The sequence below is a fragment of the Ambystoma mexicanum genome, chromosome 5q, assembly GCF_040938575.1.
Source record: "Ambystoma mexicanum isolate Mex_15411 chromosome 5q, UKY_AmexF1_1, whole genome shotgun sequence".
NCBI classification, from domain to species: Eukaryota; Metazoa; Chordata; class Amphibia; order Caudata; family Ambystomatidae; genus Ambystoma; species Ambystoma mexicanum.
Genome location: NC_090933.1, coordinates 1102532958 through 1102677136, shown reverse-complemented (window position 1 = coordinate 1102677136; position 144179 = coordinate 1102532958).

Sequence of the window (144179 nt, the reverse complement as noted above, 5' to 3'; positions counted from 1 at the left end):
TTCATAGTCAACCCGCAGGAGCTGAAAAAAAAGCCATGGAGAAAAGATTGGAGAACTACGCTACATCAATGTGCGGAATATAACGCTTTTGTGAATTTTAGCAATGAAATCAAGGCATTTAATCAATCACTGTCCTAAGATTTCCAGACTGATCACTAATGAGAGTCCCACTAAAGATGCTTTTAAACCACTTACCCATGCGTGAGGTACAGGGAGAAAGAGTTACTTGGGATAAGCAGTGAAGGTGTGGTCTGTTTTGTAATAATGTGAATGATCTGGAAACTATAAGACATATTTTAATGTACTGTAAGTCATTGTCTGAGAAAAAGTGCTTGATCCATTTTTTACTAATTACACAACATTACACAACTTTAACGCCAGAAACATGGCGGGCAATGATGCTTGTTGGACAATATCACTCTATTACAATAGCAGTGGCAACATTTTTACAAAACCTTTTAATACATGATTAATTGTATTGATGCTGATTTGACATAATTTGTATATTATGCTGTTTGTACGTAATTTTTGAAAAAAGATATATTGAAAAAAGATATATATTTGATACATTTTATATGTGGTATAATTTGATTTGAATTTAGGTTTTTCCAATCTTGACTTTTAGGAAGTGTTTTTTAAATTGTTTTTAACTAATGCTTAATGAAATGAAAACATGTTGTGCTATGTATTGCTGAACAATTTCTTGCAAGCTAAGTAGCATGAATACAAAAATAAAATAATAAAATAAACATAGGGACACCCACTTGGTGTGTGCTAATGTAGAGAGCAGTTGCAAACATATAATACGATGCGAACAAAACACATTGAAACACAAATGTGAATGTACAAATCACACTCATGTGGATACACACAAACATAAATTCAAAATAAAACTATACACATGGTTATTTTTATTTATTTTGTATTCTTATTATACAAATGGTCTCTTACAAACCTTATACAACTACACAGATTAACATAAACATAAAAAGTATGTCTTTGTTACCGTACCCATTATAATATTTTCAGTTCTTTAAAAATGAATGTCTACTAATTAAAACATGTAGGCATGCCAGTAAAAAAAGGTTATAGTAATTCATCACTTATAAAGTCAGAGTGAAATCTCGATGGAAGTGCTCCTTCCCTGGTTCCTGCAAACAGGTACACTCTACAACCAGATGTTTTAATGTTTCCTGATGATCACCACAAAACCAACATGTAGCTCAATCCCTCATGCCTCGTATGGCTAACACTTCAGCTGTAGGAATCAGATTAAATGGGAATCTCAGAAAGGTGTCTCTAAAAGCTCTGTCTGGACATTCAGTTAGGTAATTCATAAGGCAACCCCTTTTTTTTCGATTCGCTGAAAATGTCACCATAAGACTTATATTCTGTTCTCGTTTCACAAGTTAAAATCCAATTGCTCTCCAACCATTTTGTTTTCACCTGTTCGGGCCACGCAAGTCATGTCATGTTTCTCCAAAATACCATTACGTTTTTACTTGAAGGAGGAAATCAGTCATCGATGAAGATTAGGTGAACAACATCCCATCAATGGATGGAGGGATTTCCCTTTACAGTCAGTAGTTTTCGATAAAGCATCAATGATCTCAATTCGACCCAGGCAGTCATTGAGTTCAGTCGCAGTTTATAACGCATCATAACAGTAGGTACATATGACGGCAATGACAACCCCTTTCTCCAGATCACACCCTCCAATCTATTCAGGTGCAGTTTCGCGTGTGTTGATGTAATCTGAAGACCATACAATAGAGCCGGAATGACCTTGCCCTTGAACAAGTCTATTAGCGGGATTGTAGTGAATCTACAATGCTTCCAACACACTATGAACATTTGTGATGCGAATTGGTTACCGTTTGCCCATAGCATTTCTTCTGCATTAGCGAACTCCTATGGCTTAAACAAACTGAATTCCAAGTATCTAAATGTGGGGTCCACCATCAATGTGGAGAAATGAATAGTCCCTCTGTATGGTGTTTGTCTGAATGTCCTACCTTTGTAGCACAATATACAAGACTTATGCAGATTTAAACTCAGAAGGTTTTCTGCCACCAATTCCCCTAGGCGACACATGGTTATACTGTCTCAATATTGTATTTACAGTAAACATCACTTTGAAAACCTGCACCATGTTGCTTAACAACAACTACTTATCATATTCAGTTAAATGGGCATCTTTTAGATCGTCTAAAATACTCAATACCAGACAAGCCATGGTCGCTCATACTAATTAATGATATTATATGATATGGCATTTATAACACAAGTGCATACTTTTGAACCTTTCTACGTTCCTTATAAAACTTCTGATATTAATCAGTGGTCCACATCCAATTTCATCATGGGGTATCTGTGGAAAATTTAATGTGATAGGTGGAAAAATGAAAGATAGGTGGTTGTAGAGTGTCCTTCATTAACTGAATCATTTCCCAGCCTTTCATATTTCACAAAATATTTCCTCTGACATGTACAATAAATCGACATTACGTACATATCCATCCCCGTGTGAATAGCATCCAGCATCACCACCCTTTAGCACCACAGTGACCATAGAACCAAATGTCTGCTCTGTGAAAGTCAAAATGTATAGCTAATGCGTTTTACTGTGATCTCTTTCATCAATATTTGCCATCACCTAGAATAACTAACAAAAATGAAGTGCTTGTGTACTGCTTCCATGCAACAATACTAACTACAATAACCCAATGTACAACTAAATAAAACACCTAAGAATCACACATGTCCACACAATGAAGCAATTGCCAATGTCAACATTTCAAAAAAAGTACACAAAGCACTGACTGAGCTCAAAAACCCAAAATGGAACAACCCCTCCCTTTCAATCAGGTTTCCTATAGTAAAATACACAGACAGGTAATGATGACCCTTCTCATTAATGCTTAACACTTGTCATACGGATTACCTAGGATTCAATAGTCATAATATGTCATGTAGATATTTGGAAAGGTATCATGAGCTGCTTTGAGGCAGACAGTGTTGCCATACTCTATGTCTGACCATGAGCTTAACACCCTCCCAGAACAATGACCTAGAGACTCTCCATTAACTGAGTAATGCATGGATTCATAGCCCCTCTCACTTAGACAGGTTCCACATGTATTTATGGGACAAGTGAAAGCACACATCTGCCATGATGAGCAGAACCAGAGACCCCTGTGAACGACTGTCAGTCTTTCCAATGGACTTGCTCTGGGACCATTAGGACCTGATCACAGCAATGTATCACTCAAGCCTGTTCACCTTTTCCATCTGCAGGATTATAGAGAAGTAATATTCTAGAGACTGCACATTTGTCAGTACTTCCGGAATCACTGTAACTGTCAGAGCTATACCAAAAACCAACCAGGAGCAGAGACTAAACGTTGGGGTTCCAACCGACCCCAAGATGATCAAATTAAGCCTTGGAAGTGTACACTAAGGCTACAGCTGGGCCATATTAGGACTAACACAAGGAACCCTGGAGAGAATCATTTCCCAGCCTTATTGCAAGGACTTAAACACAAAGAGCCGTACAAAAGGCTCAATGGTAATGGGCTAAGGGGGTCATTAAGAAGGAGCCATCAGAGAGTGCAAAACTCTAGTAGGATGGCAGCACCCAGACAGAAACATATAGTTAGCAATGGGTGACCTTTGCAAGGTACTCCAGCTAGGCAACCTGGAACAACAGATAGCTCAAGACAATCAGAGATGGTAGAGGAGGCTAACAGAGAAGGATTCACTGGAGAAACCTGGAGCCATCCCAACGTGTGGTAAGGATACTGATTCAGAGGAAGGCAGGGACCTTAGTCTTGCAAGACCAAGTACACCAGAGTCATGACCTAAGGGCCGAAGACACTACCAGAATATGAGGATATCGGGGTGGCTAAAAGAACAAGCAGGGTGCTTCATCCTAAAGTCAGAGTGACCTGAACAATACATCCCTGTGTCTGTGAAGAAGTGAGTTGGGTGCTATTGTTCCTGGAAGGGAGCTGATCATCATACCCCTAGGAGTTAAAAACAAAAAGTAAGCGGGCACTATATTCCTCAGTGTTTGCAAACAGGAAGCTGGGCAATACAACCCCAAATCTGTAGTTAGATAAATGAGTGTGTTGAGTACAATATAACTGAGACTGTGCTAAGAGCCCCAAGAAGTGGGGAGGGATATGAAAGTGGGTGGGGGCTATATCCCTGACAATGTGCTTAGAGAGTGTGAAGAGGTGCACAGGCAAGAAACATGCTAGGTGCAATTTCCCTGAGTCTTGGGTGAGACTGCCAATGAGGGTGAAGAGCACCATGAATTGTAAGTGAGAGAGGGAGTTAAAGTGTGAATTAGAGGGAAGCCATGGCAGGCAGGAAACCCCTCATACACTATAATGTATCCCCTTCCTAGACATTATATTTAGAATGGTCAGGTGGAAGAAATTCACTTTCCTTTTTAGAAAGCTAAATGTGTTCATCCTATTACCCATCCTGTCAAAAGCAAAGTATTTTTTGAAAGATATCAGATGTCATGTATTCTGATGGTTTTCCCACCGAGGTGTGACATTCAAAGTATATTCCCCACAGCATAAAACTGTGCCGTACATTCAGGTGTAAACAGTTTATGCCTTGAACTTATGCAAGTCCACATACTGGGCCAATAATCGTTTGCACTCAGAGTTTCTGCCAGCAAACCCACGAGTAGAATTGCACATGTAATTCGTAAAAAGATCCATATTTTATGCAAAGTACATTATGCCATAGTTTTTTGCATGACTTAGGATCTGAAATTACGTGGATCAGGATGTTACTGAAACATTGCACTGGTTTGTACTACACAATCTACTCCCCAAAAATGCACCTTCTCAGAGCAGGTCTAAAATTGCAGAGTACAATTGGCCATGCACAAAACAAGTAGACATCATTCCAACAAGTAATTTACAGCTCACTGCAAGATACACATGTAAGGAGGAAGCAGTTAGGGATTAGAGACAAGGGAGTTTATTGAACTTCAATGGGTTGGTATAATGCCTATCTAACCCTACATTTAAGGATGGGAGCAAGTTATGCCCATCAAATAATATTAACACGGTCCTAGTAGAGTCTCTGTCAAAATAAAGGGCCTATACTAATAAACCTATTGCCAATCCTTAATTCTAAATACAAATGGTGTGGGAAAATGATGTATGCAAAAGAAAAGTGTTTACGAAACAATATGTCAGGATAGTTGAGCAGTTGGCTTCCCTTCCCCACGTTTTCTGCATGAGACAAGGTGGTGCACTCTAGCTTCGCACACACTGACTTCTCTGCCACAAGGATGCATGTCAAAACATAGGTATCTGGGCCTTCTGCGCCAATGTCTCTTTCCCAATAAAAGTCTCTTATTGCGGAGTGCCTGGTGTAACAAAGAATTACCAAAGTTCCTTTCTCATCAGGATTTTCACACTGACACGTTCTTGGGTCTACTGTTCACCACAGGTCTCCCTCTCTTGGGCTCGACCCCCTAAACACAAGTTCACAATGATTTTCAAGAAAGAACACCTTACACACAAGTTCATAATTGGTCTTCCTCGATTGGGCTTGGACTACAGGTCTCCCTCAGTCGGGCACGGACACCCTTAGAATCTCACTTTCTTTGCTTCCTTTTTGTTATCAAAATTCGAAGACTTTCGACTGTACAATGGATTTTTCTTAAACCATCGCAAGACTACTTCAATTCACTTCATCCATTACTTTCCCTTTAATACTTTTGTTTCTGCCACTTCTTGGCTGGGTACATCACACAGAGACCTTTGATTGTGCACACCCGGGGTGCCGGGGCACTCTGTTTCTTTCTCTCGTACCTTCTCTGATTCATATTTAAAGTTTGAACAACCATCTGTTACGTTCACATGGTATCCATGGGGGCGCCACACGATACTGGATGGAGGTTTAAGTGCTATCTCGGACCCCTGTCTGCTTGGTTATGTGCCAGATGTTGGGCAGCGCCTATAACAGGAGAATGGAGGGTTAAGATACTGGTTCTGTGATGGGTGGACTCCCACCTCCCTCTGGTCCAAATCCCCTCCCTTGGGGTTATTGCTCGCCTTAGGTTTTTGTACGTTGAACTCTCTGTCCTGCATCACTGTGCAGGGGCGCGTAGTTGGTGCGGGCGTAACGTGGACCTAGTTGCTTCACTGCTCTGTGTGCCCTTATGTCGGGACCAGACCGGCTGTGACTCTGACTCTGCTTGCTGTCTTCCAGGTGAGTTATAATGTATTTTCTGTCTTTATTCTGTCTCTTTCTTTCCTCCGTTTTCTCTGTCTTCTAGGCATCTTGCTCCACTACGCTGTTCCCTAACAATTGGCCTCATTCCGAGTATGGAGGTAATCATGGTGCTATTTGCGCCATGACTACCTCCCATATCGGTACCGGGACCGAGCTGGTTCAATGGGGACTTAGTGGTCCATTCCGACCTTGGAGGGACTGGTAAGTCCCCATTGAATAAACCATTCCCCATTCCCATTTCAGCCCCCACAGGGCTCAATGGGTACATGGAAGTAGCTAATAACGGTACCGCAATTTGTGGTACCGTTATTAGCTCAAAAGTCCCTTAACGGGTCCCATCCTTAACGCCTGGTCAGACCAGGCGTTAAGGAAGGGACCCACTAAGGGAACTCGGAATAGGGCGCAAAGGGATTACCGGCACCGGTGTCCATACCGGTGCCGGTAATCCTTTTGCGCCCAACTCGTAATGAGACCCAATGGGCCTCATTACACGGACGGCGGTAAGGGTTAACGGTCACCGTTAATGGCAACGGTGACCGTTAACCCTTACCGCCGTACTACGAGGTCCCTTTGCGGGTTGGAGGAATCAACGCCTGCTTCTTGCAGGCGTTAAGTACCAACCCGCTAAGGGACCTCGGAGCTAATTACGGCACCGCAAAATTGCGGTGCCGTAATTAGCGCCTTCCCCATTCCCATAGAGCCCTATGGGGCAGAAATGGGAATGGGGAAGGGCAATGGCGGAAGTGGGATTTACCGCCCCTCCAACCTTGGAATGGGGCGGTAAACCCCCTTCCGCCAAGGCGGTGCCGGTAATTTACCGGCATGGTCCAGGGTGCTAATAGCACCCTGGATTACCGCCTTCCGTGTAATGAGGCCCAATGTCTCTTTTTGTTTTCACAGGGATGGTTGAGATCCCGGAGTTGCTGCACCGATGGTGAAGACCACAGTGAGTTATTGATGCACGGAGCGCTGCGCTGTTTATTGGTCTTAATTTCTAACCTGTGTTCTCTTCCCTTCTTTGTACAGGTTGCAGTGATGTTCCGGAGTTATGAGCGATCAAAGTGTTGCTTGCCCTCGTAAGTGCTTTGTTTATGCTGACCTTGTTCCTTTTCCCTTGCAGGTTGCGGTGAAACCCAGAGATGGGCGAGGTAAGAGAAGCGCAGGATGGATTCAAGACCGATTACTTCACAGGTAAGTGTTCTTGCTAGCTAATTCTGTTCTTGTTCTTCCAGGTTATTAATGGAATCCAGATCTAGGGCTTCAGGGTCGGGCCACCTGAGAAGCAGATGAGCGGAATCTGGACATGGTGAGCGTTACGCTACAGGAGTGCAGTATAACGCAAAGCTTGTTCTGCTGTTGGGGTGTGGTTTAAATAGCCCAGGTAAAGTAGTTCCAGGCTAAGTAGTTCCAGGTCCAGCCACACCCAAACCACTAGACCTCATGGCTTGGTTCTAAAGAACTGAGCTGTGTAATAGGCCTCCATGTTGGATTAAGGTCCAAAACTGGTATTGCTTATTCCTGATAATGAGCCTGCCGCCAAAGGCGCCAGGGCTGACTCCTTGTATGTTTCTGATGGAATTTTAAGGCCCTTGGGGCCAGTGTGAAGGGCTTTAGACCCACTGCTGCCAGGGGGTTGTTATATCTGAGGGGGTCCGGGGCATGGGTCATGACAGCACTCCCCCCTAAGGCCCCTCTCAAGGTATTTCCTCCATCTGGCCCTGGTTTGGTCGGATGGTTCCAATGAAATCGTCTTATCAGGCATGGCTCATGGACATGCTCGCTAGGCTCCCATGCCCTGTCCTGAGGGCCGTATCCCTTCCAGTCCACTAAGTAATGTAACTTGGACCTGGTGAGCTTAGAATCTAGGATGTCCTTGACTTCAAATTCGGGTTCTCCATTAACCAGTTCCGGATTTGGTGGTGTTTTGACCTGAGTTCCAGGCTGAACAGGTTTTAAGAGTGACAGGTGGAATACGGGATGGATCAGCAAATTTGGTGGTAAAGCTACTTTTACTGCCACAGGATTTATAATAGCCTTGATGGTATAGGGCCCTAGATATCTGGGACAACATGTTCGAGTTCATCTTATGGGCACGTGCCGAGACATCAACCAGACTTCATTTCTGACTTGGTAGTCTGGTGCTTTTCTTCGGTGTTGATCAGAGAATCTTTTGTGGCTTTCTTTGGCTTGGATCAAGTGTTCTGCTGCTATTTTGAAGGCTTGAGTGATGGTTGTGTGCAAAGTCTTCACCACAGGCTTGTCCAAGGCCATTGGGGGAATCTAATTGGAAAGTATGTGGGTGCCTTCCATATATGGTATAGAATGGACTCTGTCCGGTACTGTTGTACAGTGAGTAGGTATATTCGGTTATCCACAGCACATCCTTCCCGCTTTCTTCCACTTGATGTAACATGCACCGTAGGTATTGCTCTAGTGTCTGATTCACTGTTCTGTTTGGCCATCAGTTTCGGGATGGTGACTAGTTGACAGACGAATATCCATTTGGGCAATTGCACAACTCTTCCTCCAGAAGTTAGACACAAACTGACTCCCTCGGTCAGAAATCAGGATGGAGGGGAAACCATGTAATCGTACGATTTGCTCTAAAAACACCTTTGCCAGGCTGGATGAGTTTGGTAGAGCCTTAAGTGGAATGAAACGGGCCATTTTAGAGAATAGGTCAACAAACACTAGGATAGTGTTGAACCCTTGACAGGGAGGCAGATCTGTGATGAAATTGAGGGAGAGTGTGCCAAGGTGTAGGTGGAATTTCCATGGGTTGAAGAAGGCCTGCAGGTCTTTATTTCTGGGATTTATTCTGTGCACAAATGCCACATGGCAGGATAAACTGCGTAATGTCCTTTCGCCAGGTCGGCCACCAAAAATTTCTTTTCACCTTGGCTAGGGCATTGGCAATTCCTGGATGTCCTTCTATCAGGGGGTCATGATAACCAGAAATGACTTGTTCTTGTAGTGCCTCATTCGGCAGATGTAAACGCCCTCTGAAATACAGGAGTTGTTCTTTGTTGTGTAAGGTTTACCATGAGTCGTTCAGTCTTTTAGAGCCTCGGTGTTCATTAGGAGCCGAATTTCCTTTTGGAGTTCATCCAGAGATAACGTTGTTGTAAGTCCTAGTAGTTTCTCACCTGGAATAATGGCCACCGGGTCTGGGGTTGAATATGCGTTCTCATCAATACCCATGCAGGATAGGGCGTCGGCTTTTCCGTTCTGGACTCCAGGTCGGTACGTGATTATGTAATCCTATTCAGTGAAGCATAAAGCCCATCGGACTTGAAGGGATGATTGAGCCTTTGCCGTCTTGTGCTATTGCAGGTTCCGATAGTCAGTGATTACTGTGATGGTATGTCTGGTGCCTAGGAGGTAATGCAGCCAAGCCTTAAAGGCTGCCTTGATCGCTAGGAGTTCCTTGTCTGTTATTGCATAGTTAAGTTCAGGTGTGGTACATTTTCGCGACCAAAAGGCCACAGGATGTAACTGCCCTGTTTCGGGATCCCTTTGGGAAAGAACAGCCCCCATTGCCATGCTGGAGGCATCTGTTTCCACTACATATGGGAGATCAGGGTGGGGGTGTCGTAGCACCAGTGCTGAGGTAAATATTTTCTTGAGTTCCTGGAAGGCCGTTTCCACCTCTTCTGTCCATTGGAACAGTTTGTTGTTTTTTTGTAATGAAGAAGCGATCGGGTGCACAATCTGGGAGAAACCAGGGATGAATCGGCGATAACAGTTCACAAAGCCAAGCATACTTTGGACACATTTGACTCAAGACAGTGATGGCCAGCTAAGGATGGATGGCGTCAACTTTGTGCATATCCATCCGGAAGCCTCTGGGGGTGAGGACAAAACCAAGGAACTCGACTTCGGTGACATGGAAGGAGCATTTTTCATGTTTGCCATATAGCTGGTGCTGTCAGAGTTTTGCAAGGACGGAGCGAACGTGTCTGACATGGTCCTGTTTGAAAGAGGAGTACACAAAGATGTCGTCGATGTAAACTAGGGTACATACGTCAATCAATTCCTGTAGTACATCATTCATGAAGTACTGGAATGCGGCAGGAGTGTTGCAAAGCCCAAAGGGCATCAGCTGATGTTCGTACAGCCCATACTTAGTATGAAAGGTGGTCTTCCATTCGTCTCCTTTGTTTACACGCACAAGATGCTATGCCGCCCTGAGGTCCAATTTGGTGTAAATTTGGGCATCCTTGACTTGGTCCAGCAGTTCTGGGATAAGGGGTAGAGGATAAGGGTTTTTAACTGTTACCTGGTTTAGTGTGCAGTAGTTGATGCACGTTCTCAAGTCCCCCTCCTTCTTGGGTACGAAGAATAGGGGGGAGGCTGCCAGGGATTTGGACGGGCGGATAAAATCTTTTGCCAGGTATTGGTCCAGATATGATGATTTCAAGTGAAGATTTTCAGGTTCGGTGAGTGCATAAATCCAACTAAACAGGATTTGTGCACCAGGGACGAGGTCGATCTGACAGTCATATGGCCTGTGAGGGGGTAAGGTATTAGCCTGTTCTTTTTGGAAAACGTCTTGGAAATCGTTGTATTCACTTGGTAGCGTACTTGTTACACCTAGTAACAATGCCGCTTTATCTTGGACAGGCGTCTCTGGGTCAGACGATGGCATTACCACTTGATAGCACGCATGAGCACACTCATTGGAGATGGCACATTTTTTGGCTCGCCAGTTGATGATAGGATTGTGAGCCACCAACCACGGCAACCCTAGAATCACCCGGAACTGAGGGCCTTGATAAGGTCGAAGGCAATGGCTTCCCTATGTCCATCTTGGCACAGAAGAGTCAATTCTGCTGTGCACTGAGTTACAGGACCAGAAGCTATCTCTGCGCCGTCGACAGTGGTGACCTTCTCAGTTGTCGTTTTCTGACAGAGGGGAAGCCCCAGCCTTGTTGCCAGGCCTTGCTCTATGTAGTTACCCAGGGCTCTGCTGTCTATGTTTGCCTCCACAGCATGCATCTGAGACGGTTATTGGTGACTGATCAAAATCACAGCAGGGCAAGGTGTGAGGTCTGTGGCTCTTTTCCTTTGCTAGACAAACGGACCTCTACGCTTTCCGGGACTGGACGTTTTCTGACTCTTATTCTCCTCCTTCTTTCTCTTGCTGTTGTCTCCTTTTGTCTCTTTTGGCCTTGGTTAATGGGCTCTGTACCCCCCCAATTTGCATGGGTTCCGAAGTGTTTTCTGATGAACGCGCAATGTTCTCCTTTGAGCGTACATACACAGTCCGATTCTCTGTTCTGGCTCGACCTGTCCTTCGATGTTGCAGCCTGTGGTCTAGCTGCACCACTTGATTGATGAACTCTGCACAGTTTTTTGGCAGGTTTACCACCAGAGCAGGGACGTCTTTCAAATACCCCCGTAATCCTCGATGGAATAACGTTGTTCGTATTACCTCAGACCACCCAGTTTCAATGACATGCCTGTTAAAAGTGGGGATTTATGTTAACAAATCTTGGCTGCCTTGGCAGAGGGACAGAAGTTCGTTATCCCGAGCTTGGCCCTGGGTATGTCGGGCGAACAGCTTCTCCATCTCCTGTTAAAACCCCCTGAAATCCTGCAGGAGTGGGTCATCCTGGCTTACTAACGGTATGGACCAATCCGTGACATTGCCACTCAGATATGACAGAACGAAGGCAACCCGCGACTGTGTAAGTGATTTCAATCCGGCACGCACCCAACTCAAGCCCAGCATGTAATGCGCAATTGAAACCCTCATTTATTTGTATCTATAAATTCAATATTCTGATCGATATACCCCTCGCATCACACCCTTCTCCTGGAACCCCCCCGGTCACACTGAACCAGGAATCAGGCTAGTTTGCAAAGGTAAATATTTATTTATGTATTTAAAATTTAATCACAATGGGCCTCATTACGAGGTAGAAGGTAAGGGAAAAACGATGCCGGTAAAGGATTACTGGCATCGCTAACTGCTCCGGTCCATTATGACCCGCCTACCCGCTATTAGCGGCACCACAAAGAAAGGTGCCTCTAATAGCGGCATGGGCGTGGGCACGCGACCCCTCATGTCGGCAATAGTGGCATGGCAGAAATAGGAGTACATCACAAGTCAGGCAGACATGCAAATAGCGGCATGAATCAGGCTCAAAAAGCAGATACCGGCATGGCGGAAATACCGCATCGTGAACCACCTGTAAAGGGCCATGTGCAGTGTTGTTCACACAATAGATGGGCAATATACATCTGTGTTGTTCGCAGCCAAGTAAGAACCAAGGGAGGTCCAGTCAGCACAACCCAAATGACTGTGGTATGGACTATTACATATCAGCTAATATATGGCTCAAGATTGAGAAAGATGTAAAAACAAGGCTGTGGCAGAAGACAGAAGGATAGAACAAGAAATATACTATCCCTGCCTAACGTGCGTTCTCAACTAGGTTGCAATGTTACAACGCCTGTCTAAAAAGTGACAGAATAAGAGTCAAATTACCAACTTCTATGGTATGTAATACATCCAGCCTTGTAGGTCCTTGTAAGTCCTATACCACTTTCTTCCAAATCTGGTACAGATTGGGAGAAACTGTAATTTAAAAGAAAAAGCGCACCAGGGGTATTGAAGAGGATATATATCCCTCCAAAAACTTGTGTGGCAGCTAATGGGGTAAACAGTCCTTTAATGGCCCACAGATTTGTCACACTAACCCTGGATTGCTAGGGTTAAAAAGACACAAAAACATTTGAAGAAGGAGAAAATACTTATTGTTTAAACACAAAGACAATATAGTCACAACTTCCCTTCCAAGGCTCGTTTTAATTAGAGGGGAGTCGGACAATGTAAAAAGGTTTGCTCAAACAATCACAAATAGGCTAACTGTTGCCTTTTTTAGATGTAGCAAACACCGTCGACCGGTTTCAGTGGCATGACTTCATTACAACCACATTCATCAGGACAGTCTTAGCTTCCTCAGAACTGGTGTATTTTGTGATTTAACAGCCAGTAAATGAAGAACAAAAATACGGAAGATGGAATTGTACTTTACCACCTTGCCGTAGGTGTCAATGGACTGGAACAGTCTAGAAGGGAGCCTGTAGGATCAAAACAAAATAATCCACAGTCACAACACGGCTGCTAGGTTCCATGCATTGGATTATGAATAGACCACAAACTGAGTGTCATTCATCTATGCAAACAAAGTCTGTTAAACCCACACTACATCAGTCAATCTTAGTATATATCTCTCAATCTCCTTCATATGTAGCCATCATGGCATCTAGAGCCAGAGTGTGGGCTACGGTATTCAAGGTATTAAATTGATAATCATGGGTACAAGTGAATCATTCATAGACACATCTTGAACAAGTGTTTTTTTAGGTCAATGGAGATCAAACGTTGTAAATATGCATATATAGGGTTGAAAATATACATATAAAGGAAGGACTCACCCTCTATTTGCTTCCCTCGAGAGTCGAAGAAAAAAGGTGATTATGCCTTAGTTGGAGGCACAGTTCGACTACCCAGACCCATGATGTTAATCTGTGGGGTAATATAAAGATGTAACAGTGTTACTCATATTAAAGGTACCAGAATTTCGGTGCCTCTGCCTGCAGTGCCACTGATCATGTTGCAGGTGAAACAGGGCACTCTCGCCCACATGCTGGCCAACCAGCGCAGTCAGCTCCTCCTGGCGCTGTCGTATGATGCTGATGCCATGGTCTCTGGGCCTGCGTTTGGTGGTTCTTGACACAGCTTGTGGCATGTGTCCGCCATCAGGTGGTGACTCCATGGGACTCCAGCTCCCTGCCACAAACTCACCACCAGACATCTCATGGCTGCTGCCATTTGATGTGGGGCATGGGCTGTGTTGGGCTGACTGCTGCAGGTTGGGTGTGTGGTGTTCCACGGGTGCAATGCACGTTTCCTCGACATCTGACATGGGTACCGTGGCAGCTGCCTCGCCAATCGAGCTGTTTGAGGTGGACAGTGATCCTTCTGCAACTGGCTCCTGCATGGTAGGAATGGCTGGTGTGGGTGCTACCACATTGTCGGACGGACTTTCACACCTTGGTGATGTGGGTACATGTGTGGCTTTGGCCCTCTGCGGCACTCCAGATTTCCCAGTGCCCCTCGATGTGCTGGGCCTGGTGCCTACTTCCATGCCCTTGGCCTGCTTCTTTGGTGGTAGGGTCTGCGTCGCAGAGTCCTGCTCCTCACTGTCAGATTGTGAGCCTGTGGGGGGACAAAGAGAGGGATAGCATCGGTGATGGGTCAACGTGCATCATGCATATGTTGTTGTTGCTGTAGTTCTATGCATTTGGACTTCAAGTTTGGCCATACAGGTTGTTAGCCAGATGGGTGGGTCATACAGGCATGAGTCTGGGTGACACGTGTCTGAGGTGCTGCATGCATGTGGTTGTGTGGGGATGCGCACAGCATATGGGCAGGGTTGTGTAAATGTGTGTGTGATGCTCCATCCATTAGCTAATTTCCAGGTCACATTTGGGGGAGTACCTCATGCTTTGCATTGCAGTGTTTTGTGTGGACACTCACCTCCATCTGACGATGATGGCACATCACGCTCCATTTCACCTGCTCCCTCAATGCATTCGATGCCAATGGTGCTGGCACATGTCTCCTCCCACTCTTGCATCTTTATTGGGGATCCTCCTCCGCCTCCTGTACCCATGGCCAGGCTCCTGTGGGCTGCTAGTATATTCCGTACACGGAGGTGCAGATCGTCCCACCGCTTGCGTACGTCCTTTGCAGTGAGGGGGGTGGAGCCCACCGCACTGACTTTCCGTGCCACCTCTGCCCAGATGTCGTTTTTTTTTTTATCAGTGCGCATGTCGTTTGCAAAAACAACCTCTGCGTTAGCAGCTAGTGTGTCTGCTAACATTGTCAGTTCCTCATTGAAGAAGCGTTCCTTGCGCTGGCGCGCTGCACCTTTCTTTAGGGCCTTGGGCATTCTCAGGTGTTGTAGGATTAGGTTTGGCCAGCTGTAGTGTTGCTGCAGGTCCTGGGGGCAGAGGTTGGCAATGGATTGTGTTTTTAAAGATGGCCGCTGTGCTCTTTCCCGTTCCTATGCGATGACGCTACTTTTGGTTCCGCTTATTTATGGTCACCGCTATTAGCGGTGACCGCTAATGCCAGATTCATGGATGGCGCAAGTGCTATCAGCGCTTTCCTTGATGCCGCTAAGGGACTTTTTGGGGCCTTTAACGGCATGGCGGTAGTGTCCTTACCGGCATGGCGCAAAGCTCGTGCCCGCGTACTCGTAATGTTACGCAATTAGCGGGCTGGTTACTACACGGACACGTTATTTGCGCCATGCCGGTAAGAACCGTTACTTACTGCCTACCGCGTAATGAGGCCCAATATATTTTAATAGGTAAGCAACAATCACCAATGGGGTGACAGAACACTAAATGATATCTTTAATACACTATAAATCAAGTAATGAGCGCAAAAACAAATACAGCACATAAAAGAATACTTTTGAATTGGTGTATAACAGATGGCACTATGGTTAGGAGTTCCCCCTGCAACACCCCTCAACCCCCAATAGGCAATGTAAAGAGATGGGATGAGAGAGCAGGTATTCAGGAATAGCACAAATCAAACAGAATATCAGTCCCACCTTCCCCCTTCAAACACAAGAGAAAAACGGAATTGACTTTTCAGTTGCAATTTGGCTTTTAAATTGTCTTTGGAATTGACTGAGCAAAAACACCAAATGTGGTCAAAAATACTTAAATTGTTATAAATTCCTATTGGAGCCGCTTTGAACAGTTGCAAACAATCACAAGCAATGATTTAGTCAGAAGAAAACTTTTGAAATCTCAAAGTCCAAGTGGGAAATACATTAAAGCTCTTTCACACGTGTAAAATATCTCAGAATGTAAAATCACAGCAAAATTTTCCTTACGCAATATTTGCTATAACGGGAGAATGCAATGCGGGTTTGGGTTCTATGGATAGCTAAGGATGTTAGGTACAAGAAGGAGTTGAAATTTCATTTCCATCATAAAACTAAGGGAGTTATAGAGGTTTTAGTAAAGGTGGTTTTTGTAAAATAGGCCCAAGAATGGAAAACAGAAATGCACTTTGAAAATGACAGATGGGTTGATACAATAGATTATGACTATGAAAAAGCGAATGCCACAGATGGATCTTACAGTGACGTGATCAGCGCAACCCGCCTGTTGTGGATACTCTACTTCTTTAGATGAGAAAGAGTCAGCTCATAGATAGTTCTAAAAACACTATGGTTCTGAATGAAAGATAGGATGGGTTTGAGATTGGGATAAGACAATGCAAATATACTATGGGTGACAGTTCTTCCTATTAATACTCACAGGATACGTTTTTAAATTTGACCGTCAGTTCTGGTCATGGATTGGATCTGGTCTAGGAAGAACAGCACATCAGGCACGGGATCGGATCAGCTAGGCCGGTCACCGGATTTGCACAGAAACTGCCCTCCTTGTTTGTGGATATTTAAATCTGCTGGATAGCAAGTTCCTCAGGCAAGTCTAATGGTAGCAAGCCAGAGAATTTCAGGATACTAGTTCAAGAGGCTGTCTCACACCACAGTGCTTCACTGGGTTGCAAGAAAATTTTTGAGGATTAGGCCTTGCAGAAAGTCAATAGTTCTCTATTGCTTGCAAGAGTCTTGGCATCTGGATCTGGAAAGATGTTAAGCTAGATGTAGAATGCTGGATCAGAGTGCTTCGCCGGAATCAGGAAAGTGAGTGAATCGGTCAGTCCTTATGTGTTGTCAGCTGTCTCTATTTATGCTTTAAAATGACATCTCAAAATGTGTGCATGGGCCGGCTTAGCTAAGCTTGCCCCTGTGAGCCGGGAATGGGTCAAAACTTCATCTCCGCCTTGCATTTGAGTGATCAAGGCCGTATGATGTCACATTTTATGGTTTGCTTTACAGTTCTTAGAAACCTCCCTTTAGCTACTGGTCTCAAAATCAGATTTTATACTAAATGCACATTTCTACATTGGTCACTTTTACACAAATCACACACAAAGATACCATATTTTATGTAAGATCTGTTCCTCAAAATTCCATAGCTGTGGTGTCTTGTCTCAACTTTCTACAGAATTGTGTCCTATTTGTTATGAACAAAATTTCAAACTTTATGCACATTTCCCCAAATGTGTGTGTTTAACAGAGGAATGTGTGTGTACATTTTTACAATTCTAGGATTAATACATTTCACATACAACTACATATATTGCCATTCCTGTCCAGAACATATTACACGGTTCTGCTGCCTCTTAAAACGTGCAGCCACACATTAGACTAACAGACATGTCCCTGGTATATTTTTCACCATTTTGAATCACAAGTTCAGAGTCTTTAACAATTATTCTTTGTTCATGCTTAACAGCAAATGGTACGCCACTTTTTCTCCCCCTTTTATCCAGGACCATCCCCCTCTCTGTTTGTTCCTTCCAGGAGCCATTTATGACCCTGTCACACCTCCGTTTCCTGGGCTGAAGGGCCTGCTATTGTTTATTCTCTTTCTGTAGACAAGAGTCTGGACTAACCCGCAATTAGAACCTCCCAGTGAGTTTCTGCTGAGCAGAAATCCCTCCCCCTGGGAGAAACCTATATGTCCACTTCCAAAGGGTTGCAGCTCAGCCAAGCTAATTTATTCTTAATTAAAATCCAGGACAAACCAACCTTGTTGTATCAAGCATAAATAAATGTTTTCTTAGCTTTAACTCTGTGGGATAAAAAGCAACTGAGATCTGTATTCTTTTTAGCCACAATCCTTGTTATGTTTGCTGATCCGGCAGACTTTTTAGTTTAGATCACTTTAAAGTTTCATCAGTAACTCATCTGACAGCTGTCATTCAGGTAGCCCAGGGTACAGCATCCAGATTCTGACAGGGGCTGTCAGTTTTCAGACAATCCAGTTTGTCTGATGAATGTTTTGCTCTTGACATGTAGGACTTTGTATGTTCCCAATGTTTCATAAGACTACATGAATTTTAGCGCCAAGCACGATTTTGAATGTTGAGACGTGTTGTGTTATAGGCATTTTGTAATTTTTAGCATGAAGCAAATGTAATTTATAGGAACCTTTTTGAAGTTTCATTTGCAAAGCGCTGCTTCTTTCTCTGCACTCTGTTTGCTGGTCATGGAGCCCAATGGCACATTTTCTGCAGGGGTGCTCTATTCCACCACAGATGCACTATGGGTGGCTGATTGTGCATCCCTCTTTTTTTGTGTTGAAGCACACTGTTTTTGTAGGTTTTTGGTGCACACAAGGGTTTTACCGCCATTGTTGCTGTTTCTTGCGCCATCAGTATCAGAGTGATACCGCATAGCACAGCGAGAGTGGGTCAATACATCCCACAAGTGATCACTAGGAAAGGCTCCAGGTTTACAAAGAAAATGTAGGCAGCACTGGTTCATGAATACTGCATATTTTCTTGGGTCCCCCGTAAAACGTTCGGTGGGGCCAAAGAAATGCCCCACGGAGAACCACCTGCACTGGATTGACTGATTTGGAAGAACACTTCCTGGCAACGGAGCCTGCCCAGCCTGTGTTTGGAGCAATTGTCTGCCTAATTCATCGGTGCGGTCCTTGGTGACAATTTACTTCCTCCTAAGGGTGTTGGTTTCTTGCCGGGTGGAGTGCACCTCGGCCCATAATGGTACCTGGAACTGGGCTAGTTGGTCAGTCTCTGATGTTTCCATGACACCCATGTGTATGTTTTTAATTGAGGCTTTGCGTTCTGTTACGCTCACCTATTATCCACAGGGGTTCCTCCCGATAATGGATGGAGGTTTAAGCGCTATCCCGGACCCCTCTATGCTTGGTTATGTGCCAGACGTTGGGTAGCACCTATAACAGGAGAATGGAGGGTTAAGATACTGGTTCTGTGATGGGTGGGCTCCCACCTCCCTCTGGTCCAAATCTCCTCCCTTGGGGTTATTGCTCACCTTAGGTTTTTGTGCATTGAACGCTCCGTTCTGCGTCTCTGTGCAGGGGTGCGTGGTTGGTTTGGGCGTTCCTTGGACCTAGTTGCTTCATTGGTCTGTGTGCCCTTATGCCGGGCCCAGACCGGCTGTGACTCCGACTCTGCTTCCTGTCTTCCAGGTTAGTTATAATGTCTTTTCCGTTTTTATTCTGTCCATTTCTTTCCTCCGTTTTCTCTGTCTTCTCAGCGTCTTGCTCCACTATGCTGTTCCCTAACAATGTCTCTTTTTGTTTTCACAGGGATGGTTGCGATCCCGCAGTTGCTGCGCCGATCGTGCAGACAACAGTGAGTTATTGATGCGCAGAGCGCTGCGCTGTTTATTGGTTTTAATTGTCAATTGCCAACCTGTGTTCTCTTCCCTTCTTTGTACAGTTTGCAATGATGTTCTGGAGTGATGAGCGATCAAAGCGATGCTTGCCCAGGTTAGTGCTTTGTTAATGATGACCTTGTTCCTTCTCCCTTGCAGGTTGTGGTGAAACCCGGAGATGGGCAAGGTAAGAGAAGCGCAGGATGGATTCAAGACCAATTACTTCACAGCTAAGTGTTCTTGCTAGCTAATTCTGTTCTTGTCCTTCGAGGTTATTAATGGAAACCAGATCTAGGGCTTCAGAATCGGGCCACCGGAGAAGCAGATGAGCAGGAGCTGGACACTGTGAGCATTACGCTGCAGGAGTACAGAATAACACAAAGCGTGTTATGCTAACTGGGTGTGGTTTAAATAGCCCAGGTAAAGTAGTTCCAGGCCAGGTAGTTCCAGGCCCAGCCACACCCAAAACACTAAACCGCATGGCTTGGTTCTAAACAACTGAGATGTGTAATACGCCTTCTCCATGTTGGATTAAGGTCAAACACTGGTATTGCTTATTTCTGATAATGAGCCTGCCGACAAAGGCGCCTGGACTGACTCCATGCATGTTTCTGATGGAGTTTTAAGGCTCCTGGGACCAGTGTGAAGGGCTTTAGCCCCACTGCTGCCAGGGGGTTATACCTTAGGGGATCAGGGGCATGGGTCGTGACACCATCAGCAATTGAGCTTTACTCACACAGGTTAACATTCTTCGCTCTTGAGCTCTTCATAAAATGTTGCCACTTGCAACATTGACTTCAACACAGACCAGTCTTGCATCAGTCTCCCAATGCACCGGCTTTGTTGATTTATCTCACACTGCTTTGATGCTGGAGCCAAGGACGGTAAAAAAGTGGCTGCTGCTCCTCCCTGACTTGACTAATCATGCAGGAAGTCCCAGTGTATCTCTGACACACAATGCAGGATTCTTCAGTCTGGTTTCCTGGCATTATGCCTTTGAATCTGAAGGTTTTTGGGAAGTAACAGTTTCTCACCGGAAAGGTCAAGGGTATCCCACTCCTTGCTCTCCTTTCTTAGTTTGCCTCCTTTCTCCCCTCATTCAGCTGCCGTCTGGAAAACGCTGTTCCTTCATGTGGTTTGCCTGGCTCCGAGTGTCCTCTCGTGTTCCACCTTTTATCCGTGTGTGTAAACTTAATGGAAGTCAGTTGTTAACAGTAAGTGCCTGACCATAGTAGTGGAATATGTCAGGAGTAATGCTGGGGTATGAGTCTGTGTTCTCCCAGAACCAGATATTATATGAAGAGGCCTGGTATGTTATCATTAGAAATGAATTACTCATTTAGTGAGTAGTTATCCATCATTCAGTCTGAGTAGTGACATTAGCTTATCCATATTATTCAGCCATTTGGTTTGCTAGAGAATTAGGCCTGTTATATTAAGTGCCTTGTAGAGACATGTAGAGAAAGACATATGTTATTATGTATTATGTATGCAGTTAGAGACACTTATGAATGTGCATTGAGCCATGGTATTGCGCTTGGTTTGTGAGTGAATGTGTTAGGCACTAGAGAGCATGTAGCTGGCATTCTGAAGCCTTTGAGACACAGAAGAGCAGCGCCACAGTCTGCAAAGATTGTTTTGCGTTACACTGGTATGAGGAATGTAAACAGTTTCTTGGCAGAAGAGGTGACTCTTGCCCAAGTAGAGAAGGGGATGGGAAGCCTATCAGCATCCCTGGGTTGCGCACAGACAGACAGGAAGGTGGGGGCACGCAGGGAGTGAGGAGCTTTAGACAGAGACACGGAGAGAAGAAGGGATTTTAGCTTGCTAAGAGCTTATAAAAAATGAAAGAAATGGGAGGATGGTGTTTCATAACACACACAGACAGGAGAAGGCCATAGAATACAGACAAGATATGATGTACAATGTCACAATGACAGAACACACTGAACTGGGAACAGAACAAGACATGCGCACACAGACTTTCAGGTACTTGGTTTGAAGAAATGCTGGTTTGACAGAAGAGAGTTTTACACATGTAACCATGGAGAAAGAGTATGTCATTTGACCCTATAACTGGGAGCTTGAAATGAGAGCAGTAGCTGTATGAGAGAGAGAGGTGTTTGGGAAGGCATTGAAGACATTTGGTGTGGCATTGGCGGTGGCACTGAGGGGCCAAGGAGAGAGGCCCTGACTGGCTGGCTGCAAGGAAGCTGGAGAGGAGAGAGATTGGACACATTCGAGTTTGGGAAGATTGTACATGCAGGGGGGAGTATTGCTGATTGATTGAGTATGAGGCTTAATTGATCTGAATAAAGCACATGCCAATGGGGATTTAGGACAGACACTCAAACAGAGTGTTTGGTTTGATAGAGTCGGTGTGGTGTGGATTGGAGAGGAATGCTGAATGCTGACACTTGCAATATGTATTTTGCTATTAGCATTATAGATCCAGCAGGACTGGATAATTCATATTAGATTGCTTGCATAGAAGCCAGTATGCTTTGCTAGAAGTGCGTATCATGCCTTGCTGTGTATGAATAAATGTATTCCATTGTTATAATTGAGACTGACTTATGTGTTTTCATTTGTGTCCATTGTTATCTTATTTCTCGTGTAAATTCTTAGTGTTTGGTTTGGTTTGTCATGTATGTTGTATTTTGTGTCTATTCTTAGGGTTATGGTAGTAGGGTATGTTTGTGTGTCCATAGCATAGCAATTTGGCAGTAACACAATGCACAATTGCCATGAGATATTGTCGGGGGGAAATTCTCTCGGGGTCGGCCGGGCCGTCCGCAGACCTCCAGACAGGGAGGCCCCAACTCCTCCCGTGTATATCCCAGATGAGATAGAGTATGAGACACACACAAGGAGCAAGGTGACTCTGCTGTTTATTAGACAAAACGGCAGGGATGGGTCAAGGAGCGTACGCGTCCGTCCTGACACACACACAATCGTGGGGCTCGCAGGCCCTTTTTACTGTATTATGACGCGCTACTTGCGTCACTTCAGAAAGTTAACAAAAAACCTATCGCCACTCTTAATTGGTTGCTCGAGTGGTAGGGTTAGTATAGCACACATATAGAGAACAATGTTAGTGGACAAAGGGTAGTCAGGTGATATATCTGGGTTGTCCCTACAATTAGATACATGAGAATTGTTACATGAAGACTCCTGAGGATTGGTTAATATTACTGGCGTCAGTGATAAGAGCCCCATGTTCTGATTGGTGCGCCCGTGAACTTCCCAGCCTGGGACCACCGCTGTTCCCAGCTCTCGGTGTACCTGCAATTTGCAACAATGTTTCACTATGGGTACGTGCAGACAATGTGAGGATTTATTCATAGCTGGAAGGCTGACCGCTCCCACTGTCGCAGATGTCCATTGAGCCTTTCAAGTGTATCTGCCTGTGTCTCGTAGCGAGGGATCCAGACGCCTCTTCTCTCCTGGGTTTGGCATCTCGTCAGGTTCGGCTTGGTCACGTGGGGAGGGACCGTGTTTGAGGCAGAATTCTGCACAATTAATATTGCTTTTCCACTGTGTGTCTGGTTTAATTTGCAGGTGTGAGTTTAACGTTGGTGCGCGGAGTGCAAGGTTGCAACATCGTGCCTTTGATGCTTTGTTCTTGGAATGTGGGTTTGCAACATTGCGACCTTGGCTGGTTGCTTCACCGGGCTCTTTCTGCAGGATCAGCAACCTGACTCTTGCTTTGTTAATGTCCACGGGAGCTCTTGTTTGAGGCCTACTTGGGCCTGGTGCATAAGTGGTCCGTTTGGTGCATAGGTGCTTTAGGTTATAATAGCATATAGTTCCATGACCAGTATCGTGTCTTCATTATACCTCTCATGGTGGTAACTGGTTTCAAGAGAAGCGTGAGCAAGCTTTGTAGATGAGTTCATGACGCGTCTTGCGTTTCTGCATTCTGAAAGCCTATGTAAAAATAATAAAGATGCACGTCCGTGAATATGCCTGTCGTCTACGTCATAGCACTGAGTATATTCTTCGTGTAGATTGGTGTGGGAATGTCCAGTGTGTATATTTGTACAGATGTGCTTCCCGTTGTCTAGGTCGTCATGGCATCTCTAACGACGTGTAGATTTTAGTCTAGTTGGTCCGTGCCGCAGGTGTCGGCATGGCCAGTGCGGGCTGCTGGGCAGGCAGATGGACACATCCGTATGTTCCTGTACCAGGGTATCTGGTCGTCTGGTAAATGGACAAACTCCTCTCGTGGTGGGTGTCTGGGTCGTGACCCTCTAGGCCAAGCGCGAGAGGTGAAGGACGGGAGACTGGTCTTCCATTCTCCCACTTCAGTCCCCCCTCTGGTCGACTTGTCGACCACAAACATATCCTTCTCGTTATATCCTCTTACTCGCCATATCTTAGTTATTCCTCCTAGATGTCCATAATGGTTTACATGATCTTCAAATGACCAATACATATATTCACAGGTTCCTCCAGGAGTACAGTATACCCATTTTCCTATGTAGCTCCTGGGGTTTCTTGGGTTCTCGACCTTCACTGATGGTGGGTCTAGATGGTTGGTGATGATTTGGGTGCGCAACTTCTCCCTCTCCTGTATTATCACACCTGTATGCTGGCCGTCATCTGCTGGCATCAAGGGGTGCATTCCCACCATTTCGAGCAACTCGTCAGTGGTACGTGCCTTCCGGGCCTTCCAAAATCTAATTATGATCAGCGTAGCTCCAGCCAAAATAGTACAACCCACTATTATTTTCAGTCCATCTGACAGCCAGGATGGCATCCATGACCATAATAGTGAAAACCAGCTCTTATCCTTGTTTACACCGTTACTTTCATCCATCATTTTGGAGTGCATCTGGGCCAATTGTGAAACTGCTTCTGTCAGTGTACCATTGTCAGCATCGTTGGCAGGTATGAACGTGCAGCATGATTGTCCTATCTTTGCACAAACTCCTCCTTCCATTGCTGTGAGAAGGTCCAATATATATCTGTTCTGGTGTGCTACCATCCTTATAGCTCGCAGCTCCTCTTTTATTGTGTTAAACCCATTTACTGTAGAATTGATGGTCATCATTAGTTCCCATCTAGTTATTTGGAGCCATTTTTCGTTTGCGTAAGCCTGCAGTCCCGGGTGTATTATTGAGGAGAAGAACATTGCTGCTCTGCTGAATAGTCTGTGTTCTGGCGGTATTGAGGTTAGTGCCGTTTCCGACCTTCCCCATAGGTAATTTCCTGTCAGTGGTTCTCCTTGTCTTTTTCTTCTATTTAGGACAGTATCATTGCTGTTGGTCCTGTTCCCTTGCTCCTCCTGAAGTGGTGCAGATCTCTTTTTTCTCTTGTCCCCTTCATCCATTTTGGGAAAGTTCGCCACATTGACATGCTTCTTAGGTACCACTAGTGATGGTACATTGACGTGCACCATTGTGCACACACCATTCCACAGGGGAGGCAGTGTATGGTATGCCTTTTCTCCACCGGCCCAATAATGGTCCATTATTACTGCTGTTCCTGCTCCCCCCTCAGGTAACTCCATCACACTTGCACAATTGGTGTTAGACCCTACGTCCACCTCTCCTTTATGCTGGTAGCATACCTTGGGCGCAGTCAGCGGTAGTATTGTTATTGGGTCTTCATCTGTTTCTACCCACGTGAGCATAGGTACATACTTGATCCACGTCGTCCAACATCGGTGATTGTGTGCCTCGATAGTTGAGATAGTTTCTTTTGTTACCATGTTGCTGCCAATCACTCCTATCTCCCAGCTGTTGTCCAGATACACCTTTCCTGTTATCGTCACCAGCGGCCTCTCCCAGCATCCTTGTTTACCCGGAACTTCAGTGGCGTACCAATCACATGGTAGATACTGCAGTGTTACTTGCTTTGTTTCGCCTTTTGCAGGGCCACTTGTTATGTATCTGAATGCTTCAGCATGTAAACTGCTCTTGTGGTAACTCAAATAGGTCTTGAGGAAGTTGTTTTCATATGGGTATGAGTCTCGTGTTTTCCATGTCATGTGCACTACTGTCCCTTGAAATCTTCCTTTCGTTTGGAACAGTGCCAAGTATATTATGCACTGTGCTGTCTTTTCATCTATTTCTGTGGCAACAAATGTTCGTGAAGCACTCATGGCGTATGGTATTAATGAGCAAACGTAGCAGCTGTCCTCAGTTGTCTGCTTACCAATGCGGGTCATGTGTTGGTACCATATGTTGTTTGTGACGTGTGCTGAATCTTGTATATAATTATCAATACCTTTATTGTCTGAGTATGTGCTGCGTTTAACTCTATTTTGCTTGGGTGCAATGTTACTACTACCACCTGACGTAACACCTGTTGCAGCAGGGGACAGGGGTATATTAGGTTTGGGTGCAGCAATAAAATTAATAGCATAGCTGTACTGCCATACAGAGGCAGCCAAGAACCCGGTGATCATCAAAATCCCTATTACTTTTATTACATATGCTAATCTCACCGGCATTTTGCTCTTACCTTGCTGCAGTCCTGGCAGCGTATTCTTGCGACGTTAAAGTTGCCCGCCTAAAAATTCTCAAAATGCTTGTTATTAAATGTTAGTTTTTTGTTTCCTTTAAGCTCTCCCTATCAAATAGTCATTCAGTGCCCAGGCGAAGAGCTGCTCCCACGCTACTCTAAGTGATCGGTCTCTTAGGACCGGCAAGTATGGGCGGAGGTGGGGCATGGAATATTCTATGGCCAGGAGGAATGCTGTGTAGTAGACACGTACCCTTCTCTTTTTTAGATATGTTGGCCTTTTTATTTCGTATACAAATTGGTGTGACAATTCTTCTGGGTAGTTATCGTCTGGGAGTACCATCTACGCCTGGGCAGTGAACTTGTTAGTTAGCTTTTTTCTTAACAATACAATAATACGCAGTTCCTGTATGTGCAAGAGAAAAAAGAGAACATTCACGTGTTTACATGTGTATTTGTGCAGGCAATGTCTTTCAGTTCAGTTATAACTATACTTGGGGGTCAATGGGCGGGGGGTTTGGGCTCAGATGGCGGAAGTATTTTTACTCTTTGAGCGTGTGACCATGGGGTGGGCAGTATGGGGATCACCCCTTTCTTCGTCAGTTATTGTCTCCGGGGAAGCTGGGTAGTGACACGGTAAGGGAACAATTGGGTCGTTGTCTGTGGTAGAACTTCCTTCCGCTGTCGGGGATGTTGTTGCTGTTCTTCCAATGGACCTGTCGTTGGCGCTGGGGCGGGTCTGCAGTTTGTAGATCTTTACATCATGTAGGTGGTTCCAGGCACGCTTGTCCTTTAGTTTTACTGCTCTTGTTGATACGTCCTCTACCAGATGGGGGCCAGTGAACCTCTTATCGTTCCACTTCCTATTGAAATTGCGAAGCAGCACGTGGTCACCTTTGGCAAGTTTGCACAAGTTCTCCTTTTCCAATTCTGTACTGGCACCTTCTTCTTGATTGCTGGTAGACCCGCCCCATGTGCGCTCGAGCTGTTGAGACACAAACACAACACTAGTAATCAAAGAAGACACATATTGATACATTTCATCACCTAACACACTCGCTGAACTTTCGTGGTCAGTGAATGCCCTTGACGTTGGCGTTAGGGGAAGGCGCATTTGACGTCCAGTAACCACCTCGTGAGGGGTGAGGTGGTGGTCGGACCCTGGCCTATTCCTTAATTCAAATAGGGCTAATGGAAGGCAATACAACCAGCTTTTCTTTGTTGTTTGTTGTATTTTTGCAATTGCCTCCTTCAATAGGCCATTCAGGCGTTCACATACACCGTTAGCCTGTGGGTGGTATGCACATGCAAATTTGTGTTTTATGCTCAGCAAGGATGTGATATGCTGGAACATTTCGTTTGCGAAATGTGGGCCATTGTCTGACCTTAAGACCTCGCACACTCCCCACCTGGGGAAGACCTCCCTTACTAGGAATTTGGCTGCTCTAAATGCATCTGGGTGTGAACAGGGCCCTGCTTCAATCCACCTAGAGAATGGGCATACTACTACAATCATATACCTATTACCTTGACATATGTTGATCATATCAACATAGTCAATGTGAAGGTGCCGAAAAGGTCCCTCTGGCCGGGGTATGGTACCTCTTATCACTTTTAGGGTATGACCGGCCGTAAACTGTTGACATGTGAGACAATTGCTGATAAAATTCGACACATGAGAATTTAACTCGGGACAGAACCAATCTTCTCTAATTCGTGCTGCAATTATTTCCTTGCCTGTATGGGCTGGGTGATGTAATTGGCTCAGGGCGGTGTTTAAAAGTGCCAATGGTATTACAACTTTTCCAGTGCCACCCTGGCGCCATAGTGCGTCGGTTGGTGACATTGTACATCCTCTTTTTACCCATATTTCTTTTTCGGCCATTGGTGCAGCCGCTTGTAGCTCCATAATCTGTGTGGCTGGGAGATGGGTGTACCCTTCTCTTATCAACATCTCCCTAGCCATTCCCCTCCCTCTCCCTCTCTGTGAGTCTGTGGGGTTCCATATCTCACCAAAGTATGCAGCATATTTCGCATGTGCGTCTGCTGCTGCATTCCCTTTTGAGACGTGGTCTTCACCATTGGTGTGTGCGGTGCATTTGACTAGGGCTAGTTCTTGGGGGTCGTTTATTACTTCAATTAGTTCAGCCAATAAGAGGGCATGTTGTACTGGAGTGCCATCAGCTCTCCTAAACCCTCTTCTTCTCCATTTTGATAGCCCTGAGTGGACAGTGGATGTAACATATGCACTGTCGGAATATATGGTTACTCGTTTGTCAAAACTTTCCTTCAATGCCAATATTAGTGCAACCAGTTCCGCGGCTTGAGCAGAGTAATGCTGTGGTAATTGTACACATTTCATAGCCACACACACCGGCGCCTCCATCATTTTTACCACTGCTGCCCCAGTCCTCCGTATCCCATCTCCTTGATCAATAGTTTATGACACATCAATAAACAAAAGCTCACCTCCCTCGAGTGCGTTTTCTTCAACTTTTCTAGTACATGAGTACATTTCAGTTATTTGGGTGCAGTCATGGGCGTAATCGCCCTCCTCAATTACTTCCGCTAGGAACCTTGCAGGGTTAACCGTGCTACATCTAACAATTGCTAGTTCAGCTCTAGACAAAATGATCTCATAACCTGATGCCCTCTGTGTTGTTAGTGTGGACTTGGGTTTATTCAATATTGCAAATAGTGCATGTTCCACAAACAGTGTAGTTGGACACCCCATGGTTATTGCTGATGCTTTTTCCACTGCAAAAGCAGCTGCAGCGAGACCTTGTTCGCAAGGGAAGTGACCTAACATCACAGGGTCTAAGTGACCGCTGTAAAATGCTACTGGTTTATAGCCCATGCTAGTTTATTGGGCCAATACTGTCGCAATGTGAAAATATAAAAAATCGTCGCTCATAGTCTGGGGATGCCAGTACTGGAGCAGTTGATATCGCGTCTTTCAATTCGTCAAAGGCCTCCCTCATTTCCATAGTCCACCCCAACTTTTTCTCCCCTTTATTGGCTTCCCTCAAACCCTCAAGCAGGGGTCCTATGTATGAACTGTAATCAAATACCCATGCTCTACAGTAGTTGCACAGCCCCAGAAATTGCTGCAGTTCTCTCACAGTCTGTGGCATTGGAGTGCTTGAAATGGCCTGTGCTCTTTGTGGTGCAATCTTTCTTCCATGTTGGGATATCAGTTGGCCAATGTAAAGTACCTGTTCCTGACAGTATTGTATCTTTTCCATGTCTACCTTGTACCCTTTTTCAGCCAATATCGTCAACATTTTTAACGAGTCCTCTCTGCATTTACTTTCGTTTGTACTGCAAATTATTATGTCATCCACATACTGTAACACTGTGCTTTCCACTTCAACGTTACCCAAATCCATCTGTATTACTCTATTGAAAATTGAGGGTGATTCACAATACCCCTGTGGTAATCTGGTATGTTTCCACTTTGTATTTCGGTAAGTGAAGCTTGTCAAATCTTGTGAGTCTGGGTGTAATGGTATTGAGAAAAAAGCATTTTTAAGGTCAATCACTGTAAATCGTGATGCTTCTGCTGGAATGCCACACAATATTGTGGCCGGGTTTGCTGTTACTGGATACTCTGCTTCTACTATGTTGTTCAAGGGCCTGAGGTCCTGTATGAAGCGCCAAGACCCCCCTTTAGCCTTGCGCACTGGGTACACAGCCGTGTTACATGGTGACTCTGAGGGGACCAATATGCCATTGTTTATAAGGGCCGTTATGGTTTCATATATGCCCTCATCTGCCTCTTTTGACAGTGGGTACTGTTTCACTCTTGGTAGTATGGCACCTTTTTTCAATTTTATCCTTACACCCCCTATGCTTTTTATGCATCCCACGTCATAAGGGCTAATAGTCCATAATGATTTGGGCACCCTTGACATATCCTCCTTAAAGAATGGGACTGGGGTGCATGCGGGTGCCTCAAGTGCCATTGCAATTTTCTGTGCTACTTGTTTGTGAGCCACTCTTAGCCATATTTCTACACTCATCATGAACACCATTTCACCTTCCTCCTTTTCTTCTGAGAACAGCTCCTCATCTGACACCTGGGTCAGCCTACATCCTTCTGCTAGTGCTATCACTGCCCTCCATGCTCTCCCTTCTTTATCTTGGGCGTGCACAGCAATATAATCAGCTGTTGCAATAATGCTCTCAATGTCCATTACAAACACCTTTCCTTCTGGTTCATTAACAGGTGTTTCTGGTCGGAACAGATAGGCTGCTGGCCTCCTCCATATTTTCCCTTCTATCCCTGGCATCCATGCAAATGCCATGTCTGTTCCATACTGGAATAGCTCGCCATCTACTGGCTCCGCCCTAATCGCTGTCTGTCCACAGTATGCTTGCATAATCTGTCGTGCTGCGAGCATGTTAATCCCTGGAGTAGAGCAAATTATGCCATCCTCTGTAAAGGCGACCGTCATATTCAACCTGTTCATTATGTCCCTCCCCAGTATATTTACTGGTGAGGCACTATAATATAAAAGTGGAACCGACAGATCATAATCTCCAATAGATAAGGGAACGTTATCAGTAAAGGGAACCAACCCTTTAGCCCCAGAAAATCCTTGGGTGTTCATGGCTTCGCCTGACATCTTAAATTTACCTTCCCTTATGCAAGACCGGGTTGCCCCGGTGTCAACAAGGAATGATAATTTTTTGTCACCTATCGTTACCTCTATGCGTGGCTCCTCCGCACTATTAGGTGTTACTGACAGGATGGGACACACCAAGGCCGTCTGTGGGCTGTCCTATTGGGGGTACAATGATTGGCCATTCCCTGTGTAAGGGTTGTGTCCCAACACCGTCACCCTACCCAATTGCGTTTGTTGAGTTTGGGGTTGTTGTGTTAGCGCTACTTGTTGTTGTGGCAGTGGCTGTTGTTGTGTTATTTGTTGTTGTGGCAGTGAATATGTTTGTGGCTGTTGTTGTGTTATTTGTTGTTGTGGGTCACTTCCTTGTTGTAACGTCTGCTGTTGTTGTATGCCCTGCTGTTCTTGTGAGGTCCTAGGTTGTGCCTGTTCATTCCATGCTGGTGTTCCTGGCCTGACCCTACACGTACGTGACATGTGTCCTAATAATCCGCAACTCCAACACACGGGTGGTTCCCTGCTTTGCCATGGGAAGCTCCCTGTGTTGTCCTGGTATACTGGTTGCCCTGTGGGGTAGGAATTTCTAAGTCCTCCCACCTGCTGTTGGGTATTATATCCGTATCCTCTCCCTCTCATAAATCCTCCTCTCCCTCTGTTATAACTATAATACCCAGCTCCTTGCATTGGGTACCCTCCTCCCATGTTTGGTGCGTGTAATTGCAGTGGCGGGACTTGTTGTGTTATAGTCTGTGGAGGTGCTATTTGAGCGGGATCTTGTGCAGCCACTACTTGTGTGGGGCTTTGGGCCATTGGTGTGGGCGTAGTTATTAGTGCCCCTTCCATTGTGTATTTAGTAAGTTTTTTCTGTACTAGTTTAGCCTCTTCTGTTTTCCTGTCTTCTTCCTTTTGTTTCATTTTTCCTTGCCATGTCCTGCAGTGATGTACTATAGTCAGTTGTATTTCTGGCCATGGTTTTGCTTCCATTCCCACTACTTTCTTTAGTTGTTTCTGAACTCCTTCTGGGAGCCCTTGTACTAGTATATGATAAAATATGGCTGGTGTTTTGTCCCATTGTTCTCTAGTTTCCATGCGCCACTTCTCTTGGATATCCTGGATATAATCAACAGGATCCTCATTCTCACGCATCTTACGGGAAGTAATTGCTCCTATGTCTGATGTGTCTGGGTACTGTACTCTCAGTGCCTGCCATAGCGCATGTCTGCAGTTTGCAAATGGTGCCCCATCATGCGATGTGTTTGTTATTGTTACCCCATGGAATCCCGCTCTCTTCCAAATGTCATCCGCTCTATCCCCTAATATTGATATTAACAGGCCCTTTACATCTCCTACTGCTAGTTTCTGTCCTGCGGTGTGTTTTTCCATTTCATATATCCACTTACCCGCACCTCCACTTAGTGATGGGAGCCTACATTTTATATTTTCTTTATCCGTATGCTTCCAAGGGACATACTGTGGTCTAACCCCTCCTCTCTCCAACAGTGGCATTAAGTTGTGTCTTGTGTCACCCTTTATGTTCCATAATATCGAGTCCTCACACCCCTCCTCTTCTTCCGTTTCCTTTACCTCTTCAATTTCGTCCTTATTACCCCTGCTCCTAACTCCTTCTCCATCCTTTCCCCTCTTTTCGTCATTTCCTGTGTTTAATGTGGGCGTGTTTATTTGTCTGTCTTGCCTGCGACTAGGGAGGTCTCTAAGCCGACATGCATAGGGTGTCAGTTCGTCCATGAAGGGCGCGAGCTTTATTCTGCGCAGCGAGCGTGCGGTGGTTGAGCATGTAGGGTGTGATGGGGGAGGGCGTGATGGAGATGGGGATGGTGTGGTTTCATGGGTTTGTCTTTCCACTAGTCCTTTCACTCCCTCCTCACTTCTCTCCAGTTCCTCCCTTCTCCTACTGATCCATGGCGAGTATATGTTTGTTCGAGTGAGGTATAGCTTATCTAAGCTTTCCCTTTCACTCTTCCTTCCTTCCCTCTCCACTCCTTCTTCCTCCTCACTACAAAAATCATTCATTAATGGTACCCCCCACTCTGCCTTTTTCCCTTTTATTGTTACTGTTTCTAAATCTATTAGGTCTATTTCTCCTTTTCCTTTGTTACCCACTGCTCCCCCTAGTGCTGATGTTGTTGCTACTTCTCTACTTCTATATACATCCCCCCATTTTTCACTCTCCCTACTCCTCCCTTCTCTTTCCCCTTCACTTCTCTCCTCCATCTCCCTACTATTTTCCTCCCTTTTCCTTTTCAATTCCTCCATCACTTCGTTGCTCATCTGTTCCAATATTCTTTCATCCTCTTTCTTCCTTTCCCATTTCACCCTTTCTCTTTCTACTATACTTTCTATTACTTTCCCCTCTTCATATTTCTTAGCTGTCTCTGATAGTACCCTCCTCTTCCATATTGCCATTTCCTTTTCCTTTTCTTCTTCTTCCTTCTTCTTTTCTATCAGCACTACTCTTGATACCCTGTCTGCTGCTGATTTTACCCTTTCAGCTTCTCTCCTTTGCTCCTCATTTCGTTCCCTTAATTTTTCCAATTCGTTCTTACCTTCTTTCCTTTTCCTCACTCTCTCTCTTTCCTCCCTCTCAAGCTGTTTGATCAATTCATTCTGCTCATCCCTTAGCTTTGCTAATCTTTCCTCCAAAATCTCTTCCTTTTGTCGTAATAGCTCCTCCCCCCTCATTTCACTCTCTCTTGCACTATCCTCGTCTGTTCTCTTTACTACCTCCCTCTCTTCTCCAGTTAGTGAACCTCGTAATTTTAATAATATTTGTGCAGCTACCCACTCATCATTTCCTATCTCTACAGTCTGCTCTTCTCCAATCCTCCCCTCCCCCACTGGTATCTTCCTATGAGCCACATATGGTGGAGGGCTGTATGCCGGGTTCGAGTATCCTTCAGCCGCCCTTAACTGTCCTTCTATTTCTCCTAATTCTCTTAAAGGGTACAACCCTCCTCCCTCTGTTTTCACTCCTGGTGTTATGGGTATCTCGTTGCTCGGTTCCTTTTTTATGTCATCTGATTTATCAATCTTTTCTCCTCCCTCTCCTCCGTTCCCCGTATTCTTTGTGCTTTCACGCCCCTTTTTCCCATCCTCTCCTTCTTTCTTAATCTCCTTTTCTTCCGGTGTTTCCCCCATAGTGAACATTCCATTTGGTCCTGGTCGGGACCCCTGGAACATCCTCCATAAGTTAAACACCTCCACATGGTTTGCCAACTTCTTCCCCTTGTATGTATTGTGCAGATGGTTTAGCAGTGAATGTTGGGCATATGGATCGAAACTACCATTAGGCGGCCATGGTGTTAACATTTTGTTATCCGTCCCCTGGGTCCACTCTATGCTGTACTTAATTAATTTCTCCCTATGGGGTGGCAGTGTGGTGCATATGTGTTGTAGTGGGGTAGTGAGGGTGTTCCCCCACCCTCCCGACCCTGTCCCGTGTGACATAGTGGCGCTCCACTTGTTACCCTTCCCTTCACTAGCAGTTTACAATATACAACCTTATATTGTTTACCTGGCCCCGCAAGTGTGGGGACTTACGACAATCCTTTGACAGATTATGCAATAAAAATTATTTTAAAAAAATAAAAAAATAAAAAAAATATATATATGTGTATGATTTTATATTGTATATTCCCTCCCTTACGGCCCCCTGCGGCCGAAGCGCACGCAGCCCCCTGTGGCTGCGTACCCTTTACGACGCTCTTATACAGTCGTCCTGTTTCCCCGTTCTCCTCCCCCTTTTACACTTGCCGTGGCCGGCGTTCTCCGTGCGCAGCCACGCCCCTCTCCCCTTCTCCTTTTCCCGATCCACTCGTCTATCGTTTATCTCCGTGTCCGCTCCCTTATCATATTTCTCTTCCCCACCACTCTCAAAACCAAAGTTCCTTGTGCTCGCGATATCCTATTAAATCCCTACTGGTGACGTCACCGATTTCTTCGAGCTACTGGTACATTCTTCATATGTTCTTTAAGTTCAAAATACACTTGCAATCTACCCCCGCTAACCCTACAGCTGTCTTCCTGTCACTCCTGGAACAAGGTAATCAAATCAATAATATAATCGGACTGCGCACTCTGCGTCGCCTCGCGTGTGATACGCCCCTCAACAGGAGGGCTTAACCAGCCAATTATCTTCCGTATTGGGCAACTAGGCAACTAGCTACCGCCTACAGGGAAACGTCATCTACCTATCGAGTTTCTTGCTCAAACAATAGGGATCCTCGTCTACTCATTGATCAATAAATGCCAAATCGTAGGAAACCACACACACCCACCCTTACACGTAGTCGCGACTTAGGCCAATCAGTGTCTTACGAGCGGCCGCACGTGATGTTTTCGTGCTCCGCCCCCCTCTTTCGCGTGACGTAGCCGACTGCTCTCGCACTCGTTTCGCTACCATTCATTCCATTGGCAACACTAAGTTGTTAGACCTTCGCCGTGCATCTGTACAACACCTCCCTCCTCCCTTATTTACTTCCTCCCCCTCCCTCACAATTTCGCATTGCTTGTTGTGCGTGTCATGCTCACCAAGTTCTCTCGATGCAGGGCCGCTCGACTGCGTGCACCCCTCCAAGCGGCTCGCCACCTCCCCTCGTCTGGACCACGTCTGGACACTCGCCAACCGCGGGCGGGATACTTCTCAACCGGCTCCCGAGGGCCAATATCCGGATTGCGCTGTCCGGTCTTCTCGCAGCTCCGCGATGGTCCTGTAGTCCTCAGAAGGGGGCAACGGCAGAGGGGGCCGCGCCGCCGGGCCTCCTCGCAACGGGAGTGCCTGGAAAAAGTAAAAATAAAAAGTCGATCTTAAACAGATCTCAGCAGTGCCTCCAACTTGTCGGGGGGAAATTCTGCCGGGGTCGGCCGGGCCGTCCGCAGACCTCCAGGCAGGGAGGCCCCAACTCCTCCCGTGTATATCCCAGATGAGATAGAGTATGAGACACACACAAGGAGCAAGGTGACTCTGCTGTTTATTAGACAAAACGGCAGGGATGGGTCAAGGAGCGTACGCGTCCGTCCTGACACACACACAATCGTGGGGCTCGCAGGCCCTTTTTACTGTATTATGACGCGCTACTTGCGTCACTTCAGAAAGTTAACAAAAAACCTATCGCCACTCTTAATTGGTTGCTCGAGTGGTAGGGTTAGTATAGCACACATATAGAGAACAATGTTAGTGGACAAAGGGTAGTCAGGTGATATATCTGGGTTGTCCCTACAATTAGATACATGAGAATTGTTACATGAAGACTCCTGAGGATTGGTAAATATTACTGGCGTCAGTGATAAGAGCCCCATGTTCTGATTGGTGCGCCCGTGAGCTTCCCAGCCTGGGACCACCGCTGTTCCTAGCTCTCGGTGTACCTGCAATTTGCAACAATGTTTCACTATGGGTACGTGCAGACAATGTGAGGATTTATTCATAGCTGGAAGGCTGACCGCTCCCACTGTCGCAGATGTCCATTGAGCCTTTCAAGTGTATCTGCCTGTGTCTCGTAGCGAGGGATCCAGACGCCTCTTCTCTCCTGGGTTTGGCATCTCGTCAGGTTCGGCTTGGTCACGTGGGGAGGGACCGTGTTTGAGGCAGAATTCTGCACAATTAATATTGCTTTTCCACTGTGTGTCTGGTTTAATTTGCAGGTGTGAGTTTAACGTTGGTGCGCGGAGTGCGAGGTTGCAACATCGTGCCTTTTATGCTTTGTTCTTGGAATGTGGGTTTGCAACATTGCGACCTTGGCTGGTTGCTTCACCGGGCTCTTTCTGCAGGATCAGCAACCTGACTCTTGCTTTGTTAATGTCCACGGGAGCTCTTGTTTGAGGCCTACTTGGGTCTGGTGCATAAGTGGTCCGTTTGGTGCATAGGTGCTTTAGGTTATAATAGCATATAGTTCCATGACCAGTATCGTGTCTTCATTATACCTCTCATGGTGGTAACTGGTTTCAAGAGAAGCGTGAGCAAGCTTTGTAGATGAGTTCATGACGCGTCTTGCGTTTCTGCATTCTGAGAGTATATTCTTCGTGTAGATCGGTGTGGGAATGTCCAGTGTGTATATTTGTACAGATGTGCTTCCCGTTGTCTAGGTCGTCATGGCATCTCTAACGACGTGTAGATTTTAGTCTAGTTGGTCCGTGCCGCAGGTGTCGGCATGGCCAGTGCGGGCTGCTGGGCAGGCAGATGGACACATCCGTATGTTCCTGTAGCAGGGTATCTGGTCGTCTGGTAAATGGACAAACTCCTCTCGTGGTGGGTGTCTGGGTCGTGACCCTCTAGGCCAAGCGCGAGAGGTGAAGGACGGGAGCCTGGTCTTCCATTCTCCCACTTCAGTATACTTGCAGGGGGGCAATAGTGGTTCATACCCCCCTGAGGTAGATTGTTTAGAAACTAACAAATGAAACCCAACGTGGGGCAAATGGCGCCCATCGCGAGGCTTCACTAATGCTGATTAATACATGGAACAGAGGGTTTAGTCGGCAGAGTTTTGCAGCCTACTTCTGATCCACTTATCGATGAGCTGATGTTGAAGTAAGAAGAACAACGTGTGCAGCTGTGTTGTGTTTGTTTGTGGGAATGTTTTATGTTTGATGTTTTGTCTTGGGGGGATGTTTTGATTTAAAGCATGCTTCGTCCACAATTTTGTTCCCCATATGAAGGGGAACATAGTTGTCTGACTGTGAATTTATTTGACTTTGGAATTTTTATTGGAATTGATCCAGAACAGTTTTTTATGACTGGCAATTTTGAAATTGTTTGTACATCCATTTGACCAGGTTAGAGAATCGCGTTGTGTTCTCAGAGACGCTTGAGGTATTTTGTTCGGAAATCCGCAAAGACTGACACTTTTTGAAAAATGTGACCATTGTTTGGATTTCAAAAGGCTGGAATGTGTGCACATATTTAGCAAGTTGATGACTGTATCTGCATGTTTAGAGAAGTCTTGAAGCTTGTTTTGTGAAACTCACTTAAGTGTCATGAGATTTGGTTGAAGAAACACCCGAGGTTGAGTGAACAATAGAACTGCAGAAATGATGAGCTAATTTTTTAGTGATTTGAAAGGAATAAGAAATCTGCTTATACATATGCTTGATGCCTGGGATGATTGGCCAGCACCAACCATAGTGATGCAAGGGAACAAAGTTCCTATCAGAAACCCGGCAGAGGTAATGCACGAAGTAGTTCATGGAGAAAATGTGAATATTGATCTTGGGGAGAAAGAGTTACCTCAGAATAATAATAGAGAGAGTTTGACCGAGACAGTTTGTTCCACTGCAGTAGTAATTGAAGAGATTGCCACAACAGCAGAGCAACAAATTGAACAAGATGTTTGCCATGAACAGAAAATCTTTGGAGACACCTTTGCATGGAAGCAGTTATGTGCATGGAGACAGTTTTGTGAAGCATTTGCATTCTAGATTTGTGGGAAGAGATGAGATGGTTAAGATCTTTGACATAGAATTTCATGATGGATTTTTTGGCAGAATTTGGGATGAGAGCATTGTTTGGCCTATGTTAGGGAGTGAAAATGTTGTTTTGTCTAAGACTTTGTAACTTGGTTAGTAAGCGAGGAGAAAGTTAATCGACTGAATCGTTCTAATTTAAGATGTTCTGAGATGTTGCATTCTTTGAATATTTTGAGTTTTCCAAATAGACACATGGAGAGAACGGGTGTTTATGTTATGATAGCAATGATGCAGAAACACTGTGCAGCATTAGGAGACTGTTGTTTTGAAGAATAGGAATAGGCCGAGAGAACACTGAATGCAATTTGAAGAGCAATGCTTTTGCAGGACATGGAGTGCAATTGAGTGAAATGCATATGTTTTGTGAACTTGAATGAATTCAGAGTGAATAATTGGTGTTCAAAAGGGAGATATATTCTATGACTAGAGAAGGTTTTGACACACAGATGAATGAAATTGTGCAATTTTCAAATTTGCATTTTTTGAACTATGTGAAATGGTTTGTTTCCTTTTGTTTTGAGAGAGACAGAGATGGATGCTGGAGAAATGCATCATGCAAATCAGAGACAGGCATGGTTAGTCAGAGACAGGGGTACTGATACACTGGAACTGATACCGGTACACTGATATTGGGCAGACACTGTGAAATTAGCATTGATGTCTTTTGAGAGACATTGGGGGTTTAGAACTAGCTATGTGCACTGAAACACAGTGAGAAATGCTGTTTTGTTTTTGGCTTGAATACATCTGAATCTGATTAAACTGATATTGCACTTTTGTCTTTTCCTTGAGATACATCTGGGGAGAGACGCCGACTTGCAGAGATGCCCATACCTTGATGACTGACGAGATAGCATTGCATGAATTGACCAGACCATGATTGACAGCATTGTATGATGACGCATGATGACTGCAACATTGACCAGACCAGATTGACCAGACCTTGATGACTGTCTGTTCGAGATCTATGATGGCTGACACCTTATGACATCTGCATTCCGGCTGTGTAAACTTAATGGAAGTCAGTTGTTAACAGTAAGTGCCTGACCATAGTAGTGGAACATGTCAGGAGTAATGCTGGGGTATGAGTCTGTGTTCTCCCAGAACCAGATATTATATGAAGAGGCCTGGTATGTTATCATTAGAAATGCAATACTCATTTAGTGAGTAGTTATCCATCATTCAGTCTAAGTAGTGACATTAGCTTCTCCATATTATTCAACCATTTTGGTTCGCTAGAGAATGAGGCCTGTTATATTAAATGCTTTGTAGAGACATGTAGAGAAAGACATATGTTATGTATTATGTATGCATTTAGAGACATGTATGAATGTGCATCGAGCCATGGTATAGCGCTTGGTTTGTGAGTGAATGTGTGAGGCACTAGAGAGCATGTAGTTGGCATTCTTAAGCCTTTGAGACACAGAAGGGCAGCACCACGGTCTGCAAAGATTGCATTGAGTTACACTGGTACGAGGAATGTAAACAGTTACTTGGCAGAAGAGATGACTCTTGCCTGAGTAGAGAAGGAGATGGGAAGCTTATCAGGATCCCTGGGTTGCGCACAGACAGACAGGAAGGTGGGGGCATGCAGGGAGTGAGGAGCGTTAGACAGAGACAAAGAGAGAAGAAGGGATTTTAGCTTGCTAAGCGCTGACAGAGATTGAGAGAAATGGGAGGATGGTGTTTCATAATACACGCAGACAGGAGAAGGCCATAGAATACAGAACAGATATGATGTACAATGTCACGATGACAGAATACACTGAACTGGGAACAGAACAAGACATGAGAACACAGACTTTCAGGCAGTTGGCTTGAAGAAATGTTGGTTTGACAGAAGAGAGTTTTAGACATGTAACCATGGAGAAAGAGTAAGTCATTTGACACTATAACTGGAAGCCTCAAATGAGAACAGTAGTTGTATGAGAGAGAGAGGCATTTGGGAAGGCATTGAAGACGTTTGGTGTGGCATTGGCGGTGGCACTGAGAAGCCAAGGAGAGAGACCCTGACTGGCTGGCTGCAAGGAAGCTGGAGCGGAGAGAGATGGGACACATTTGAGATTGGGAAGCTTGCACATGTAGAGGGGAGTATTGCTTATTGATTGAGTATGAGGCCTAATTGATCTGAATAAGGCACATGCCAATGGGGAATTAGGACAGACACTCACACAGAGCGTTTGGTTTGATAGAAGGGGAACTCAGACAGGGATTGTCTTAGAGAGAGAGAGTGTGAAGTGTGGTGTGGATTGGAGAGGCATGCTGAATGCTGACACTTGCCATATGTATTTTGCTATTAGCATTATAGATCCAGCAGGACTTGATAATTGATATTAGATTGCTTGCATAGAAGCCAGTATGTTTTAACCAGAAGTGCTTATCATGCCTTGCTGTGTTTGAATAAATGTATTCCATTGTTATTATTGTGACTGACTTGTTTGTTTTCATTTGTGTCCATTGTTATCTTATTTCTTGTGTCATTTCATAGTGTTTGGTTTGGTTTGTCGTGTATGTTGTATTTTGTGTCTATTCTTAGGGTTGTGGCATTAGGGTATGTTTGTGTGTCCATAGCATAGCAATTTGGCAGTAACACAATGCACAATCGCCCTGATATATACTTGCAGGGTGGCCATAGTGGTCCACACCCCCCCTGAGGTAGATTTTTTGTTTGCTTGTTTGTTTGTTTATTAATTTATAATGCGCGCCAGACCCAGAGGTAACCGGGCACAGCCGAAAGAATATGCAAAGCTTACAATGTTATAGACATCTAGAATTTACAATGTTACAGAGATGTGCAATTTACATACTTACAGGTATATTCAAATAGTTGAAGTAAGATTAATATACATAGGTGCAATACATTTACAAGCAGTGATGAGGTTATATACATTTGTTGATACATATGTACTAATGTATTTTTGGAAACTAACAGGGCTGTTTGTGTGGAAGTATTTGTGTAGGGAAGGGGGGAGCGTCACAGTTCCCAGGTATCCTACCTGGTAGGATGAAGCAAAGGTGTTATGGGGGATACCGCATCACGCCATCAGGTGTCCCACTACCCAAAGACCCCTCACCCAGGTGACCCACTCACACTCTTTCACCCCCAGGACTAGTGGGTGAGACACCTTCTGGTTTCTCACACAGCCCATCAGTCTGCAACCCAGCATCCCAGCGCAGGCAGACCATCAGCTTGCACCAAAGCGCAAAAAGCAGCAGCAGCACAGGACAGGAAGTCAGGAAGGAAAGCCTAAAGCCATATCCACAGAGGTTGTTCTGTCCCAGGACTTCCAACCATGACCTCACAGACCAGCAGGTCCTAACTGCCTACTGGCTGGACATGCCCACCATCCATGTTCACCTGACACAGTCACCTCTATTACATCCATTGAAGATCCTCACAGTGATCCATTTGTTTGCCTGAGGCAGTTTCCAGAAAACTGTATTCCTGGAGCGTGGCATTGTTACAGATCTTTATTAGGGTATCTTTTTTGTGGTGAGACTAACTTCAGAGCACTGCCTAATAATTGTTTTTACTTACAAGGGTCATTAATGGTAAACAAGTTCTGGACTTAGTATGCTTTGAATAATTCACTCATCCAAGTGCCCCTCCTGGGGTCTTATCCGCAATACCAATCTATGCCCTTGTGGCTTGCATCACATAATACATTGATAATTTCACATGTAACACAAAACATTCATTCGGAATCTCTCACAGTAAAACAATGTATAGTGACTAACTTCACTTTGATATTTTTCGTACTGCACGTTCTGCACCTCTGCATGCCAGCCCAATAAGTGTGAGTACAGAAAAAATACATTGAGGCTAAATCACCTTTTTGAATTATTATTCTTTATCAGAAACTAGAAATATGCAAGTTACACAACATGACATATGCACACACGTTGTAATTCAAATATAAGCAAAGTTTTTCCTGCAATGGATTTCAACATTCTATTAGCAATAATGCCCAAGTTCTGCCTGTCATCAGCCTTGAACTTTGCAACAAAACTGGCAGAAAACAGCTCTGACACTCTGAGCTTTATCCCAGCCAACTTGAGAGAAAATCAATACAGTTTTACATACATGTTTAAAATGTTACTATGCAGCGCCTAAAAGGAAATTAATTGTTTAATCCTATGGTACATATTATCATCCACTTTGACAGCCTCAGCAATTACAGCATAATTACCTAGATTCAGCTGGCAATATTCCCCAATTCAACCCTTCTGCTTGCCGTGCCCAGGGTCAACCACAGATAAGGGCGCTCGAGAGTGCACCTCTTCTGATGACTGCCAACCCAGGAGAGAGATAGACAGCCCACAATACAGTCAGCCTGCAGCAATGCCAGCTGAGACACAGGAGACTCAGTCTGCCCAGGAACCAGCCCTCTCTGCTTCAAGCCTTTTTCCAAAACCTCATTTGTCATTCAAAACACCTCCCTTTTTCAGTTAGCCAATCCAAGAATGTTCTGACCATGTTCTGAGCACTTAGGAGCAGAAAATAATGTTCAAACAATGCACTGTCTTTAGCAGAACGGATCTCACATTCCACACTTCTGATTTGTTACATTTCCATTCAGACATAGCACAGCTTTAAGCCTGCACATTTACACTAGTGCATTCTAAACCACCATGCATTTACATCAATCTGCACCAAGTTTATATCATAGACTTGGGTGCACTAAATGTTAGTATGGGAATCTGTTATATGTTAAATCTATAAGGTATGTTAGTTTCATGTTAGATTTATTTTTAGTGCAACTCAGCCCATAACAGTGGTATCATGGAGCAAAGTGATTATTTTCTAGCATGTGTTCTGCGCATTCCCAACATTGGCACCTATTTAGATTCAGCCTTAGTCTCATACCCTTGAGTCACACATATGATATGAGTCTCACACATGTAGCCCTAATTCAAATTCAGACCTTTGTTAAAATGTGGATGATGAAATGTGGAGCTACCTTGCTAAAATTCAGAATAGGGAAAAGTATTTTCCTACTACACTTTCCTACACACCCTCCTCTTTTCTGCTGGCACACAACTAAAATCACTGCAGGAAAAAAACCAACATGCAATCATCCCAGCTTCACCACATAATCAAGGTGTGATCTTGGGCACGATTTTACCTTGATCTTAATATTCAAGAAACAAACAACATGCAATTGGTAATATTCATACACGAGAACATGTTGTCTGGCATCCGAGCAACACCCTATATACAGACAAAATAATACTGTGGCTACGTTACATCGATGATCTGTTTGTGATCTGGGATGGCAGCGATCGAGAATGGCTAGACTTTGTGAGGATATTAAATATCAATGATCTCAACCTTCAATTCACAGAGAATCATAGCAAGACTGATATAGTGTTCTTGGACATCGCAGTTTCAGTGGCTAATGGCGAACTTACCAGCAGTCTATATAGAAAGCCAACCAGCTCAAACATTCCATTACATGCAAGGAGCATCCATCCCACAGCCTTAAAATGGAGCATCCCGTATGGGGAATTTATACGCATACGTAGAAACTGTTCCAATATTAACACCTTTGACAGCGAATGTGCCTGGATGGCCCAGAGATTCAAAAATCGAGGCTATCCAATTAAAATAGTGGAAAGAGCATTTTTAAAAGCTAGGGACATGGACCGTTCCCTACTACTGGTTTCCAATGCTGTACAAACGAAGATCACGGACAATACAGACACACGTCTGATTCTGACTTTTGGTAACGGGGCCCAGAATATTCGCCAGGTATTACAAAAACATTGGCATGTTTTAAAACTAGATGAACATCTGGGCGAGTTACTGGCACCTAAAGTCAACATCACATTCCGTAGATCGCCTTCATTGAAAGATACATTGGTGCCCAGTTTCATGAGTCCTGTAGTTAATCAATCAGGAGCCAGTTGGATGAACATCAAGAGACCGGGCTTTCAAAAATGTTCTAAATGTAAAGCATGTAGCTATGCTGTTAACATCAGCTGTTATTTACATCCCATTTTAGGAAAGAACATTAAGATTGTGTCTAGAATCACTTGTGAAACCGAATATGTGGTATATGTGTTGAATTGCCCATGCAACAAGTGGTATGTCGGTAGCACCAAAGGACAACTCAAATTAAGGGTGCTACAACACATTAGAGCAATTAAGAATGCTGATCCGACTTACCCTATGGCCCTTCATTTCAAGAATCAACATGGAGGCAAACTAGAGGGCTTTACCTTTTTTGGCATACATACCATTACCAAACCACTCAGAGGAGGCAATCGTGAACTAACACTACGACAGTTAGAAACCAGATGCATTTTAGACCTAGAGACAAAAAAACCCAGGGGTCACAACCTTGATGAGGAACTATATACCTTCCTGGGTACATGAAGCTCGAGTAGATAATGGCCCTCATTCTGACTCAGGCGTTAAGGGGTTTACGGCGCCGTAAACAGCGCCGACCCTTAACGCCTGATTACAAGGTTCCCTTTGCGGGATGGCTTTTAACGGCTGCTTTTTTGCAGCCGTTAAAATCCATGCCGCAAAGGGACCTTGGCGATAATTACGGCACCGTAATTTACGGTGCCGTAATTATCACCTTTCCCCATTCCCATTATGCCCTATGGGGCGAAAATGGGAAATGGGGATTTACCGCCCCACTCACCTTGGAATGGGGCGGTAAATCCGCCAACCACCATGGCGTAAACATAGTTTACGCCATGGTGGTAAGGGTACGACCCAGGCGGTAATTTACCGCCTGGGTCGTAATGAGGGCCAATGTCTCATACTTGCTCTGACCAGGTAGCACATGTCCCATAGGCCTGTTCTTTTCTTTTCTTTCTAAGTTAAAGACTAGGACACACAAATAATACGTGCTATGCCCGGAGTAATGAAATGCACAATGTTTCTCCGACTACAACATGTTTTCCATTTCCACACTTCCTAAATCTTCGATGAATAAGGTGCTATCACATGTTTATTTATGAAATACTGGTCTGGGGTTTTGCTCTCACAGTTTTGGTGTAGTTTTTAAACATTTGTTTTTTAAAATGTAACTGTATAGGTTTTGATACTTATTTTAAGTGGCTCTTACAACACAGAGACTTTTGGACTTGATTTTACCTGCTTTGTGGTGTCAAATCGGTGATAATTCTACATGGACTGAACATCAAAAAGGTTTTTTTACATTGCATTTGATATACTTTTCTCCTTTTAAACATTACGATGCATGTATATGGGTCTATATGAAAGAGATATTTTTTATCTTTTATACGACTTATAGGTCTTTTTATGAATTCGGATGTTTTATGCATTTGGCACTTTACTATCAAGCAGCATTTGCACGCACTTTGCACTTTCTAAAAAGCAAACTTTTTCTGTAAAAAACAGATAAGAAGTCCATGCATATACCTCTGAGTTTGGGAGAAATATAAATTAACAGAGATTTTCTTTACTCGATATAAACAGGATATTAAATCCACACATTAAAGTATTAACCAATGAGCCCTACACGGATAGGTGAGGTATATACATGGACGGAGAGCACTATGCACTTTATGATATCGCTGCTATGTACATATTTTTGCTGCTGAAATGCTATTTGCACATACATCCAAACTCTTTATCTTTTGCATTTTTGCACAAATTTCAATCATTGCCTACATGCATCTTGTCCGAGTATCATTCGAGTTTGTTGTTCGCCACATGCACTCTACAAAGGCTACCATTGTCACCTGACTATCAGGCAGCCAGGAGCTACATTTGACTACTTCCTCCTTTTGATGCAATTATTAACGTACCATGGACACACAAATGCACGGTTTAAATCATGGTATACTGTTGAACTTTAAAGACACATGGTTGCTTTGTGTAAATGATGTATTCTAAGTGGCATCATATATTGTTTTTGTCCTTTCGACATGTATTTGCAAATTATGTATGTAATCCATGTCGCAAATGTCAGAGGAAGAGGTCTGTATTCTCTTATGAGTAATTATATACCATCGAGTCGTTCCAATATGGCTGCCTTGTAAAACATGTTGAATGATTGGCTTTTAGCAGGTAGACACTCTCTATGTGAAATCAGAGAGTCTGTTTGGGGATAAATTGCAGTCCATCATCTGTGTTGTTTGCAAACCTACGTGATCAAGCGGTCTGTGTACCGCAAAACACGTCGTTTTTTTCTTGTTTCCCTTTCCTGATGCACTTATATTAATAAAGAAAACGTGCTGCCAGGAATGCTGAGGAGTTTTTTCCACTTATTTGCTGCAAGGACATCGTTCTCCTGTTGCAGCTGCCCTCTGGAGTGCATTCCACTCGCTGCCTTTCCTTTGAAAAGCATTTATTTCATACTATCGCGCCGAAGATTCAACGGCGCTGGAATTTGCACCCGCTCATTTTACAGAAGCGCACAACATCGTCCACTTGATCCGACTCTGGAGTTGTTTGTGTGCTCCGGTCTGTCTGCAGCGACTACGCACTGCGAAGATTCAGAGAGGAGGAGCGGGCCAGTTACCTGCTGCGCTGCGGATAGTGAGTTCGGCGCGTCGGAGGACACGTGGAGCCCACATCGGTTGCAGCAGGTCTGTAAACGTTCCATTCTTTTCTGTCTTCCCTTATCCAAGCTTCGTATGGTTTAAGGACAGCCCGTTAAAGAAAATACAGCACTTTCACATTGTGGCTCGCTGTAGGCGTGAGAGCGAACATTTGTTCAAGCTTCCGAGTGGCAAAACACCTCACTGACAACACAACGTGTATTGATTATGGCAACACAACAGGAAAGGGAAAACATTCGAAAAATACAAGCTGCATCACTTTTTTGTGAGAAGCAACCCACACCCAATAAAGATGCACCTAAGGAGCAGACGTCAGAGACACAGTCCAGTAATGAGGTGAAACTTCTAAGAGAACTGGAGAAGTTACAAAAAAGAGAGATTAGCAAATGGTGGGAAGAATTCTCTCTACAAAATTACATCGATGTAGGACGTATTCCAAGAGGTTTACGTATCCTTACCACACCCTCATTCGAAGAACAAGATCCTGCAATGCTACAAGAATGGGGAGAGTCTAGTAATGCCTGCTCAGTTAACTTCCTCAACATTTTGATCAAATATGCCAGAACGGACAGATACAAAATACTGGATAAAATACAGGAAGTTACAGAGCAATTGCAGAATCTAGAGGAAAGCGAAGAGGGAAAAAATCTACGTATCAATATGGAAAAGGGATACAAAACGTTCGAGGAAGACATCAAACTACGCAAGCAGAGGAAATTCATTCGTGATAAGAACGATTACGAAAAAGGAAGAGTATTGACCTTTGCCAAGCGCTTCGATACACTAAGAAAAAAACTCCCTATGCAAGCCTCAGTTCCTACGAATACCAGCTCGATAGAACCATCATCCTCAGACATCGACACTACTGAAAGCGAGAGTGAACAACCTTCGAGAAAACTTAATTTTTTAGAAGAGATGAGGCTGTTGGGGATGGAAGGCAGAATAAACAGTGGCAAAAAAAACAAGAGGCAGAGGACGAGGCAAGGCTTCGAATCAAAGAGGAAGAAAAAGACAAGGAGGGGAAGACGCGGGATCTTCAATAAATGTGGACAAACCGGAGCGTTTAACACGCTCTGGAACAAAGAAATGAATCAATCTACTATTGAACCACCTGACATGTCTATAATCAACCTCTCCACCCATGAGCTGTCTCCGGCTGAAAACCAGGTTTTAAAATTGGGATTAAATTTCTGTCCCACATCTGTCTATAACTATGCAGAAACCCGCATAGACTTTGATGAATTCATGCAGAAAATTAGATAAAAAAAATTCTTTGCCATGTTCCCGCCTAAACCTAAACCCAAAGCCTGTCACCCAGGACGTACAGACATCTCTATTCAGGACACTCTTACTCTGCGTATCCTTGAAGATTTGGAATTTGAAAATGCAGACTATACGAACAACACAGAACTAGAACTTACAAATGCAGACACTAGCTGGCCAGGCAAAACAGCATTAAAAATAAAATCTAAATTTAACCCCATGTTCAATCCGGGAGGCCATGTTGAAGCTTTTCAGGACCTGGTTATCAATGATCTTAAAAAGATCCGGAAGATACGGCAGCCTATGAGAACAAATCTGACCCCAGTACAACAACGCACATTCAAACAACTTGGTGCTATGACGGAGTACATTATCAAACCATCAGATAAGGGGACCAATATAGTCATGATGAATCGGAATGACTACATTAGGGAAGCCCATAGGCAACTAATGGATAAAAATTGCTATTCAAAATTACAAGCTGATCCTTCCGAAACCATGAGTGTGCTATTGTCAAAACTTTTACAGACTTGGAAGGAAAGAGACCTGCTAGACGAAGATATTTGTACATTTTTACAACCTAAATTTCCCACTATTCCAACGATTTACTTTCTGCCTAAAGTACATAAGAGCTTGACCAGACCCCCAGGCAGACCTATTGTTACACTATGTGGGGCATTGTTGGAAAACCTATCGTGGTTTGTGGATGAAACATTGATTACCTTTGTTACTACTCTGCCCTCCTATTTAAGGGATACAAAAGATTTTTTGAGTAGAATAGAGGGCATCCCATGGGAAACTTCTTACTTGCTGACAACTCTAGATGTGGTCTCTCTCTATACATCAATTCGACACTCTGATGGCCTCAAAGCATGCAAGTATTTTTTGCATACCAGATCTATGAACTATATGCAACATGGCATCATGATGTTAGAGATGATTAGATTTTGCCTGACCAACAACTGTTTTCTGTTTGATAAGGAGTTCTTTATCCAACTTCAGGGCACTGCCATGGGCACCACGTTCGCTCCCTCATATGCGAATCTAACAATGGGCTGGTGGGAGAAGTTTGTTGTCTGGCATCCGAGCAACACCCGATATACAGACAAAATAATACTGTGGCTACGTTACATCGATGATCTGTTTGTGATCTGGGATGGCAGCGATCGAGAATGGCTAGACTTTGTGAGGATATTAAATATCAATGATCTCAAACTTCAATTCACAGAGAATCATAGCAAGACTGATATAGTGTTCTTGGACATCGCAGTTTCAGTGGCCAATGGCAAACTTACCAGCAGCCTATATAGAAAGCCAACCAGCTCAAACATTCCATTACATGCAAGGATCAGCCATCCCACAGCCTTAAAATGGAGAATCCCCTATGGGGAATTTATACGCATACGTAGAAACTGTTCCAATATTAACACCTTTGACAGCGAATGTGCATCGATGGCCCAGAGATTCAAAAATCGAGGCTATCCAATTAAAATACTGGAAAGAGCATTTTTAAAAGCTAGGGACATCGACCGTTCCCTACTACTGGTTTCCAATGCTGTACAAACGAAGATCACGGACAATACAGACACACGTCTGATTCTGACTTTTGGTAACGGGGCCCAGAATATTCGCCAGGTATTACAAAAACATTGGCATGTTTTAAAACTAGATGAACATCTGGGCGAGTTACTGGCACCTAAAGTCAACATCACATTCCGTAGATCGCCTTCATTGAAAGATACATTGGTGCCCAGTTTCATGAGTCCTCTAGTTAATCAATCAGGAGCCAGTTGGATGAACATCAAGAGACCGGGCTTTCAAAAATGTTCTAAATGTAAAGCATGTAGCTATGCTGTTAACATCAGCTGTTATTTACATCCCATTTTAGGAAAGAACATTACGATTGTGTCTAGAATCACTTGTGAAACCGAATATGTGGTATATGTGTTGAATTGCCCATGCAACAAGTTAAGGGTGCTACAACACATTAGGGCAATTAAGAATGCTGATCCGACTTACCCTATGGCCCTTCATTTCAAGAATCAACATGGAGGCAAACTAGAGGGCTTTACCTTTTTTGGCATACATACCATTACCAAACCACTCAGAGGAGGCAATCGTGACTAACACTACGATAGTTAGAAACCAGATGCATTTTAGACCTAGAGACAAAAAAACCCAGGGGTCACAACCTTGATGAGGAACTATATACCTTCCTGGGTACATGAAGCTCGAGTAGATCATGTCTCATACTTGCTCTGACCAGGTAGCACATGTCCCATAGGCCTGTTCTTTTCTTTTCTTTCTAAGTTAAAGACTAGGACACACGAATAATACGTGCTATGCCCTGAGTAATGAAATACACAATGTTTCTCCGACTACAACATGTTTTCCATTTCCACACTTCCTAAATCTTCGATGAATAAGGTGCTATCACATGTTTATTTATGAAATACTGGTCTGGGGTTTTGCTCTCACAGTTTTGGTGTAGTTTTTAAACATTTGTTTTTTAAAATGTAACTGTATAGGTTTTGATACTTATTTTAAGTGGCTCTTACAACACAGAGACTTTTGGACTTGATTTTACCTGCTTTGTGGCGTCAAATCGGTGATAATTCTATATGGACTGAACATCAAAAAGGTTTTTTTACATTGCATTTGATATACTTTTCTCCTTCTAAACATTACGATGCATGTATATGGGTCTATATGAAAGAGATATTTTTATCTTTTATACGACTTATAGGTCTTTTTATGAATTCGGATGTTTTATGCACTTGGCACCTTACTATCAAGCAACATTTGCACGCACTTTGCACTTTATAAAAAGCAAACTTTTTCTGTAAAAAACAGATTAGAAGTCCATGCATATACCTCTGAGTTTGGGAGAAATATAAATTAACAGAGATTTTCTTTACTCGATATAAACAGGATATTAAATCCACACATTAAAGTATTAACCAATGAGCCCTACACGGATAGGTGAGGTATATACATGGACGGAGAGCACTATGCACTTTATTCAATCGCTGCTATGTACATATTTTTGCTGCTGAAATGCTATTTGCACATACATCCAAACTCTTTATCTTTTGCATTTTTGCACAAATTCCAATCATTGCCTACATGCATCTTGTCCGAGTATCATTCGAGTTTGTTGTTCGCCACATGCACTCTACAAAGGCTACCATTGTCACGTGACTATCAGGCAGCCAGGAGCTACATTTGACTACTTCCTCCTTTTGATGCAATGATTAACGCATCATGGACAGGCAAATGCACGTTTTAAATCATGGTATACTGTTGTACTTTAAAGACACATGGTTGCTTTGTGTAAATGATGTATTCTAAGTGGCATCATATATTGTTTTTGTCCTTTCGACATGCATTTGCAAATTATGAATGTAATCCATGTCGCAAATGTCAGAGGAAGAGGTCTTTATTCTCTTATAAGTAATTATATACCATCGAGTCGTTCCAATATGGCTGCCTTGTGAAACACGTTGAATGAGTGGCTTTTAGCAGGTAGACACTCTCTATGTGAAATCAGAGAGTCTGTTTGGGGATACATTGCAGTCCATCATCTGTGTTGTTTGCAAACCTACGTGATCAAGCAGTCTGTGTACCGCGAAACGCGTTGTTTTTTTCTTGTTTCCCTTTCCTGATGCAGTTATATTAATAAAGAAAACGTGCTGCCAGGAATGCTGAGGAGTTTTTTGCACTTATTTGCTGCAAGGCCATCGTTCTCCTGTTGCAGCTGCTCTTTGGAGAGCATTCCACTCGCTGCCTTTCCTTTGAAAAGCATTTGTTTCATATATGTATATATATATATATATTCAGTAAAAAAAACTTTTTTAAAGGGACGTTATGGTTAAGTTGCGCTACTAAAAACCTATGAAATTCAGTGAAAAAACTTTGTTAAAGGGACGTTATGGTTCAAAGTAAAACCGAAAAACCCCTGAAATTCGGCAGTTATGGTAAGATAAGCAACCATAACTCGCCCTGCCACCGTGCACTGATAAGACTAACACCCAGGACATCAAAGATGACATCACAAATGTCATTGATGACATCACTGATGACATCACATGTGCATTTACTTTTCATGAAAACTCTGTAGAAGGGATTCTTATTGTAATATTGACAAAAAAGTGTCAAGGATCATTGGAATAAATATCATGAGCTAATTAGTGCATTAAGGAATGTGTTGATATACAAAGCATTCTATTATGAAGTTCTATCCAGTATACTAAGCTATTCATGCAGAAACATAAGCAGTGTGTGCAGCATAAATGATGAAGGTGCAATATTCATTATCTTGCCATGTTGAATACTGAAATGATAACTGCTTTTTTATTAGAGTTTTGCATAATGTGAAACATGTAATAGATAGCTAATAAAACCCAATTAATACATTATTGCATTACTGCACACCAAACACAAACAGACAATAACACATACAAATAGAGCATATACAAGGAAAGTGAAGCAAACAAAAAAACAGCAGTATTACCCGACAATTTTCATAACGTAACTGATTATCTTCATGTACAGAAATGATTGCTCTGCTTCAAAGCTACTACTTCCCTATGTATAACTATCACATATTGTGACTAGACCCTAATGAAAGTAGTGTATGTGCAATGTGTACAAATATGAGCATATTCAGGGAAAGTACAGTAATAAAAAAACAACAGAACTATTACACAGTGTTGATAACCGTACTAATCATCTTCATACATAGAAAGCATTGTTGTCTTCCAAGTCTGTGTTTTCTCCCTTGTATATGGTTCATATGCTTTGAGTGGACCCTAAGTGAATTACTGTAAGAACATATTTGTATTATAAGTCTACAAACATAGTACTTTGTATTATAGTATAGTGAATTTTTAGTTCCTGATTGTAACTGGCCTAGATATATCAGTAAAGGAAAAAGGAGGGAGCCAGACATGTGATGTCATCAGTGATGTCATCAATGACATTTGTGATGTCATCTTTGATGTCCTGGGTGTTAGTCTTAGCAGTGCATGTTGGTGGCGCGAGTTATGGTTGCTTATCTTACCATAACTGCCGAATTCCAGGGGTTTTTCGGTTTTACTTTGAACCATAACGTCCCTTTAACAAAGTTTTTTTCACTGAATGTCATAGGTTTTTAGTAGCGCAACTTAACCATAACGTCCCTTTAACAAAGTTTTTTTTACTGAATTTCATAGCTTTTTAGTAGCACAACTTAACCATAACGTCCCTTTAACAACGTTTTTTCACTGAATTTCATAGGTTTTTAGTAGCACAACTTAACCATAATATCCCATACTTCATATACATGTAACATAGAACATACTAACCCCCTCGTAGTGATTTTCATGTCCGCGGACTACCGCCATGTCCGCGGACACATCGAAAATCTGAGCGTGGTGAATGTAAATTTAAATATTGTGCCCCATTTCCCCTTTGAAGTTGGCTCTGAAAAGAGCCGTTGTTTTTTTTTTATAGATGCTTGACAGACACCTGTTATTTTGTATTTTTTTTCTTGGTTTTTTTTCTTACTTTACTCCTAAAATCTTTACATAACCTTCTCCAAAGCAACCCTTACATTCCAAAATAGAAAGGCATTTCCCGTAAAAGATAAAGAAATGCCATCTTCTTTAAAATTAACAGCATTACTGGCATCAATAGTCTCATTGTTCCAGAAGAACGTACCAGCTCTAAGCATGAAGGCACACATGCCTCGGTTGATGACACACCTAGCAATGTTTTGGTGAGGACAAAAAACTGAACTATTGTCCCATATTGCCCTAGGTAGTAATCCAGAAAAAATTACTTGCGCATTTGGAAGGATCTTCATTACGGCTTGAACCAAGCGTTCCAAATCAGCCAACAAAGTAGGGGCACTGACGTTGCCCAAATGGAAAGCACCATAGTGCAAAACTACCACATGCGGACTGTTCATCGTGGCCATATCCTCACAAACCTGTACAATTCCCTGTACATTGCAATCAGGCACAGTGCTCCACACCACCTCCACTCCTTTCACATCAAAGTTCTTTGCAACATGCCTGCATTCAGCGTACTGCTGTAAACCATGCACAAACATATCTCCGAGCACCAACACCCTGACTTTCTCCACTTCTGCCATCTTCACCACACACAGTCTCTTTCAACACAAATCCACAACCTCGCCATCTGATTGGCTGATCCGTACAGTCTTCTTTCCATGTTGGATTTCCTGGAAAAACCCGGATGTAGCACGCCCTGTCCACGAACAGCCGCAGTGTCCCCGGACGGCGTCCACTTTAGTCTCTGTGACATTCCCTCATTGCATACAGCTAAGCAATCACACAATACGAATAACGTCCTCAGAACACCCCCATTTTGTGAATTTTCGAACATTTCAGGACAATTATCATTTCTTTATTCAACATATTAACATTACACATATTATACTTTCATCTTGTACTCTGCACACAATGCTATGTTTCTCCATTAGTAGCTCAGTATACTAGATAGAATCCCATAATACAATGCTATTTATATCAATGCATCGTTCAAAGCACTAATAACGGTATGATATTTATTGCAATATCCTTGACACTTTTTTCGCAACATTATAATAAAAATCCCTAGTACACAAATTCCATGAAAAGTACATACACATGTGATGTCACCAGTGATTTCATCAATGACATTTGCGATGTCATCTTTGATGTCCTGGGTGTTAGTCTCAGCAGTGCATGGTGGTGGCGTGAGTTATTTTTCATAGCTTACCATAACTTGTGATTTTCGGGGGTCTTTCGGCTGTACTTAAAACCATAACGTCCTTTAAACAAACTTTTTTTAATATCACGCAAAAAATATACAAACATGGCGTGCAAAAACCAACTTCTCACAGATGGCTTTACACAGAATGTTGCAAAGTAAGAATTTATGCTCGTTCACAGTGAAGGTCAGCTGCTTCCATTTTATTCTCGGGCCCCGGAGAGGCTCACGAAGCGGACTATAAGGTTGTATTGTGTTTTGACCTTGACAGACAGAGATTGTGATGAAAGACTTCTCTTGAAGGAGTGTTGCTAAAACATAAGAGAAGATAAGGATGAAATTTATGAAACAAAACCACTTTTATATATTATATCACTATGCAAAAGATCGTTGGCACACGCGGAGTCGTATTTTGGGACTGAACCACTCGTAGACAATGGAAATTGCAATTGTACTGTAAGTAACCCTTTAGATTATTTTATACCAAATATAATTACAATAGCGTAGCATTAAAGACCGCTCAAGTTGAACTTGTTCGTTGAAAGTGGCATAATGTTTTCTACTGCGCACTATCACCGCCAAATTGATCCCCTGTTGTTTAGAGGGCTCTGAAAAAGGCAGACGACACAGGGTGGGTTAATACAAATAATTTAACTGGTCTATAGGCGGTCAAGCGCTCTACTGACTGTGCCACTTCACTGTAGCCTGTCAAATGGCACAGCGAGTACAACGCTCGCTTTGACATCCGTGCACAGCTTGCTAACGCAAGTTCGAATCCCGGAAAGGCCAAACTCAGCCTTTCATCCTTCCGTGGTCGATAAATGAGCACCACACACCGTGGTTAATAATAAGCACCGCTTAGATACCTCACGGTTCTTAGCGCTATATGAATGGGAAAATATTATTATTTTATTATCAACATACTCCGTTGCACCATCTTAGATAGCAAATAGTTTCACGCCCTAATAAATAAAATGATGATTTTTAATGAAGATCGGCTGGTGAGACTAATTTATGTTTTTTAAAACAGGTATGTGGCCCCATTTTGCCTATGTCATGATTTACAGACTCCAGCGGATGGGGTCTTCAACTGCCAGGTGCAGGTCCAAATATGCAACTTCATGACCCTCACCAATCGCCAAGGACAAATATGCCCTTACGCAGTATTAGCGGCTACAAACAACATACCAACCAATAGGGTGGTCTAATGGCCCATTTTTGCAGCAACCTTCCGATTATCAGAGCGACCATTTACTGCTTTTATCATAAACCAACAGCCTATCTACCGCAAAGGAACAACGCGTGGCTCCAAATACACTTTTGCTGATCGACAGCAGAGACAATAGCAAATCGCTGAATATTCACTAAACATTTCATGTGAAATAAATGTACTTTACCAAATGTACAATCCTGCTGTTTACTTTTAAACCACAGTTTCATATTCCGAATTGTGGCGCACTGAGTTGTAAGCTGATTTATCACCCTCTGTACCGCAAAGGAACATCGCGTGCCTCAACATGAACTTTTGCGGATCGACAACAAAGACATAGGCAAATTGCTGAATAGTCTCTAAACATTTGCTGTCAAATAAATGTACTTTACAAAATTTACAATCTTGCTGTTTGATTTTAAATCACTGTTTCATATTCCGAATTGTGGCGCGCTGTGTTGTGACATAATATGTGTTGTCTTCCGGGTTCTGTGTAAAGTCACTTAGGACTGGAGAGGACTGGGCGCGTTTGATGAGGCACCCTGTAACGTCATGAAGAGTGGCAGGGAATATGAATGCTTTGATAATATCAGGCTTAGGGGCGGGAGATATGATTTAGTGTCGCAAAAGCAAGTCAGCCAGGTCAATAGCGCCAGTCATAGGATTATAACATAATGTCGGCGCACACCAGCCGGATTTATCGTTTCTTTAGTGGACAAAAAGTCGGTTGACGCCCATAGGAAATTGTACTATTAGCGGACAAAAGGAGTGGTCTTAAAACACTTTCACCCTGACAATGAACAATACAAACAACGTTCTCAGAACACCCCCATTTTGTGTAATTGCAACCATTTCGAGACAATGCGAGTGTTCTTAGAACACATTCAACTAGACAGATTACAATACGGACAGCGTCCTGAGGACACCCCCAGTTTGTGTATTAACGAACAATTAAGTACACCGCGAGTGTTCATAGCTCATTTTTACCTTCCTTGCGAACAAAAATGACACATACTCCGTCCTCTAAACACCCCACCATTTAGTTTATTTACAAAATGTCAGAACAGCCCTGTTCTCCGCGGACAAATCGAACGCAACAAAAACGTCTAGCACATAAATAAAATACAACTTTGAACCTATCTCATACTCCCCCATCCTCCCCAAAGACTTCTACACACCAACACACTCTACTTAATTAAAAATTTAGAACAAACTTTCACTGCGCTGTCCGCGGACGTCCGTAAATGCAAGATGGCGGGCGCGACAGAAAATCTGACGCGAATCACACACCACGTTGCCCAATCAGCGAACACGTTGCATGTCCGCGGACATGACGCAAGCCGCTGGGCCAATCGGGGTGCTGTCCGCGGAGCGAACAGGGAAGTCCATCCGCGAAGCGAACACAGATATCACTCATTTTTTTGCCTTACATTTTGGTCATTTTTAAAAAAACTACTGGACGGATTTACACCAAATTTGCAAAAGCATGCTTTCGGGACCAGGCCGCCGCTCCTGCCGCTAATGTGGTGTAAATCCGTCCAGCGGTTCGGGCTGTAGCCGTGCGCAAAGTTTTTTCCCATTCAGTCCATGGGAAAAAAAAAGTTTTGGGACCCCCTCTATAACTCTTCCCCCCCTGGACGAACCCTCACCAAACTTTGCCAAAAACTTCAGAGTGGGCCATATACTTTTTTTTGCAAAGTTTGGTGAGGATTCGTCCAGGGGGAGCGAAGTTATAAGCCGCCCAAAAAGTGCTCTTCCTATGGAAACACCAACTTAACCATAACTACATGGCCGCTACATTACTATACCTTCCCTGTATATGCTCATATTTGTATACATTGTACTCACACTCCTTTCCTTAGGGTTCACTGACATCATTTCATACACATACATACAGTAAGTAGCAGCTTTGAAACAGAGCAATCATTTATCTGCATAAAGATAATCAGTTAGGTTATGAACTCTTTCTGCTACTACTTCTGCTTTTTTGCTTACTTCTCTGTCCCTGTATATACTCATATTTGTATGTGTTGTTGTCTCTTTGTGTTTTGTCTGTATTAAGTGTAATTATGTATTAAGTGGGTTTTATTAGCTACTTATTACATGTTTCACAGTACGCAAAACTCTAATAAGAAAGCAGTTATCATTTCATTATTCTACATGGCAAGATTATGAATATTGCACCTTCATCATGTATACTGCACACACTGCCTAAGTTTCTGCATGAGTTGCTTAGTATACTGGATAAAACTTCATAATAGAATGCTATTTATATCAATGCATTGCTTAATGCACTAATTGGCTCATGATATTTATTCAAATGATCCTTGACACTTTTTGGTCAACATTATAAGAATCCCTCCTACAGAGTTTTCATGAAAAGTAAATGCACATGTGATGCCATCAGTGATGTCATCCATGACATTTGTGATGTCATCTTTGATGTCCTGGGTGTTAGTGTTATCAGTGCACGGTGGCGCTAGTTATGGTTGCTTATCTTACCATAACTGCCGAATTTCAGGGGTTTTTCGGTTTTACTTTGAACCATAACGTCCCTTTAACCAAGTTTTTTTACTGATTTTGATAGGTTTTTAGAAGCGCAACTTAACCATAACGTCCCTTTTAACAAAGTTTATTCACTGAATATATATATATGTATATATATGTACAGGGCCTGCGGTAGTGGCCTTGTAGTTATGGTTAAGTTGCTCAACTCAATCAACTCATAGAAAGAGTACTTTTTGGGTGGTTTATAACTTCGGCCGCCCTGGACGAATACTAAGCAAACTTTGCAAAAAAGTATATGGCCCCCTCCGAATGATTGGCGTAGTTTGGTGCGGTTTTGTCAAGGGGGGGCACAGTTATAGAGGATCCCAAAATTCTTGGAAATCCTCTGAGACACAATGGAAAACAAAATTTGCTCATGTCTACACCCCAAACCGCTGGACTGATTTTCACCAAATATGCACAAGGTGCAGCGGCTGGGTACCGAAAGCATGCTTTTGTAAATTTGGTGTAAATTCGTCCAATAGTCTTTTAAAAAACAGCCAAAAAGTAGGTAAAACAATTGTGATATCTGGGTCCGGTCTGTGGATTCACTTCCTATTTGGTCCGTGGACACCCCCCTGGACCAATCACGGTCTGTCGTGATGTCCACGGACATCGGACGTGCCCACTGATTGAATGCTCGAAAGTGTGAGGCATAACATATTTTTTGAAACTATCACCTTATTAGTTCTGCAGTGAAAAAAGAGGGTGCAGAGGCAGCACAGTCTGCGGGCACCATGGTAGTCAGCAGACAACGTCATGAACAAACAGTTTATAAAACACATTTGGGGTTATTTGATGGCTGAAACAGGGTGTGGAAAGGGTAGAGGAGTGGAATGAAGATAATATAGAGCTGTGTCTATGGGTGAAAAAGTGGTGTGCAGTTGCTGCCAAGTCTGCAACCACTTCTTATTGTCCCTTTGACATTACATGGATGGCACAGGGGTCTGTGTGTGTTTTGATATTTGAAGGTGTATTTTATGTATTTATGGTATACTTATGTACTTATGTTATATGGTTTAAAACTATTGTGGTGGTGCCCCCAAAAATGTGACCTATGGCAGCACATAGTATAGTAACACATGTATAGTAATTATAGTTAATTTCAGGAGAGTATACAGTAGTTGGAATATGGTGGAATGATATAATTGTGTATAGGCACATTAGAAAAATGCCATATCATATCATATCATAATTAATGTGTACATGGTATTTATAGTTGTAGTGCCATTGTATCCTTATTAAACGGTAACATGATACATTTAGCATCATAGACTGGCACTGTTCTGGTTAATCTGTTTTCCTCACTAACCACCCTTCCTAGCTGCAACTGGGCTGTTTTTACTCCACCACCTCGCTGCTTACTTATAGACTACCCCAGGGTTTTATCCTATCATTGTGGCAATTACAGATCTATTTTCTCCTTCTGGCTCACTTAATGTCTTTCTTCTTTTCGCATTTCCAGTGTTATATTAATGACACACAGCTTTCTTTAAACTTCCCTGAACTAATTTGTTCTCCTTGTTTTTTACCCCTGATTGTCTGACCACCATTGAGGCATTCTGTGCAGCTAACAATCTCTGTCTCAATGCAGGAAGATGGAGATCTTTCTTATCATGACCCCTGTACCCTGTTTTTCTCCTACCATGTGGCTGCTCTCTTTGGACCATCTACTCTTACCATTTTATGAGGCCAAAAATATTGGGGTTATCATTAAGTGTTTTCTCTCTTTTACTTCTTACATTTTGAAGCTTGTAGAGAAAGCCCATGGTTTGAGCTGGACCTCCGTACAGGCATTGCACTGTTCCTTACCTTCCCCCATAAGCTCAATGTCTGTAGAGCTCTGGAACTGTGTTGGCTGGACTACTGCAACATCCTCTTCCTTAACCTCCCCATGTGTCATAGGCTGCTCACCCCCCCTAGCCTGGGATCCCCCAGGCTACACTGCTTCAGCAGTGACGGTTGCCGTGGTGACTGGGGAAGCGCACAGCACGCCAAGTGCCCCACACTACACTACCCAGAAGTCCTGACACTCCAGTCACGTGACGTGTCACGTGATCGGTCCACCGATGCAACCTGCAAACTACCAGTACTTGAGCTGTGGAACCCTGCCGGGTGGTGCTCCTTAATTGTTGTGCTCCACCTGGCTAACAGCCGTTCGTGGTTTGTGCTTGGTGCTTTTTGCATTCCTGATTTTCTGACCTTTCGATCCTCCACTTTGCTTGACCTGCCACTGCTCTGCCTGTGTCTGGTTTCAGCGCATCATTCATTTTGCCAGATGCCCGGCTTCATTGAATTTGGACTCCCTCTCTGGATTTTGCCTTGCCTTGCTCTTGTCTGTGTCTGGCGCCTTCTCCCCTTGGACTGATCTTCTGGCTTCCCGCAAACTCAGCCCTTTCCTTGGACTGCCTGCTCTTTTCCCCATTGCCAAGGTCTCCCTTGTATCCTTCTCCTTGGATTCTCCAGCCTTCCATCCAAATGAACTGCTTGTTCTCTCTTGTCCTGAACTACATTGGGGTACTGGACTTTCGAGTTTGAACTGGTGTTCCTGTATCTTTCCCTGGACCTGGATTTTCTTGTGTTTTCCCTTCTTTTTAGCTCTGCTTTTGCTCCTGACTTTTCACCTGAGCCCCTAGCTTGTCAGTTGCATTATTTGCTCTGTGCAGGCTGCACTCTCTGGTGGAAAGTCTCCCTGTGAAAGGAAACCCTGTATTGGGGCCAGGGTCGCTGGTAACAGACCAGATCCTGACCCATGTGTTGTCTGTACTCCATTCGGCTAATCTAAAATAAGGTTGCAAGATGTATTCTTGGCCTGAATCCCAGGGATGGTATCACTGCAGCCCTAAAATGTGTACTTTGACTACTCATAATTGCAAGGACTGTAATTATGTCAAACGCACTTCTTTTTGAAACAGAGAGTGGGAGGCAAGTCTCTGTCTTCGGCTGTTGACTCTCTTTCAAACAGCCTTCCTGCTCATCTCTGTGCTTTAGTTGTGTCCTCGCTAATATCAGGCTCTCTGGACTACTGTAATGCTCTATATAAGGCTCAACCAGTCTATCTGCTTCATAAATTACAGGTCCTGCAAAATTTGGTAGCCCGCCTGGCTGTAGCAGCTCCCAGATTCTGTTCGGCCACTCCGATTCTGGCAAAACTACACTGGCTCCCACTGGCCAAGCACATTATGTTTAAAGCCCTCTCTGTGCGTCATCAGGCTTTTTACGGTAGAGGTACTGAATTTCTGCGGGCTAAATTGTGTCCCTATATCCCTACACAGTGTCTGCGCGCTGCCTCCTATCTGAGGATTCTGCTTCCTTGTTTTGAGCAGACTCGTGTAGGCGGATAGTCTTTTTCAGTTGCAGGAGCTTTTCCATGGAAAGTCTCCTTTGCCTTTACAGGCTTTGGAAAATCACCTTACCTTCCAATGGACCTTGAAAGCCTATCACTTTACTTCCTAGATTTTTGTTCTGCCTTGCTGCCTGCTTTGATATTTTCAGCTCTGGACCCAATAGCGCCATGATGCCCACACTGGTGTAGGTGTGCTTTACAAATTGTTTTTAAATTACATTACTTTTTCAATGTTTTTTGGTGTTTTTTATTGTAATGATTTATTCAATTTCTTTTTTTGCAGGAGTGACCAGGAAGTAAGGTGGGGAGGGAAGTAAGGGAAGGGGCAGCCAGCACATCTATGGAGGGACACGCGAACAGGAGAAGATGTTGGGCGTGCATTAAATCTAAGGTAGGGCAGTGTTTCTCATGCTCCTTGATTGCAACCTCGAAAGCACTTTGAAACAGCCCCCCCTGCAGAGGGGTGTGTTGCACTATATACAGAGTACAGTTGTCTTCGAATTATATGGATCAACAGCCTCTTTTATAGCTTGCAAGGTAGCTGGTGGGATCTTGTGCCCCACAGGAGTAGCCTGTGTGGTGACAGTCTGTGTTGAGCAAGATGAGGTAGATGAAGACAGCCTACTATTTCCTGAGAAAGGAACAGCCTTTCGCAGAGTATCCCAGTGGTTGGATTTGGTGTGGTGGCGCATGGAGGTGGTCCTGTAGGAGGACTGCCCAGGTTGTCCATGACTGAGTGCTTAGTCCATTTTACCTTGGAAGCTTTAGCCTTTGGTACAACCCCAATGGTGGTAAAAAAAACTGCCACACCCATGATTCTCTCTGGGTGCTAGAGGTAGGCATTTCCTCTACCTCATCTTCCTGTACTCTTGATTGTTTTCTGAATTATTGTGTTGTCTAGGCCCTCTAGCTGGTGTTAGGGGTGGTGGTGGTGGTAATCAGTAAAAATAAGTATAGGAGCAGTGCAAGGGTATATTTTCAGTTTAAATATTCCTAGATCAGATGGAAATGCAGATTCAAACCGTTCATGAAGCACGGACCCATTTGCGAAGAGTTGACGCGTTCAAGCCCATCATAATGCCGTGCGCACCACGTGGTCACGTGACACTGTCCGGAAAGTCTGCGGTGATGTCAAACATTCACAAATATCAGCGAACACAAAAACAGTGGCAATTGTTGCAAAAAGTGTATAAAGGTGTTACAAATGTTGCTAGGAGGTGGGGGGTGCTACAGTTCTAAATTAAAACGTACATTGGTTGAAAATGCAGCTTTATTGGGGGTAAGTATTATATTAGGAAGTTTTAGCAAATTAGGGTGCACTGGTAAAAACCCATGAAATTCAGTGAACATTATTTGTTAAAGGGACATTATGGTTATGTTGCACTAATACAAACCTATGAAATTTTGTGAAAAAACTTTGTTAAAGGGACGTTATGGTTACGTTGCATTAATAAAAACCTATAAAATTCAGTGAAAACACATTGCTAAAGGGAAGTTATGGTTAAGTTGCACTAATTAAAACATTAAATTCAATGAAAAAATGTAGTTAAAAGGATGATATGGCTACAAGTAAACCTGAAAAACACTTGAAATTCACCAGTTATGGTAAGCTACGCAACCATAACTCAAAGCACCACCATGCACTGCTAAGACTAACACCCGGGACATGAAAGTTAGATTGAGTCGAGGGTCAGTCACAGTTCAAAGCAGTGATCCTGATGCTCTGGTGTGGCGAGCATCAGGATCAGCATTGAAACAGCAGTCTGAGGGTGAGCCAGGTCGAGTTGTTTGTGTAACTGCTGATTTAAGTCAGCGAGTGACACTCCAGCAGTTCAAGGTGGTATCCATCGAAGAGCAGTTGATTCAAGCTGAGCAGGTCACAGTTTCTGTGAGTTATGAGGTGGTATTGAGCTGGTTTGAGATGCAAGCACAATGGTTTGAAGAGTTTGATTGTGTTCCAAAGGAGGCACAAATGGGTCCTCTGGTTTGAACCTTATGTAACCAGTTTGGGGAGATGAAAACAGGGTTCGTGGCTGTCTTGGGGTGGTCAATACAAATCCAGGGATTCAGGGAGCAGATTGGTCCTTATTCTCGGGCTCCAAAACATGGGGGATGCTGGCACACAACTGGGGGTACTTCAACAAGGTGAGGTTATGGGTACTCCTGTGGCTGGAATAGAGAGAGGCCTTGTCCCTGCAGCAGTTCACCCCCACTGGTCCTGGAGGATGGTTAGGGGACAGAGGTTCCCTCTGCATTTGACACTCCATCTTCACTTCAAAGGCAGAGGAATTTGGAAAGGTCTCACAGAGCTGGGACATGTCTAATATTAAATTGATGTGACTTCGATAACGATGAGAGATGCTGGCCACCATACCATAAACTCAGTTATGGCTTATATTTCCAGTTTAGTGTTCCACCAAAATAGCCTCCTTATAGTCATGTAGTTTATGGAACAGGGTTGCATATCCTAAATGCAGCCCCATTTGCTGCCTAGACTTGGCTATCACTGCAGCTAGCAATAGGGAACCTGTGACCCCTGAACCTGCGTTGTGCCACTGGGGAGTAGGTCCTGCAACAGGCTTCTGATGCAGCTGTACACAGGGATACATTGTGTTTGTGGCATGTAGCGTATGGAAGGGATGTTTGATCATCAGATGTTCCTTCCTAAAAGGGAATTATCTGTATTATTGTTTTAACTAATGAAAACATAACAGGGCATCTACATGTTTGCCAGATGGCAATTCCTTACAGTAACCACTTCTTTAGAAATCTGGCACTTGCTGATAAAGCATGTGACCACTCGTTGAAGTATATGCCCAATGAAGGGTACATGCATTGTCTTGACAGTTCATAAGGCAATAACGACACTTGATTCATTGTCTTCTGCCACAAAGCCCAAATGCAAACTATGATGCTTTAGCCACTGTGCTACCACCTCCTTCACCTCCACCTTCTCGCAAAGATCATCCATCTTCTTGCTACTGACCCACAATCGTTGCATGCACAAAGTTGCCGATTTACCCACAAATGTGGCTCCCTCGAATTACTCCAATACTCATCTTGGTTGTTGGAGGAAGGAAAGACTACACAAGGTGTCGTAGCAGCCATGTAACCAATGTTCTGACCACTAGCCAACATCTCTATTGGTAAAGTGGACTTTTTTCACCATGGACTGCTATAGCACCCACCACACTTTAGTCATAACCTCATTGTAAACATCTGGTACGGCTTAGAGAGAGAAAGAATATCAGCTGGGATGATACTAGTGATTATCAACATTTTCCTTCTATTGCCAACATAAGAGCTAGGTTAGAATCAAGCAGGTACTATTTGTCATGGGACTTGTGATATTTCTGCTCATGTGAAGACACTTCCATAACCCTGCCCTGATACAATAGAGGATCACGGGCACTGATATTGGTTGATGAGGTGCAAGTGATAGAGGGTGGTGTCCTAAGCCACGTGGCAAATTCTGGCACAGCTGAAGCATTTTTACACAAGTTGGTATATACCTTAAAGTTATTTGTATTCTTTACATGACTGTCCATGATTTTACTGCAGATAGTCTCGGGAGGATAGCTCAGCAGCAATGTGCTCACCTTGGAGGCAAGATGAAACGGAGCAGCACAGGTTCGATCCTACGGGTCCGTGCTTAGAAATCTCTGGGTATTAAGTGCGTTATAAATAACCTATCATATCATATCATTGGGACTGCATAGATGTTGTACCCAAGATAATTTCTGTCTTAATTTGGCACAATGTTTTCGAGCATCGGTGCATGTGGCCAGAATATGACAATTTTTTGTTTCTGTGGAGTACTACCACACTTTTGACTTTTGTAGTGGGCTCAGTGCAGAGGCTGGATTCATCTGAGCTTGATGGTGGTGGAGTTGGTGTATGGATGCCACACAATGATGTCAAGTGCTTTCCATTCTATAACAGTAGGTCTGTTTCACAAAGAGTTTGTATATAGGTGTGCAGTTCAGTTAATACTACAATGTTTGCATCTGTTGTGGTGTCATTCCCCTCTTCTTCTTCACTATCACTGCTTTCCAACCACACTGCTCTTGCCCGACCAGGATCTAATGGAGCATAGCCCTTGTCTAGATCATCATTAGTATTCATCTCATCAACATTACTTTCAGGCCCAGTGGAAGAGGGTGGCTGCATAGAGCCCTGGGATTATTGGTCTCCTGCCACATTTCAAGCACTCTATTGTTCTCCCCCAATGTTTCATATACAAGATCTGCACACCACAAGCTTCTGCCCCAGAGATGCTGGTAGGAACTTAATGTGAACCCTCTCTGCACGTCTCATGAACGTTCATTGTCATGGTGCAATGCCTGTTCATTTTATTGTACTGGAACATTTATTCCTGAGTGACCTGTGACAGCTGAGTGGAATGTGAGTTTGATAATTCCCTCATTTTACCATGTGCAAATCTGCCTCCCTGTTGCACACAGTGTTGCTACTGGAGTGAAAAGGCCATGAGCAACACATCACTCCCATGCCTCTCGTTTATTTGGGTTCAGTAATGATGGTCCAAGTGTGTCCAACTGTGGGTTGCCTGTCTCACTGAATATCTGCTGCTCCCCTCCAGGCCAAATCCAGAAAGTATGCCTCTGCCACAAGCAGTTCTCAGAAATTCTCAGCTCCAACCACTCTCCTGGCATGTCTCTCGCCCACTCACATCAAGCGGCAGACACTGACTAGTCTGCTGCTTGCCTCTCTGAATCTCTGCTGATCCCTGCACAGATAAATCAGTGTGTCTGTCCCACAAGCTGCCAACAAGGATTCCCAAACCCACCTGCTCCTTTTCCCAGGTTTCACCTAATTGCACCTGTTTCACACACTCACATCAAGGGATGGACACTGATTGGAATACTGCCCACCATCCTCGATCTATTGTGCTCCCTCCCAGTTAAATGAGGTGAGAATCATCACCCACTCCAAGCTGCCTTCAGGAGACCCAAGATCCTATCGTTCCTCCAACCAGGTGTCACCTGATGGCACAGGTCTGTCCTGCTCTCATCAGGGAACAGACACTGCCTGGTTTGTCATCAGCCTCCTTAATACTCTGCTGCCCCTCCCAGTCATATCGGGTGAAGGTGTCACTCCCTCAAACTGCCCTCAGACAATCCCTGCTTGGCTTGTTCCTCCTACGTGGTGCCACCCAAAGGCACATATCTTTCCACTCCGATAATCTGACCGACACTGACTGGTATGTCACACATATGCTCAAGAGGTAACTCGTGTCGTTCCCCCACTGTGCTGAATCGAAACCAACACTAAATCTCACTACCTCAATGGGCCCCTGTCACTCACAACTGATCCCTATCCTTCTTCCTACAATTATTCTAAATATACCTACACTTGCCAAATTAGCCACAGCCTGCCTCTGACAACCTCCTGGCTCTTTTAAATCTGCATGAGAATGAATGGGAAATTCAGCCATATGTCCCCCTTTATGGACAAATTTCAAACAACTTTAAAAAGTTTGTTCGATGTTTGTCTTTAAAAAAACACCCATAAATTAGGTGTTTCAGGTTTTGTTGTGTGAAGGTTTGCACAGGCCTACTGCCAAGCATTTAAATTCATAATTTGCAGGACCAAAGAGTGTTAAGCATGCCAAGATTGATGAACACCCACATGGAGAGCAAATACAAAATTCAGAACTCACTGAAAGCATAGAGTTTGGGGAAATTCATGGAGAAATCGGATATAAACTGTTACGCGGTGCAATTGAAAGAAGGAACTCCAGTCCTAGCTCTATGACTTAACACACTCGCAAATAAGGTGGATTTTTATGCTTTGCGGGTTTGACTGCATAATGCTAAAGGTGTCACAAATCAGGAATGATTCTTGAACTCCACCGGTTTCATCTGTAACACAACATTGAAGAGACTTTTCAGCATTTCTCCATCTGTGCACAGTATAGAGCCATCGGAAGGCACTGCTAACTAATACTCTTAAGACCACAATGTTAGAGACATCAGAAGAAACTGTCTACTACCAATCTTAAAATATAAAGTTTAGAGACATCGGAAGTCACTGTCTACTACGAATCTGAAACATAAAAAAGTAATTGGCACATCCTTTGGAAAATACATCCAGCGATAAGATAAAAAGCCGATCATTCTACCAGCTGAAAGAAAAAGAAAAAAAAAGAACCCCTGTAAGAAAAGAAATTCTAGTGGAAAAGGGAAATAGTGAAGGTGCAAAATCACGATGAATCTTTCTATGGAATGGAGAAGGGAATTTGTCACGACCGCTGAGCGCTGGCGGCTGTGGAATAGGTGGAAGCTGGGCCGCCATTAAATTGTGCTGTCGCGTTATTTCCCTTACAGCGCTAACGTTCCAGTCTTTTTTCAACATGGCCGCCGCCTACGGGTATTTACTTCCACACGCTAGGCGGCTCGGCGCGTTGCAACTTCGGATTTCCCTCTGTTGCGCTCGCTCATTTTCATAGTTCTCTCCTAGGCGGTGCTCCGCCCGTGCTGTCCTATTTCCTTCCAAACTCTTGCTCTCTTTCCCCTTGCTCTTTCTTCTCCCAGTCTTTCCAGTCCCCCCCCCTGGGTGTTTTACACCGGTCCGTTCCTTTTCCCTGCGGTCTCTCGCGCTGCTCCTTTCTCTACGGAGCCATCCTATCTTGTTACGCTCTCATACTCACCTTACCTTGGATCGCCTGATTTCTTCACCGAGCATTCCTGATTTGGTTCCTGGTTTCCGGAGGGGTTTTTATGCCGTTTGGCTTTTCCCCTCACTCCGTCTTTTAGTCCGTCGCGGAGGGGGGTCACCGTGCCTCCTGTGTGGAGCCGCGGTGGCTTCCTTTCGAGGCCGACCTTACCTTCTCCAGAAGAAAAGGCATCCTGCTCTACACACCAGAAGAAAGAAGCTACACTACTCTTCAAGCTCAGGTGAGGAGGAAAGGGAACGGGGGAACGAGTCGAGTTGTACTGATGAGGAAGACATTACCGATCAACCTAAAGAGGTGGTGAGCCTGCCAGCCCTCTGTGATAGCTTGCAACGCCACAATATTGAGATGGCAACCCCACAACAACTCCAGGAACTCGTCGCAGCAGTACAGAGTTTGAGTCAGGAGCTTCAGACTTTGAAAACAGACAATGCCGCCCTTCAACAAAGGGTTGCTGCTCGAGAACAGCTCACAGCGAATCTCCCCCCCCTACCCCTGGTATCAGGCAAATTTGATGGCACCGAGAGGAAAGTGAAGGAATTCCTTGATGCTTGTAATATACACTTTGCTTTCAGAAGAGGCACCTTTTCCACAGACCATACCAAGGTAGGGTTCATGATAACCCATATGACGGGAAATGCCTTAGCATGGGCCACCCCTTTGGTATCTCGATCAGACCCGGTGTTACAGGAATATACAGCCTTCAAGGACCTTCTCAAACAGACTTTCCTTCATACGGAAACAGCCTTTGTAGCCAGCGAAGACCTCCTTGACGTGTGTCAAGGGAATTCCGACCTACGTTCCTATCTGTCCTCTTTCAAAAAGATAGCAGCTGAGACTGGTTGGCAGGAAGAAGCACAGTATACCATATTCCGGAGGGGTTTGCGGGAGGACTTAAAAGACGAACTAGCCAGAATTCCCCGCCCGGAATCTTTCTCCGATCTCATTAAGGCGGTAATAAGGATCGATTATCGCATGACCGAAAGAAAGAACGAGAAGAAGAAGACTCGTCCTCCCAGATCCTTTCCTGAAACCCACACTTCGACCTCCTCACCCGTTACTCGCCCACCTTCCAGAGACGAACCAATGCAGATTGGTACTACCCGAGCTCCTTTGACAGCGGAAGAAAAGAAGAGAAGGCGAGAAGGCAATCTGTGTCTCTACTGTGGTTCGGCCACTCATCTTCTGAGAGACTGTCCTGACGTACCCCCGAAAAGGCCGGGAAACGAGCGCCCTCGATAGTCGGTGGGACAGACTATCGAGGGGCGTCAGTTGGTTCCTATGCTACGCTCTCAGTGACCCCTGCCAAGACCTCCGAAGACCATCGATTGATGGTAATTGCCGTCCAACTCCGGTTTAGAGGACAGAACATAGAGACACAAGCCCTACTTGACTGTGGAGCTGCCGGGAATTTCCTAGACACCTTGTGGGCAGACAAGGTAGGTCTTCTCAGAGTTCCAAAGAAGGAAGATCAGAAGGTAGAAGGGGTAGATGGCACTCCTTTATGCTCCGGGCTCATTACCCACACCACCGAGGAAGTACAAGTATCTATCCAACAAAATTCTGAGTTTTTGAAGTTCGATATCATTAGGGCCGCCCATTTCCCTGTTATATTGGGGATTGGTTGGCTCCGCAAACACAACCCAACAATAAATTGGACAGACAACCTGCTGAGTTTCCACTCTTCCTTTTGTCAAGAAAGGTGTTTGCCGGGACCTATGTTTGAGGAAGTCAAGACGATATGTGCTACTGAGAGTAACTCCATCCACAATATACCCAGGATATTTGAGGAATTTGCTGATATTTTTAAGGAACAACAACCTTCGGTACTCCCCCCTCATCGACCGGAAGATTGTAATATTGACCTCATACCACAGGCCTTGGTTCCTTTCGGAAGAATGTACCCCCTTCCTATGTCTGAAAAGGCAGTTCTCCGGAGCTATTTGGATGACAATCTTGCTAACGGATTAATCCGACCCTCGAGATCCCCAGCAGGGGCTTCCTTATTTTTCATACCCAAGAGAGACTCCAAGGAGTTGAGACCTTGTATCGATTACAGGGGTCTAAATCAAGTAACGATCAAGGACAGATACCCGATGCCCATAATCTCGGAGATACTTGAAGCCATTCAGGGATCGGTATTGTTTACTAAGCTCGATCTTCGGAACGCATACCATTTGCTTCGGGTGAAATCCGGTGATGAATGGAAGACTGCTTTCCGCACTCCCTACGGGCTTTTTGAGTACCGAGTGATGCCATTCGGACTAGTAAATGCTCCTTCTATATTCCAGAGGTTTATGGATCGCATATTTTCCGATCTGTTGGGGATCAACACAGTTGTATACCTTGATGATATCCTGATATTTTCCCGGAAGAAGGAAGAACATTCTTCCCATGTATTGGAGGTGTTACACCGACTCCGATTACATCACCTCTTGGTCAAACCAGAGAAATGTGCTTTCGCTCAATCATCCATGCCTTACTTGGGTTTTATACTCTCTGAAGAGGGGATAACCATGGATCCCGAGAAGGTAGAAGCCATTCTCTCATGGCCATCTCCTTCATCTGTCAAGGACGTCCAGAGGTTTTTAGGTCTGGCAAACTTTTACCGGAAATTCATCCCGGGGTTTTCAAGGCTCACCTTGCCCATCACTTCTCTCCTTAAGAAAGCCTCTAAACCCTTTCTCTGGAATAAAGAGGCTGAAGACAGTTTTGCTAGTCTCAAAGGAAGATTCTGCACGGCTCGCATTCTTCGCCAACCAGACCAACTGAAACCTTTCATAATGGAGACCGACGCTTCTGCTGCTGCAGTAGGGGCAGTTCTTCTCCAAGTCAACCGCGACATGGAACACCCAATAGCCTATTTCTCTAAGACCTTGAGAAACAGTCAACAAAACTATTCTGTCATCGAAAAAGAGCTACTGGCTATGAAATTGGCTTGTCTGGAATGGAGGCACTTGCTTCAAGGAAGTGTGCACCCTTTTCAGATACGTACCGATCACAAAAATCTGCAGATTTTGAGGCAACAGGAATGCTATAACACTCGACAAGCCAGGTGGGCACACTTTTTTGCTGAGTTTCATTTCACCATCACGTATATTCCGGGATCTCAGAACCAAGTCGCTGACGCGTTGTCCCGAAGAAATGAAGTCAACAAGCCATATCAGAAAGAACTCATGTTTCCTCGAACTAAGATCGTCCTGGTTGTGTCGTCTTTTCTAGAAGAAGTTAGGGGGTCCTATACTTCTTTAGAAGGACCCGCTCCTACTCTAGGAAAGTTACCTTTCGAGGAAAAAGATGGACTGTATTTCAACCAAGGAAGACTAATTCTACCTACACACGACCTCCAGGTACAAGCTCTTAGGTGGTGCCACGACTCGAAGGTTGCGGGTCATCGAGGTCTTCGTGGTACGCTAGAACTACTCCAAAGAACCTTCTTTTGGCCAAATATGAGGGCAGACACTCAGGCTTATATTCGAACATGCTTGACTTGTTTACGTAACAAGAGTTCCACCCAGAAACCGTTGGGGTTACTTCAACCCAGCCCGATCCCTCCAGGTCCTTGGATTAACATTTCTACGGACTTCATCGTCGACTTACCTAAATCCCAAGGTTGTACATGCATCATGGTAACTGTCGATACCTATTCCAAATTGGCGCATTTCTCCCCATTGTCCGGCATACCTTCTGCTTCGCACACTGCTGAAGTCTTTCTTAAGGACATATTCAGATTGCATGGTCTCCCTCAAAAGATTGTAACCGACCGTGGCAGCCAGTACACCTCTAAGTTTTGGTCAGATTTGTGCAAATTGTTGGGGATTGAGAGGGCTCTTTCTTCTGGATTCCATCCTCAGACCAATGGCCAAACCGAGAGGCTGAACGGAACCCTAGAACAATATCTGAGGTGTTTCGTAAATCAGTCACAAGACAATTGGGTTTCTCTTCTCCCAACTGCCGAATTCACGTACAACAATGCGATTCATGCGTCTTTAGGTATGAGTCCTTTTTATTGTACTTATGGATATCACCCCAGATCTATAATACCCACCTTCTGGAAAGATACCTCTATCCCATCAATTGAATCCGGTTTGGCGCAGCTGCGAGGAGCTCACATATCGGCCGAACAGAGTCTAAAGAAGGCAAGCATTCAATACAAGGACCAAGCAGATCGCCACCGGAGACAGGTGCCGATGTGGGACAAAAGCTCAAAGGTTATGCTGTCTACCAAGTTTCTACCCCGTTGGGTCAGACCTTCCAAGTTGTCCCCCCGGTATATCGGACCTTTCGACATCCTGACCAAGATCAACCCAGTGGCTTACCGCCTCAAGTTACCTAAGTCGCTCAGTCGCGTTCCACCCGACCCTAACTCTGAGGAATACAAAGTCTCCCACATCAGTGATTCCCGTTACCATAAGGGTCGCCTGGAATACCTTATCCATTGGAAAGGCTTCCCTTCATCCGAGGATTCCTGGGAGCCCCGATCTTATGTTAACGCACCCCGTTTGTTACGCAGGTTCCACAACCTGCATCCCGGGAAGCCCGGGGGGTGTCGCCCTAGAGGGGGGCATACTGTCACGACCGCTGAGCGCTGGCGGCTGTGGAATAGGTGGAAGCTGGGCCGCCATTAAATTGTGCCGTAACGTTATTTCCCTTACAGCGCTAACGTTCCAGTCTTTTTTCAACATGGCCGCCGCCTACGCGTATTTACTTCCACACGCTAGGCGGCTCGGCGCGTTGCAACTTCGGATTTCCCTCTGTTGCGCTCGCTCATTTCCATAGTTCTCTCCTAGGCGGTGCTCTGCCCGTGCTGTCCTATTTCCTTCCAAACTCTTGCTCTCTTTCCCCTTGCTCTTTCTTCTCCCAGTCTTTCCAGTTTCCCCCCCTGGGTGTTTTACACCGGTCCGTTCCTTTCTCTACGGAGCCATCCTATCTTGTTACGCTCTCATACTCACCTTACCTTGGATCGCCTGATTTCTTCACCAAGCATTCCTGATTTGGTTCCTGGTTTCCGGAGGGGTTTTTATGCCGTTTGGCTTTTCCCCTCACTCTGTCTTTTAGTCCGTCGCGGAGGGGGGTCACCGTGCCTCCTGTGTGGAGCCGCGGTGGCTTCCTTTCGAGGCCGACCTTACCTTCTCCAGAAGAAAAGGCATCCCGCTCTACACACCAGAAGAAAGAAGCTAAACTACTCTTCAAGCTCAGGTGAGGAGGAAAGGGAACGGGGGAACAAGTCGAGTTGTACTGATGAGGAAGACATTACCGATCAACCTAAAGAGGTGGTGAGCCTGCCAGCCCTCTGTGATAGAATTTTAGCAGGAGAGTGCTCAGAAAGTGTGGTAAATTAGAAACATAGTCATGGGCCAACTGTTTAAGTGACGCTCCTAAATATGTCACTGTAAGTAGGAAAACAACCTCCGCAAAGACATCAAAGAGATAAGTGAAAACTAGTGGAAGAAAGCAACATCTGTGAAAGAGTATGAGGAGGTTTATGATTGAGGCAGCCAACCAGAAGGAAGACATATTAGCATTGTGTGACGAATCGTGGTAATTTGTCTCTTCTCCCCAAAGAGGACCTCCCTCACCCCCCATGAGGCTAGGGAGGTGAGCCTGATCTACAATACCCTCCCTAGGGGTAGAGGCCTGTGGGACCTCACCGGGAGAGCCTCCCCCTGTGGAGACAAGGAATCCCGTTCTTAGGAGGAACTCTCTAGAAGACCCTTCAACATAATACGAGTATATCTTTCTGATGACAAAACCACTGAAGAGCAAGTTGGAATATGTTACTGCCAACCTGAAATAGAAAATATCCTTTTAAAATGTCATTCTACTGGGATGAAGAAGAGTCCCTAATGAGGCTGAGAGAACCAAGTAGAGAAAGAAAAGAAGGAATGGCTTCTTACGCAGGGGAGGCCATCCAGATACTTCATCCCTTAGAGGGAAGAGTCTGGGAAAATTCAAACATAGCCTACAGGATTCAAAATGAGACACAAGCCATGCAGCGTTCTGCAGTCGTGTAGAGCCCTGGGCTTTCAGAAGTGCTATGCTTGGTGTCAAGATATACAGCAGAAAGGAGAATGGAAGTACGGTGTGCTGAGAACGCAAGAGATAGAGAAACACCAAGTGGTTGTGTGACCACAGGGACTCCGTGGTGGATTAAGGGGTCCAAGCAACAATGCCGAGACCATTTCCACATGGCGAATTCTGGAAGAGTGAAAACCCAAAATAACAGACTGCCCACTAATAAGAAGTGAGGAAAAAGAAATGGATCGAGATCCTTGAGACGCCTAGAATGGAGGAAAGGAAACCATTCATGAAGCTGTGAAGAACCTGATGATGTTAACCCTCACCATGGAAGGTAAAGAGGATAACGGGAGGAATGGGAAGGGTTTGTAAATCATTACTGGAATGCTCCGACTCGTCACTGTCATGAGAGTAAAAATATAATGCAGTGAATGAGAGCCATTACTGAACTGCTTAAGGTCACGAGGGCAAAAGCCTAAGAAGAGTGAATGAAAATCATTACTGGACTGCTCTTACTCATAAAAGATATGAGGGTAAAGAAAGAATGAGAATCATTATTTGAATGTTATTACTTGTCACAGTCAAGAGAAAGAGGACATACCACGAGACACTGAGAATCAGTATTGTAAAGCTCATAACCGTCAGGAAAGAAAAAGTACAATAAAAGTAGTAAAAGAAAGTTTGAAAAACAAGTACAGTGAACATTGTCCAATGCATTATAAAGCATATCAAGAAAGCCTAGTTAACAGACAAGAGTCAGTCATAAAAGAGAAAGGTGAAAATAAATTAAACTTTGGGGAATAACCCCAGAAAGCTGAGAATGAAAGATTGAAGGACATTGAACTGTTGAGGAATATCCCAGAGGAGAAAAGTAATTGTTGGCAAAACAGCTAAGGGAAAGACAGAAAGATCAATTATTATAAGGAAAATAAGGAAAAGAGAGACAGAGTCAAGCCCTCGCTACGTGAACTGTGTGAACTGATAAAAGTGATTACTAGAGACTAACTGAAGATCATTCATTGAAGAGTAATGGAAAGCTAAGTTTAGAAACCTCTCCTATATTAAAGTTGTTAAGAGCAGTGGTAGGGTCAGAAAGGTTACACTTGGACAGTAGACGGTTCTTAATTTATAGACATTCACTGAAGACTGACGAGCACCTTAGTTAGTTTCAGGCCCGGCTCCAGCAGGGGGGCCAGGGTGGCAAGGCCCTCCCTAGAAAGAAGGCCATGTCAGTGGTGTTATACACCACTGGTAACTGAGGGAGAGGGGGGTGGTTGTCACTCTATACATTGAGCAGCCACCTCAGGGACATCATTCTGTGAGGCTGAATTGCAGGTGGTCTGGCCAGGATTTGTTTTCTTGCCCTAGACAATGATGTATGCCCCACAAACATAAAAGTACAAATGACCAGGGAGATGGAGGACCATTCACACCTCTAAGTGAGGTAGCACACTTATTCAAGCAGGCTGCCTACAACTACTTTCTCAAACCTAAAATCACAATTTTGGTTTCTGTAATTTAAAGTATGTTTATTTTGTGTGGGAATATAGTGTTTTTTCACATCGTGCTTAATAAAATGGTAATCTATATCAAACAATGAATGACAGGTAAAGTTGCTTGAAAACAGATTTCTGCAGAAGGTGCATCAACTGACTCATTCAAGGTATATATTCTGCTGCATTAACTACTTGAGTATAAGTGAAAAGATAGGTTGGTAGTAACAAAAATGTAATTCTGAAGGGGAGAGTGTAGTAAAATCAAAAAGTGATAAATGCAAGGTTTTGAATTAAACACTACCACTACTGTTGTTCTGCGTAACATTCCATGCCATAATTCTGTAGTCTGTCTGTGCGATTAGAGAAGGGACAAGCCATTAGAAAATGACTTTTGGTGCTGCCACCAAAAGGTGCAGTTCAATCTCAGTGACAAGGCTGTGTTCCATCTGCACTGGAACACAAGCAAACACATGACTTTTTAGGCCCTGTGGTCTAGCAGTTTGGAAGGGCTTCTGGCATTAGTGACAGGGCCAAGGCTGATATGCAAGCAATGGTATGGCAGGCTGGCCAGAGCAATGACGGTGGTTCTAATTGATTCAGAGTTGTTTTATCTATTAGGTACAACATGAACACATACTGTGGAATACAGATAGGATGGCAATAAAATGTGAGGATAAACACACATCGTATGGGTGTGTCTGGTCATTTACCCACCTAACGACTAGCCATGGCTATGTCAATGCCTCACCACCAAAACCTAACCTTTCTAGAACTCTTTGAGCAAGCCCTATCACAAAGTTACACCAAAGGTGTTGCTATATAGGGCCTGCCAGTGCTATAGCTAGGCATTCTTTAGAGTGTTTGTGTTTAATTACTTAATTGACTCTGCAAATGAGCTCCTGGTGTAGTACAATTCTCTTAATGTGTGCCTTCAGCCAGTTGATTTTATAAGCAATATATTTGTCAGGGCAGGTGGTACCTTTATGGCAGTCCCTGGCACCTATACATGCCCAATCAAAAGCCCAAGCTGTTGGCTTTGCTAATGCATGTTGGTTTCCGTTTGTTTCCCTAAGTCTAACAAGGCCCTACCTGAAAATGATAAGGCTAGCTTGGCAAGTATTGACCAGTTTCAGATCTTCTCATGCATACTTACCAGTGGGTCTCCGACCTAAATAGAATGTACCTTTGTTTGGAAGCCTAGTCTACTCTGACAGAACGTTTCATGATTCAAACTCAGAAGTACTGACTTGATAACCTTATCTGTTTGAGTAAATTTACAGAGTTGGGATGCAAACAGAATATGTCATGTGTGTTGTGGGATTTGTTTGGAAGTATGAAGTAAATCCTGGCTTCTGGGTGTTCAGGCAGTTCAGGAAATTAAACATGAACACCCGTAAAATAACAAAAAAAGAAGAGTGTTTTCTATAATGTTGCAGGCAAAGTATAAAAGGTGTACATCTTTTATAACTAAAAAGCAGTATTTAAATATTTTCTATAGAGTGCAATCAGAGGTGGATTTAACATTTGAACAAGGGACAAATGCCAATGTCCCCCCACCCCCGCTCTACTCTTTCCCCTCAAATACAAACAGCAGGGCTGATCAGTCCCTACAGTGAGATCTTATCTTTTTAGCGTGTCTCTGAGGCAGATTATTTACAACAGGGTGTTATTAGAGATGAGAAAAGGTAAAAAGGCAGTGCCCATTGCTGTAGCACTTTAAAAAGAATTATATATGTTATGTTATGTTATCTGCATTTATATAGCACACTTTTGCCCGAAGGCACCATGGCGCTGAAGAGAGGAAGGAGGACTGTCCAGGTAGGAGAGGACCACCGAGTAAAGAGCTAGAAAAGGGTGGTTTTAAGCACTTTTCTAAAAGCAAGGTGGTTGGGAATTTTCCTCATAACAGAGGAAAGACCATTGCAGAGGTTGGCCGCTGCTATAGAAAAAGCCCTACCACCGACCCTTGTGCGATGAAATCTAGGAACGACAAGGAGGTCCTTAGTGGATGAGCGTAAATCCTGCTCTGGGAGATAGCGAGAGAATTTGCCCTGCAGAAACTCGGCCCCTTGACCATGGATAGCCTGGTGAACTATGCACAGAGCCTTAAAATGGACACGCTGGCAGACCGACAGCCAATGAAGTGAGCGCAACACCGGGGATATGTGAACTCCATATGAGGTGCCTGTAGCCAGTCTAGCTGCCAGATTCTGTATACGCTGTAGCCGCTGGACCAATAGGCTGCGACAGATACAGCTAATTACAGTAATCCAAGCGAGAAATAACTAACGCTGCGACTACCGGAGGGTGCATAGGTTCGGGTACCATAGGTAGAACCTTTTCCAAAACCCTGAGTAGATATAGGGTTTTAAGAAGCTATTTAAGTGTGATTGTTGGGTGATTAGCAAGTAAGGGGACACAGAAAAAGCTGTCTGAAACAATAACCTTGTCATACATTTCATTTCACTTTGGGCCTCATTACGAGTATGGAGGTAGCCATGGTGCTATTAGCGCCATGGCTGCCACCATACTGGGCTCCAATACCGGGTTCCTGCAATGAGGACTTACCGGGTCATTCCGACATAGGACCCGGTAATTCCTCCTTGCAGGAACCATTCCCCATTCCCATTGAGCCCCCATAGGGCTCAATGGGAATGGGGAGGGAGGTAATAACAGGCACATTACAACTGGCCCGTTATTACCTCCCGCCTCCCCTTGTGGGACCCGGAAAGGATGCCTGGTTTTACCAGGCGTCCTTACAGGGTCCCGCAAAGGGAACCTCGTAATCGGCGCTCCCGTAATGAAGGGTGCCGATTCCGTACCAGCACCCTTCATTATGGGAGCGCCTCCCCTTGCAATGAGGCCATTTGTGTATATATGCAATTGTTTGTAAGTTCTCATTAATTGTTATACTGCAGCTTGTAGGCTTCCATTCAGGATGGGGTAAATAAAGCTACAGTCATAGGGGATCATTTTCCAAGTCAAGTGGAGTGGAAGAAGTGGCGCTAAATGCATGTAGCTCCACTTTTTATGAGCTGCAGGGTTTTGTATGATTTGACAGGTGAAGTTGGAGAACAGATCAGACTTAACAAGGTCCCCCTGCCGAATCCGATTAGTATTCCACCAGCATGTATTTTCTACGCTGGCGGAAAACCAATACATTCCTATGGGACCTGACTGACTTTTACACCTGGAAAAAGCGGGCAGAGTCCAAAGCAATCCATTGTGGATGGCTCCCACAACCGTTAATTGTGGAAGTGATTTACACTTTTGCAGACCCGTAGTGGTTAAGTAAAGAGCAAAGGTGATTTTCGCCTGTGTTTTACTCTTTACTTTTCCAGTACTTGATGAAAATAATATAAATTAATGAATGGCCCCAGCAGAATTCCGATCTGTACAATTTAGGATTCAAAACAAAATGCCCCATTTATGTTTTCATCAACATGTTTCTACAATGATGAATACATTGGGCCTCATTCTGAGTTTGGAGGTAATCATGGCGCTATTTGCACCCCCTGGTTCAATGGGGACTTACCGGTCTATTCCGACCTTTGCGGGGCCGGTAAGTCCCCATTGAAAAAGCCATTCCCTGGTCCCATTTGAGCCCCCATAGGGCCCAATGGGAAGGCGCTAATAACGGTACCGCAAATTGCGGTACCGTTATTAGCTCTAAAGTCCCTTAACGGGTCCCGTCCTTAATGCCTGGTAAAACCAGGCGTTAACGAAGGGACCCGCTAAGGGAACTTGTAGTAGGGCGCAAAGGGATTACCGGCACCGATGTCCTTAATGGTGCCCGGTATCCCTTTGCGCCCAACTCGTAATGAGGCCCCTTGTCAGGTTGGTTTATCATGCGACTTGTTCATTTTTAAGGTAATCTGTATACAATTTATTATTATTTTAGGTATTCAAAGCCAAACTTCAACACATATTTGTATCAACTTGAGCTCGGAATATGTGTGTTCAAGTATCTAAATTTTAGACCAAGTTCAAGTTCACTATGCCTTCCCTGTTAAAATGAGGTGCCCATAGAAGTGATTCAGTTCGCATTATAAGCTATTCCAAAAAGCCTCACTCATGGTTTAGTAGATAGGCAGCACAAGGATTAGGACACACACACACATCTAACTTTGAAAATAATTGGGGCACATTTATTGAACACAATTGTGTAATTCAGTAGCAAATCAGAGTCAACACATCGAACAAAGAGTCATCATGGACAATGGCATATTATAACCAGTATGTACGAGACAATGATGTACAGGGTCACGCCCCACCAGGAGCGATACCACGCGACCGCAAACCCCTCAACGAGCACTGTCTGCCTCCTGATGCAGCCCCTATAGCCTTAGCACTCCCTTGCACTCTCAGCTCAATTGAAATGCAACAAAAATAACATTTTGTGCTTAAAATGTAATTTTGGACATGAACCATTGATGGAAGGCATTCAGAATGGGACTACTGTAGGGGTTCAGTTGGAAAGGAGGGGGGTTGTGGAATGGTTGGGTGAAGGCAGGATTATATACATGTGTATGTTATTGGAGGATATGTTGCTGTGCTCGAAATATTGTTTGAAAAAACTGTAATTTTGTAGGAAACAAAATCTATTCCTTGCTTCAGTATTCTGGGTGGGGGGGGGTGGGGGTTATCTTTCACAAAAAGATGGACGGACCACAAGCATCTCTTCCGGGGCCTGCTGGGAGTATCCACAGTGCTCAGGAAGGTATTGTTGGGCAGATACCATCTGAGATGGTACAAAGACTGTGGGCCTCACTGCTTAGCCCTCTCGTAGGAGGAGGCATCACCCTAATTTCTCCCAAGCCAGGCCAGGAAAGGCATGCTGGGTGCTGGTGTGAATAGGTGGGAGGGGTGGTAAATGGGATCTCTGGTTAGGGCAGCTGAAGGAAGGTGACTGGACGGTGAAAGGTGAAGGAGCATCAGATATAACAGAAAGGGGAGAGCAGATGGAAGGGAAGACAGGTAGATTGATGTTGCAACACTATTTTCCTTGCATCTCTTTTGCTATTTCCAGTTTTTTTATAGAGGGTTGCAAATGTATTTTTGCAGATCTGGGAAGACATTTTTTGCTGGATCACGGATCTGGGAAATCTGGATCAATGCCAGCCCTTTGTTTAAGGGACTCCTAGGCCCACACCCAATGGAATGTGGGCCCCCATTATCACAACCCTGGCCCATCTAGCTGAAAATTCCTGGCGCTGGGCCTGGTTACTTTAGTTTGGTTGGGAAGACTTGCAGAATAAGGAAAGATAGGCTTTATCTTATTCTTTAATACAATCATAAATAGACTGTCTAATCAGAGTCTGTGTCCTTCTTCTGACCTACCACAATTCATAAAAAGAAGGGAATACTGTGGGGTGAGTGAAACCTAGCATGTACCAGCGCAAAACTCAAAGATCTCTTCTATTTCTATTTCTCTGTGTTGTCTCTCATCTCTTGTTCCCCATGAAAGTTCACCAGCCAAAAATGGTGAATAAAAAACATCAAACCTAAATATTGGTGATATCTTGCACAACTAGAACATTGTATACACAATCTTGAAAAGTATACTTTCTTGATACGTTTCACAAAACTCGATTTAGCATGCCACTGTCGCAACCTATTATTACGGTATTCTAGTTGCAACCCAAGCTAGGCTTATGCTGTAGCAATTTTAGTGATGATATGGGAACATAACGTTTTTCCTTGCTATTGGAAATAGAGTAAACTAAGCCTATATTTAAAAAAATACTTTGTACATCCCTCCCAAAACATTCAAGTTACTGTATAAGGTTAGACAGGATAGAACTGTGAATACGTTGTTCATTAATACATATTTATGTGCTAATAAAGCGCTCCCTAGTGCTTCTAAGTGCTGTAATATTAATAATAACAGTTCATTTTTCTAAATATAATGGTAATCAAAGTGTCAAACACTTAGAGATGAAGGGGTATTAGAACTTGCAAAGTACAGGCTGCCCCTTCCATGAGATATCAACCCAAGCATTTGCCCACACACTTCTTTTCTCTGCTCGGTCCTGGCATTCGCTGTCATGCCTTTTGCTATCCCCGTTTGCATGCTTAATTCCCCAGCCTCGTCAGCCTCCTAGGCTCTGTTTGATATGTATGAAGGGTTTCACAACAGTCAAATCCTCTGATCATTTGCAATCCTTTTCCGCTCAGTAAATCTTGTCTTCAGTTTTCATGTGGTTTTACAAACATAGGCAAGCTCGCATGAGCACTTACTGAATATAATGGAGGAACTGTCACAAGTAATGTAATCTCATATCTCAAAGAGCTTTCCTGTGCCCATTCTCTGATGAATGAAGCGTGAGCCAGTAATAATCTCGCCATTACTGCAGAATATCACCCCTTCTGTATCTGCATCTTTATCTGATATCTGCTTTCACAAGATCTTAGTACAGTTGTTAACATGTACCAATATGGGCCCCCAGAGTTAAGTGCTAAGGGGGCAGACAGGTGGTATATTATATTAAATACTTCATATTTAATGGGCTGCATACTTACAAGGTGAGTATCACATATGGTAATTCTGCATGCAGTTTAATAAAACTGCATCTGGTGTTTGGCTGACAACAGATGTGGCAAATACCACACGTAATATTGTTTGGGTAAGCCTTATGAATTATTTACTGTCTTATTATCATGTGCATAACTGCATGAAATCCTCAAGAAATACCTCCAAAATGTACCTCCAGTTTAAAGATGTAATGATTGGTCAGTGAGACCACACCATTCCCACATTAATTCACCTGTGGAATGGAAGGACCGCAGGATGTTCCGCCATACCACTGACCAACATGCAAATAGGGGCGAGCGCTGAACTACTACGTGCAGCAGACAATAATACCCTTTGCTGGATATACTCATCTGCATACTGCAGAAGAGGGGACAACTGCCACCAAGGAGAAGGAAGTGGATGCACCAGCCTGCCATCTACAGCATCAGACCACTTCCAAGGACACGGACTTAACTGCTAGTGATCATCCTGTGTTTTATGGAGATGAGGATGGCAGCCCAAAAACCGCACAGTAAAAGGCAATTCAAACAACTGAAATAATCACTGCACCGTTTTGCAAGGAAAACAAGGTTATTACTTGCAAAAAGTGTTGCAGACTGCCGTAGACCCAAACTGACACAGAGCTCCACTTATCTCAAGACGGAACACCTTTTATGGCAGAATAACCCCAGATTTTACAATACGCATAACCACCACCCTCATTGGCTACCACCTACAGAACATGCTAATTCCCCCCCTATAGTCTCTTGACCGATTGGCCACATCTACTCTACCCTCAATCCCTTAGAAACAGGGTCCCCTACATCCTCACTGCCAAACCCAATGGGCGATTGGAGGGTTCTTATCGATAAACTCGTAAATTTGGGACCATCATCTGATGTGCACCCTCTGGTTACAGGCACGATTAAAGGACAATGTTGAGGCCAATCCTGCTTTTGATTAGACAATAGGCTTCCTCATTAACACAGAACCCATGCCACACACTGGCTGCACCACCAAACCTGTTCTAAATGTACTGGCATCACCTCTGCTCCTCCTGTCCTGAATCACAAGACCTTCCAGACACGGCTCCCCTCTTATCTCCTCCCTACCTACCCCGGCTGACCAGGGATGATGAACCAGGACACCGCTCTTGAATACTGAATTTTGAGGATTTGTTTACTTAAGTTGTGTGTATAGGTGAAGTTCATATGGGGTGTTCACCCGTGGTAAGGTCAGCAGTGTTCTAAATCTTTGTCTAGCTCATTCGCATCAGAGAGCCTCATGCCCTATTCTCATGAATTTGTCCTTCAAGGGGCACATCCCTTCCTACTCGTCTATCAATTGGTATTCAATTCCCATCAGGCCTCACATATGGATACAATTAGTGCTTAGCTGCGCCTCTGACCATGGCTTCTCTCTTGAGGAACAGGAAAGGGGATTTGTTTTCGAGCTGAACTGAGCCACAGCTCCACACTAAGACCTATGTTCGCATCTGTTCATCATGTACTACGCCTGAACTTCTAAAAAGGGATAAAATCTGTCAAGTTAACACACCAACCTTGCTGTTACCACGCTACCTTGCTGACTCAATCTTCTACTTATTTCCATCCTTCCCTTATATGACGCTATCCCACGTCACTACAATACATGCACTAAACACTGGACCTATAATGCTGCCCTATCTACCTCTGCAACTGCAACATGAATACATCTGTTGCTGTTTCTGTGTTGCTATATGTGGGTATTTAATATGTGTCAGACCTAACAAAAGCAATGTATGTGCTGTCCACAGCACAACCTTCAGTCTGCATCCATAATGTTATTCTATAATAGGTTTTCCTCAACCTGAGCCTCTTTTCCTGGTCGGGACGGTGTGCATGCATCCCAAAATACAAACTGACATCAGCATCTGTAGATAAATATTGCATCTATGCAGTTTTGTGGTAGTCCTCCATTTCGGTGCCACTAGCACATGTCACTCAACCACAAAGCTACAAGTCTGTGTTTCATCTGCAACATTACCATCTGCTCTTATGTCAAGCCCTGGTAAGCAAGGGAAATAATCATGGCTGCTGCCAGCCACACAGCCTATGCTTAAGGTGTCATAAACCGATACCAACAGTAGATGATTTCTGGACAGAAGTTGATGATGTTGATGCAGGACACCCAAGGCATGTGCATTCAGTCCGTTGAGATGGGACCATCTCTCGCCATGTATTCGTAGACAATTTATATTGTGCTTATAAATAGCATTGCATAACATACCTTCCACCTGGGTGTATGACACAATCCCATGTACAACTCTATTGAATACAAATTGATCACGAAAATCTATACAGTGATCCATGACCATGTCAGCTCACTGTATTTATTCCCCTAATAACAGACTAACACCCCATGTGACCGCTGAAGCATCCCCTCCACCATCTACCCAGCAGTCCCTTGCCAAACACATCCTGTCGACTCACCACTCATAACCAAACTCCCCAAGAGCATTGACTCCACTATCTCGAAATCCGTGCATCCTAACAACACAATAAGCACTTACCTTCTTCTCTCCAACCACCAAAAAATAACATGGGTGGGGCAGGTTCACCCATGTGGCATGGTGAATGGATGTTTGACAAAAGGAATCTCCTCTATGCATCTTTGCCGATCTCACCAACTCAACCAAAATGATGACTGTGAGCAGGAGTACTACTATTACCACAACCACTCAGTAGTGTTCTATACTGGACAGCCTACTATCAAAGTGGTCACTATTGGCCTTATTGGATTTCTGGACAAACTGTGTTTGTGGTCACTACTTCCTGCTACCCATCTAACTGTTTTTGTGGTCAGTACTATCATTCTTGTATTTCAGGATGCTACCACCCCAGATGCTTTTGCTGTAATTCCTGTTATTCATTTGTTTCTGGCTGGCCGAGCTCTAACTTCTTTTTAGGTCACCAATGGCCTTATTGTATATTGGTCTAATACCAGCCTAATATACCTTGGTAATCACTGACCCAATTAAAGATAAGCAAGAGCTTGAGTACTCTCACCACCCCATGATTATGTCCTCCCCTATTCTGCAGCTCCTTATCCTTCTCTCCCTCTCTCAGGGGGCCTCCACCCACACGCATCCCACATTCCTCCCTACCACTACCACACACTCCTCAATCCCTAGCTTCCATTGTCTTTCAAGTGACACCTTAACTAACCCACAGTACTCAAACCTTCCCACTCTAATCTCAACTACCTGCTCAACAATTGTTTCCAACTTCCCTCTCTTCCTCTTTGACATCATCCCTCCTACAGACCTTGCTCTAGGCCTCTGGAATGCCTAATCCCTCTTCAACAAAACATATTTACTTACTGGCTACTTTGAATCCCTCAACCCTAAAATCTCAGGGATGGGCATAACAGAAACCTGTATCACTCCCCCACCCCCATGATGCATCATCTCTAGAACAGAGACTTTGCCCCCTTCACTCATTCCTCCAACCCCATAAAAAAGGAGGAGTTGACCTGATGATCAGAAAAGACACGCCATCAACCATCTCCCCTCTCTGTCCCTGCATGCTTCTCATTTCAGTAGATCTCTACACATCTTCATCCCTCCACAACCCTAGTCATCCTTCTCATTCATTGCTTTCCTAGCTCACTCAATCTATTCTTCTCTGACCTTGACCTTCTACTTAAAACTCTTTCCACTGAAATACCTGCAATTATAATGGCAGACATCAGACTCTCCAGTATGTCAAAGGCCCATCACCTGCAACTGCAATCCATTCTCTGTTCCCACTGCCTTATCAATATGCACACTCTTTTTGACCATACTCAAGGGAACTCCCTGGACTTCTTATTAATATCTGAACTCCTCTGCTCTCTCTCTCAACCCTCTGCATTCGACAACTCATTTATACAATTCAGCATATCAATCACCCATGTTTCCTCCATTCCCCCTGCTTCTCTAGCTACACCAAAACATTAAGACCAGGCTACCTGCTTTGCTACCTCAAATAATGCAAGTCCTTCCTTTTTGCACTCTTGCCTTCCGTGACTCACTATATCAAACTGCCGTTGAGTGAATTCAATAATGAACTAACAACATCCCCTGAATGCCACTTTCCCATTTGCTCATTTACCCTCTTGACCTCAACCTCTGCCATGTTGCTCCGCTGGCATCCACCAAATGAATACTAATATGCACTTACACCTATGCTACTGGTATAAGAATTGCTGCTCTAAGCTTATTGTTGTCTAGAAAGACTCTGCCAATGCTCTTTCTATGGCCATAGAGTATGCCAGATCATGGTACTATACTAATAGTATGTGCTTGCTCTACTCCCATCTACTCAAACTTTCCATTATGCTCCAGGCCATGCTTTTCTATACAGAAAATGTATCCCTTGCCTCCTCTCTTACACTGTTGATGATTTTGCCGTATTACTCATCTATGATCAGAAAGATATGCAACACCCATCATGCCCTTCCATCTCTTCCACCACACCCAACCCTTGCTCCAACACGCAAAGCCCCCACCTTTTCCTCATTGGATGTATTCTCTTTCACCTGCCCCCTGAACTCTTACATATCCTTAGCTCAACCAACCCATCATGTGCTCCTCTCACCACTATGCAGCTCAAATTTTTAAAGAGGTTGCACCTGTCACCTGCTCCCGCCATGGCTCCCTTCCTCTTGAACTTAACCTTCTCCACAGGCATCTTTCCTGCTTGTTACAAAATATCCAAGGCTATTCCCATACTAAAAACCTGTCTGCTGGCCCTAACAACCGCTCCTTCTATCAACATGTGTCTCTCCTGCCCCATCATTCCAAAATGCTTTAGCGAATGGTCTTCAACTGCATTGTGGAACTACTAAGATGTTCCCTCTCTCTCTCTTATTCCAATCAGGCTTTAAAAAACACTGCTCTTGTATATATTTTAAACTCTCATACTATTCTTCAACCCTCCCCTCTTTCATCCATCCTCATTTAACTCAATTTCACTGCTGCATTTGACACAATTGATTAGCGCTCTCTTCTCCAAATCTTCTCTTCCCACTTAGTGTCAAATGTAAAGCCCTTGACTGGAGCGCCTCCTACCTGTCCAAACACTCTTTCACCATATCCTAGAACTCCCACTCCTCTTCCACAACACGACTCCCTATGGGATCAGTCCTTGGGCCACTTCTCTTCACCTTCTATACCTCTTCTCTGAGCAAATGTATCTTATCTTTTGGCTTTCAATACCACCTCTTAGCCCTTGACAGGCAAATCGTCTTCTGATTGCCACCTCTGACAACATCACCAACTGTCTCACAGCAAACCTTCACTGAATTGCTTTTCATTGCTTGATGAACTCCTTAAGGAGTGAAGTGATCTTTCTCCCTGCATCCAATGTCAACCACTCTTTCTCTTGTCCTGCCTCCTCCCCTCCTAACCCCATCTCTCCATCCCCAAGGGCTGGCATCCTCAGGGTCCTCCTCAACAGCCACCTGCAACTCCAAAAATGTATCACAACCACAGCCACTGCAGCATGGTTTAAACACTTGGACATTGGAAAACTCCCTCGCTATTTAACACGTTGCCAAACCTCTTATTACCCCCTTGTGCTACCTATAATTGACTATTGATCTGCCCTGCGCCTTGGCCTCTCCCAAATCCTCAACCTTCTTTAACCTCTCCAGATCCTCACCTACCTCTGTGTACCGCAACCCAGTAGGATGGCTCTGCATGCAGAATGGAAACTGCATGCAAATTCCTCCTCCCGGTCTTCAAATCAATGAATGGTATTCGCCCCAATACCTTGCCAACTGCATCTCCCTCAGTTTACCATCTTAGATCTTCTGTTCTGTGCCAGGCCCTCCATGATCCAAATTCCACTTTTGCTCAAACTCTTCACTGCTCCACTATCCGCTCACTGGAGCGCACTGAACCAGAAATCAAAGCCATCCCATCTACAGAACTCTTTAAAACCTCTCAATGAACTCCGGTTGTTAGCAAGAGAGGGAGCCTCGCCTGCTCTCAACCATCCTCCTCCCATTCGCCCCCTTAACAATCTTCCCTTTTGACAAACAGTATTATAAGTAGGCCACTATGTGCATGTCTTGAGCATAGAAAACGACAGTAGGCCCTAATGGTATACCATACTTATGTATACCCCCCCCCCACCCGCTTGTCCTGCCCCTGATCTATGCCCGCCTTTCTCCAACTTAATCCGCCATCACCTGATTCACTCATACATCAATAGTCACCTTTAAGCAAAGGCAACTCCATGCAAGGATTGCCCCTGTGCCATGTCAATGTGCACTATGTAAATTGTGGCTGTTTGGAACGAACAACATCCAAACTCAAAAATAAAGACAAATACAATTCAAGGTAAATACTCATGTCCATTACTTCTCTAGACTCTGCTTTTGATGCCAAGGCATAGTGCAGGGAGGTCGAGTCAGACTCTTTAAGTGCATTTTCCTCCCATATTCTTCCCTGAGGGTGTCCAGGCAAAGGCCTGCTCTACCTTCCCCATGTACCACAGAACAGCTAGTAGTAACACGTCATGCCCTCTGTGGCTTCTGGCATACGTCTGCTCTAGGCTGGCACCAACCCCTTTATTGTTCCGCAGTGCCATGCCTGAGTAACGCCCCCACTTCTTGGACATGTGCTAAAGTATAACCAGTCGCATAGCAACATGCCATTCGACTGGCTGCTTCTTGGAACCCTGGTGCTGCCCCATTCCCGTTTACATCTGAAGAAGGTTGTCTCTCTGCTCCTGCACCTCGTTCTATCGCCGGTTGGTAGAATGGTATCATCTATAATTGCATACCCTCATGCATCACCCATTCGATCTTCGGCATCGTTATCATCGGGAGTGGTGTTACTTTCAGCCTGCTGCAAGTAATGTATTTATTTATTTATTTATTTATTTATGTATTTATTTATGTGATTCATAGTTTAAATCTGTACCAGCTGGAGAGCAGTGGAATGCTGCAAAGGGTGTGGTTATGCACCATTTGGGGTGGCGTCTTTTAACAATAGCACAGTACCGTGAGCTGTGGTCTGTGTGTCAGTCATTGTACCCATTGGAATTTGTCCTTGGTCAGATGTTGAAAAAGCCATGTTTGGAGAGATTTGTTAAGTTGAAGAATTTTGAGGAGTGTGGGGGATCGGCAGCACGCCAATAACAGATTTGAGTTCCAAGACTGTTGGTGCAAAACAACTGAAGGATTGTTTGTTGGTCCACTCTTTGCAGTTGAGTCGTTATACTGTAGTTGTAAAGTAATAGTGATACTTCACTTGAAACCCAAGACCTTGTGCTTGAACCGGGCTCAAGGTGGCAACCATTGCAGCAGACTGACTTCTGTGGTTAGCATCAGTAAACAAGAAGGCTCCAATGTTATCCCAGCAAACAGCTTACTCATATCCAGCCACCACTAGAGGGCCCTGAATATCGTTTTAGTTGCAGGGATCTGTTTGTGCTAGTCCAAATAGTCTGGGGTGCAATGTCAGACAAAAAGGCACACCAATGAATTGAGATGCTTACTGGCCTATTTTACCATAAATACTGTGACAGACAGATCCCTCTGCCCTCTCAGTGATGCCTGGGCAAGTACCAGCTTGTGACCTTGTTTGGAGCTTTACAAACTCTTGTCTGAGGAAGAAACACCTTACCACCAATGTATTCAATAAGACTGCAATGCATTCTGGAATCTTAGATTGGAAGAGAGAAGATTTATTTGAATAGTCTCGGGAGGATAGCTCAGCAGCAACGTGCTCGACTTGGAAGCAAGAAGACACGGAGCAACAGAGGTTCAAACCCTGGGCCCGTGCTTAGAAACCTCTGGGTATTAAGCACGTGATAAATAGGATATCATAAATAAATAACCTATCATATACAGACAGCAACCAAAGAAAGTTAGGAGGATACAATCCGTGTGTGTCTCCCCAGGGCAGGAAGAGATGATTCCACGTGTATCAGCCAATAGTCAATCAATGTGTGTTCTATAACCCTCTTTCCATCTAGAAGGGCTACGAATGATGCTGGGAACTTGGTGAATGTTCTCAGTGTAGATGTCAGTCCCAAGTGTAGATCCTGGATTTGTACTGAATCCTTGGTGTTGCAAAACAAGTTTAGAAATTGTGCCTCATGTGGATTGGGTCATAGACATTTGTATTTTGAAGGTTGATGGATGTCATATACTCCCTTGTTCTCACCAGGGTGATTGAGTTCTACACATTCTCCACCTTAAAGATAACATCGTGCACATGAAAGTTCGCCTTCTTCAGGTCTAAAGCATGGCAGAATGTCCAAGATGGTTTAGCCACTGAAAAGATGATAGATTTCACCCTCAAACCAAGAATGGTCTTTGGGACTGGAGCTAGGGCCCCTTTTGGAAGCACAGCTTGAATTTCTCCCGACAGCACTTGGCTTTTGATCAGACAGCAAGACCAGAGAGTCATCATAACCACTGAATTGGTTGTATAGAGACACAAAGATTGGTTTTGTAACCATTTCATACTACCTTTAATACCCTGACAAATGTGATAGACAATTCCCAACCTCAGAGGAAGCCTTTGATATGATCTTTGACCAGGCTGAATTGTGGGAGGGGAGACAGCTATGACAGAGGCTGAGACAGCGTTCGGTTTCCAGGTAAAGGTATGCTTCTACCATTAGCTCGTCACCTGAAATGGCGCCTGCTTGAGAAGGAACCTCTGTTACGGAAAAATCTAGCAGACGCGCAGAGAGCGTTAGGCTTTGGTTTGGGACGAAAGAAGAGTTTGTTATCTTGTGGAGTCTTTTTTCAACAGTTTCAAATATGAGAAAATTACCTTTGATTGTGCCTGCAGATTCGTGGTGGTCTGTATGTCAAACAAGTAGACTTGGTATCCTTAATTGGCTTTTATTACCTTCATCACATTTATAACAAACATAGATTTAGAAATAATGTTCACAGGGTTGGATTCAATAAGGTTGTACAGTTCTTGGTCCTTGATATTTCTTCATATTAGGGAGAATACATTAATTATTAACCAGTAGTGTGAGTTCCTTAATGTTTCATCACATTACGTGTTTAACTTTTGTTGGTTGGTACAGAGTAGATCCTTATGAGTACTAATGTTGCTTCACATTAGTAGTTTCTCATTACAACTTTGGTGTTGCTGTTGGTTAACATCTAAGTAAAGCCAAAGTTCAATACTATATGTTGATTGATTGAGTGGTATGAGTTTGATTTCCCTCTTTACTCGATTTGAGTTTGATTTCCCTCTTTGGTTTGAGTTTGATCTGCCTCGACACGTTTTTCCCCAATATGTTATTATTGGTTCTTCAGAAGGGTGGTTAGGATTTAATCTTCCTATTTCTATCAGGAAAAGAGATAAAATTGAATTAATTGTTGATTTTGGTTTGTCTATTAATTTGTAAAACATAGAGTTGATGCGTAGAGACATTAACAGGTAAATATAATGGTGAGGCTGGACAACATCTTAGGATGTAATAGCTTATTAAGTTATTAATAACTTATTTACATTTGTATTGGCTTCTGGATGTATATTTAGTCATTAGTCCAATGTTTGCTATAGTAATTACACATGGTACTGATACGAAAGGAACACTTACTTTACATGCTTGGATTCCTGCATGAAATAGATAGTATCATGTTGGCTGGTATATTTGCTTCTATATTCGGTTTACTTGCATTTCTGTCATGGTTTCCGTCAGAAATATGTAGATCCTGTGTGAGATTGACAACACATCTATTTAGCTTTGAAGTACATGCTTGTCTAAGTTTCACTAACTATACTAGGGTTAGGAAAGGTGCTTCGCTTACCTTGTTAGTCGAAACGAAGCTGGAAAGCCGGTATGATAGCCGCAATCGTGTGTTGACTTCGGTTTTGCCATTTTGGATCGCGCTGTGCATTATATCAGACACAATGGCGTATCGAGTCAGTCAGGGGCGTGTTGATGTAATTTGCATCAGACGCCATCTTGGATTGGGCTAAATAATAGCGTTCAGCATTATGTGGGTGTCACAGTATTTTGAAATTGTCCTGGGTACCACTTTGGGGTCAGTGTTAAGGAATTGTTTGCTAAACTATAACACAATTATGGTGTGTCTCAAATTAAGTTTTTTGATAGAGTTTTAATCTGAATTTATTTGTAGGTGTTCATTCTGTGGTTGGGTACACTGACCATTTTTAGTAGTTGGGAGAGTATGGCTAATTTCATATTTATCGAGAAATTTGTTTTCCCAAGGTGAACACAGTTTGCCCATCTTGGTCCGAACAGTTTGTTGAAATTCAGGCCAATCACACTTTGAGAGGCTTCCCCATTCCATGATTGCATCTAGAATTGTCTGCACTCAGCCACTGTAGATATTCATTTCAGTACTATGGCCTTGACAACATCAAATGAAGTATCTTCTTCCACCAACAACGGATGTTTCACCATTTTTTTTTTATCAGAGAACTCCAGTTCAGTCCCCATCGCTCATGCCACCACGAGGGAATGTAGTTCTTTAATCAGGGACCGACCAGTTTAGGCAGCATATACTCTTGCAAAATTGAGCAAAATTAAAGGTGCTGTGAAAGGTTGTAATGGCCACCCCACCCTCTGCCTATACCGTCCACAGGAGCATCTCTCTCAAAAGGTACTGGAGTGTGTCCTGAAAAGGAAGGAAGCAGACAATTAACCTTCAATGGATACGAATGAGGATATGTTGTTCACCAAATTCGTGACATCTCAATTTTATGAAGAAAAATCCACTCTTGCATTACAATGTTCCTCTTTAATAAAGGAACCCCATTCTTATGTGGGATTCCTTTCCTAATGATCCATTTGACAGATACATCCTTGTATCTGCCATATGCATCATTCACATCATCAAACAGAAGGAACCTAGAGGCAGAGAATCTGATTAGGGGAGGTAAATAGTGAGGCCACTTCCTCCACCACTTCATTGTGCAGATATATCCCTGCTGCTTCCCCCTCACCTTCCTGATCTGCCACAGCCTGTGCCTAAGGCCCGTGGGGAGGCACAGGGAAGTTAGGGCTACCCCTCTTCAGGGGTTGATGGTATGCCAGGCACAGGTAATGGAGCTATAGGCAAGAGTTTCTGTAATGCAGTATCCTTCATTTCCCCAATTATATGTTAGATCATCAGCATATAGAACTATATTGGGAATAATAGTTCAAGCAGTGGCTGCAGAAATAGGAGGTGGTCCATGAGACCTAAACAATGGGGAGTGAGATCTCCTACATCTATGGTGTTTTCAGTGATGCGTATGATGTTTCTCCTGTGAGTCAGAGAGGGAATGGGATCGAAACTTCTTGGACATGTCACTATGTGTTCCTCCCTCCATCATGCAAACATAATTGTACAAGACTTCAACGGAAATCAGGACGTCATCCCCTAATCAGTGCAGTTAGTAAGCACAGCACCTATGAGTTTACCAGGTTGCTTCAGGACTACCTCTTAGGCCCTTGAGACTAAACCAGCAATAGAGAAACATGCAGTTCGACCTTCAGGTATATGAGGCATAGTGCCTTCTTTGTCCTGCATATCTCTTCTCTGTGTTTCCTCCTTATGCTCCAGGCACCACAGTGATTTTGCTTTGGTCTGAGCACCAGGGAGGCATTCAGGGGACCATAGCCACATTATGCCTACTATGCATGGTTTCTATGCATTAATCATGCAGTGAGTATTGCATGAGCACTGGAATGAGATACCCATCCCCAGCGAGAGCTACACACCAGGTGGTTAAGCTATTATTTGACTCCACCCTAAAGGGCATGAGACTAGAGCCATTAAAATACTTTTCTTTTTTTTTAATAACAGAGTGCCTTTTTCCTGAGCATGGGTCACCACATGATACTGTTGACTGTTACTACAAAGAGTAATGAAGGGGAAAGTTGAGTGGTATAGAATGAATACATCAGATCATTAAAGATTTTTACAAGAATTATCGTTACCGTATGTACTTTGTACTAACTCATTAATGCCTCTTTCTCCACAGGCAACATCCCTGCCAACTTAAAACAATCTTGGGTGCTCCCGCTTCTCAATAAGCAGACTCTTGACCCTCTCATCCCTACTAATTACCGCCCGATTACCATGGTACCATTCTTACTGAAGATACTGGACAAAGTGGCTTACACACAGATTCAAAAACATCTCGAACTACATAAGTTACTAGGAGCTAGACAATCTGGTTTCCGTCCACTACATGGTACTGAAACAGCTCTCATTGATTTAAAAACCCAAATAGATGAACTGAGAGATCAAGAAAAGACTGCACTCCTCCTCTTACTTGATCTCTCAGCTGCTTTCGAGCTTGTTAACCACAAGGTCCTCTGTAGACATCTGGACACTGCTGCCCATTTCTCTACCCAGGCCATTAGATGGATAGAATCCTTTCTGAGCGAGAGAACCATCAGAGTGTTCTCCCCCTCGGCTGCAGCTGACCCAATACTTATCAAATGCGGAGTACCCCAGGGCTCCTGTGTCTCCCCTACATTATACAACATTTTCACCAAACCCCTGTTCGATGATTTGGACCATCTGGGTATCACCTACACTAACTACGCAGATGATACACAGATTCTCCTCCCGCTTTCTGGGGATCACAGTAAGGACAGGGAGTTGGTGAATAGAGTGTATCTCATCATTCAGGCGTGGATGGCATCACATGGTCTTTGCCTGAATGATGATAAGACGGAGTTGATCATCCTGGGCACGCAGGCCAATATCAACAAACTAGGCCCAAACTACTCCACGTTCAGTATAGATGGCAATACTATCAAGATATCTAGGGAAGTAAAAACGCTTGGTTTTTACCTTGATTCTACCATGTCATTCACTAAACAGGTCAATTCCCTAGCGTCAACCACAGCCTACACCTGTAAATTAATAAGAGCAGGTAAGCCCTTCCTATCCAATGACAGCTGTATGATCCTAGCGAGAGCCTTAATACTCTCCCTACTCGACTATTGTAACGCCCTTTACAGCAGTGCCAACAAAGCCATTACCCAAAGACTACAAACTTTACAAAATACCGCCCTAAGAGCTGCACTTGGCATAAATAAAAGGGAGCATATCTCCTCTATTAGATGCCAACATAAATGGCTTTCTAATGGTAACAAAATCCATCTGAAAATGATCTCCCTGACCCACAAAGCCCTTAACAATGCTGCTCCTACTTACCTGACCGACAAAATCAAGAGAAAAATATCGACCAGACCGACAAGAACTGCCAACTCTAATTGCCTGGTAGTACCAAGATTTAAACGTGCCAAAATTGGTGGCACGAGCTTCCCAGTGATAGCCGCTAAACTTTGGAATGATCTGCCACACAACCTGAGAGCAGACCAACCCTTCTCAAAATTCAGAAGGAATTTTATCAAGCACATCAACCCTAATAGCCTGTAGATACCCATGTATCTTAGCCCAACTGGTTGAATTGATGCACTATTAGAAACATCAACTTATGTATATAATTCTAACACTGCCTGTAAAAATTTGTACATTGGATTTTATCCCCTTGTAATTATCTACATCTGTATACATGTAAATTGTACATTTTTGTGGCATTGTCATTACTATAATCCTGTAACATTGTAAGCTTTGCATATTCTTTCTGTTGTGCCCGGTTACCTCTGGGTCTGGCGCGCATTATAAATTAATAAACAAAAAACAAACAGTATGAAAGTAGTAATGCAAAAAGTGTGCACGGCAATCTACATCTATGTTGGTCATAAAATTATTTTTGCATGGTGATACTTAAGGTTCACATCTCCGGCAAGAGTGTAAGAATGAATAAAATAGAAAAAATAATACATTTAAGTGCATGTTAGTGTGTGAGTTCTTATTAACAACAGTAACAGAGGGACTTAAGGAGAGATGTGTCAGCCCCTGTTAAATCTTGATGGACACTTGGACCGCATGTATCAGCATGCATTTCAAATACCTCCTCACTCTACTTCAATGACTGCTGATTATCAGGGCTATTGCTCGCAGCATACTCCTCAACTCAACCCTTAATGTTCTTTTTAGGAGTCCTTTTTTTCCCTCTCTCTTTTTGGGCCAGACTCCTCTATATCATCCTTCACCTTCCCAACTAATTTTACACCTCTTTATTGCACTCACCCTTTTCTCTCCTCTGCCTTTCTATCTGGTATGCTCTCTGTGTCTTAGGCTCCATTGGTGGTACCTTCCAGGTTCCCACTGGTTCAACTCTTGTATGGGATTTATAAAGAGCACACCCAGCACTGCTCACTACAATTGCAGATCGTGAGATGCAAGAGATGTCATAAAACATTCTCCCACTGCTTTCCTCTACATGTATCTTCTTATGTTTGTTCTTTCTAAGTGGTACAAAATAAACTCATGGGTTGCTCCGGAACAGCTTACATGGAATGTGTCCTCCTGGCTGGAAACTCAGAACCCGTGGGCTTTTCAGACACTGCTCAGGCAATGCTTCATCTTCATTCTGCAAGTCAGCATACCATGAGCAAATCAAGTCCTCTGTGATCTTCTGGTCTTCACTCTTTTAAATCACACCCAGATGAAGCTCCAATGTTCTATCTATATGATGCGACTGCAATACTTCCACATAAAGCTACGAGTTAGTTGATGACTCGCAGGACAGAAAAGGCGGGATGATGTCATAACATTCTTGTGCTGCTTTGTCAATTTTTGCTGAATTGTCAATTTTTGCTAAATTGGCTGAGCGTTGCTTTGACAGAAAGTTCTTCTGGGGTTGCAAGCATCCAGGGAGCTAGATGGGTTGGTGGATGCTGGAAGGAGGGAGATAATTAAGAAGAGCAGGGTTATTATGTAACGCTCACTGAAAAGAGTTTTTGGAAAACTTTAATTGTTACTGTTAAATGTGGAATGATAATGTGCTACGCCTCCTGGAGTGTAGTGACTCAGGGAGACATTGGAGCAGGCACAACTGTGGAATATGTATCCATGCAACGTCTGCCTCACAGATAAGAAGGGTTACCCACTATAACAGTGCTCAGAATGGTTTGTTTTCACATTTGTTCAGTAACTCTTTTCAGAGATGGGTTTGTATTAATAGTGTTGGACAATTTGAGTTGCAGAATTTCAAGAAAGAAATTGAGGGGTAGGTTTGAACTTGAGAGATGGGGTTTAGAGTCATCAGATTACAGGGATCCTAAACATGTGGATCTCTAGATTTTTGGGACTACGACAACCATCGTCTCTTATCATTTCATATGCTGGCTAGGGATCATGGAAGTTGCAGTCCAAAACATCCGTAGAGCCCAAAGAGGGGGGCAGTTAGCATGGGGAAGGCGGGTAGAAAGAGCCTATGCCAGGTGTAGGCACTCACAGACTACCTGCAATGTTAGTCAGGGAGACGCTGTGTGTTAATGAAGCATGAGAATGGGGGAGGGCTGAAGCGTACCTGTTGTAAAGAGCATTTATTAATATTAAGGGGACTAAGCCACGTTTGCTTGTCATTCCCTCTCATCGTCAGAATGGTTGCAGCTTGGTTTAAGCAAAGAAGTAGTAGTAAGAATGGCGTGGAGAGAAACATGGCATTTTCTTTCACATGAGACATGAAAATGGAAAACATGGATCTGTAATCATGAAATTCTCAAATGGACAAGTTTGCAAACAGAAATTCTCATGTTGGAAGTAGTTATGCACACAATTGAAAAGCTAAGGTAATATGGTCATGCAAGGGCATGATATGGGCACACATTTTAACTAGAAAGGCTCAGGACTGAAGGACGGCGGCTATACACGATAAGGATGTGATGGACATCTTTGACACTTTGTTAATTGAAATAGAGGGGTGGAGTAGTGGATCTGATTTGGTGATTGTGATTTTTAGGGAAAGAGATCTGGGGAAAGAGATGGGTTTGAAGTTGATTAAAGCCAGAAGGAGGGACGTGGAGCACACGTGACTAGAGTATGCAGTAGTGTAGTCTGTGTTGCTGCTCAGCAAGTGTTGAGAGTGCAAGCATCTGAGCTGCTTGGAGCAGTCGTACAGTCCAGTGGCTCAGAGCTTTACTTTCAGGTTGAGGTGCATTTCCTACAGAGAGAGTCTGAAATGAACTACCACACACTTATTGACTTGGTGGAAGGATTCATGAAATGAGTCGGAAAGGAGATTGGGTGGGCAGAAGAAAACACCATGTGGGCAAGGGGTCTCTTGGTGCCAGACCTATTACTGGATGTGGCTTTCATGAGTTGAAAGGTTACACGTTTACATTGAGTTAGTCAAACATACTTTTATTCTGTTTTGACCTTCAAGTTCCAAAAACAGTTCATCCATTAAAAAAACAAGTACACATGTAAAACCTCAGATACAAACCAACAAAGTGTTCCTGTGCAAAACCTACAATTATACATCTTAAGAGTGGACAGATACTACAGTTAATACACATGTACATTGAATTGCTAAAATGCATTAAATTAGGAGTGGTGGGTGGTCCGTCCTATCCTTCAGGACGAGAAGGTAGTGAGAGGGATGAGTAAGTCAGAAAGGGGGACGTTTTAGTTCAATCATATGGAAAGCGTCCGACAGGCTGCAATAAAGTACAAGATGACCTGTAGGACAGGATAGTGGTTGGCAACCTCAGAAGACAGCAATGGAGTCTGCAGTGGAGCACTAGGAGAGAGGGATGGAAGGTGAAGGGTATCAGGTGGGCTGTAAATGTTCTTAGAGGAGAACAGATGGTATAGGATTTTGATGTATTAATGTGCCGTTAGGGTACAGTTGATGAAAAGTCAGAGGATGCAGAATAATTATAACCTGTTTACATATAACTAACTTTGCTGTCAATGTGATACATGAGTTCCCAAGCCAGGTTGTTGTACGATGATCTGACCGTTGTGCCTGTCTAGTGCGTAAACCACATGTTTGACTGCTTCTTCAGATTCATCTGAGGTCAGTCCTCCTGCGCTGGCTCCTCCTGGTCAACGGCGTGTCCCTCCTTGCACACCGGCCCGAGCTGCAGGTCCTCTGCTGCTTTTCCCTTCCTGATCCGGCCTCCTCCATCAGTGTCCTCTCTCCAGCCCAGCGGTGCTCATTGTCGGACGGCCGTTCTCTTTCTGGTCCCCGTGGTCCTGGGGTATTTCCACCCGCAGCGCTCCTGCAGTAGTGTGCAGTGTGGGTCGAGGTGCCTCATCGCCATTTGTTAGGCTCCAATGAATACAGCTGAAAGATGACATGGTTCTCACGGGTGCTGTGTCTTTTCCTTTGTTTCCCTTACCACGACTAAGCTCTTCCTCCCTACCCTCCTCTTCTTCATCCCACATGCCGCTTCCCCCTTCTGGCTTTAGTCCACCCTTCTTAAAGGGCCCCTGTTAAGATGGATTTCTGAACTCTGTCCTGGAGCGGCAGAGGTTCAGAAGGCCAGCCTAGTTTCTTGGAACAGGGTAACCTCTGGACAAGCCAGACCAATCAAGGTAGCGATCGCGGCGGTCAAGACTAGGTCTCAAGAGGGGCGAGGGTGACTGAAAGCCCGCAATGAGCACACAAAGCAAGGATGCTTACAAATTACTCCAAGCAGGTGTCAAATTAAAAATATAGATACATTTATTACAAGGCCTTTGTAATATTGATCATAGCAAAGAATCACGATAAAACTCAAGTAAACCAACACATCACCATCAAATACAATATAAATACAATTACCGAAGGGTCTAAAGACTTTGAAGCACGAAATATGCAGACCACCTAGATGGGGAGGAAAACAGGCAGTGCAAGTAATCGTTAGACCCAGTTCACCTTCAGAGGCCACCTAACTAGAAGGAAGTCCGCGCCCTACGAAGAGTGGAGCCTTGTGCTCAAAAGTACCTGCACACGCTGGTGCCGATGGGCCAGGGGGAGTCTCTTCAAGGAAGTCAGGCAGTTCAGAGTGGTGAACAAAGAGGGCGAACAGATCTCCGCTACTCAAGCGTGGCCTCCACTTGCGGGCAGAAGCAGAGCGCGAGTGCGAAAAAGGTGTGCTGTTTAACACAGCGAGGAAAAGCTATGGGCTACTGCAGGAGGGAGAGCAGTTCCTAGCATTGCTACTCACCGGTCCCCGATGCAGGCAGACCCAGGCTTCTCCACGTCAGTTTCAGTACTGGCAGGTTCAGATACGTGCAGGGGACGTCTCGGCATCGTGTAGATTCCGTGGCAGCAGAAGTTAGAGTTGAGGATGTCCCAAACGCAGTGAACCCGCACAGATTGTTACCACAGCAGGGCAACAAAGTGGCTCTGTGTATTTCAGCCCAATGTACACTTCTCACTTCAGACCTGGGAATGCCAAGTATACGAATCATGTGAGAATGTCAAGGACTCGGAATACAGCAGCAACCTGACGGCGGTTACAGAGCAAGACTCCTGGGTAAGCTGGTCAGTCCACTGGATGGCCCAGAGACGCTTCCAAAGGCTTACATGCAGGAGATGATGAAGATGCCGAGAATAGTTGTTACCACTATTTCAAAGGGTCGAAGTACCAGTACAGGCCTCCTCGTTCGATCAGAGGCAGAATGGTTTCACAGAGCGACAGCAGTGCAGAGGAGCAGTCCTTCAGCGGGTCACCAGTGATTCCTCGGTTCAGCCTCGTGGTTGCAGGATACTTGGCTCCTGTATCCGTCGTTTGTGAGAACTCAGGAGATCGAACTGGTAGTGGTGTTTCCAGCCTCCTCTTATCCAGAGTTCCCTTTGCGCCAAAACGGAGAGGACCCAATGGGAGATCTGCTCACAAAACACTCACACCATACGTGGACCTATCACGGACCACTGTGGTCCCAGGCATTCAAGACACACTAGACTCTCTGGCACCCAGGATGTGTATTGGGACCAGCCAGACATCCCAGCCCACATCCTGGTGGCACACACAAGGCCTGTAGAAGCCCACGAAAGCATCTGTGTTTCGCGGGAAAGTACATTCCCAAATAAGAAAGGCCCCGGGTCGGCTCAACCTGGGGAAGGTGAAGGGGGCAAGACGGTCAGCAGGCAGGACAAAGAGCCTTGTGGTCTGGCCATTTTGGAAGCCAGGCCACCATTTTGGGCTAAGTGTGAGAAACGCGCTTAAACAGCCAAAAGGAGCTCAAAACACAAAGAAACGATCGCTGCCACCAGTCCCGTCCGTGATTCACTTGCACCGTTCGTTAACAATCCAAAGAGAGTGCCTTGGGCCTGTAGAGTGACTAGAGACCCAAGAGAGCAGTAACTTAGCTTACAGTGCCCTCTTGTGTCATGTTGCGCGAAAGCTGGAACATGATAAAAGAAATACGGAAAACAATGTTTCCCGGTACTGACTGTCTTAAGGGCATGTAAGTTTCCCCGTAAGAATGGAGCGAAAGACCAGAGGAGTGCGGCACAAGGTTGTGCTTCTCTGGCAAAGTCTAGATCATGGTGAAAAACAACAGCAAAAAGTTTAGGGGTTGCCACATGGAAGGAAAATTACCTATAATTAACAAATCTTTTCTAACAGCCCCTGCTCCATTCTCTGCTGTAACATTCATGGGGGTGCAGGTGGGTCCGGAGAGGAGACGTCGAGTGCAATGGATTGGTTTTGCACTGTTTGTTGCGGCCATTCACTGTAATGGCATTGTAGTGTTCAAGATTGTGCACATGCACCTTTTTGCAGTGTCCATTTTTACGTATCTCATGATCGTGGCTCAATAACTAAATATGGTGCAATGTGTGGGGGCATTCTGACCCTTGAGTAGGATGAGCAGACGCCCTGATTCTTCTGGAACTGCCCCAGAATTGGGCCCTCTGTGCGGGTTTTGGGGAAAGGGCAGGTGACCACTGGCAGAATCACAGCTGTGACTGCATAAATCATTGTGCTCCTTAACAAATTCACCAACCATTCGAAGCAAAACAAACGCTATTATTTATTTATTTATTTTTATTGAAACAGCTGAAATTAATCAACTTTACAATTTCATTTATGTAAAAAGAGAAATAAAAGAGCACTTAAGAAATTCTGAATTAATCTTCATAAAAAAATATGTTTCAAATGTATATATATACAATGGCACAACAAAATGATTACTTGCCTACACCAAGATTTAAGGCATTCAAAAAATGAATTGTCGCAATTTGCAACATAAGATGATTTGCACCCATCATGCAAGACCAACATGATTGTTCATCCATGATGCCTAAACAGGTGTGATATTTTCTAAAATGAGTGATTCTTGGTTTAATCACTGCTGGGCAACTTACAATTAGATGTTCAGTTGTTTCTGGGATATCTTGTACTTGACAAAATCGACAGACATTTTGCTCTTTATTTATCATTTTTCTTTTAAACGCCAACTCTCTAGTTGGCCATAAACTGAAGCAAAACCATAATATGGCATGTCTATATAAGACAGAGCAGGACTTCTCCAGATATTTTTCCTTGGTATACACTGATTTAGCCGGGATGTTGATTTGAATACTAAAATTAGAATATCCCACACTTGCTTCCCACAGCTATCCGCCTGATGGTTGGACCTTATGGAAGGATAAACGGGACTTCATTGACAGTTGATCCCTAGGAAATACCTATAAGAAGACAAACACCATTGTGCATTTCAATGAAATGTGGTAGATTTTTTACCCCTGAAGAATTTCCTTGTGAGTTGTATGAAAGTGTGAAAGGAATGAAACATGTCGGGTATGGTATGAATGCAGTATGAGAGTAAGCATTGGTGATATGAACATATATTGAAATGTTTTATGGACTGGGATGTACTTCTCTATGAGAGAGCAGAGCAAATAACAGATCCCTATGAAATTTTTATTCTAAATTATTGTTAAATAATTAAATACTACATGTTATTGAACGTGCATATTCAAATTGAAATTTATTGAGAGGATATTTGTTGTGTATAAATTTTGTGACAAATTTCTACAATTGTATAACAGAAAAGATAAAAAACGTTTTTTTTATTAATAATATGCTAAAAAATAATAAATGAATATTTTTGATACAAACTGGTATGGTATATGACAATATAATGAGTATAAATCATATTTAAGAAAGGAAAAATCACAATAGGACTGTGGGGAAGCAAGTGACCCGGTAAACATAGTGTAATGTTAAACAAAAATTTCGGTAGATGGGCTGTTTACTAGTGGTCTTTAAAAATGATACCTCTGGCCTCTCTGTTTGTTGTGTATACACTGATTTAGGACAAAATATTACTGGAGCCGCCATTCTATATTGTAGGCATGCTTGGCGATTATCAATCCAGTCCATATTGTATAGTTTACTTTTCGCCCTATCCGGATTATCTATTAACAACTCAATTGTAATTTCAGCATGCACAAGTATCTGATAACATTTCAGCAACCATCTTTGGACAAACACGTGCTCGGTGTAAACAAATATTCCGTTTTAGCTTAACAGGCAATATAGTAGATATTAAAAATTTGTGAAATAAGCTACAAAGTTTCCAATGGTATATTGTCGGGCATTGGTCTCGCTTAAGCTTTGATATCATTAGGGATCTGGACACTGAGTCAAACGCAGCAAGTCTACAAATGGGAAAATAGCTGTTGTTTCACCTGTTGATATTGGGATTTTAACGCGTTTAGGCACAGTAGATTTATACCCGCACCCATCCCCCCAGCTACGACCCCGATTTTTGTGTGTCTCGAAGGTTATGAGTGAGGGTCCATGCATTAAAGTCTCTTAGCACACATTTTGCAAAAATCTTCCCTTTGATATCAAGAAGGGCTATGGGTCTATCATTCATTGGTAAGGAATAGACATCCTTCTTGAATATCGGAACTATAATAGAAGTTTGCCACGATACAGGTAAAGATTTGGTTTTTAGAATTTGCTGATACATTGTATGCACAATTGTTGCCCAAAGCTTTGGATTGGCCTTTAGCATGATTTTATGTAAACTATCCGGCCCAGCTGCCCTGGAGTTTTTTGATAAAATCCATGATGGTATCAATTGAGCATTCCAATGTCCAATTGTCCTTAGTCTGATTGATATATTTAAGGTTCGCAAATAGAGGTTCCATATAAAGATTTTTAAAATGTTGGATCCACTGTTGCTCCTATACGCCATTAGCTTGGACATCAAATTGACAAAAATGACAATTGTTGAGAAGGAACCATGTCTCTGCAGAGTTTTTAGCGGCTATAGATTTAAGAAAATACTCACTATCATGTTGAAAAAGTCTTGCTCTGCTGGCTCGCACGCAATTGGTATAACGAAATTTATCCACTCTTAATGCCATTTCTGAAGTTGAATTTGGGAATTTTAATATTATGTTCCATTCTTTACGATAGGTATCCCTTCTTGCCCGCACTTCAGGGTCAAAGATATGGGTGTGTTTCAGCGACCAGAGTTGTTTGATGACAATGTTATCTTTGAATTCTTCAAGAATTTGTGTATATTGCTCTGATGGATTATATGCCACATGCCATTTAATTGTATTATTGAAAGCCCAGAGCTTTTGAGAAGACCATGAGAAACGAGATCAAGCACTGTTAACCACAAGCGATTGGGAGAGGAATTGCTGATCTGGTAGTAAAGCAGCCTTTTCCAACTCAAATACCATAGCGAGTACATTAAGATCACTAAACGTTTGAGGGATGATGTTTAACAAAATAATATGTGCAATCCATTTTATATACACAAGTATATAGTCAATTATTCTCAACCAATTTTGACTATGCCAAATAGACTGTGCTGGTAAATCTCCTTTCACTATCCCATTTAACATTATATAGTTTCTTTCACATATGAAGTTGGACCAAATTCGAGACTCCTGGTTGGCACATTCATTTTGTTTTTTAAAGCAATCGATATTGATGTCACCTGCTATAATTACAGATGTTTTATATCACAGGGCATAACTACATCATCAAGCATGTTGGAGAGTTCTAAATAGAATGTCTCATCTGAGATTTGCTCAGGGATTCAATAAATGTTTATCAGTGCCCTTATTGTAAAGATGTACCAAATGTAAGCCATGGATGTATCACAGACTCTGAAGTTAATCTCACAACCACTAGTAGTCCCGAAGAAGGTCTGCCCTTGGGTCCTCTCACTGCTGGTACCAAACTCGTCGCATAATTGTCCCAAACGGGAGCCTCAAGCAATCACGTTTCCTGGAATACTAAAAAGTCAAATGGAGTTGTAAAATTGTGTTTAGAGGTCTCAAGATGTCTATGCCCTCTCATATTCCAGCAACACAGAGAAAGCAACCTGAACGCATTTGATTGAGACAGTTATGCTTTCGATGAGGACTGTTCATTGGGATGGACATCATGATGTTGGACTGGCTTGGTGCCCCGCACCTATCGAGCTGTAGGTTAACTGGCTATGTTCCTTTTGAAATCGAACCGGATCTTGAGCAATCAGAAAACCCATCTCAAAAAGGTGCATTATGGCTCTCCATATGGTGTTTAACACAACACCAGACAAATCCATAGTCTTGTAAAAACAAAATCAAAATATCGAGGCTGAGTACCCCAAAAGGAAATACACCGGACACGGGTTACAAAGGAACATACAAAATACTTTAATTTATACTGAATTCAGTTACGAAGAACAGAACAAAATCAGATAGCTATCGGCCCTCAGTGCAACACAGCGAACTCCAGCGTGTTTCAGTGTGTTCAGTGAGAGACACTGTACATTAGAATTCATTACTCTTTTATACTATTTGCGAACACGATGTCCAACCCTACTTCGGGTTAATATTCTCCTAATACATCACTGATCTAGGGTTCATGCCGAGTTCGCATATCCACATGTAAACGGTTTGCTTTTAATACATATATCAACAAGCCTACACGGCAACTGTGTGTTCTGCGATTTTCCATGCAGGTCTTCTCAAACCTTAATACAATGTAGTTAAACAAGTGTTCTATGTTCAGTATTTGAATACATTGTTCTCAACCTATGCTTGTGGATTAGTTTTCATTGCACGAGTAATCCTTTACACACAGGTCAACGAAGGACAAGGTCTCAGTTCACGACCTCAACAAGTGGCCTGCAGGCAAGTTACATATTAGCTACATCCAGAGGTCAAGACGGCCATGTTGTATTTCGGAATGACATCGTCCACCATTTTAACTCACAGGGTGACTTTACAAAGCAAACCTAAAATGGAGGTTTGACCTAAAATGGCAGCTTACATTGATTTTAAGGTCAGGACCTTGCAACACGGATTTCTTCGCAAGTGACTTACAAGCAGCTTGGCGTAGGCCAATATACATATATTCATTGCAATAGGAGGCACGATATACTTTCTCATTTGACAGTCTAACCTCCCTGCTATGAACTCAATGAACTCTATGTTACCGGAGGTAATGTCTTCTAAGTTGATGACATCATTAAAGAAGTTGAGCACACTTTTTTGATTAAGATCGCAAGATCCATTTGAGTTAAATTGACCCCCACGACATTTCATGATTAGAGAATGACAATTCGGTCTCAAGTTATGTTTGCCGTTCTGTGTCAGAGATTGATTATTATTAACTTCCCTATGTGGAATGATATTGAGAGAAACTTGGTTATAGCAGTTTATAGCTTGTTAACCCAGTACTCCTGCACTTACTATTGCAGGCGGATTTATATGCTCCTGACTGATGTAACCACAATGGCTAATTTGGGATTCTGGGTTTGAGGTTCTATTGGTCGCACTATCCAAGAGCTGGAAGTCTGCCAGATCGCTTGATTGGACCCTCATTGGACCCGCGATGGTCAGTGGCATTTTGTCAATTTGGGTCGAATCCTTCAGACAGTTCTCCCTATTTCTCATTCTTGCAGATGATCCAGCTTCCAGATACTCTTCCACCATTTTCTATATGTCTTCAGTGGAACAAAAAGTCCCCCTGCTTGGGGCACTCTTGCAACTAGAGGCATTCCCAGGCACCTTTATGTTGTCGGTTGGCTTGGCAGTTTCTATTGATTCAACTAATTACTAATTTGTTCAGAGGGGAATAGTTCAAGGGGGCACTCTGACGGGTGCTCAGACTTGGTGATTCACAACTGCCACTGGCCTGGGAAGGTGACTTCAAGTCAGGGCATTCAGACGTTCATAAAACAGTCTTACAGCGTCCAAGTTGTCTACATGTGTGGACACATCGCCTTTTAAGTTTTTTGTCGTCTTAGCCACTGTAAAAAGCAGCCACATTATTTTTAGAGAACTTCGTGGAAGGCATGTTTTCAGATTTTTTCACATAAGTGCCATATAATAACGCATCATTATCGTTTGGCCCTGGACGTCTGCTTGCATTCACAGTAATTTGGTAATATGGGCCTATACGCGCTGATATTAATGATACATATGGTGATCCATTCTTGTATGAAAGTATATCACTTTACGGTGATATTGTAATCATATTTTTTGTAGCGTACTTACTAACAATGCTATGTGATGCCACTTCCTGTTTTGTCAAAGGGTGAAAGGTTGTGTTCCATTGATTCCCATGATGTCACTTTGGGTGGGGTCAAATGACATCACTTAGTGTTTTATAATCAGAGGTCAAGGGTCGTGTGAGGTCACTTCCGCTACCCCTGGCATTTTGGGCAAATGACTCCCGATAGTACACAGAGATTATTTTAACTGGGATCCAAATGTCCCTGGCTTTCTAAAAATAGCAGAAACCAGGATCCGAAAAAAACACTATTAAGGTGGTGTACGGAAGCTGGTGGGGAACAGTTGTATTCAAGCGTGTTGCTGGTGAGCATATATTAGGGAGGGGTGTGACTGTTTCCAAAGAAAGTGCAAAAACCTGCCTTCCAGTCAAGAAACCAAATTGAAGTATCTAAGCGAAAAATAGACATATATATGAAGTAAACTGCGGTTTATGTATTATGGCATTTTCGATATCAGGGAGTGGAGCATTGTAACAAGAAAAGTTCACGACTGAAGGATGCTAGTAGGATATGTCTATATTTCCGACTTAATTCCTTTTTTTTAATGTTGAAAATAAATAGATGCCTTGTTGTTTCTACTAAACAGTCTCCCATTTTATTATTTCATCTCTTTAAGACTTGGGCATATCCAAGCCAGTACCTCAAAGGAAATAATAAAGGGTGTCTATAAAAAGCACGATAAGTTATTAAAGAGTTCCTCCTGCAGAGCTTCCATGGCACCTCACGGGATCAGCGTGAATGGCATTCACTCCGCGGGGAGTAAAGTACACAGCATCAACACATAAAATACCCTTCGCAGAGCCGGGCCTTGTGTATTATTAATTGGCCTCCTTTCACTGCCATGCATTTTGAAATATAATCCTGCAGTACAATTCAGACACAAAGAGGCAATTGTGTACAGGTCTTTACAATCACAATAAGCACCTTGGCCCTAGCAAGCTTTGCTCAGCAAAATACAATGACACGAGGCTGCACAGTGTTCCACAGGCGCTATGGACATAATTTAGCAAACGCTATAGAGGTGCCCCGATGTACTATTTCTTTATATTAATTTACCGAAGCATTTAAGCATGTATGGGATTTCCAAGTGCAAACCGAGCTGCGAAGCCAGGGAGCGCTCTACACAGAGAACGCTGCCAGCTGGTTTGAATGAAGGGAGTAGGATGGCAGATGAGCTGGGAGGGATGGCGGAGAGGGAGCGCCGCAGAGCGGGAGCATTAGGGTCAAGTGGAACGATCAACGATTAGGGTATGTGTCATTTAAAGCGGCGGGTCTTCATGCCCTTCTTGTAGTGTATATTGGAAGGGAGCAGCTTATCTGTGTGTTTTGTAAGGCACCAGCATGTGGCTATGTGGGCCCTTCTCAGTGCTGGACCTCTCTAGGGCGAAGTAGGGTGGCCACGCCCAATGCTGGCAAGTGGGAGGTCAAGCCCTCAGTCCATAAGGTTAGTTGGACACAGACTCAGTTGCTGAGAAGGGCCTGTGAGTCCTTTGTGCAGTTCTGCCCTGCAGTTGAGCCCTTTCACTACAAGTGATTCTCAAGTGGCAATGCTGGAATTGTTATTTTATGTTTTATTATTATTGTGCGATGGATTATACATGTAAACCTTTCACAATTAAAACAATTGAGACGAATTCATGAAATGTGCAACATACTATACAAATAATGTGCAGTTCATAGTTCATCATCACTCACCTTGAAAGGGAATTCACGTTTACCTCAATTAAATGGCATAGACAAAATCACACGCCCTAAAACAAGTCAGCTACATCCCCAAACACATTGAGCCAGCATCATTAGTAAAATCTTCATATCGTCATGACAGTAAACATTCATTGTGCCATTAATAGGTAAAGGATTGAAAGAAGGGATCTTTTTCACAATACTGTTTCTGTTACACATTTAAATTGATCCCACCTCATTGAGAAATCTTAGGACCATGATTAATGGGCTCTTTGCAGACATTTCTTTTCATCCTGAGTATCCAAGGTTCAATTCCTGGCAAAGCTATCTCAAGTTTTAGCCTTTGTGTCTCTTCCTCCATTGTTGTTTTATTGTTGCCCTTTTCTGCCATTTCCCTGTCAGCCTGCTCACTGTTACCTGTTGCCCTCTGTGACCTCGCCCCTATCCACTTCCCTCCCTCCTCCGACCTCCCATGCCATGATTGGCTGATTTTTTTGGGAAGCTAAACTTTCCTACTGCACCAAGACCAGGATGGCCTTTAACATCGGCAGGCCCATGAGAGCAGGCCCTGCCTAGCAGTCCTGGCCTGGTGAGGTCAGTTTCCCCTCTGAGTCCCCTTGGGCCTCTTCCTCCGTTTTTGTTTTCATTGGACCCTTTGCTGCCTTTTCCCTGTTGGCCCGCTCCCCGTTACCTGCTTCCCTTTGCGACCCCTGCCCTGTCCTCTTCCTGCCCTCCTCCCGCCTCTCTTGTCCATCATTGGCTGATTTTGTTGGGTAGCTGCCGTCTTAACACATGAACCCAGGAAAGCCTTGCATGGGCACCTAGCTAAGGGCTAGAGGCAAAGGGCAGCTTCCCTCTAGGCAATTCCCTTCCCTGTTTTCCCATGGATGACCAACAAAGCACCCTATTGCGACAACTAAGGTAAGGGGCCATCACTGTGCTCAATTAACACCCTGCCACTCCTCATTCATTACCACCATCATATTATAACATTGCGTAGATTACCTGCTGCACCCTCCAGATAGTCTGATATATATGAGTTATTTGTGTATTGCACTTAGATGGATTTTGGGGGTAGGAAATGTATTACATTTAAGCCTATTTAGCGAGTAGGAAATGTATTGCACATAGCTGTATCTTGAGGGTGGGAAATGCAGTGCACTTAGCTGTAATTTGGGTGTAGGAAATATATTGCGTCTACCTGTTATTTGGGGGTTGGACATGTATTGCACTTAGATGTATTTTGGGGCAGGAAATGTGTCACACTCTGATGGATTTTGGGAGTTGGAAAGGTGTCGCACTTTGATGGATTTTTTGGAGTAGGAAATGTATTGCACCTAGATGTATTTTGGGGGTGGGATATGTGTTATACTTAGATACATTTTAGGAGTAGGAAAGGCGTTGGACTTAGATGGATTTTGGGAGTAGGAAAGGTATTGCACTTAGCTGTAATTTAGGGGTAGAACATGTATTGCACTTAGCAGTATTCAGGGGTTAGGAAATGTATTGCACCTAGCTGTTATTTGGGGGTATGAAATGTATTGCACTTAGTTGTGTTTTGGGGTAGGACATGTGTCACACTCAGATGGATTTTGGGAGTAGGAAAAGCATTGCACTTAGGTGGATTTTGGGGAGTAGGACATGCATAGCACTTAGATGTATTTTGGGGGCAGGAAATGTGTCTCACTTAGATATATTTTGGGGCAGGAAATGTGTCACAATCAGATAATACATTTTGGGGGCAGGAATCAGGTTGCATTTAGATGGATTTTAGGGGCAGGACATGGATTGCCCTTATATGTATTTTGGGGCAGGAAAGGTATCACACTTAAATTTAGTTTGGGGGGAGGAAGTGTGTGGCACTTAGATGTATGTTGATGGTGGACAACATGTGGCACTCAACCATTAGCCTGACTATTATGCGCATACATTTTCTGATGGTAGCTTGACAACAGCAGACATAAGATTATAGGGAGAACCGGCCCAATACACCATGAAGATATATGAGGATAGACTGTTTACTGCACCTAGAAGATGTATTAGAATAAAAGAGGTTTCTTCAGATCAGTAGATGTACTAGGACAGCCAGTCAACTGCAATTAGCCATGGTATAGCACATGGAAGATTCATGATGTTAGCCTGTCTTGGCTGTTAGAATAACTATGAGTATACCCAATGATTGATGAAAGATGTATGCAGATAGCTCTGATACTGCACTTAGAAGATCTCTGAGGATTGATCTATACTTGCAAGATGTATTAGGACAGCCCTCATTTGCACTTAGCAGATGTATCAGGGTAGCCTGCCTATCGCGCTGAGCCTTGGTATTGGACCAGGAAGCTTCTTCATGTTAGTCTGTACCTGCACTAAGGTTTGGGAGGATAATTTGGGCTTGCACAATTATATGCGGTTAGCCTGATATTACACTTAGAAGATTAGCACATGTAGGTGTATTGTATGTGTGACACTTAGAAAAAATGTGTAGGCCAAATCCTGTATCACACTTGAAGAGCTGTTAAGGTTAACACATGTATTGCATTTAGAAGACATTTTGTAGATTAGCATGTGAAGAACTGTGAAGACTAGCACATCTATTGCAAGTAGAAGAAATTGGGTAGGTTAGCACATGTATTGCACTTAAAAGATCTGTGAAGGTGAGACGGATTTGAGGGTGGGCAGTGGGCTGCACTTCAATGGATGGTAGTGGGCACTTGTGTTGCACTTTATATGTTAGCCTGTCCTTTTTGCTGTCAAGAATATATGATGATAACCTATACATTGCAATTAGAAGATCTATAAACTAGCCATTATAACACAATGGTATATGCAAGTATCCTAGATATTGCACTTAGAAGACCTTAATGTAGTGCATTATAGAATTTAGAAGATACATAGCAATACTACAAGTGTAGCCTGTCTATTCCGATTAGAGGATCCTATGATCCCAAGATCTTATGGTAGCCTGTCTGTCACGCCTAGATGATGTACTAAGATAGCCAGTCTAGTCAGCCTCCTTACACCAGACTTGCCTCAACACCTCTGCCATCATTAGAATACAGAGACAACCTATGACAACATTTTGATCTAGCCGGACACATAATGAGTCTCTCGCACTAGTACACTCTTGTGAACTCCTCCAGCCCCCATGCATGTGCCTAACCTCTTGGGTTGCTTACTGGAGCTTAGCCAGCCCACCTAATTCCTTATCTTGCCCAAATGCAAGCCATTTCTGAGAATGTTTCCCATACCTGGACTTCTTTCCGCGAGGGCGTTCTCACCACAAGCACTTTGAGGCCATTCAAATAGGAAAAGGCGCTATATAAATGACTACCACTACTACTACTATTTTGCAAGGTTATTAAATAGAATCAAATTGGGTACTACTTTGGAATTAATTACTTTGTATGTTTAAAAATTGCTCCAGTTGCGGTGGTTGGTGTTGGTAAGTGAGTTCAATTCAGCACTCCAACTAAGTCAATGGCTAGTCTGGGATGCACAAGGGAAGCCCTTATTTATATATTTTTATGACAAGTTCATAGATCTGGATGATAAACCCTTGTATAACGCCCCTCTCTTTGAATCCCCCTGACCTCACTGAGCCAAGAAGTAGGTTTGTTTTGCAAATTAAAAGATTTATTTGAAAATTAAACAATATATATATCACACTTTTATGAATAACTTAATATTTGATAGCACACTTATGAATATAATGTTGATCAACAATGGGCAATGTTACAATTGCACACTTTTCAATCAGTGAGGAGTTAGTATAGAAAGGATAAGGTAGCAGAGAATACTTTTATGGTTTCAAGGAAAAGCAATGATGGAAAGAATGCAGCACAGAAATAAACTGATATGGTTTCAACAAGAGATAATATGATCACTTTTTCTTTTGACAATTCACTCCCCCCCATGCAATATAAGGAGATGGAAGGGGAGCACACCGTTTTCAGGAATACAATCAAATGCAATACAAATTCCAGTTCCCCCTAGCAAGCTTAGAGCAACCGGTATGCTTAAAACAGGCAGAAATACTTTTAAATGTGATTTGCAATGAAGTGAAAAATATGCTAAAAATGATTTTAATTCCCTATAGGAGATTCAGGGTAGGTGATAGCTAGTTAAGATTGGTTCAGGTCAACACTATCAGTGATTCATGAGGGATTGTCAGGTTGAAAACGAATGTCAGCAGTTGCAGCAAAAGACAGCTATTTTTGACAGGTGGAGAAATTGAGTCAAATTGCAATTCGCTGCACTTTTTCCGAGTGCGTCGACCGCAATTACAGAAAAACTATAAGGAGTAGAAATTCTTAGGTTCTTAGCTTTAAAATGAAAGTTAAATCTCGCTCGTAGGACGTATGGTTCAAAAGATACGGACGATTTAGTGGAGGTAGATTCTCAGAAATAAAGTAAGATTCAAACAACAAATGACACTTTAATAGGTTTGAAATCATAAATGGACACACAATTTCTATGCAGTTCTAAATAGGTGGAAATGGTTTGAATTAAATTATTTTAAACTAAGAGATTGGTTTTGCACAGCTCTGGCTGGATACTCACTCCTAATTGTGGAAGGAATGGGCCTCGTAACAGATCTGGTCAACAGGTTTAGCTGCGGTTCTCTCTGCTCTGCTGGTCTGGATCTCTGGTTCTGGCAAAAGTACTTGGAACTCACAGCGGTCTGGTCTGCGGTTCTGGATACAGCACTGCTCTCTGGGTCTGGTTCAGGCAAAAGTTCTTGGCTAGAATCAAACAGCACAGCCCGGCTGTTTTATTCTGATGTGCCCCTTGGAAGTCTGGGGTAAATCAGTTTGCAAAATTGTAAGGCCAGCTGAGAATACTTTTAGCTTGCAGTAGGCCTTCTGCTTCAAAGTTCTGGAGTCTGGAGTCTGGTTTTCTATGTTCTGGTCTCTGGATAGTGCCTGAATTTGGATGTCGTCCGTCAAAGTGCTTCGCAAGAAAGTGGAAAGTCACTCCCTATCTGGCTTTCAGTGGTTCTTTTTATGTCTTTTGAAAGTGGGTGGGAAGGCTGACTTTCTATGCCCAACCCTCTGAGGATCCTGATAGGCTAAAGGATTTTCTGTGCTCTCACTGGAGAACAGAGTTGTGAGTCAGAGTGATGCTACCATTTTCCAATCCATTGAAGAAACACCCCTTTGCTTTTACTTAGAACCCAATTTTTCATAATCAAACATGTTTCCCAAATATACAAGTGGTTCATAATACATGTACACATCACTGATGAATTAAGACCGGTCTCTGTTCAAGCCTCATGTTCCTGCAAGCTTGGTTTCAGAAACGACAACATTGTGCGCTTTTTGTGGGTTTTGCCATGTTGGTTTTTCATCAAATCTTCCACGGAGGTACACCTCCTCGCTGAGCATATTACTATAAATTATCATGTTTCTAGCATAAACACTGTACCGACAATATTCATAAATCCCGGGGTTCGGTCTCCGAACATCGTACGGAGTTGAGTTTAGTCTCAAATTGTAGGTACATTTTTCATATTAAGAATCTCCAAATTTTACATTTCTGTCAGCTTCATACAATATTTTATAAGCAATTTAATAAAACATACATTTGCCTCTCCTTCAGTACACCCATTTGCTTGTCCCCACCCCCGGGAACTTGGCTTGACTCAGAGATCAAATGTCTTTCCTTCCCCCAGAGCAACTGTTGACAATTAGACCTCAAATCTGCATATCCTATTCAGTAGAAAGAGTCTATTGTGTTGACTGCGGTCAGGAGACCAGGGTGCCACTCTGCATCTGATTAACACGACCATGTGATCTCCTGTGCTGTTGCTGGTAAGAGCAGGTGTCTAGGCTTCCCATAGACACAGGCCTCTTGAATTTTTAATTGAATCAGACTGTCTTCTTGTGAGGAGTTCTGAGGTTTGAAGGCTTCCCATTGACCAGCAATGCTTTGAAGTTTCCAGCTAACTCAGGTTCCTTTCCAGCTCCTGAAATACAGGTCTCCTGTCAGAGTTTAGCCCACTAGCGCCAGTTAGTGTCAAGCACCAGTACTGCACCCATATGGGAGCTGTCTTGAATTAATCCATTTCAAAAAGGGGATTTTACTTGATAACATCTGATCCTAGCTAAGAGTGTATTGATGTGGATTCTGCAGTGGAGTAATGTAGAACACCGAACCAGAAGTTGGATTTTTGTTTGGTGGTTTTGTGCCCATGATTTTAGCAATTTTTGACATTAATTAAAACAGATTTTGAACAGCACCATATTCCTTTGCACTGATGTCGCTCATGGCGCTTCTGGCCCATCACGCTCGCAATGGTGAGTGGCAGGTCAGGCGACCATTTTGGTGTGCGCAATGACTGCGTGGTTTTCCTGGATTTTGGCGCAAATGCAGGCTTTTCAGCCATCTTGGATTTTCTAAGCCCACAGCACCAAATGTTGCAGCATAATAACTTGAACGTGGGTCGATACACCTGACAGTGTGATGTATTTTTCTACCATTAATGTTCTTCAATTTATTATGCATTGAGAAGGGAACAAAATCCAAATCTCTCTTGCTGCAACTGCTGTATATGGTGACAATTTAAGATTTTGGAATTTGTAAGAACAATTAGCACACTGGAACGTTTCCTAAGCCAATGAAAATGATCGGAATGCAGGCTTTATTCACCAAGGACAGCCTGTGCTCCAAGCAATCAGCACCCCTTACCCTTCCCCTCTCTCCCAGACCCCTGACCTCTCAGCACTCGAGTAGTTCCCTACACGGGTGCTAAGAGTGCCCCCCCAAAAAAATAATAAACTTACCATTGCTGAGCGGCCTGGTTCTGCTGCCTTGCTGACAGACACCCCGGATGACAGCATTGCAGCATCAGGCCACACCGCAATGGTAAGTTTATTTTTATTTTTTAAGGAAAAAAACATTATCACCCCTGTCTGCTGGACAGGCGATGAGTAAGCTTCATGCAGGCACACATCATGCTTATGTGAGTTACATTTAATGCCCTCAGCAGAAATCCCCTTCAAATTAAAAACCACATTGAAATAATGCCACAAAAACTGCTGTGCTTTTCTTTTCCTGGCACATGTGTGGCAAGCATTGAACACTAGAAAGAAACAACAGGGTAAATTAAGGCTCGAAGAGCCAGAGTGGCAACTGCCTTCCCAAACCGTAGGGAATTACTGGTACACAGGGAACGGTTTGCTGGGGAAAAGGTTCATCGACTTGCCGGTAAGGGCAAGACCAAAACAACTGCTAATAATTATATTTATAATGACCGTGGTCCTGTTCTTTTTGACACTGGGTAAAAAGCTAGTCTGATACGGGGTGGAGTGGAGGTGAGGGCAACCAGCACGAATCTATAAGAGTGCGAGAGGGGAATTCAATCTCGTGTTCTTAAATCTGGGCAGCTGACAATCAAAACTGCAAAGATTGAGGCATTGGAATAGTCATGTAACTTTTATTTTAACACTAATGACTAGAGAGTTCCTTGTAAAAGGGTGGTTGTCCAAAAGGTGATTGCCATAATACCGAATGATCACTGAAAAATGCACTGTCCCACTGGTTGTGGGATGGGAAAACCAATACTTTCTGGGTTTTCTCTCAATTACATGCAGTAACCCCTATTGGTCTTGGGGGTATCATGAAATGTTGTGGTGGAGCCACAACAGGTAAGGTCGACCGGTTTCGATGGTTCATGACTGATTACCGACCATCTTCTTCAGGACAAGATTAATCTTCAAGTGCTACTGAATAGCGTCTGTCCTCTTAATAGGGCAGCGATGACAGGCTGCAAGTAGATCCTGAGAGGGGAGACACAAGAAACATAATTGCAGAGAGGACATGCATTAGCCTCTAACTGCAATGGTGCAACAATAGTACATCCAGAGTGCAGCTAAAGAACCTGTTATAAGGCAATTGAATGCTAACGCAAACAAGGTGCTCACCAATTCAGAGCAAGAAGCCAATCTAATGGTGGCTAAAAACATAGACAAATCAACCCCGTGGGGGAAGGAGGGAAAAGTGACAGAACCTGTGTGCGTGAGACAAAGGGGGGGGGAAACAAGGGAGGGTGGTTTGTGAATGTGAGGGGAAGAAAAACGAAAAAGGGGGGTGTGCAAAGGGAGGGACCTACCTGGAGGGGATAGCAGAGCTATCCAGGAGGTCAGCTAAGAGCCGGAAATGAGCTCTCTTTAATAGCGTACCTGCGGAGAAAGCGAGGCTGGTAAGGGACTGAATGGCCCGGGGGGGCGCTGAAAAGAGCGCGGAGGCAAACGCATACCTGAAGGAAATCAGGGCGAGCACTGGAAAGCTGCAGCCTGCTCGGTCCCAAGGTTGTAGGTGTATGAGCGGCTGCAGCGGTACATATCTGCTATATCTGACGCTGCATAGGGGCGTGGCATCATCCGTGAAGGGCACGTGAGCCAATCGGCTATAGCAACGTCACGGGCGTCTGAGTGCATCAGTGGCCTATCACAGGCGCAACCCGGACAGGAGTCAAAAGCGCGGGCGGCCAATCAAAACACACGTTTGGGAAGGAGTGTCTACTGCCGGGCTGGGACAAGAGCGGCCATTTATCAAATGAAAAAAGCTGGGGAAGAGCCGAGCAAGGCGTGGCCCATAAGGTGACGTAGGCACGCGCGGACCCAATCAACGGTCGGTGAGTGTGTGTCTAAACAGGACCGGGTTCGGGACGGGACGGGCAGTGGGAACGGAACTGCGCGTGGGCCCACAGGGGGGGGGGCTGCGGTGGAAGTGCCTAAATCGTGAGTGGTGAGTGCAGGGGATAAACAATGAAATGGTGCATAAGCGATTCAAACATGCGGCAAGAGAAAGAAAGAGTGAAGGTGATGCCAGAGAATAAACAGTAAAAATTAGTACCAAAGCTGTGAAAAGACTGGTGTGTAGAATCCCCGAATGGACCAGATGAATAAGTGAAATGAAGAAAACAAGGGTAAAACAAATGAATGAGGGAGATGAGTAGAGAAAAGAGACATAGGTGAATGGACCAGAATAAAATGTAGCAAAGAAGGACGGAAGACAAAATGCGTCAAACATTACATATGTTGTCCCATTAAACACACAGATACATCTACCAATCGGTAGTGATTCGTGGAAAAACGTGGTTCAATGTTGTAGCACCGCAAGTTCTTGCCACTGCATTGCTTCATTCAACCCTTGTTTGCAGGTGTTCAAACGGAAAATCCACTTCTGTTCTTGAGTAAAAAGTATGGCATGGTAGTTACCTCCTTGCTTCGGGTGTTTTATTTTTTCCAGAATGGTCCACTGAAAAGACTCTGCTGTGTGTCCTTCCGCCAAAAAATGCGGAACCATAGGTGCTGTGAGTTTTTTAGTGCGGATGCAAGTTCTATGCTCGATCATCCGTTTCTTCACTTCTCGGGCAGTCATTCCAATATACCGCAAGTTGCACGGACAGGTGATCATATAAATTACTCCTTTGGTATTGCAGTTGGTGAAAAATTTCTGAATCCATGGAGTGGTCCAGCCAATATCCAGACTGGTGCTCCGAACTGTCTGAGTACACATTGAACAAAGGCCACAAGGGCTATGGCCCACAGGGTTGGTCTGGTTCCATAGGGTGACCTGTGTGTTCTTGGCAATGTCCGTATCTGGCTGTACTGTTTTGACGAGAGTGTCTCTCAGGTTGCGTCTTCTTTTCAGTGCAAAACGTGGCATGGGCATATTAGACACACCAGTGTTAAGAATAGGCCATAGAGACTTAATCTCCTTTTTTATTTTATTGAGTAAAGGAGAATAACTCAGTACAGCCGTGATGGTTGTCACATCTGGGTCCTTCTGATGTTGTTCAAGGGTACATGCGCGTGGGATGCTTCTAGCCCTTCTGTATGTGTTCCGGACAATCCTCTGCGGATAGCCTTGTTCGATAAGTTGGTTTTTGAGAATCTTAGACTGAGCAGTGTAGTCTTCTGTCCTACTACAAAGACGGCGGTACCGCAGAAATTGGCCAAACGGTAAGTTATCTCTGAGAGATTGGGGATGGTAGCTCGAGTATGCCAGGAGGGAATTCCTATCCGTGTTTTTGCGGTAAACTTTAGAGATAAGCCCGCCTTGTGAGGCCGTAATCTCTAGATCCAGAAAGTGGGTCTTGCTTCTGTCTTGTTCCATGGTGAAATGCAAATGAATGTTGCGTGTATTGAGCCATTCATGGAAAGCCGAGAGCTCTTCGTTAGAGCCTCGGAAGATGATAAAAATGTCATCTATATAGCGGCGCCAGATGAGCAGTTTGTCACGGAAAGGATTAGTGGAAGAATATATATGCTGGAGCTCAAAGGAGTTGACATAGAGATTGGCCAGACTCGGTGCGAAGGTCGCACCCATGGCAGTACCCGAAATCTGTTGATAGAATTGGTCATTGAACATAAAGTAGTTCTTCGTGAGGGCTATTTCAGCCAAGGAGGATATGAAGGTGGAAGGTACCTCATGGAGGTCGATGCCTGAATCGAGGAGATCTTTGAGCATGGTGAGAGTTTCTTGTTGCGGGATTTTTGTATACAGAGATTCAATGTCAATGGTGACTAGCCAATCAAGTTCTGGGTTGAATTGTACAGAATCAAGAAGAATGAGCATAGCTGTGGAATCTTTTACATAAGATTGCATTTTTGGAATTTCATCCTTAATGAAAAAGTCTACATATTGAGATAAAGATTCCAGAATAGACTGAATCCCGGAGACAATGGGACGGCCCGGAGTAGGCAGGGTGGTTTTGTGTATTTTTGGAAGGGCGTACATGGCTGGAGTCCTTGGATGCAATGGCGTCAGGAAAGCTGCTTCCCTTGGGCTGACATATCCTTCTGCTTCCGCTTCTTCAATGATCGGGGCTATCAAAGCCTGCAGGGAGGCTGTTGGGTCACTGCGAAGTAGTTGGTAACTGGAGGTGTCACAGACCAGGGCTTCCACCATCTTATTGTAGTCATTGGTATTCTGAATGACTATAGCTCCTCCTTTGTCTGCCGGTTTGATGGTTATGGCTTGATTTTTGGCAAGGGCAGAGAGGGCATCAAGTTGGATTTTAGTACAGTTGTTGTGAACGAATGGAATGTTTTCTTCAATTTCTGAAAGTTTTTTCATGAGGGCTTGTTCGAATGTGATGGATTCGGCCGTGTACGCGCTTGATGGTACACAAAACTGTGAGGTGGGTCTAAGACCAGTGACATCCGTTTGTGGATTGGATTTATCTGCAAAAAATTGCTGCAGATGTATTTTCCGTAGAAGTTGATGGCATTCGATCCGGGTTTGAAAAGGATCGTATCTTGCTGTAGGTATAAATGAAAGGCCCTTTTGTAGGATCTCTGCTTCTGGTCGAGTCAATTGATGCGATGATTTGTTCATAATAAGGGAGGTGGGAAAGTTGTTGCTTGTCCTCTGCTGCGTGTTACAACCGTCGGCTGTGGCGGTGCGCGCCATCTGGGTCCGAGTTGCCCTCTGCCTCGCTGGCCTAAAAAAGGTACCGCAGGGGTGTTGTGTGGTACAGGGATGTTATAATGGACTCTTGGACCTTGTCGCCCATAGCCGCCAGAGTTGTTACTGGAATTAGAGCTGGAGTTAGACCATGACCTGTTTTGGCTGCTCTGTGAATTCTGAAAGCGCAATTGTGCTGCATCTCTCCTTGACTGTCGTGCTTCATCTGTAAAATATTCATCTGCAACATACGGGTAGACTTTTACATGAGTAAAGTTCTGCAAGTCTTTTTTGAGCTTCAATATTTTTCTATTGAGATTGGTATCTTTAAATTCTTTCAAAGATGTTTCCAAAAGAGCTAGTTTTGCTGTATATACATCTATTGCAATTTTAGTTTTGAGAGTGTTGCTTTTGATCGTGACTTCTGCTAATAATTTATCTGTGACTGTTTTGGCTGTGTTGATAATTAAAATCAGCCAGTCTCGAGTACACTTGTTCGCAATAAAGGACCAATCTTTTCTGAACTGGAGATTGTCTAGGAAAATCCGTGGTTCTATACGGATGATAAGTCCATTCGGGGCAGCGTGGGCCCTCAGATATTCTGTCATGAGGGCTCCATGAAGTTCCGAGCGGATGATCTTTTTCTTGAGAATTTCTATTTCATTCCATTCATCGGTGTTGCTGTTGGTGTTAGGTGCCAGGTCAATCCCAAGCAGGGATGGATTGGCCAGGATGTCGTCAACTAATTCTTCAGCAAAGGCTAGGTAATGACCTTCTGCCATGGTGTGGGGGTGATGGAGGGGGAAGGGGAGGGAAAGGGGGAGGTTTGTCTAGAGGTGCTAAGTAAATAAAAATGTATCGAAAGGCTGGAAGATGTCTGGCCTTTCTACTGTTTGAATAAATCAAACCCAACAACTGAGTCCAGTTGTGCGAAAATCAGAAAGAAACAACAGGGTAAATTAAGGCTCGAAGAGCCAGAGTGGCAACTGCCTTCCCAAACCGTAGGGAATTACTGGTACACAGGGAACGGTTTGCTGGGGAAAAGGTTCATCGACTTGCCGGTAAGGGCAAGACCAAAACAACTGCTAATAATTATATTTATAATGACCGTGGTCCTGTTCTTTTTGACACTGGGTAAAAAGCTAGTCTGATACGGGGTGGAGTGGAGGTGAGGGCAACCAGCACGAATCTATAAGAGTGCGAGAGGGGAATTCAATCTCGTGTTCTTAAATCTGGGCAGCTGACAATCAAAACTGCAAAGATTGAGGCATTGGAATAGTCATGTAACTTTTATTTTAACACTAATGACTAGAGAGTTCCTTGTAAAAGGGTGGTTGTCCAAAAGGTGATTGCCATAATACCGAATGATCACTGAAAAATGCACTGTCCCACTGGTTGTGGGATGGGAAAATCAATACTTTCTGGGTTTTCTCTCAATTACATGCAGTAACCCCTATTGGTCTTGGGGGTATCATGAAATGTTGTGGTGGAGCCACAACAGGTAAGGTCGACCGGTTTCGATGGTTCATGACTGATTACCGACCATCTTCTTCAGGACAAGATTAATCTTCAAGTGCTACTGAATAGCGTCTGTCCTCTTAATAGGGCAGCGATGACAGGCTGCAAGTAGATCCTGAGAGGGGAGACACAAGAAACATAATTGCAGAGAGGACATGCATTAGCCTCTAACTGCAATGGGGCAACAATAGTACATCCAGAGTGCAGCTAAAGAACCTGTTATAAGGCAATTGAATGCTAACGCAAACAAGGTGCTCACCAATTCAGAGCAAGAAGCCAATCTAATGGTGGCTAAAAACATAGACAAATCAACCCCGTGGGGGAAGGAGGGAAAAGTGACAGAACCTGTGTGCGTGAGACAAAGGGGGGGGGAAACAAGGGGGGGTGGTTTGTGAATGTGAGGGGAAGAAAAACGAAAAAGGGGGGTGTGCAAAGGGAGGGACCTACCTGGAGGGGATAGCAGAGCTATCCAGGAGGTCAGCTAAGAGCCGGAAATGAGTTCTCTTTAATAGCGTACCTGCGGAGAAAGCGAGGCTGGTAAGGGACTGAATGGCCCGGGGGGGCGCTGAAAAGAGCGCGGAGGCAAACGCATACCTGAAGGAAATCAGGGCGAGCACTGGAAAGCTGCAGCCTGCTCGGTCCCAAGGTTGTAGGTGTATGAGCGGCTGCAGCGGTACATATCTGCTATATCTGACGCTGCATAGGGGCGTGGCATCATCCGTGAAGGGCACGTGAGCCAATCGGCTATAGCAACGTCACGGGCGTCTGAGTGCATCAGTGGCCTATCACAGGCGCAACCCGGACAGGAGTCAAAAGCGCGGGCGGCCAATCAAAACACACGTTTGGGAAGGAGTGTCTACTGCCGGGCTGGGACAAGAGCGGCCATTTATGAAATGAAAAAAGCTGGGGAAGAGCCGAGCAAGGCGTGGCCCATAAGGTGACGTAGGCACGCGCGGACCCAATCAACGGTCGGTGAGTGTGTGTCTAAACAGGACCGGGTTCGTGACGGGACGGGCAGTGGGAACGGAACTGCGCGTGGGCCCACAGGGGGGGGGGGCTGCGGTGGAAGTGCCTAAATCGTGAGTGGTGAGTGCAGGGGATAAACAATGAAATGGTGCATAAGCGATTCAAACATGCGGCAAGAGAAAGAAAGAGTGAAGGTGATGCCAGAGAATAAACAGTAAAAATTAGTACCAAAGCTGTGAAAAGACTGGTGTGTAGAATCCCCGAATGGACCAGATGAATAAGTGAAATGAAGAAAACAAGGGTAAAACAAATGAATGAGGGAGATGAGTAGAGAAAAGAGACATAGGTGAATGGACCAGAATAAAATGTAGCAAAGAAGGACGGAAGACAAAATGCGTCAAACATTACATATGTTGTCCCATTAAACACACAGATACATCTACCAATCGGTAGTGATTCGTGGAAAAACGTGGTTCAATGTTGTAGCACCGCAAGTTCTTGCCACTGCATTGCTTCATTCAACCCTTGTTTGCAGGTGTTCAAACGGAAAATCCACTTCTGTTCTTGAGTAAAAAGTATGGCATGGTAGTTACCTCCTTGCTTCGGGTGTTTTATTTTTTCCAGAATGGTCCACTGAAAAGACTCTGCTGTGTGTCCTTCCGCCAAAAAATGCGGAACCATAGGTGCTGTGAGTTTTTTAGTGCGGATGCAAGTTCTATGCTCGATCATCCGTTTCTTCACTTCTCGGGCAGTCATTCCAATATACCGCAAGTTGCACGGACAGGTGATCATATAAATTACTCCTTTGGTATTGCAGTTGGTGAAAAATTTCTGAATCCATGGAGTGGTCCAGCCAATATCCAGACTGGTGCTCCGAACTGTCTGAGTACACATTGAACAAAGGCCACAAGGGCTATGGCCCACAGGGTTGGTCTGGTTCCATAGGGTGACCTGTGTGTTCTTGGCAATGTCCGTATCTGGCTGTACTATTTTGACGAGAGTGTCTCTCAGGTTGCGTCTTCTTTTCAGTGCAAAACGTGGCATGGGCATATTAGACACACCAGTGTTAAGAATAGGCCATAGAGACTTAATCTCCTTTTTTATTTTATTGAGTAAAGGAGAATAACTCAGTACAGCCGTGATGGTTGTCACATCTGGGTCCTTCTGATGTTGTTCAAGGTTACATGCGCGTGGGATGCTTCTAGCCCTTCTGTATGTGTTCCGGACAATCCTCTGCGGATAGCCTTGTTCGATAAGTTGGTTTTTGAGAATCTTAGACTGAGCAGTGTAGTCTTCTGTCCTACTACAAAGACGGCGGTACCGCAGAAATTGGCCAAACGGTAAGTTATCTCTGAGAGATTGGGGATGGTAGCTCGAGTATGCCAGGAGGGAATTCCTATCCGTGTTTTTGCGGTAAACTTTAGAGATAAGCCCGCCTTGTGAGGCCGTAATCTCTAGATCCAGAAAGTGGGTCTTGCTTCTGTCTTGTTCCATGGTGAAATGCAAATGAATGTTGCGTGTATTGAGCCATTCATGGAAAGCCGAGAGCTCTTCGTTAGAGCCTCGGAAGATGATAAAAATGTCATCTATATAGCGGCGCCAGATGAGCAGTTTGTCACGGAAAGGATTAGTGGAAGAATGTATATGCTGGAGCTCAAAGGAGTTGACATAGAGATTGGCCAGACTCGGTGCGAAGGTCGCACCCATGGCAGTACCCGAAATCTGTTGATAGAATTGGTCATTGAACATAAAGTAGTTCTTCGTGAGGGCTATTTCAGCCAAGGAGGATATGAAGGTGGAAGGTACCTCATGGAGGTCGATGCCTGAATCGAGGAGATCTTTGAGCATGGTGAGAGTTTCTTGTTGCGGGATTTTTGTATACAGAGATTCAATGTCAATGGTGACTAGCCAATCAAGTTCTGGGTTGAATTGTACAGAATCAAGAAGAATGAGCATAGCTGTGGAATCTTTTACATAAGATTGCATTTTTGGAATTTCATCCTTAATGAAAAAGTCTACATATTGAGATAAAGATTCCAGAATAGACTGAATCCCGGAGACAATGGGACGGCCCGGAGTAGGCAGGGTGGTTTTGTGTATTTTTGGAAGGGCGTACATGGCTGGAGTCCTTGGATGCAATGGCGTCAGGAAAGCTGCTTCCCTTGGGCTGACATATCCTTCTGCTTCTGCTTCTTCAATGATCGGGGCTATCAAAGCCTGCAGGGAGGCTGTTGGGTCACTGCGAAGTAGTTGGTAACTGGAGGTGTCACAGACCAGGGCTTCCACCATCTTATTGTAGTCATTGGTATTCTGAATGACTATAGCTCCTCCTTTGTCTGCCGGTTTGATGGATATGGCTTGATTTTTGGCAAGGGCAGAGAGGGCATCAAGTTGGATTTTAGTACAGTTGTTGTGAACGAATGGAATGTTTTCTTCAATTTCTGAAAGTTTTTTCATGAGGGCTTGTTCGAATGTGATGGATTCGGCCGTGTACGCGCTTGATGGTACACAAAACTGTGAGGTGGGTCTAAGACCAGTGACATCCGTTTGTGGATTGGATTTATCTGCAAAAAATTGCTGCAGATGTATTTTCCGTAGAAGTTGATGGCATTCGATCCGGGTTTGAAAAGGATCGTATCTTGCTGTAGGTATAAATGAAAGGCCCTTTTGTAGGATCTCTGCTTCTGGTCGAGTCAATTGATGCGATGATTTGTTCATAATAAGGGAGGTGGGAAAGTTGTTGCTTGTCCTCTGCTGCGTGTTACAACCGTCAGCTGTGGCGGTGCGCGCCATCTGGGTCCGAGTTGCCCTCTGCCTCGCTGGCATAAAAAAGGTACCGCAGGGGTGTTGTGTGGTACAGGGATGTTATAATGGACTCTTGGACCTTGTCGCCCATAGCCGCCAGAGTTGTTACTGGAATTAGAGCTGGAGTTAGACCATGACCTGTTTTGGCTGCTCTGTGAATTCTGAAAGCGCAATTGTGCTGCATCTCTCCTTGACTGTCGTGCTTCATCTGTAAAATATTCATCGGCAACATACGGGTAGACTTTTACATGAGTAAAGTTCTGCAAGTCTTTTTTGAGCTTCAATATTTTTCTATTGAGATTGGTATCTTTAAATTCTTTCAAAGATGTTTCCAAAAGAGCTAGTTTTGCTGTATATACATCTATTGCAATTTTAGTTTTGAGAGTGTTGCTTTTGATCGTGACTTCTGCTAATAATTTATCTGTGACTGTTTTGGCTGTGTTGATAATTAAAATCAGCCAGTCTCGAGTACACTTGTTCGCAATAAAGGACCAATCTTTTCTGAACTGGAGATTGTCTAGGAAAATCCGTGGTTCTATACGGATGATAAGTCCATTCGGGGCAGCGTGGGCCCTCAGATATTCTGTCATGAGGGCTCCATGAAGTTCCGAGCGGATGATCTTTTTCTTGAGAATTTCTATTTCATTCCATTCATCGGTGTTGCTGTTGGTGTTAGGTGCCAGGTCAATCCCAAGCAGGGATGGATTGGCCAGGATGTCGTCAACTAATTCTTCAGCAAAGGCTAGGTAATGACCTTCTGCCATGGTGTGGGGGTGATGGAGGGGGAAGGGGAGGGAAAGGGGGAGGTTTGTCTAGAGGTGCTAAGTAAATAAAAATGTATCGAAAGGCTGGAAGAGGTCTGGCCTTTCTACTGTTTGAATAAATCAAACCCAACAACTGAGTCCAGTTGTGCGAAAATCAGAAAGAAACAACAGGGTAAATTAAGGCTCGAAGAGCCAGAGTGGCAACTGCCTTCCCAAACCGTAGGGAATTACTGGTACACAGGGAACGGTTTGCTGGGGAAAAGGTTCATCGACTTGCCGGTAAGGGCAAGACCAAAACAACTGCTAATAATTATATTTATAATGACCGTGGTCCTGTTCTTTTTGACACTGGGTAAAAAGCTAGTCTGATACGGGGTGGAGTGGAGGTGAGGGCAACCAGCACGAATCTATAAGAGTGCGAGAGGGGAATTCAATCTCGTGTTCTTAAATCTGGGCAGCTGACAATCAAAACTGCAAAGATTGAGGCATTGGAATAGTCATGTAACTTTTATTTTAACACTAATGACTAGAGAGTTCCTTGTAAAAGGGTGGTTGTCCAAAAGGTGATTGCCATAATACCGTATGATCACTGAAAAATGCACTGTCCCACTGGTTGTGGGATGGGAAAACCAATACTTTCTGGGTTTTCTCTCAATTACATGCAGTAACCCCTATTGGTCTTGGGGGTATCATGAAATGTTGTGGTGGAGCCACAACAGGTAAGGTCGACCGATTTCGATGGTTCATGACTGATTACCGACCATCTTCTTCAGGACAAGATTAATCTTCAAGTGCTACTGAATAGCGTCTGTCCTCTTAATAGGGCAGCGATGACAGGCTGCAAGTAGATCCTGAGAGGGGAGACACAAGAAACATAATTGCAGAGAGGACATGCATTAGCCTCTAACTGCAATGGTGCAACAATAGTACATCCAGAGTGCAGCTAAAGAACCTGTTATAAGGCAATTGAATGCTAACGCAAACAAGGTGCTCACCAATTCAGAGCAAGAAGCCAATCTAATGGTGGCTAAAAACATAGACAAATCAACCCCGTGGGGGAAGGAGGGAAAAGTGACAGAACCTGTGTGCGTGAGACAAAGGGGGGGGGGGAATGAGGAGGGGTGGTTTGTGAATGTGAGGGGAAGAAAAACGAAAAAGGGGGGGTGTGCAAAGGGAGGGACCTACCTGGAGGGGATAGCAGAGCTATCCAGGAGGTCAGCTAAGAGCCGGAAATGAGCTCTCTTTAATAGCGTACCTGCGGAGAAAGCGAGGCTGGTAAGGGACTGAATGGCCCGGGGGGGGCGCTGAAAAGAGCGCGGAGGCAAACGCATACCTGAAGGAAATCAGGGCGAGCACTGGAAAGCTGCAGCCTGCTCGGTCCCAAGGTTGTAGGTGTATGAGCGGCTGCAGCGGTACATATCTGCTATATCTGACGCTGCATAGGGGCGTGGCAGCGTCCGTGAAGGGCACGTGAGCCAATCGGCTATAGTCGATATAGGCAAAGTATTGGTTTTCCCATCCCACAACCAGTGGGACAGTGCATTTTTCAGTGATCATTCGGTATTATGGCAATCACCTTTTGGACAACCACCCTTTTACAAGGAACTCTCTAGTCATTAGTGTTAAAATAAAAGTTACATGACTATTCCAATGCCTCAATCTTTGCAGTTTTGATTGTCAGCTACCCAGATTTAAGAACACGAGATTGAATTCCCCTCTCGCACTCTTATAGATTCGTGCTGGTTGCCCTCACCTCCACTCCACCCCGTATCAGACTAGCTTTTTACCCAGTGTCAAAAAGAACAGGACCACGGTCATTATAAATATAATTATTAGCAGTTGTTTTGGTCTTGCCCTTACCGGCAAGTCGATGAACCTTTTCCCCAGCAAACCGTTCCCTGGGTACAAGCATTGAACACTACCACCCAAAGAATGGCTCTGCATTTGTTTTACTTTCAAATTGAATCATAAGAAAATTACCTGCATTCAGAATATCACCACATTTGCTGTTCTGTCCAGCATTCAAGACGGCCCTGCATTTTTCTTTCTTTCATTAAAACATCACCAAGTTGTGCCCTCCATGTAAACACACCCCTGCATGCTTTATTTCATCTGATTACCAAAATGTTTGGCAACACCTCCCAAGAACGCCATTGTCTACTAATAAATCACATGAGGGGCATAGAGTTCTGATTTTCACTCCAAACGGCTTTTGTTTCCTTTTAAAGTGAACCATTGTGCTCATATAGCAGTAAATGAAAGAAATAACGTGGCATTTCTTTTTTCATGTTAATATCAAAGATGTTATGTGCAGCATCCTTTTGTGTCCATAAACCAACAGTATATGCAAAACCACCCAGAAGATTAATTGAAACCATCCTGTGGTCTGCAGAAACTGCATTTGTAAACTTGAAATGAAAGGAAATGAACACTTGTGTGAATCTGCTCTTTTGAAAATAAGGAAAATGCTGTTTAAAAGTTTATGTTAATGACAGCTTTTGCTTGCACAGAAATGTGATTGAATATGTGGGTGGGGGTTTTAGCTATAAAATGTACATTATATTTGTCCCCACAAGACTTGGTTACATAGAAAAGACTCAGAACCCAGTAAAACTAGGTTTTTGGCACAGGCACTGAATTCAGTGGCTGGCCCTGCCACTGAAAAGTTTAATCCGTATGTGAACCGGCCCACAATGACATATGAAAAGGCAGAGAGTGTGGGGATTCACTGCCTTGCTGGACTAGCAGGCAGTCCTGCAAGAAGAAACAATGGTAGCCAGTAGGGCTGGCGAATGACAAGAGGTGCGATTTCCTCCAGCATCCCTTTGAAGGAGGAACTGTCAAACTTCAAAGGCATAAAAGTCCTCTGTTGTAAGCCGAGCCTGGCAGAAACAGTTTGCTGTGGAGTTCTGCAGCACCGTCCACACATGTGACAAATCCACTCCATTGACATTAAAGGACTGCAGTATTTTAAGACATTTCTCCCAGCACCCTGAATAAGTAATACTTGTGTATCATCAGTTTTCCATGTTATTTTTGGACAAATGTAAAGACACCAAGTACATGTTTCTAGCATTTGGTGAACTGAAAAGGCCAATGAAAGTCGCATTTTCAGTGTGAATTATAAATTGTACAAATATGAAACTAGGTGGGATGATGCAAATTGGTGTTGGGAATATGTGTTGTCATTGGCAGAATTGTAAGTATTATGCATTTCATAAAAATGGCACAAATGTGCCAATGGGCAATGCAACCTCGTTCAGAGTCGCATGTCTGATTGTCCAATTCCCTCTGACCAATTGTATCCACATATCTAATTCTCCTGGCAGTGGTTAGTATAAGTTTGAAGTTTTGAGCTATAACTCATTTTTGGTAAAAGTTAGGCTTGAGAGACAAAGAAAGGTCATAAATGCAAACACATAAATGATGTAATTTCCCCTGAACCAATCGGCCCAGGGGGCGGAGAGAAGACTGGTAGGCTGTCCTATTCCAGGAGAGGAATAATTCCAGAGTACTTCCCCCCAGGTTGTAAATTCAATGATGTCATTTTGGCTATATAAGGGGGAGACAGAGAAACAAAAGGGACTCTCGACTCTCAAGACTTACTCAATGAAGACTCAGAATCCATTCAAGATCCAGGAAACCAGATACATCCATCCAGGCATATCCATCCATTCATCCAGATCCACACACACCCAAGAATCCAGGGAGAAATGAGGGGAGGCAGCTGATTCCATCCTAGAGAGTGCAGTGACCAGAATTTGCCTAGTTGTCCTGCATCCAATCCAGGAGAGCCAAGTGACCAGATCCCTTGGCCCAGCTGTCCCAGTAACCAGATCCCGTGGCCCAGCCATCCAGAGTGACCAGATCCCGTGGCCTAGCTGTCCAGAGACCTCGCTGGCTTTCCCGAATCCCAAATTCAAGCTTACATTGTAAGTAGCACATAACCCCAATTCCCAAAACTGCATATCCCGCTCTTTTTGACCCTTGCACCCCATTGAAATCCCATTCAAGTCCCAAATTGCCAATATAAATCTGTTCACCTTTCCATAGACAAATCGGTATTAGCCTGTGCATGTTAGTGCATCCATGTCATAAATCTTTCAAAAGTCTGTATAAATCCTTTATCAATTAATTCCCCTATAAAAAGATTCACAGTGTGTTGGTTGACGTTCAAAATCAACCACCTCATGTCAAGTGCCTTTCTTTAATAATTATACCCATTAAAATATAGCCTCAACAGAATTAGTCTTTAACAAAAACCGAATTGGCCCATGTTTGTGTGGTTTCTTACCAATTTGGAATTTCTACTTTGCCTTTGTCCCATAGAAAACCCCAATCTGTAGTCCCAATAAGAGTAACCTTTTCTAGCAGAATCCTATCTGTTATGTGCCTCTGTTCTTGTGAGGGAAAATAAATTTTCGATTTTGACAGCCAAGCCCTTTCCATGGCTGCCTGTCATCACAAGTCCTGTGTAGAGAAGAATTGCCATTCTGATGTGTGTGTTTTCTTTTGCATTTGTTTTCATTCCCAAATTGATTTTCTTACCTGTGTTCACATTGCCTTGGTGCCCTGCTAGTAGTCTGTAAGCTTCCTTATCTCTCAAGTGTAGCAACAAGAATTTCTGTCCTAGATATCCCACCGCGGTTTTAAACTGCTGTGCGAGTAACAAGTGAAATCTGATTATGCTGTTTTTCTCATAAATCAGGTTTTCATTTTCGTTTCTGGATTTCCATTTTAGGGTGGTGGGCTGAATTCAAAATCTTATTTTTCCATCTTCATAGTGACTCCTTGCCACTGCCTTCCATCCAGAAAGAATTTAGTTAGTAGAAGTTTGGGGTTGATTGTTGCAGGGGGAGTGTTTAACCTGAATGTCATCTATTGCTTTTAAAATGATTTCTCTTTTGCTTACTATTAAAGATTTCTATATATTGTGTTAGGAGTTTGAATTAACTGTGTTGTGCGGATTTTTGCATTTGTATTGCCACAACATCAGTAGTTGCTTGCCAATTGTTTGATTTTGCTTGATTTTTCATTTGACCATAAAATTAATAAATATCATATTGTTATACACCGGCCTGGTTCATGGTCCATTGTGACACAGGGTGTTTGGTAAGGTGGGTGCGAGACGGGTTGAGGGCCTGCTCAAATGAAGAACCCGTGATTGATTAAAGATTAAAAAGGCATTTTTATTGTGCGCCACATTCATTGTCAGTGGAAGGAGTCCCTGGCCGTGTTATAAAACCGTTACACATACACAAATAAATGATAAATTCAGCTCTTGTGACTTTTTTCATTAGAAAGGGACCTGTGCATATCCAGAAGCCTCTCTCAAATGATGCATTCACCAATTCTTTCAAATTCTCCTTCCAAGTGATCCATATTTCTGCCCCATAGAGGAAGATGGGGACAGTTTACAACGCATACAGCCTAATTAAAGGGTACACTGTACTGCCCAAAAACAATGACAACCTTCCAAACACTTCTCCATCTTTTGTTTTCAACTCACAATGAAGCACCTTTGATACTGATCATGTTTCAAATGTCAACCCATAACCCTAAATAACAATAGATTTAACACGTCTGAGTTTTCACTTCCATATCACCATTTATACCATGAATGTGATTATTTCCAAGGAGCATCATTTTGTCATTTTTAAGGCTCACAATGAGCTTGTCTTACCTGCAGTCAAAATAGACTGCTCTACCCAGAAAGTTACTTGATTTAACAGGACCAGGTCTTCTGCATAGATGAGAAACTCCAAATAACCATTATGTATTTTCTGGGGATATCAATTCATAATAAGGTGCGCTAACAATGCATTACATGAATATATAAACACAAGTGTAAGAACCATTAAATAACGATTCACCAATTAAATAAAGGTGTAATAACACTTTAGAAGTAATCGCTAATTGTTGTGTAAGGTACACATCACCTATTGGCTTTGATGGCATTCCTTTACAGATTAAGTGATTCATAATTGCATTCTCTACACATCTATATATAATACACATGACAAGGAGATCATTTGGGGTTCCAACAGACCAGCCTTCTAGTAACCCTCTTGATCATTGATGAATCACTCATTCTGTACTGAATGACCCCAAAACCTGAAGTGATGTGTATATTATACATTCATTAGTAGATATTAATTACTAAAGTGCTGCAATACCTTTGATTGATTAGTTAATCATTAGTAAATGGTTCTTATACTTGCATATTCGCTATTAACCCAGGTAGTACAGCTAATGGGCAATGCTCTGATCTTGTAAACAAGTTTAGGTAGAGCAGCGCGGGTTCAATACCCTGTCCCTGTACTGTGCTTAGAGGAAAGAGTGCAGCATGAAGTGCAGTATAAGAAACCAGTTTAATTTAACTATACATGCATTGTTGCAATGTTAGTGCACGCTATTATAAAGTGATTCCTAGAAAAAACTTTTCGTAGTCACTTCTGCTGAGGGGTCAACCAAATACAAACTAAACAGCACGTGTGCCCCACTGCAAATGGTGCATGTAACTGGACAGATAATGGCAGTTCCTATAACTTGCACTTCTAATGCTACACAAAGGCATAATGACGGCACACTGCTTCAGCAATATATTGTGCACACAGAACACCAGCATATAACGTCAAAAACTCACATTTACACATTTTGAAATTCAAATGTCTCTTTTTAACACAAGACCTAAGAACAGAAGACCAAGCCTTTGTTTTGCATCACATTGATGGTGAACGCACAGTCCTCACTGCCTTCCCAATTCCTCCCCGGCTCTTTTACACGTGGTAATCCACTGAGCTGCATGACTGGTAAGAAAAGTCGGGGGCAAGAAAATCAGAAGATATTACCCAGTCCTCTGCAATCTACGCTGTCATCTGCTAAATGCACGTTTTGCATTTAAAGTTGAATGCGTTATCCGTAAATCACAACATCTCAAACAGCCTCCCTGCCTCCAAAGAACTCTAACGTGCATTAAAATTCCTGAAAACCTGGAGCAGATCTTCTCGCATGTCCTCGGACTAAGACATCAAAAACTACTCTCTTCCAGCAAAAGTGCACTCCAACTTCTCTCTTTCGTAACAGCTCAGAAACTCAATTCTTCCAAACTCAGCTCTCCGGATTTCAATTTTCCCCATGTCCTTTATCCTAATGCTTTGTGTCTCATGCCTCTCCTATCACCCAATCTCACTGTAACCATTTCCCCTCACTGTCTACGTTTCATCCACTTTAAAATGTTCTCTTTTGTTACCTCTGTTTCAATTTGTCTAGGTCCTGTGGCGGGTTAGAAGAAGGACACAACCTCTGGTTAGTCATTTCACTGTGTACTTCATTAAAGCAAAAGAATAATACCTAACTTTCCCTAGACTATAAGGCATCCCGGCCTAACAAAACTAGCTAACGTGCTCATCATTCATCAATGACAGTACAACTCAGAATCAGTTCACTGTCCAAACTAACCTTTTCTGACCCTGCCACTACTATAACAAGAACAATCAGGTGAATGACTCCTTTCTCCTGTAAACTGATATTTTTTCCAATTCAACACAAAAGGTGATTCTCAAGTAGTTCTGTGCAACTACTCGTGTTATCTCACACAGTTCTGATATCGCACTTTTCAAACTTGTAATCCTCATTTGCTTTGTTTACTCTTCTGGTCCTTAGGACTTTCCTTTTCTCTCTTATTTGTATGTGTCCTTTTTCCCTCACAGGGCAATATTATCCAATTCTTCACACCTCTCTCTTGACCTCCTGGATGTTCAACCTTTTCACAAAGCTTCCTAGTGTACAACCTCTCTGGGCTTTTGTTTTGACTTAATGTCCTTATCTTAATACCGGGACAAGTAGGAGTGTTTCAGCAATGATTCTCTTTACCTGCACTCAATCTCAACAACTCATGACTGGGATGGGTATAATTGTTCCAGTGATGATTCTCGTTATCCTCATTCATTCTCAACAACTTATGACTGAGACAAATATGAAAAATCAAATAATAATACTCAGTCCCCTTCCCGGGTCTCCCGCCTCCCCCGTTACCTGTGGTGTACGCGGATAGCCTCAGCTAAGCTGTGCTTATTTGGGAAAATCCTGATAGCTTGACAGGTTGATCTCCTGTATTCCCTGTGCTTTCAGCCATGGCTTTTGCAGCTCTTCTTCTGTCGGCACCCTCCGTGTCGGCTCTGCAGGGGTCTCAGTGTTGTTTACTGATCTATGGGTCCACCTTTGCTTCTCGATCATGCCACCACCTATTTCCTTCTACCAGAAGGGACGCCTAGTGTCGTTGTTGGTGCCTCTCCATCTCTGCTTTTCTGGCTGCCACCATGAGCCAGACTTGCCTTCCAAGTTCTACTCTGAAATAGGAAGCCACTTGTACTTTGCACACACCTGTGAGCAAACTTGAATCCCACGGGTCTTCTCTCTCTTCTCCCAGTCTCCCAGTCTGCTCCTCTTTCCTTTACTGTGCTGCTATGGACCTTCCCCGGCACAAGGTTGTAGGTCTTTCTTTTTGTTTGTTATATTATGTTAAAAATAATAATAGAGCGAAAATATACTGTAAGGCATCTTGGCGGCTAACTCAGCAGAAAACAACAGAAGGGGAATTAACAAAGATTAAACAAGTAGGTCTTCAAGGAGCGTCTAAACAACAAATGGTTCTGACTAGAAAGCAGTGCCTGAGGAAGAGAATTCCAAAGTTAAGCAGCAACCACTGAAAATGACCGACCACCAATACGGGCATATCTAAGGCGAGGGACCACTATCGGGCAAGCTTCGTCTGGGCATAGAGTCCGAGATGGAATATATGGATGAAACTTCCCATGCAAATATTCTGCTCCCACACTGTAATAGGCACAATGCACCAAACAGAGAGCCCTAAACTGAATGCGTTTAGCTACAAGCAACCTATGCAGTTACCTCAGCACAGGGGAGATATGAAAACCCCAAGGTGTAGAGACAACAAACAGCTCTAGCTGTGGAGTTATGAAGTACCTGCAACTACTTATTCAAATAGGAAGGCTGTGCTAAAAACAATGAATTACAACAGAGCAAGGGAGCCAATACCAAATAAGAAACCACTGGTGCCCATAGCTGAGGTGGAAGAAAATGAAGAGTCTTCCGTAACATTTTAATCTGAAAATGAGCCTTCTGACATATAGCACTTACCTGTGACTAACCTGGGACTCTAAAGATAGGGACGATAGTATTTTAACCCCCAGGTCCTTCACCAGTGATACAGGCTCCAGGTAAGGGGCCAGAAAAGGGGAGTCCAAAGTGCAGCAGCCGAGCAGGGGCCCACCACTGATAACTCTGATTTCTCACCATTGAGTTTAAGACAGTTATGGCACAACCATTCACCCATGTCTTCAAGGCAGGCCCTAAGTCTAGGTGCCATCTAAGAGAGTGAGAGAATAAGTTGGACTATAATTTGGCTATCATCTGCGTGGGAATAACAAAGGAAGCCGTGGGAGAAGATAAGCTTGGTCAATGGCTGAATGTAGATGTTGAAAAGAATTGGTGAAATGGTGGACCCTTGCGGAACACCACAACTGGGGACAGTAGGACTAGAACAAAAAGGTGGATGAGAAAGTGATTGAGAAATTCATAGAGAAAAGAACCAAACCAAGACAGGACAGTCCCTGAGAGGCCGGCCCCCGCAAGGCGATGGAGCAGGACAGCAGGATCGATCATATCAAAGGCAGTGAAGAGTTCAAGCAAAATGAATGCTCCGACACCACCCTGAACATGCAGCCACATCAGATTGTCTACCATGGAAACCAGAACACTCTCAGTACCAAGACCAGGGTGAAACCCAGATTGTGAGGAATAAAAAAAAAGTGAATTCTGCAAAAAGGAACTCAGGAGAGGACAGACTAAAGATTCCAAGAGTTTCATAAGAAATAGGAGGAGTGAGATCAGCTGAAAATGTGTTGGAACAGAAGAGTCTAGTGAAAGCTTCTTGAGGAGGGCTATGACCAAAGCATATTTAAGTGCCACTGGAATGTGTCCTGTAGAATAAGAAGAATTAACTGCCTGCGTAATCAAAGAAGTAATAGAAAACATGACTTCCTTTAGTACAAGCGAGCAATAGGATCGGTAGGAGAAGCCGATTTTAATGGAACTGTCACCCTTAAAATGTAATCAGGAGAGAATACTGGGAAAGAGGACCAAGATTGCAGGCAATCAACTCCACTTACTCCATTTGCCTTGTTGATTCTGTATTCCTCCAACTATGTTTCTCTTCGTCTCATTATGAGGTGGTCTTTCTCATTAAAGAATAACTAGTATTTCCTGATTACAATAACACATCCTAGTATGTTCTTCATATTGCTCTTGGCTGAATGGTTGTACAAGTGTACCATTGGTATGTCTCCTAGTGAGTTCTTCACCAGAAGAGACTCCTTTTGCACAAAGAGGGAGAGTCTCCTGCTGAGGTCCTGTTTGCCTTTATTTATTTATGTATTTATTAATTTATTGTTTATTTACATAGCGCTTATACACAGGTGAAGTGATTCAAAGCGCTTCAAGGCAGGAAGGTAACAGGGGAATACAGTCATCATTCTTAGGCCTTGAAGATTCTGAACTAGTATACTAGGCCTGTTGACATTTCACCTAGTGCAAGTGCATGAAGTGGGACAGTTGAAACCAAGTTCGGGAGGGGGGATGGAAAACGGTGTGGGGGGACAGGACAGACAAACTAACTGGTCCTAATACATTTAGGTCATGGATATGTACAGGCAAAGGTGCAGAGATGAGGGGTGGGTGGAGGGAACAAAGAGCCTGGTCCAGCAGCGACCTGGGTTAAGTGAAGAGAGGTTTCTCTGCTCAAGGAGCGTAAGCTGAAAGTGCAGTAATGTTTAATGCACTCTGAACCCTCACCGGCCGCCTTTCGGAAAGCCTTGAAAACGACCGTGTTCATTTAACAAACATATGGCCTAGCCCTCCTGAATGTCATGTATGATGCATTACGTGGTATGACACCAGCTATATCTGATCACAGGTCACTGCCTCACTGTAACCCAAGGCACAACCTGTACCCATTGTAACTAAGTTTTCCTTACAAGTAACAGTGCCACAATGCCCCTGGGCTGTCTGCGCGCTATATAAATGTAATAAATAAATAAATAAATAAATAAATAAATTTAACAAAGTGCAGCAGCCCAGAGGCATGTGCAAAACACTTAGAGGGGAGCCTGGGACCTGTAGGCCCTGGAGGTGAACTAGGCAACCAGTCAGCAAAACCTGAACAGAGTTAGGGAGGAGAAGGAGGGTGGAGAGAAAAGATAGGGGGTTAGCAGGTGAGACGGAGCGAGAAGGAGGAAGAGAAAAGGAAGGTCTTAAGGAGTTTCTGATACTTAAGGTGCTCCGGCTCAAGAAGGAGAGAGGCTTGGAGGCTGTTCCAGAGGGAAGCACCTGCAGAGAATAAAGATCTACCCCCAAATCGCTGTTTGTGAAATCGGCTAACCCGCAGAGAGTTGGCGGAGGACTCTAGAGGTAGAGTAATTATGAAGAGAGCGTTGTAGATAGTGCAGGCCCTGCGCCCATTGTGGATTATGTCTTGAATTTGTCCATGTGGGTCTTGAATTTGATCGTTGCAGCCACGGGGAGCAAGTGGAGGGATTTCAGCACCAGAGAGATGCAATACCAGGGCTTGAGGCCAAGGATAAGTCTTGTGATTCTGTTCTGGATGAGTTATAGAGGATGGAGAGTAAAAGTAGGAAGATTGAGAAAGAGGCTGTTGCAATAGTCCAGCCTAGAGAGAACCATGGCTCTTGAGGTGATGAGACTCTGGGGGAAAGTGAGAAAAGGTAGAAAACCTCTCAGGAGGTGCAGTTGGTAGTGGGACTTTTCGGAGATGTCTGAGATGTGAGAAGAGAAGGAGAGAGTGGAATCGAAGATAACGCCAACATTGTTGGGCCTCATTGGTAGATGAGAGTGCAGGGAAAAGGGAGGCAGGCCATAGAGAAAGGGGAAAGCAGAGGCAGGGGTCCGAATGAGGACGATCTCTGTCATTACTGGCATTCAGGCATAGATCATTAGCAGCACACCAAGCCTGAATTGTGGATTGACAGTCAGGGAGGAGGAGGAGGTCAAGGATAGCCTGAAAGAGAGCTGCATGTCATCCGCATATCACTCACAGTTAAAGGTGACAGTAGAAATATTGTGGGCCAAGGGGGCCATGTAAATATTGAAGAACCAGGTGGAAAGGCTTGATCCCTGGGGGACACCACAAGTAGAGAGAGTGTTAGAGGAGAGAAAGGGCCTGAGTGCCACCTGGGAGGCCCAGTCAGAGAGAAAGTAGGCAAGCCATGCCAGATCCTGGTCTGTGATGCCCAGGGTATCGTGGCGACAGGTGATCAGGATGTTTTGGTTTACCGTATCCAAAGCAGAAGAGAGGTCGAGAACAATGAGACCAGAGGGAGAGTTGAAGTCAAGATTTGAGAGCAGATCTTCACAGGTGTTCAGAAGAGCAGTCTGAAGCCAGACTGATGGTCATGGAGACAACCAACAGATTCAGTATGGAGGATAAGTTGAGAGATAGCCAGCTTCTCCAGGTGTTTTCCTAAGGAAAGAGGTGATGGAGATTGGGTGATAGTTTTCCAGAATGGATGGGTCAGCGGAGGGTTTTTGAGTAGAAAGTGCACAAGAGAGTGCTTGAGAGGAGAGGGGAGAGTGTTGAAAGAGAGGATGCAGAGGTCGGCCAAGGCTGGAGCGAGAGTGTCAATATTGACCTTGATGGTTTTGCAAGGGCAGAGGTCCAGCTGTTTGGAAGAGGCTTTCATAGACCGGACTTGTCTAGAGACCTCATCAGTTGTGATAGGGGAGAGGGAGAGGGGAGAGGGAGGAGGAAGGGCAGTCGAGGGGGGCCCAAGAGATGGTGGTGCAGGGGAGGCGCAGAAGAGAGAGAGGACAGGATGTCCTGTGTTTTGGTGGTGAAGTCTGCAGCAAGGGCCGAGAAATGGGCCTGGTTAGGTGTAGTAGAGGATGCAGCTGCGATAGGCTTGGCCAGTTCCTTGCAGACTTTGAAGAGTTTGGCCGTGTTTTCAGATGCAGCAGAGATGCAAGCTTGAATGTAGACTCTTTTCTTTGAGCGCATGCAGAGTCTATGTTGCCTTTGAAGAAGTTGGCAGGCCAGTTTGTCAGAGGGTGTACCTAAAGATCCCCATTTCCGTTCTGCTGCTCTGCACTTGCGTTTAAGGGCCGCCAGATCAGAGTCATACCAACAGTTTCACTTTTTGGCAGGCTTCTGTCAGTCCCTCATGACAGGGGCAAGAATGTCAAGAGTGTTGGAGATGGAACAATGAAAGTAGGAGAGGACTTTATCGGGGTGTGAGTCAGCCGCAGGAGTAGAAGGAGCGTATTTGGAGTCAAAGGCAGCCGCTGACACTCTTTTCATGAGTCGGGTGACCTTGAAGGCAGGAGCTGTTGTAGGGTGTGCTATTGCCAAAGGAGAAGAGAGCGTCAATTGAGAAGAGAGAAGAGAATGATCAGTCCATGAGAGTGCAGTAGTGAGAGGAATAGAGAGAGAGTGAGATATGTGTGGTGATGAGAGCATCCAAGGTGTGGCCAGCAGTGTGCGTTGGACCAGTGGATAGAATGGAAAGAGAAAGGGAGTCACATAGGTTTTGGAAAGGTCCTGAAGAGTCAGGAGAGTCAAGATGGATGTTAAGATCCCCAGAAGGAGGAGTTGGGAAGAGGAGTAGAGGAGAGAAGAGGTCAGGTCAGCCCATTCCGAGAGGAAGAGTGTGGCCTGCCCAGGCAGCCAATACAAGGTGGCCAGAGTAAGAGAGGTGACAGGTGAGAGAGAGAGGTCCTGCAGACCAGGCATTCAAAGGAGCCGTAGATCTGAGTGGGAATAATGGAAACAGAAATCCACTCAGGAAAGATCAAGGCTACTCCACCTCCTGGCCTGTTGGGCCTGGGCACAGAGAGGATTGTGAACCCTTCCGGGAGGAGAGTGTCAAAAATTGTAAAAGAGCTGTCCTTAAACCATCTTTCAGTAAGATCAAGAACATCAAGGTCCAGGAGTTTCAGGAGGTGGCATATGTCAGAGGAGTGCTTGACAGCAGAGCGAGAGTTTAGTGTGGCGAAATGGAGCAGGTTGCCGTTTTTTAAGGCTTTACGTGGGGGGACACAGGGGACCAGAGGTGTAGGCAGGATTGTCTAGAAAATGGGGCCTGAAGCTAATGTAGTTGGGCCCATGCACTGACACAAATATCTGTAAATGTCCACACAGCGCTGCTGAGTGGGCATTTACAGATTTTGGGTGGGCCTTGCCCCTCAGGCCCTAACCTGCCTACGCCTCTGCAGGGGACAGAGGAACCCCCCAGAAGCGGCAAGTGTGCCTGAGAGATAGAGGTAGGAGGACGCAGAGGAGGCAAGGGACCTCCAGATGCAGTGGCAGTGGGTGGCCAGGGCAGCAGGGTGGAGGAGGCTGATGAGGTTGTCAGTGTAGTATCAGTAGGCATGGGAACCTGTACAGTTGAGTGTGACAATGGGAGAGTTGTGAAGTTGGTAGGAGGCAAGGTAGCCAGGGTGGGCATAGTTGGCAAGGGAGCCTGGGCGGCCATAGAATCAGGTGGCAAGGGAGCCTGTGAAGAGGAAAGAGAAAAGTTGATAAGGCGAGGAAGGAGCCTATTAAAAATGAAGAGGTTGGGTTGAGGCCCTCATACTAGGCTGGTACTGTTTTCATAGACATCTATGATGGCCCTGGAGATGTAAGGGGAGTTATGAAAGGCCTCCTAGTGTGTGACAACATTATGTGTGAGGAAGAGTAAGGAGAGAGTAAAGCAGCCATATGGGGAGTCCATAGGTCGGGAGAAGGAACGACAAAGTGGATGTCAGTGAGAGCCTCTGTGGCGGAAGCGATGACTTAAGTGTCAGCGATGGGAAGGCCTGGGTTGGAGGCAAGTATGTCCTTCTTGAGTTTCTTCCTGCCAGACATAGTGAGGGGTGAAGGATAGGAGATGAAAAATCAGCTAGAGTAGATGAAAAAGATAGAAAGTGCCATAGTGAGGGGCACAGGGTGTGGTGCACTTAACCAGGCAGAGCAAGTGAGGTACGTGAGAGAAGGGAGGCAAGGCGGGGGCAAGTGCACAAGGAGACACAGACTCGATAGGGAAGAGGTAATGGGCGATGACAAGGGTAAGCAAACAGATAGCAGACCAGACAGAGAACAGAGGGGGTAAACCTGTCAACACATTCTCGTGAAAAGCAGGATGTTAGCACAGCTACATTTTTCTTTTTAGGTCACAGGTATAGCAGCAAATAGTACAGGAGTGTAGGCAGTGGAAGAAAAAGTCCAGGAGGGAAGTGGGTGGTATGGTTTGGTGTTTTGAAACAAAAAGGGAAAAGAAAAGTGCCTTTTGTAGATATTTTATGCAGATTGTCAGGAGAGGCACAAAGTCCAGAGGATGAATCAGGCAGCATAGAAATAGTCCACACTAATGTGATAGCTGAGGGTGCTATCACATAGCCCAAGAGCACCACTATAAGGTCCCCACTGTCCAGGTGCATATTGGGGGATTGGCAAAAGTAGTGGGGCCCATAACGCCCAGCCAGGACAACAGACAGGGATGTGGGCCTTAGAAGGAAGGGGCCGGCTAAATGCCTGGCAGTGCCATGATTGGAAGATTATGGGCAGCACTGGATAATGAAGCTGCATGAAGCAACTGAGAGAAAAAAAAGTATGGCAGTCTCCTACAGTCAAAAACGGGCAGCCATCTTGGAATGCCACAAGGGTAACAGGCAGCCAGTTGCCTTACAGTGGGTAAAAAAGATCTTTGTGCGGCGATGGCGCATCCGAGGCACATGGGAAAGATAGCAATGCGCACTTATGATTTCTGCAGTCAGCACACTTAAAAACAAAGGGTTTTTTCTTTTGCTTTTTCTTTTTGTACAAAAGCATGCTAAATTTAAAAAACAAACACCCATATAAAATATGCAGGCAGTAAACCTATTTTTTCGTGTGCAATGGTATGATCCTGACAGCCCACGATGATGTTGTGCAGTGGCAACGGTAGGACAGGTCCTCCGAGGCTCCTTTGGAAAGAAATGCGATTTCAGGACCGACCCCTGGGCCGAGATGTGGGCCTTAGAAGGAAGGGGCTGACTAAACACCTCCCGGTGCCATGATTGGATAATTATGGGCAGCACTGGCCAATGGAGCTGCATGAGGCAGCTGGGAGAACAACAAAGGAAGGCAGCCTCCTACAGGCAGAAACGCCTCTACTCCTAGGGAGGGTATTGAGGAGCTAGCTCACCTCCATAAGTAGATAACCAGGAGGAAATGGGCCTCCTTGGGGAGAAGTAACAGATTCCTGTGTTTCTTCAGAATCCACTCTATACATCTTCATGATAACCAATAAAGACAGTAATACATTTTATCACAGTATGTAAGTTAGAGCTTCACATTTACAGATTTTGCCATCATACTGCAAGTGCTGCCTTAAATAACCAAATAATGTCTGATATAGTCACCATATGTAAGTAATAGCCTCACATCTGCAGGTGACGGTGCGGGCCCCAATAACAACAGTGTATGCCTGGTATAGTCTAAAAATGGATTGGCTCTTAGCACTCGAAAATAGCTATTTAAGCAGTGTGCAGTGCTTTGTAAATCACAAATTAAGATATAAATCAAACAAATACATACTGTGATGAATCACAGTCTGATAAGGGTGTACATACCTTTTCTTTTTTAATGTTATTAAATAATAAGATGATGCAGGTAATTCTATCTCAGAAAGGATGGTCTGCTATCCAACCCCCCTTTTGTTAAACTCAATGCCAAAAGCATCGTGCACACCTGTGCCCTGCTGCAGCAGTATCCTGATCTGCAGCCCTTACCCTCCAGTGACATAGAGCAGGTTCAGCAGTACAAGTACACTTTTTGAAAGCTACTGTGACAGCAATGTATTTAATACTGCAGCTCTGTTCCAAAAACACATAATTATGATAAACTATCAGCTTGGAGCAGGAACATCTGTAAATATTAACCATACCTGCATTGTGATATGATGGCTGATGCTTCACATAACTACTAAAATCCATGTCTGATGTTTATCATATCAATGTCCACCCTGTGACCTCAGACTAGCCATGAGAGGCAAGGTGGTTTTCGGGCACCTCCC